The sequence below is a fragment of the Manihot esculenta genome, chromosome 4, assembly GCF_001659605.2.
Source record: "Manihot esculenta cultivar AM560-2 chromosome 4, M.esculenta_v8, whole genome shotgun sequence".
Lineage (NCBI taxonomy): Eukaryota > Viridiplantae > Streptophyta > Magnoliopsida > Malpighiales > Euphorbiaceae > Manihot > Manihot esculenta.
Genome location: NC_035164.2, coordinates 556,816 through 695,812, shown reverse-complemented (window position 1 = coordinate 695,812; position 138,997 = coordinate 556,816). Strand labels below are relative to the sequence as shown.

General features: G+C 32.6%; 19 protein-coding genes across 36 annotated transcripts in view; 11 read left to right on the top strand and 8 right to left on the bottom strand.

Annotated features, from left to right (window-relative positions):
• The window catches only part of LOC110613580 (protein SUPPRESSOR OF K(+) TRANSPORT GROWTH DEFECT 1), a 7,075-nt gene extending 301 nt beyond the window's left edge, over positions 1-6,774 (bottom strand). The window contains exons 1-8 of the mRNA XM_021754790.2: positions 6,012-6,774; positions 4,979-5,084; positions 4,525-4,723; positions 889-957; positions 749-823; positions 553-651; positions 278-433; positions 1-48 (exon numbers count right to left, since the gene is read on the bottom strand). The exon at positions 1-48 is cut by the window's left edge and continues 301 nt beyond it. Coding sequence (XP_021610482.1) covers positions 1-48; positions 278-433; positions 553-651; positions 749-823; positions 889-957; positions 4,525-4,723; positions 4,979-5,084; positions 6,012-6,477 — 1,218 coding nt within the window. The 5' untranslated portion in view covers positions 6,478-6,774. The remainder of the gene's footprint in view (positions 49-277; positions 434-552; positions 652-748; positions 824-888; positions 958-4,524; positions 4,724-4,978; positions 5,085-6,011) is intronic.
• A 2,993-nt stretch (positions 6,775-9,767) lies between these two features.
• Positions 9,768-13,401, top strand: LOC110612910 (beta-1,6-galactosyltransferase GALT29A). Of its 6 annotated transcripts, none has more exons than XM_021753763.2 (4): positions 9,768-11,686; positions 12,555-12,621; positions 12,732-12,843; positions 13,208-13,401. In XM_021753763.2, the coding sequence occupies exons 1-2, from the start codon at positions 10,520-10,522 to the stop codon at positions 12,609-12,611; spliced, it is 1,224 nt and encodes a 407-aa protein (XP_021609455.1). In that variant the 5' UTR covers positions 9,768-10,519; the 3' UTR covers positions 12,612-12,621; positions 12,732-12,843; positions 13,208-13,401. The 6 variants fall into 6 exon arrangements, with proteins under 6 accessions (XP_021609455.1, XP_021609457.1, XP_043812091.1 ...); XM_021753765.2 differs by having other exon boundaries at positions 12,555-12,843; positions 13,208-13,257; positions 13,366-13,401; XM_043956156.1 differs by having other exon boundaries at positions 12,732-13,401.
• A 2,084-nt stretch (positions 13,402-15,485) lies between these two features.
• On the bottom strand, positions 15,486-18,405 carry LOC110613610 (zinc finger protein WIP3). The gene is made up of 2 exons (XM_043956158.1): positions 17,730-18,405; positions 15,486-16,303 (listed from the first exon to the last, which is right to left on the bottom strand). The coding sequence occupies exons 1-2, from the start codon at positions 18,261-18,263 to the stop codon at positions 15,863-15,865; spliced, it is 975 nt and encodes a 324-aa protein (XP_043812093.1). The 5' UTR covers positions 18,264-18,405; the 3' UTR covers positions 15,486-15,862.
• Positions 18,406-26,074: 7,669 nt separating this feature from the next.
• Positions 26,075-27,434, bottom strand: LOC110614163 (CEN-like protein 2). Its single transcript, XM_021755652.1, has 4 exons — positions 27,140-27,434; positions 26,975-27,036; positions 26,649-26,689; positions 26,075-26,544 (listed from the first exon to the last, which is right to left on the bottom strand). Exons 1-4 carry the CDS (start codon positions 27,341-27,343, stop codon positions 26,327-26,329), a joined length of 525 nt encoding a protein of 174 aa, XP_021611344.1. The 5' UTR covers positions 27,344-27,434; the 3' UTR covers positions 26,075-26,326.
• Positions 27,435-32,334: 4,900 nt separating this feature from the next.
• On the top strand, positions 32,335-34,568 carry LOC110613647. 3 transcript variants are annotated; one of them, XM_043956211.1, is made up of 5 exons: positions 32,335-32,583; positions 33,056-33,309; positions 33,385-33,596; positions 33,677-33,944; positions 34,064-34,568. In XM_043956211.1, exons 2-5 carry the CDS (start codon positions 33,058-33,060, stop codon positions 34,352-34,354), a joined length of 1,023 nt encoding a protein of 340 aa, XP_043812146.1. In that variant the 5' UTR covers positions 32,335-32,583; positions 33,056-33,057; the 3' UTR covers positions 34,355-34,568. The 3 variants fall into 3 exon arrangements, with proteins under 3 accessions (XP_043812146.1, XP_021610567.1, XP_021610566.1); XM_021754874.2 differs by lacking the exon at positions 32,335-32,583 and adding an exon at positions 32,658-32,816; XM_021754875.2 differs by lacking the exon at positions 32,335-32,583 and having other exon boundaries at positions 32,609-33,309.
• Positions 34,569-34,720: 152 nt separating this feature from the next.
• On the top strand, positions 34,721-36,916 carry LOC110613646. Of its 2 annotated transcripts, none has more exons than XM_021754872.2 (5): positions 34,721-35,053; positions 35,149-35,416; positions 35,534-35,745; positions 35,903-36,170; positions 36,304-36,916. In XM_021754872.2, exons 1-5 carry the CDS (start codon positions 35,031-35,033, stop codon positions 36,607-36,609), a joined length of 1,077 nt encoding a protein of 358 aa, XP_021610564.1. In that variant the 5' UTR covers positions 34,721-35,030; the 3' UTR covers positions 36,610-36,916. The 2 variants fall into 2 exon arrangements, with proteins under 2 accessions (XP_021610564.1, XP_021610565.1); XM_021754873.2 differs by having other exon boundaries at positions 34,721-35,070.
• Positions 36,917-41,493: 4,577 nt separating this feature from the next.
• Positions 41,494-43,789, top strand: LOC110613034. 2 transcript variants are annotated; one of them, XM_021753939.2, is made up of 5 exons: positions 41,494-41,794; positions 41,905-42,146; positions 42,593-42,804; positions 42,899-43,160; positions 43,277-43,789. In XM_021753939.2, the coding sequence occupies exons 1-5, from the start codon at positions 41,587-41,589 to the stop codon at positions 43,598-43,600; spliced, it is 1,248 nt and encodes a 415-aa protein (XP_021609631.1). In that variant the 5' UTR covers positions 41,494-41,586; the 3' UTR covers positions 43,601-43,789. The 2 variants fall into 2 exon arrangements, with proteins under 2 accessions (XP_021609631.1, XP_021609632.1); XM_021753940.2 differs by having other exon boundaries at positions 41,653-41,794; positions 41,964-42,146.
• A 3,432-nt stretch (positions 43,790-47,221) lies between these two features.
• LOC110612512 (ABSCISIC ACID-INSENSITIVE 5-like protein 1) lies at positions 47,222-49,107 on the top strand. 2 transcript variants are annotated; one of them, XM_043956295.1, is made up of 4 exons: positions 47,222-47,356; positions 47,769-48,691; positions 48,778-48,849; positions 48,948-49,107. In XM_043956295.1, exons 2-4 carry the CDS (start codon positions 47,804-47,806, stop codon positions 49,044-49,046), a joined length of 1,059 nt encoding a protein of 352 aa, XP_043812230.1. In that variant the 5' UTR covers positions 47,222-47,356; positions 47,769-47,803; the 3' UTR covers positions 49,047-49,107. The 2 variants fall into 2 exon arrangements, with proteins under 2 accessions (XP_043812230.1, XP_021608974.1); XM_021753282.2 differs by lacking the exon at positions 47,222-47,356 and having other exon boundaries at positions 47,724-48,691.
• Positions 49,108-59,318: 10,211 nt separating this feature from the next.
• LOC110612977 (transcription factor TGA9) lies at positions 59,319-66,522 on the bottom strand. Of its 5 annotated transcripts, none has more exons than XM_043956272.1 (14): positions 66,158-66,522; positions 65,922-66,086; positions 65,677-65,765; positions 65,259-65,332; positions 64,702-64,959; positions 64,156-64,200; positions 63,705-63,743; positions 63,550-63,609; positions 63,287-63,364; positions 63,131-63,179; positions 62,005-62,276; positions 61,220-61,441; positions 59,823-59,965; positions 59,319-59,612 (listed from the first exon to the last, which is right to left on the bottom strand). In XM_043956272.1, the coding sequence occupies exons 2-14, from the start codon at positions 66,029-66,031 to the stop codon at positions 59,525-59,527; spliced, it is 1,527 nt and encodes a 508-aa protein (XP_043812207.1). In that variant the 5' UTR covers positions 66,032-66,086; positions 66,158-66,522; the 3' UTR covers positions 59,319-59,524. The 5 variants fall into 5 exon arrangements, with proteins under 5 accessions (XP_043812207.1, XP_021609548.1, XP_021609549.1 ...); XM_021753856.2 differs by having other exon boundaries at positions 65,922-66,065; XM_021753857.2 differs by having other exon boundaries at positions 65,262-65,332; positions 65,922-66,520.
• A 9,471-nt stretch (positions 66,523-75,993) lies between these two features.
• LOC110614168 (F-box/LRR-repeat protein At1g67190) lies at positions 75,994-78,446 on the bottom strand. The gene is made up of 2 exons (XM_021755657.2): positions 78,199-78,446; positions 75,994-77,654 (listed from the first exon to the last, which is right to left on the bottom strand). Exon 2 carries the CDS (start codon positions 77,420-77,422, stop codon positions 76,163-76,165), a length of 1,260 nt encoding a protein of 419 aa, XP_021611349.1. The 5' UTR covers positions 77,423-77,654; positions 78,199-78,446; the 3' UTR covers positions 75,994-76,162.
• A 1,544-nt stretch (positions 78,447-79,990) lies between these two features.
• LOC110613892 (transmembrane 9 superfamily member 5) lies at positions 79,991-83,734 on the top strand. The gene is made up of 7 exons (XM_021755288.2): positions 79,991-80,290; positions 80,387-80,427; positions 80,555-81,143; positions 81,246-81,377; positions 81,992-82,148; positions 82,252-82,736; positions 83,133-83,734. The coding sequence occupies exons 1-7, from the start codon at positions 80,148-80,150 to the stop codon at positions 83,347-83,349; spliced, it is 1,764 nt and encodes a 587-aa protein (XP_021610980.1). The 5' UTR covers positions 79,991-80,147; the 3' UTR covers positions 83,350-83,734.
• A 3,891-nt stretch (positions 83,735-87,625) lies between these two features.
• Positions 87,626-88,659, top strand: LOC110613979 (protein BIC1). Its single transcript, XM_021755422.2, has 2 exons — positions 87,626-88,052; positions 88,401-88,659. The coding sequence occupies exons 1-2, from the start codon at positions 87,737-87,739 to the stop codon at positions 88,406-88,408; spliced, it is 324 nt and encodes a 107-aa protein (XP_021611114.1). The 5' UTR covers positions 87,626-87,736; the 3' UTR covers positions 88,409-88,659.
• A 1,299-nt stretch (positions 88,660-89,958) lies between these two features.
• LOC110614050 (60S ribosomal protein L10a-2) lies at positions 89,959-92,556 on the top strand. Its single transcript, XM_021755497.2, has 6 exons — positions 89,959-90,069; positions 90,174-90,220; positions 90,652-90,871; positions 91,633-91,798; positions 91,896-92,101; positions 92,259-92,556. Exons 2-6 carry the CDS (start codon positions 90,216-90,218, stop codon positions 92,310-92,312), a joined length of 651 nt encoding a protein of 216 aa, XP_021611189.1. The 5' UTR covers positions 89,959-90,069; positions 90,174-90,215; the 3' UTR covers positions 92,313-92,556.
• Positions 92,557-93,890: 1,334 nt separating this feature from the next.
• Positions 93,891-96,936, top strand: LOC110612814 (ferredoxin, root R-B2). 2 transcript variants are annotated; one of them, XM_021753622.2, is made up of 2 exons: positions 93,891-94,048; positions 96,215-96,936. In XM_021753622.2, the coding sequence occupies exon 2, from the start codon at positions 96,229-96,231 to the stop codon at positions 96,679-96,681; it is 453 nt and encodes a 150-aa protein (XP_021609314.1). In that variant the 5' UTR covers positions 93,891-94,048; positions 96,215-96,228; the 3' UTR covers positions 96,682-96,936. The 2 variants fall into 2 exon arrangements, with proteins under 2 accessions (XP_021609314.1, XP_021609315.1); XM_021753623.2 differs by having other exon boundaries at positions 93,892-94,048; positions 96,221-96,936.
• A 2,539-nt stretch (positions 96,937-99,475) lies between these two features.
• Positions 99,476-111,168, bottom strand: LOC110613775 (heterogeneous nuclear ribonucleoprotein Q). Of its 2 annotated transcripts, XM_021755076.2 has the most exons (10): positions 111,024-111,168; positions 109,840-109,855; positions 108,801-109,242; positions 108,599-108,715; positions 108,171-108,311; positions 107,831-108,001; positions 101,316-101,523; positions 101,043-101,218; positions 100,404-100,489; positions 99,476-99,792 (listed from the first exon to the last, which is right to left on the bottom strand). In XM_021755076.2, exons 3-10 carry the CDS (start codon positions 109,206-109,208, stop codon positions 99,639-99,641), a joined length of 1,461 nt encoding a protein of 486 aa, XP_021610768.1. In that variant the 5' UTR covers positions 109,209-109,242; positions 109,840-109,855; positions 111,024-111,168; the 3' UTR covers positions 99,476-99,638. The 2 variants fall into 2 exon arrangements, with proteins under 2 accessions (XP_021610768.1, XP_021610769.1); XM_021755077.2 differs by lacking the exon at positions 109,840-109,855 and having other exon boundaries at positions 111,024-111,167.
• A 1,694-nt stretch (positions 111,169-112,862) lies between these two features.
• Positions 112,863-114,887, bottom strand: LOC110613665 (40S ribosomal protein S25). The gene is made up of 4 exons (XM_021754894.2): positions 114,747-114,887; positions 114,582-114,656; positions 114,322-114,456; positions 112,863-113,125 (listed from the first exon to the last, which is right to left on the bottom strand). Exons 1-4 carry the CDS (start codon positions 114,747-114,749, stop codon positions 113,012-113,014), a joined length of 327 nt encoding a protein of 108 aa, XP_021610586.1. The 5' UTR covers positions 114,750-114,887; the 3' UTR covers positions 112,863-113,011.
• Positions 114,888-115,023: 136 nt separating this feature from the next.
• LOC110613664 (uncharacterized protein At2g27730, mitochondrial) lies at positions 115,024-117,870 on the top strand. The gene is made up of 4 exons (XM_021754893.2): positions 115,024-115,167; positions 115,784-115,903; positions 116,902-116,940; positions 117,453-117,870. Exons 2-4 carry the CDS (start codon positions 115,802-115,804, stop codon positions 117,672-117,674), a joined length of 363 nt encoding a protein of 120 aa, XP_021610585.1. The 5' UTR covers positions 115,024-115,167; positions 115,784-115,801; the 3' UTR covers positions 117,675-117,870.
• Positions 117,871-119,780: 1,910 nt separating this feature from the next.
• LOC110613356 (protein FANTASTIC FOUR 1) lies at positions 119,781-121,465 on the top strand. 2 transcript variants are annotated; one of them, XR_002487598.2, is made up of 3 exons: positions 119,781-120,898; positions 121,081-121,110; positions 121,144-121,465. XR_002487598.2 is itself a non-coding variant. In XM_021754435.2 (2 exons), exon 1 carries the CDS (start codon positions 119,968-119,970, stop codon positions 120,847-120,849), a length of 882 nt encoding a protein of 293 aa, XP_021610127.1. In that variant the 5' UTR covers positions 119,781-119,967; the 3' UTR covers positions 120,850-120,898; positions 121,081-121,465. The 2 variants fall into 2 exon arrangements, 1 of the variants encoding a protein (XP_021610127.1); XM_021754435.2 differs by having other exon boundaries at positions 121,081-121,465.
• Positions 121,466-122,961: 1,496 nt separating this feature from the next.
• LOC110613354 (N-carbamoylputrescine amidase) lies at positions 122,962-134,603 on the bottom strand. Its single transcript, XM_021754434.2, has 9 exons — positions 134,336-134,603; positions 128,074-128,122; positions 125,430-125,521; positions 124,778-124,929; positions 124,657-124,703; positions 124,522-124,555; positions 124,124-124,290; positions 123,444-123,540; positions 122,962-123,348 (listed from the first exon to the last, which is right to left on the bottom strand). Exons 1-9 carry the CDS (start codon positions 134,425-134,427, stop codon positions 123,173-123,175), a joined length of 906 nt encoding a protein of 301 aa, XP_021610126.1. The 5' UTR covers positions 134,428-134,603; the 3' UTR covers positions 122,962-123,172.
• Between the last annotated feature and the right edge of the window lie 4,394 nt (positions 134,604-138,997).

Below are 138,997 nucleotides of genomic sequence, written 5' to 3'. Positions count from 1 at the left end.
AGCAAGTACCTTATCAAAATCTGTTCTTGTGATAGGAGGGGGAAGGATCTGCAGCAACATTAATCAGGCATCATCACTAATTTAGTTACTTTAAGGACAAGCAGGCAAAAGTTAAAGAAAAATGCTGGCTTTTTTTATTTCTAAACATCTAAACCATATTTTCTTAGAAAAACAGTTAAGAGATTTTTTTTTCTTACTCTTCATCTGCAAGAATAACAGTAGAAATTATATTTTAATTTTAATCAGTATCTCGTATCCAGCACATCTACATCATTACCTGGGCTGCTAGTCCTTGTTGTGCCAGCTCCTGCATGGTAATTTGGACAGCATTTGGTTGCTTTGGTCCACATGGCACCCACATACCATTAGGAGTCTTTACGAAAAACATTGCGTCCTGTGTTTTACGAACAGGCTCGAAGAGGACATCCTTGACCTGTCAATAAGTCAAATATAAGCCCAAAAACATAAATTGTGTTAACCTTCTTAAAATATCACCAGATGTAGAATTGAAAAATAAATTATTGATAGCATATCAATCGGCATCATGCTTACACAAACAGAAATATCTGAACCCGAAAAGCCCTCAGTCCTGCGAGCTAAGAATTCAAAATCACTTTCAGTCAAGTTGTGAGGGGTATCTCCAAGATGCACCTGTTCAAAATTTTTTGGGACTCAGCCAAATAGTACAAAGAAGGTCAAAAGCCAAACTTATTGAATAGAAGTCATCTCCAAGAATAAATGTTAATACTTTGAACATGTGCTGCCGAGCCTTCAAATCTGGGAGAGGAATATATATACGCTTGTCAAAACGTCGCCTTATGGCCTGTAGTGCTATAGATTAGGTCCCAGTGATCCAAAGTTAAATAAACTAACTCATGATGCTCTTACCTGATCCAGGGCATATGGTGTATTTGTTGCTGCAAGAACAAGAACTTTCTGTTCATTGTTTCCTACACCCTAAAATATAAGGAGAACGAGATCCACTTTATTCCCAAATAAATATACAAAATATTCATAAATCTATTAGTTGGATTTGTTCAATTTGAATTCAATGTAAAAGAAAACTAGATCCAATACAACTCAAACATCATAGCATCAAGTCAACTAGACTGACTAAAAACAGAGATGTGAGAGGTGTAAAAGAGCAATTTAGACCAATAGATTTAGTGTAAGAGTTCACAGTATCAATCAACTGGAACAGATAAAAGCTGACATATAAAGAGGTGCAAAAAAACAATTTAGACCAATTTTAAATTGATCACCCAACCTATATATCAATACATAAACACAAGAACAAAAGTTAATCATAAAACATTTTGGCAGTTGGCAGCAAAGAACAATAATGTAACAATAACATCAACAGAAGAAAACAAGTCAGAAGCAAGCCTTATTAGTTTGAAATAGAAAAAAAAAGGTTATACAATTTGTTTTGCGCATACAGAACACTGTAATAACGTGACTGGTCAGCAGAATGACCAAGAATTATACATGAAAAATGCTTGAAGCTAGTTCACATTTGTTTGATGATTGAGAAGTGCACATGTTAAATCATTAAAACATGTGAATAATTGCCATCAGGAATATCCACTCATCTATAGTATATATATATAAATGTGGGAAGAATGGGAAGGAGGGGGAATAATGGGATTTCCCAAAAGAGACAGTGTTAACTTTAATAATTACATATTACCCTTAAGTAGATTGGCTAAAAGTAGAAATTTAGTATATTTATTTAAAAATTAATAAATTATTTTGATTGGTTAAAGGAGTTTCCTATTTAAATTAAAACTCCATTCTATAAATGGATATAAATTTAATTATTAAATATTCAAATCTGTTTAAAAGTTATGAATTAAAAAACCTTTATTGTAACTAGTTAGATGAGTTTTATATTTAAACTCAAATTGCATTGTTAATGGATATAATTTTATCAAAAAATAACTTAATCCAATTAAAAAGTATAAATTAAATTAGAGGTTTGCTCAATCATGCTTAATAAAAAAAAGAGATTATATAGTGCGAAAATATGAATTTCATTAATTAAAAAATTAGAAAATTTTGGAAAAAGCTATTAAAAAGTGAAAAAGAAAAATTAACCTCCGAATTCAATGTATGATAACAAAAAAAATTACTAAAAAATAAAAACAAGAGAAAAATTGTAATCTATAATTCATATTTAAGTAAAAGTGGAAGGAGATACTAATTAAGTTGTTAAAAAAATACTTTTCAATGTTTAATTATTTATAATTATACTTCAAATTTAAAATATAGGATAAATTGTTTTTTTAAATTAATTTCAGAGTTAATTAGAAAAACTCACATTATATAATGAATGTTTATATATATATGTGGGAAATAATGAAATTGATAACAAATATATAGTTTATAACAGTAAAATATTAAGTTTAATAGGCTATAGCAATTAAAAGAATTGGTTTAAAAAGATAATAATATTCTGATTTTATTTAGAATTAATAAGCTACATAAATCACAATTATAATAATATATTATAATAGTAAATAATTAAATTCAATTAATTATTAAAAATGGATATATCATCATAATATTATATTAGCTATAAAATAATAAATTACAATTATAATAATGAGTATAAATAATGTGCATTGCACGTTCTAAAAAACTAGTCAATTAAATTATGCAACAGCAGAAATTCAACAACAATTATAATTTTTTGGAGGCCCTGAGCTGAGCATGCTATCAGGTCTTTATTAATAAAAATTTCCAACTATCAAATATCTTCTAGGTCCTCAGAGCAGTATCTACACTACCTAGTAATTTCCCAATTTAGGAACTGTGCTCAAGCTGAAGACAGCATGATGAGCAACAGAAGACAACAATTAATAACAATTAAGAACAAGTGACACAAACCACTAGGGATTACTTCCAGAAGTTACTTCTTGAAAAGAAATTGCAGAGCAATTTGAAGCAAGGTTAACTCTGGAAAGGTTAAATATTATAATTATTTTCAAAAATCTAGAACAGCATCAATTTTCTTGCAAGCATTGGGGGTGTTTACATGATAGAAAGAAATAAGCTCTAGCCATCCCCAGTCTCATTCACACCCTTGTTGATCCACTTGATATGCTGCAATCACATGGACATTAACTGGCAGTAGCATAGGAAAATATTATTCCAAGGCAAATTGAGAGTAGAAACTAGGAAGATGTTCCTGGTTGAAAGTGATGAGGGGAAAGAGGTACTAAGATGAAACAAGCAAATGCCCACAGACATACTAATGTATAACACAAAGTTCAATTTAATGAGCTCATACACTATCCCACTCCTTGCGACCAAAACAATCACCACAAAACAATTCAACACAGGAAGCAGGATGGAGCAATTGACAGCCCAGCCCAGGCAAAGTGGAAGATCATTTTTATTTCCAGTATCAAGTGAAATCATGATTCTCGCATACAATGGAAATAAATAAATGCTGCCCCAAGCCTTTTCTTAAAAAACCACAAGAAGCTAATTAGCAATAGGTATGGAATATAACATTTGGGCTCAAGGACATGAAACATAAAGGTAATGAGAGAACATGCATGTGTATGTAATAAAATCCCCTCTCTATCTCTCTCCCAAACTTCTAAACTTGCAATGTGAATATTTATTGTTGAATCCCACATCGGTTGTGGAAAGAGGATAATGTGCCCCTTATATGGGACATCGGCACTCCTCCCCTTGATCTAACTTTTGGAGTGAGTTAGGCCTTGACCCAAATTTAAGAGCCTCCCCATCCGATGTTAGCCCTCCTATAAATATGTCACGCACCATTAAATTTCTGGATGTGAGGGGGTGTGTTGAATCCCACATCGGTTGTACAAAGGGGTAATGTGCTCCTTATACGAGCTATAGGCACTCCTCCCCCTTGAGCTAGCTTTTAGGGTGAGTTAGGTTTTGACCAAATTTAACATTTATGTTAACTGATACCCTATTAAAATTATTTTCTTTGTTATAAAACTCTAGCTTCAAGCTCTAAAAATGTTTAAATTCATATTAATTCGGTGAAAGAAAATTTAATATCTTTTAATTTGATTGCCATATTATATAATTTATTTTGTTGTAATTTGGACCTTCAACTCTCAACCCTCTCTCTCATCTGACATTATGATCAGACAGGTGCAGTAAACATTGCTTACAACCAAGTATTCTAACAGATGAAGTGGTAGCTGGTATTATGTAAGATAAATCAAAGCCAATTGGGTTCCTAGATAAGATTAAATCTCATTTTCAAACTGAATCTGTATTCAACAAACCTTCTTGTTTCAGCATCACTAACATGAGAATTTCATATAAACTGGACATTTTTAAGAACTTTTTTTTTTTTAATTCCTCTCAAAGGCTTGTTTACTACACAGTTGATGAGTATGAAGATATCAATCAGAAAGAATATAGTAGAAGAAGGTAAAATGAACTGCAGGGTAAAATATAAGCATTTTTAGTAGAAACGAAAAAAAAGATCAATATGCTTCTTCACCACGCCAACAAAGGAGAAAGGCATACCTGCATCTGCACAAGAAGTTCTGTCTTGATTCGTCTTGAAGCTTCACTCTCATTGCCCTCTCCACGTTGGCCACACAAGGAATCTATTTCATCAATAAAAATAATCGAAGGAGCACTTTCACGTGCCATTTGGAAAAGATTTGACACAAGCTTTTCACTCTCACCCATCCACTTTGAAACCAGGTCTGAAGAAGAAATACTATATAGAAAAAAGAATTAAGATAATTAAAATCCAGCAACTTGCAACCTAATTAAGAACATAGCGGACCACATTATAGATATATGGAATTATGGAAATAATAAGTTCATAGAGAAGAAAAAGGAAAATGTAGCAGCGGAAACAAAACAGTGAAGTGCTGCTCACAAGAAAATGTATACAAAATATGGAAGATGATAAGACTGAAATTAACCTTCTGGCAGCTAAAGTAAAAGAATCTCTTTGTGATATAGAAACCTGAAAAAAGTCGAGTCTGCTTCAGTTGCAACTGCCTTGGCCAAGTAAGACTTCCCAGTTCCAGGAGGCCCATACAAAAGAAAAGCTCTCCAAGGTCGTCTTTTCCCTAAAAGATAGAGCAAATGAAGGAAATATCAGAATTAACTGAATAAAGCTAGTCAAGATTTTATTTCAAAATGTTAACGGAGAAGTTACAATTAGTCATAAACAGAATAGCTACAAAACTCACTGAACTCCATCTCCTAAGTAACACATGGATTACAAAAAAGAACAGCAAAAATAGAGCTATATCAACTACAAGAGGACTTATCTATGCCTTCATTCTAACTGTTTCGTGTACCAATTAAGAACCTTAGATATCCAAATTCCAAAAACCTTGCCCAAGAAAAATATGAAACATGACAGACTATGTATGCCACTATTCCCATTTACAATCTCAAGTGTCAAGATAAAACGATGCTGCCAAGATGGCAGCCGGACAAATATTTCAGTGGAAGTTCAACTAGTTCACCTAAGGCAAACTCAGAAGTCCTCAAAAGATTTTCTCATTTGCAATATCTTGAAGCATAATAAACTCAAAGGTGAAGAAAGCAAAACAAAAGTGCTATGGGTCATTTTTGCAGGCAGTACAATGCAGCAAGCCAATAAAAACCATACAATCTCACAACCCCTGATTTTCACCTACACTTTACCAGAAAATGGTTGTGGTACCCTGAGTGTGAAAACCATCCATAACACATCATGATACACCTGAACTATGATAGTGTGAATTTCTAAAGTATTCTTAGAGCAATTTGAATTCAAAGAGAAGATTTTACAGGATGAGTTTCAATTTTAAAATTTATATATTATGTATGATGATTATTATTAGGTTATTGATAGATGATTATTATATTAGGTCATTAAGTAAAATTAAGCAACAACTTAAGTCTTGAAAGTATATGTCAATGCACTTATAGCCCATTTATAGCAATGCAACCTTGCATATAGCACAAGAGGAAAAACTCCAGAAAAAGGAATGAATAAAAATCACCTGTAAAGAATTGGGGGAACTTTACAGGCAAAATAACAGCTTCCTGTAACGCCTGTTTCGCACTCTCAAGTCCAGCCACATCATTCCACTTAACGTCTGGCTTCTCCCTAATAATCGCCGAATTCAATCCAGATCTCAATTTGGCCTGTTCCGGATCCTCACCATCTTCTCCATCTTTAGGCTTAGTCTTGGCGCGGGTAGCAACAGCAGCATCGCCATTTGATGCAGGCCCAGGGCCACCTTCATCGAGAACAGCCCGGATCTCTTCAGCCCGACGAAGATATTCGGTAAATTTCTGGGTTATAGCTTCCCGAATCTTAGGGTTCTTCTCGTACTTCAAATGGGTCTTAAAGTACTCGAGCGCGTTCATATACAAAGGGAAGGCTTTAGCGTAGTTACCGGCATTATCTTCTTGTACAGCTTGCCTTACGTACTCTATAGCTTGCTCCTTGAAATTGCTATACATTCTTAGCTGAGTTTTCTGATCAATCAACAGGAGATCGCATGTGAAATTTATGGGAAAAATTCAGAAACCCTAGAATATTTTTTTTTCTGCTTTTGATTTGATTAATTGATAAAATTTTGATGATGGGCTTGATAATTAGAGAGGAAGAAAGGGATGTTAGAAGAAAAGATTGGGAATTAGAAATTGGAAATTTTTGGGTTAATGCTAAGGAGGAGGCATGTCAAAGGTATCAAGCTTGGTTAATAGGACTGAAGGAGAAGAGGAAGGTTCTAATGAAAGTGGGCTAAAGGCTTCTCCTTTTCTTTTTTCCTTTCCTTACAAATTAATTTTTACGGATTATTAAAATCTCTGTATTTTTTTTGAAAAAAAAATTATTAAATTATTTTTTTTCTCCCAATTATAATTTAATCCTTCCATTCATTTGAAGGCAGATTTAGCGTTAATTTTTGTTATGAAAAAGGCTAAAGTACCTTTCAACATTTTTCTCAAAACACTACCATTAATCCATTCTGTAAAGAACTTAAAATAGACATTTTAAAAATTAAAGAACTTATGAGAAATTTCATTCTCCAATCTCATTTGAACTATAAAATTTGGTTGTGTTAATCTTTTTCGGAAATTTTTTTTAAAAAAATAAACACAATTAATACCTATTTGAATAGCAACAAATTTCTAAAGGTCATAATCTATCGTACAAAATCACCCTATCATCTTCTATTCTCAATTTTTTTGTATTTGAATTGCGAAGAATCAATGGAAAGGTGAAAGAAAAAAATCACCCAATCATCTTCAAGATGAGAATGTTTTTTTGGGAGGGTGGAGGTGAAAGAAAAAATAATGTATCACCTAACTTAATTACTATCCTTTCTATAATTTTTATAAATTTTATTTTTTTACACATATTAATAATTATAATAATTTTATTTTTTATCAAAGCGATTATAACGTTCAATAAAATCCATGTATATTGGATTATTTTAATAATTATTACTTAAATAAGGCAATAGAGTTAAGTAATCACTGGAGGGTATCTTGAATTATTAAATAACAATTGGAGCCTCACAGTTAAGCAACTCAAGAATTGAATTGAGGCAGCACAGAACTATTTATGGACCCAAAATTATATTTATATTAAAAATAAAAAAATTTCTTATACATCCAAAAAATATATATAATGTAATTAATTTAAAAAAAACTTACCAATTAAGTTATTTATTAATGAAATGGATACAATGAATGTATGCACATCACCCAATCCATGTAAAATATTTTTATATTGATACTATTGAAATTCAGAATTGATATGATCTAAATTTAAAAAGGTGGTTGATTTAAAAAAGAATCAATAGGTTGATTCTAAGGGTAGTAAATGAAGTTTAGATTTTTTAGGACGGCTAAGCGGGGTTTCAATGAGATGAAAAAAATATAATGGTATATATATTATAGTCATTTTGAATATTTTTACTATGAGTTACATGAAATGAGACATGATAGCTTTTCACAGACTTATTAGTCAATTAATAGATATTAAATCGACTAATATATATTGATGACCATTGGACTATTCAAACCGCAATCGAGTCATTATATGAGAATTAGATCCAAAACCTATTAGAACCCACCATACAAGTTAGTCCATTAACACACAATCCAATCCATGGTTAAAGCAGACCGAATTGACCGGGGCTCATACTCATCAAAGAGGAATTCAATTTATTTAACGTGATGAAGAGTAGGGGAGTAGACCCAACTATGCTACGACCCTATCAATACGAGTGCCGTAAGAGAATTAAATGGTTGACGATAGTGGATAGACAGGTACACCCGAGTAACGATTATATATTATTAGAGTACAAGAAAAAAAAAATAAAAGAATGAGACGTGAACTATTCAGATTAAACTTATTCATTTATACCAAAAAACATATCTCTTTCTGAATCTCAAATCATTACAAATTTTGTCTGTCAAGTACATTACTTTAATACTGTTTATGACACATTTAAGACTATGTAATAGTAGAAGATGAGAGAGACCTAACTTTTAACTGCGGATTGTGATAAAATTAGCGATGTTGAAGTTCAATATAAAATCCTACAAATCATACTTGAAACCGTCCCGTCAAACTAAAAATGATGAGTATTTTAAACACTGAATTAAGTACACGTGTCATAATTTTAATGAATTTATCATATATTTAGATATATATATGCCAAGTTGAATATTAAAATGTATAATAATTAAAATAAAATTAATTTAAATAATTTTTATTTCCACTTGTATTAAAGTAATTAATACTATTTATTTAATAGTTTTCAGTTTTACGAATATTTAATTATTTTGCTAAACTAGTGAGATTAAATATTGAGTGTGACAAAAGATGCAATTATATATATAAATATTTTATTTTTCATAAAAAAATATATTTGACACATTATAGGAGAAATGGTTTATTTACACTCTTTTGAATATATCTATTCAATTTAAAATTAACAATTTTAAAATTATAATAAATTTTTATTAAAATGTATAAATTATTCTTAGCATATATTTTAATTGAGAAGCTCTTTAATGTAAATTTAAAAAGAGTATCATCTCCGGTGTCTGATGTGTGTGTGCCATTGAAAGATTTAAGCTTACATTTGAATTGGAAAATTACTGTTCTTCTTATCTATCAAGATTATGCTATTAATTGCAGGAGATGTCTGTACTATTATTTAACATAATTAGATTAACCAATTTTTTTATAAATTAAGTTAATTAATTATGATTTTTTTTATTTAATAAAAATAATAATAAAAAATATTTTTAATGTAGTTAAAAATAAAATAAAAAAGTGAAATAAGTTGACGTCTACTACTAGCCACTATGATGCTTATCTCAATAGGTTATTAAATAGAGCGAGTATAAATAAGGCATTGACATAGGGTTGATAGCAATTGGTTAGCAGAATTAGTGATAGCAACATTTTCTAGATAAATGCAAACCTGCACAACACCCACAAAACTTGTTTTATATACATGTACATATGACACTTCAATAATCTATTAAAATCTTTTTTTTTTCAAATTTCATGTATATAAAAATAAATATTTTTATAATTAATTTGAGTATTCTTTTTATTCAATTGAGACTATATCACTTTTTTTTTTTAAAACTTTCAATATAACATTTTTTTTCTCTCTATGTATAATGTTTTGGTAAATAAAGCAATAATAATTACAATTATAATATTTAATAAATAATGAAGAAAAAAAAACTGCCCAAATAACAATCACTCAAGATCCCACCACCACAGCTTTGAAATTCCCCCTGAAAACTCATTGGGTTTCCCATCACTGGATAAATAAACCCTACCAGCAGCCTGCCCTGAATCAACACACACATTTTCTCATTAAAAAAAAAATTTTAAAACTTTATTCTTTTCATCATCAACACACACAGATGTATATATATATATATTACCCTACCTCTCTTCATGTCCCACCACCACCACTACCACCATCACTGGCACAAAAATCCTCCATTACCCAGTTTTTCTCTTTTTAGATCTTAAGGTTTATCTCCTCTCCATTTCAGTATCAGTCTCAATCACCACCCACAAGTTTTAAGTCTTTTTTTTAGCTATTCAAGTCATGAAATTCCCATTTCTTTTACCAATCAGCTCATCCAACTTTCATTCCCATCTGCAATTACTATTTCACTTCCTTGTAGCACCTCCTATTTTTCCATCTTTCTTCTAGCTATTTTTTGGGTACTAAATTTTTCTTATAAATATTGAGAGTGTAGTGATATTTATGTTCAAGTTGGAAAGTTTCTGCTTTTAGTCAATCAGTGTTATTGTTCTTGAAAATTTATAAACTTACCCATCAATGTCCTAGTCCACTTTCTTGATTTCTCTGATCTTTTATCACACTTGGGTGCCAAAAATTCTTGAATGTGAAGATGGATCTGATTGGGGTATCCACAGAGTCTGCACATCCGGTGGTAGTGGTGGTCGGATTTAGAGATACCCACTAATCAGGCTGCCGATTTCATTGCGCCAATGAAAAGGTCAGTCCATCCACTCTTTAGCATTCTGTTTCTGATTGTGTTTGCTATTACCATCAGCTGCCGGATACTAATCCGCCGTGGCGGCGGCGCTGGCTTCTTCAGCTCAATCGAGCTCGAATCCAATGTAATAGTCCAACCTCCTCCAATCCCAGTTTTCAATACTACACTGCTAAAATATGCAGCCATTGATATAGGTGAAGCTCAAGCAAGACAAGAAATAGAACAGTTGCTAGAAGGTAACTTTGCTAGTAAAGGGAGGTATAGAACTTTTGCTACTTGGAGAAGGTTCAATCACCATGATAGCAGAGCTAGCTCTTCCAGGGGCATTCCTGTAATGCTCAAGTCACCTCAGTTTTATCGTTATTGGTTAGATTTTAGGAGGGTATTACATGATTGGGCTAGAGCCAAGAGGTATCAACCTGATATAATTAATGAATTGATAGGGCTGGTGAAGAATCCAATTGATGTGCATAATGGATTGATGGGTTCAAACAAGAAGTATAGTTCTTGTGCTGTGGTGGGGAATAGTGGGATTCTGTTGCAAAAAGATTATGGAGAGTTAATTGATGGTCATGAGGTTGTAATCAGATTGAACAATGCCAGGACAGAGAGATTTGAGCAACATGTTGGGTCTAAAACTAATATTTCCTTTGTAAATAGCAATATTTTGCATCTTTGTGCCATGAGACAGGGATGTTTTTGTCACCCATATGGGGCTAATGTCCCCATGGTTATGTATGTTTGTCAACCAGTGCATTTCTTGGACTATACCATTTGCAATTTGTCTCATAAAGCACCTTTGATTGTCACTGATCCGCGTTTCGATATGTTGTGTGCAAGGATTGTGAAATATTACTCCTTGAAACGGTTTGTCAAGGAGACAGGGAAGTCACTGGATGAATGGAACTCTGCACATGATGGTTTCATGTTTCATTACTCTTCTGGGTTCCAAGCTGTTATGTTAGCAGCAGGGATTTGTGACAAAGTGAGTGTTTTTGGATTTGGAAAATCCACTTTGGCTAAGCACCATTATCATACTAATCAGAAGGATGAGCTTAAGCTGCATGATTATGAAGCGGAGTTTGATTTTTATCATGATCTGGTGAACTCTCCACAGTTAATACCATTCATTTCGGACAAATTCAAGTTTCCTCCTGTGGTAATTTATCAATGAATTTTTCCAGTTGGATATTTTGTTTAGGCTTAAATCTTTGAGTTGTTGTAATTGTTATCATTTCCTCAAGACAGTTGAAACAAATACAGTTGAAGATTTCAGTTTCATATTTTGATTCTGTACCAAGGTAGTTTAGGGTGATTCTAAATGTAAAATTGGCTAGAAGTCTAGAACAAGATTTCAAGATCTCAACTCTAATAGACTTATATTGTTTCAAACATGCACTTACTGAAATTCTTCAATTTCTGCTGTGAAAACTAATGTATGTTGCTGATTGTTTCACAGCTAGATATACTCATTTGGTATTTTGCAGCAATGGGAATTATACAGCGCTTCAAAGCAATTTGTAACTTCCCACAAACCTCTCTCCCACTACCCCATGAAAAAGAAAAGGAAATCTTAATCTTCTCCTATGAAATTGGTTTATCATATCTACACAATCCTTTATTAATTTGCATTTTTTAGGGTGGACTGCTGAAAATTGAATATCCATTTTGTGGATATTGCTATTATTGAGCCAGAATCTAAGGCTGCATATGCTGCCATTGTTTTGAACTGTGAAAGATGCTGCAGGATGATGCACTCTGCCTTCATTAGTTCTTGTACAGCTACTACAGTTACCTTTTTTGGCAGGCATGCTTGTATAGAGTTTGTATCATCTGATTTGATCCAATATGTGGTTTCTTTGTTAAATTGGATACTGTTGATTTCACTATTTTTCTGATGGGAGTTTTTCTTTATTATCAACTAAAGCAATTTGTATGGAGTAGTTCATTCTTAGTATAGCTTTTTATGAGTTTTTGGTTTTAACATGTAAGCATCCATTCTTACAAAATGTTTCGCCATTTTGAAGTTTCGAACGAGCATCAATCTCATGCTAATGCATAAGTATGGAACAAGTATCCATTAAGTATATATTGGTAAGATGTCCCTGAAAACACAAGAAAGTGAAACTTTTCAATAGGCATTCAACTTGTTTTAAATCTGTGTAGTAGCTTATCATTATCTTCAATTTATTCTTCAAATGAAGGGAAAAGACATGGAAGATGTTAAGGTTTCCCTTGCAGTTACTGCATTCTTTGCAGGTGTTAATGGAGTCTGCTCTGTTAGGTGTGCAAGGAAAGGTCTTATGGTGCAACCAGGTTTCTTCTTCTCCATCTTAAATGATTTTATTTGTTTGCCAAATGATCCTTTCATTTAGTAATTCAATTATCTGTCATTCTATTGACTGTATTAGTATAAGGAAAATAAACCCAGAACAACTAAAGGAAAATTGGATAGTGGAACTGTCAATTTTGATTAAGTTATAGTATAAGGTTTAAACCATTGATTTTTTAAAATGGAAAATATGTGTTGATTTTGATACAGTCTAGGGGAAAATAGTAATTTATCCAAAGTAATCCTATTTTAACTTAACTATTTCCTCCTGCTTATGGCTCTACTGTATCCTTCACGCATCCTTCTCCTCATACTTGCTCCTACTGAGAGCTTTATTCTTGTCTGCAGGTTCCCAGAAAAGATATGAAGGTTGAAAATCTCGATGTGAATATGATTAGGTTATAATATCAAATTGACTAGTTATTTTGATATGCAAAACAATTCAATCATTTATATTAGTCCGTGTAAAATGAATTAATGTTTAATATGCTCGACATTTTCTTCAGATTTGATAATGAATGTGGGATGGTAAAGAAAACACCAACTGAGATGTTGTATCAGTACATGTTCAGGATCATACACAGCATATTCATTGTATTGCAGGGGACTATATTTGTTCTCTGATGGCACCAAGCCACCGCAAGGAACCTTCATGCTTCATGCCATCTTTCCACATTAATACTCCATTTTGGAATCAAGAATATCATGAGAATGTAATTAAATTGATTTATTTTCTGACAATTTTTTTGTTTGGAACGAAAAGTTCAATAGTTTTTAATTTAGATTTTTTTTTTTGTATTAAAAAGAAATTGATTTTTACATGATTTTAACAGAATTCATTTGAAAATTTTCTTACAAAAGTAAGAATTCTACAGTTTCTGCAGCACTACAACAGTAGAAGGAAGGATAGCTAGCAGATTCTGCAGCAGTATCAAAATAAACATCGTCTTGCCAAACTTTAAGCCAAACCGATTCCTCGTAGACCAAGATCAGTAAATGCTTTGTGAATTTTGATTTGAATAACTTAGAAATGTGATAGAATGCCTGCTTTGATAACCAAAATTGAATCGATTCGCTTAAATTTGGATTGAATTTGAATCGAATCGAATTAAACACATATTTAATTGAAATTAGATAAAATTGAACTAAAACTGAATAAGTTAGATTCATTTCCATTTTGAGAAAAAAAATTGAAATTTATATTTTAAAGAAAAGGTAAAAAAATAAATAAGAAAATCTTATTGAACTAAATAAATCAAATGAAACTGAATAAGAATAAAATAAGATTGAAATTAAGAGGACCTCTTGGGTTGGTTTCACTTTCTGAGTATACCATTTTGAGTTTTCCTTATGATAATATGCATTGAATTTTTTTAAATTAAAAAATTAATTTAGAGTATTAATTACATGTTATAAAAAATTATATTTATTTATAAATTACAAATTATTTTAGATTGATATGTCAGTTCTGAATAAGGACATATAAAATATTAAATTGATCCCTCAAATTTATAAATTATTCAGATCTTATTAGTAATTTTAAATTGAAAATAAATTTAAATAAGATATGGAAAAATTTATCTCCTTTACATACGACACATTGATTTCTAGTGCCATTTTCTTGTTTTTGCAAGAAAATTTTCATTCTGATTAATTTTCTGCAGTGGTCTCAACCTGTATAAATTCAATATTTAAAACACCCTAATATAAATGATAAACTGGTAAAGTGATAGAGTACAATAATTGTGTTATAGGTTGCGACTGTTAATAGGGCTACGTGGCAAGATTTTATAAGCTATGAAATGCAAGTTTCATGTGTACAAATAAAAGTTAGAGTATCATAACACGCGGTGTTTAAAACACCAAAATTTATTTTTTTTTAATAGACTTAATTTTCACATAAAATTATCATTAAATAATACAATCAATAAATACTCATTAGATCTATAATCGTGAAATTTCTTATTCATTGGGAGATATCAGCCAGATTGTAAGGAGATACGATAACTAATTTTATCTTTTTAAATTATAAAAATAAAAAATTAAGATACACAATATTTATATAATTACACTTGTGTTCAAAATATTATATTATTACTTGTCATTCTCTTCAGTTTTACTGATTTGAATGTCGGAGTGACCGTAGTAAACGCCAACCACCTCATATTCTCTTTTTTATATAAATTAACTAATTCCAAGTACAGTTTCGTTTCGTTCACATTAAATAATAATATAAATGATAAAATGATACTAGTTTTAATTCTTTTTTAAGATTATATAATTTGATATTATATTTTCAATATAGAAAACCTACTCTTATATTTATAATTTGTATTATATTTATATACACTTATAATGTAAAATTTGTGTAATTTTGACAATTTTTAAATAATTAGGATGAGATTATATCCCTTTTATAAAATTATTAAAAAGCAAAATAAATGAAAAATCACATATATCACTCTTTGTTTCATATCTTTTTATTTTTAAAACAACATATTAAAACTTAAAATTAGGATCTCTTAGTTACGTAATCATAATTCTCACAAATATACATTATAATTCTTAATTAATATCTTATGATCTATAGGAGCAATCTAGCAAGTTTTCAATAAGAAAATTCTAACAAATTGACAAAAGCACTCTTTGATTACAACAACAAATTAACAAAATCAGAGTATATTATTATAAAAAAAAGATTACCAGTTAATTAGAAATGAAGCTGACAAATTTTCTCTATTAAATTTAATGCTGGAGACATCACACAGAAGAAAATTCATCGACTTCATCACCACCTGGGGAGGTAATCTCACAGTCTTCTTTATTAGTAATCTGCTCATCATCATCTCCCAGCAGCAAGTGCTCCGTAGCAAACCGCTCCCTCTCTGCCTCTCATGCATTCTCTTGAGAATTTTTTGCTACTGAGCACAAGCTTACGCAGCCATAATTAACAAGAAAGAAAAAAAAAAAGAAAAGCTCGATATCCATCATATTGGCTTTTTTCTAGTGAAGATGTTCATCTTCTTCAGAGCCAGTAGTGATGCATTCTTTGTCATCTTGAAAACCTTCAAGAGAAGGATGAGGAGAGTGACCTTTACCAAAAGACCTAATGTGATCTTTGAGTGATCTTTTGTGCTTGAAATCTGAACCACAGCGACAATACCATAATTTTCCACAGTTCTTTTCATGGGTTCGCCAATCTCCTTTGACTGCAAATGATTTCCCACATTTTCTGCACATGAATGGCTTGGCTCCATGCTTTCTTTTGTAATGAGTTTGAAGGGTTCTGAAATCTTTCAATGGCTTAGCTCTTGGATGGTTGATGTTGTTCTTGCATCCTGTTGCGCAGCAATAGCAAGGTAGCCTCAACATTGCTGCTGGTTGTGTTCCTTTAAGTGAGTCTGGTCCCCTTCTGAATTCAGATCCATGTCCCCACATATGCATCTGCTCTCACAAATTCATTTGCAGATTAAATAGTACAGTTAGTCCACTTGATAATATGATAGCCTACTTCATGAGATAAAAGCTCTTTTTCCTTACAAATCTAGGTTCAATTATACATGTTGTTCTATTAATTGCAATATTTATATTTAAAGAGCGTACGTAATATAAAATAAATAAACCGTGGAGATAAATATAATAATTTTTAAATCTGTGATTGATTATAATTTAATTTTATAACGGTTCAGTTAGATCATGAATTTGCAATATTATTTGAGATGAGAGTGTAAAGTCTTTCATTACTCAAGTGATTATCCTAAAAGTTTAGGATCTTCAATCAATTGATATGCTAGGAAGTGGCTCTAGATTTGATCCTGTAAAGGAATAATTTTTCACATTTATTCTGGTTAAAGGGTTGGCAATGGTTAATTAATTAAAAACAATGGGAATTTTTTTATAGCTAAGGAATGGGTATCCAATAAAGTAGCATACCAGCTTTCCCATTCCCTTGGGTTGGGGGGCTTCTCCTCTTCTCATTGTCTTTAGATAATTTTTGCAACAATTATATAATTACCCTCTTAATATAATCATTTTCAACTTCTTTATACATCTCCTCTTGCATCTCTTTTCTTTGACAATATTGCTTCCACTTTAATCTCTTCAATCATTCTCTACCACTGAATTATTAACTCCTTTGGTTAATTTCATGAGGTTAATTTCCACTTACGCCAACTTTCCCTTTCTCCCCTTGGCTTCCACACAGAAGGGGATATGCAATCATAGAGTAGAGAACTAATTTGCTTATCAAAAATAGTTCCCACAATTTTTTTGAAAATGCATTTTTTATTTACAACCCAAAACATAAATAAGCGAGTTTATTTAATTTTGAGATGAAAATCAATTTATTTAACTTTTTTTTTTCTTAAAATTTAGGTTGATGATCACATGAATGTTGACTATTATACATATGAAGAAAAATTATCCTCACATAGAATACAATCTCTTGAGCTGCTACCCTAGAATTTTCTCACTTGCTAACAAAATTAAGTCTGTCTCTCTCTCTTCACAAACTGTAGAGATACAAGTAAATACATGCATATGTATTTTATACTTGGAATTGTTTCGTCAAATAAAATCAAGAAAAAGCGAAAAAAGATCAGAGATAAAGAATCATGCATACCCAACAATTTAGGTTCCCAATTTTGAACATTCATTTATAACTTACTAGGGCTAATAGAAAATGGAAAACTTCCATAAAGAACCACAGAGAGAGAATCATGCACAGTTGCACACCTAGCATCTTATAATCATTCTTGATAAAGCTATGCAAACCTAGTCCTTTATGTTTTTTCAAAAGAGCAGATGATTGGGATAGAGATGAAGACGAGAAATAACTAATTAGCAGAAAAAAAAAAAAAAAAAAACTAACCTGCATGTTATTGTATCTATTGAAGGTCTTGTTGCATATGGAGCACTCAAACTGCATAGGCCCTACAAGGATCTGAGTAGGAGTTGGGATCCAAAACCTATTCTCTTTGTTGAAGGAGCAGTTTCCATGGAAGATTTTCTTGATGGGCTGTTGTTCTTCCTTATTAAAGTCAAAAACTTTGGTCTCAACTTGAGAATCTTCACTGATATTAGGCAATCCAATGTGCAAGGAAACTGTAATCTTCTCTTCTTTAACTCCAACAGTACTAGTTTCTTTCAACCCTTTATTCTCTTCTGTGAGTCTGCTTAGAAGAGGCAAGCATTGGATGGTTTCTTTCACAGATTCTTGCCGCTGTGGTTGTGGGTACAAGAGAGGAAGTTTTAGCATGGTGATGGGGTTTGTGAGCTGAATCTGTTGAGTCACAGAAGATGATGATGAAGAAGAGGAAGATGGCTTGAGCCATTCAATGAAATTAGTAGGAGATAGAAAGCAAAGATTGTTGGCCTCGTCTTGATGATAGTTCAATAAATCCATGTTTTTGTGAGGAGAAAGAGAGAAGCTCTTGAATTATGTTTCTCAGATGGTTTATATGGAGATTTCATGTGGGAAAGCTTAGCACTACTTAATGAGAGGTGTTTTAGGAAGTCTTCCTTTGATCTCTACTCCTTTCTTTTCAACCTTGAGAGAGATATTAGTGGTGGGGTTAAAGAAAATGACATGCAAAAATGGGGAATGATCAATAAATGAAGAGAATCCTAGATTAGTTTTGGGACTATTTTTTTATTTCTTTATAATTTATAAAATAATTTTTGATGTAATTATATATTGAAATTAAAATTTTGTTTTTAAAACTACAATAATTATTTAATATATCTTTAAAAATATCAGAAAAATTAGTTAATTTTATCATATTATATATATTAAATAGTAATTTTTCTTAATTAATTGAAATTTTCATTTGAGATTGGGAAGGGCCATGGAAATATGTTTATAAAAAAAAATGCATTGACATATGGAGAGTGCATGACCTCACACATGGAAGAAAGGAAGGAAAAGGGAAAGAGTATTTGGTCAATACCTAAAAGAAAAGGAAAATGATATACACCTTCAAGAAAATGTTATTAAATGCTTATTTGACATATTAATTTTGAAAGAAAAAAAATCAAATAAATTTTTATAAAATTATATATATATATTAAAAAAATAAAATTTTATAAATTTTTTTTAAAAAAAAAACTCTCAATCTTAATAGAGAAAAGTGTTGAATAGCTTTCCAAATACTTTTTGGTAAAATGCCTTAAATCTTTGAACAAACATGACCCACATAACCAAAATTAGGGAAACTCTACGTGGATAGTTAGTTTGGAGGGAATAAGGTAATTGTTGAAACCTTGAATTGTTAGCCGACAATGGAGATATCTTAAGCGGATTTTCAGGGAACGACAGAAGAGCCTAGACTTTGATTAAGGATAAAAAAAAGCCCATCGCTTTTGCCTTTTCTCTCTCCCTTTTTAAAACTTTTCTTACATTATCTCTTCATTTAATATGATTTATTTTATGAAAATTTTAATTTATTTTAAAATGGAAATTTAAAAAAAAAATTTAAAATTTCCCATTTCAGACAAAAAAAATATTAAAAAAATAAATAAAAATGAATTTTTATAATTTTTTTATTCTAAACTACCATCAATATCCAACCCTACATTTTCCCATTGATTTCCAATATATATCCTTTATTTCTTTTCAGCTTTCATTGAATTAATCATGGAATGCAAAAGCCTAGCTATTTCATGGACTTTATCATATGGTCAAGCCATACATATATGACTTACATGGACATGTTTGTTTAGTGGCATCAACCACAAATTAGAAAATATTAAATTTTAATTTAAAATTAAAATGAAAGGAGTTTTTTTTTTTTTTAGAAAAAAGTTAGATGTTAATCTTTTTCTCAATTAAAAAAGATTAAAATTATTTTAAAATCTATGAGTTCTCAACATTAAATTAGAAATGATATTAAATGGAAAAGGATTAAAAGAATTTAGTAATATATAAAATTATCTTCAAAACTTTGGTCTAAATGGAAATTCAGAACCAACACATGCATGATATTGGTATTAGTCTTATTTGAGTGACTATGAACATAGGATGGGTGTGGCCAAAATTGTGGAAAATATGAAATTCTATGCTCTAGAATTTAACTTGACTTTGATTTTTTTTTTTTTTAATTTTCAACTCACAAATCATTTCTTTTTTAATATTTCTTAAGAGAGAAATAGAGTCAATAGACTTTCCTATTTGGTTCTAGTCTTTGTGATACGAGGCCTTATTCTTTCCCTTAATTTATCATTGCATATGAGGAAACACATTTTATGGGTTCAATGTATTCCCACATAAATACCTTTCCAGAAGGGATTTCTTTTATACGATAAAAAATTATTATTTGGTCGTAATAATATAGAGAAATTCATTAGTTGTTTTTTTTTTAAAAAAATATATTAAAATATTCGTAATATTTTAAAAAATCTATTAATTCCATTAAAAATAAATTTTAAATATTATGATTTAAAAAAAAAAATACATTTTCAATTGCAATGTCAAATAAATTATTAGATCTAATAGCAATCATATTTTTGAATGTAGATCAAAGTTGAAAGTATATGCATGGAGGACACAAATGTAGAATTGGAAAAATCAATTCTCAATTTCCATGAGGAATAGCTTTGAAGCTTGCCTTGTTCAACATATTTATTTATTAAATTTTGAATAATAGTATAGTATTTTAATATTTTTAAATATTAACTTATAAAATAATTAATTCTCTTAAATATAATAATTTCTTTTCGGATTAAATGGTAATTAATGGAAGGATACTTAAACTTAGAATTAATTATATGCAATTTGCTACTAATTAATATTTTTAAATTATTTTAAAATATATAACTAAAATAGCTGCCTTGACTTGACTTGACTTGACTTGGGAATCTCTCTTTCCATTTTCCAAATGAAAACCAAACTGATGGCTTTTGTTTCAACCTGGATAATTCCTACGCTTTTAATTATCTCACTAATTTATGCTTCTAAATCTAACAATTAATACTTAAAATTACACAAAAAAAAAAACTCAAAGATTCCAAATTCAAAAGATAAAAAGTTTTAATTTGAATGCTTTTCTATTAATTATTCCATTTGTTTTATAAAAATTATACTTATCTTTTTTATATACCTAAATTATAAATTACAGCATTTCTTAACATATCCCATATTTAATATACAGCAAAGAAATAAAATATGTTAATTTTAATAATAATCTAAAAACATTTTTTTATGAGCGAAGGTGATTTAATTTTATAAATGAATATTAAGAATAAAAAAAGATAAAATTCTATTTTTTAACTATATTAATGAATATGCTTTTTACAAGTTTTATCTTTTCTCCCACTTTCAGAAGAATAAAGCGTTGGCGGTCTACTATCGCTTTCAGAAATTATTTAAATATATAATTAAATTTAGATTAGTTATTTTTTTATAGCAGTTAATTATTTTAAGTGAAACTGATATCTGATAAAAAAATAAATTGAATTGCGATTGATCAATTTAAAAAAGAAAGAGTGATATGGTTGGCGACTATAGACCGTCACTCCGACACTTAAAATGTAATAGATTTTTTGAATTTAAAAGAAGTGTATAACAATACATATCTTAAATTTTGTGTATATTTACTTTTATTAAAATGGAGTTAGTTATCGAGTTTTTTGAAAATTCGATTAATACCGGTTAATGGATAGAGAATCTCGTAATTATAGATATAATAAAATCTGTTAAATTATATTTTTTAATGATAATTTTATTTCATTAAAAACTCGAATGGCTCAAAAAACAAGTGAATTTTGAGCGCCGAATTGTACGATACTTTAATCTTTCTTCATATGAGGGGACTTCTATAAAGCTAAGTGTGGTTGGAGGATTCAACATCTGGTATGTGTGTTACTTAGGTTTGTGGTTTGCTCCTCTTTAAATTCCAAATGCAGTGACTTAGAAATGTTAACCAAAATGGTGAAAATTTTTGAAAATAATAATTGATTAATGCTTAATTAACTACCAACTTACAATTTAAAGAAACTTTCACCACCTTATAAAACTTGACTACCTAATCCTTATTTAATATTAAAATAAATATAATTAATCATTAAATTTATGGTTTGGTTTAGAAAATATTAAATGGATTGATGAGAAAATATAAATATGGACTTTTAATTGCAATGAAATAAATAGATGATGTGAAGGTGAAATTTTTTGAATTTATTTCTTTTATTTCTTAACCTGAAAATTATATTAATTTAGGCATACAAATTGTATACATCACTAAACAAATAATTATTATTCACAAAAGCATCTTTTATTTAGCATGATTTATTTTATAAATATAAAATTTTGTAAGTTGAAAAAATAAAAAAAAAATCTTTTTTTTTTCATTCCATATAAGAAATTTAATAGAAAAAAAATAAATTAAAATGTTATGAAATTTTTAAATTTAAATAAAAAGTATCCCTCTATTTAAAATTAAGCATTTTATAAAATTTTAATTTAATTAAATTTTTTAATAATTATTTTATTTTAATAATTTAAAAAAATTTTAAATTATTTTCTTATAAAATAAATTATATTAAATTTATTTTAGTTAATTATTAAACAAATAAGTTAATGAAATTGGAACGGGTCTTAAATCTGAGGTGGAAGCTAAATCGAAATGGGCCAGACCCAACCCTATGATCATCAAATCTAATAAACAAACACCTTTTTCATAATCTCACATATGAAATTTTTGTTTACTTCAAAAATATTATCCCTATTTTAAATTCAAGAAGTTTATTAATTTAATGATTTTTTTTTAAAAAAAAAGTCATATTTTAAACGAAAGAATTAAATTTATTTCACTTAAGAAATATAATTCAAGTACGATTGGGTAAGAATTATTTTTTTTTTTACAAAATTAAAATTTTAAATGATATAAAAGAAGGTAATGAGAAGTTAATTAAATATTAAATTAGATTTTTTCAATTAAACTGGTTTAGTTTAAAATCTTTTTTTTTTAATTTTGATAATTAATCCTTAATTCAGTGTTACTTTAATATCTAATCATTCTTAGAGTTATATATTTTTCAAATTTTAATCCTAAGAAAATAAATAAAAAATAATATCATTGCATAATTCAATTGAATTAATTTTTTAGGGAAAAAATTTTTTCAAATTTTTTTTCAAACATCATTTGAAAATTTGTCTATTGATGGAAAATATTAAAAAAATTTAATAATATTGTAAATATTTGATTGACTTGATTATTAATGAAAATAAATTAAAGAGATGAGTGGAGAAATTAAAGTGTAATGAAATAAAAGTTAGTAATTAATTACTTTGAAAATAAAAAAAATTAAATAATGAATTTTATTGTATCTCTTACAAATGACCACAAAATTGAAAGAGCATCTTTGGCATATCGAAAAAAAAAAAAGAAAAAAGAAAGAATGTGATAGATTTCTCCAATGTGTAAAAGAAAAAAAGGAAAAAGAAAAAGAAAAAGAAGAAAAGAAAGATGTAAGAGAAGTGTTGGGTCCAAATTCCAAGGAAACAGCAAGTGAAGTGAAGGTGGTGAGTGTGGTTCCAAGTTCCAACCATTGACTTCTTTGACCTTTACCTATTTTCAAAATCATAAATTATTTTCAATTTTCTAAAATTTTATACAATTAATTAATTTATATTTATTTTAAAATCACTTATTTTATAAAATTTATTTTTTTTATTTTTTTGTTAAAAAAGTAATTTGTTATCTCTTTAAATTATTTATACTATTTAATTTTTGTAATTTTAATTATATATTATTTAATTTTTATAATTTTAAATATTTAATCTCTTTTACTAAAATTATAAAATAAATTATCTAACAATTTTTTTAAGAAAAAAGTTAAAAATTTAATTTTATAAAATATATAATCTAAAAATCTAATAATAATTCTCCAACTTTCTATATGCAACCGGTAAATATAAAAATTAATATAATTTAATTTATGTAATATAGAGAAACTCATTACTTAATTTTTTTTATTTTGAAAAGTTTTTATTAATTTTAATAATTAAATGTTATTAAAAAGTTTAAAATATTTTTAATATGAAAGAATTCATTAGTAAATAATTTTATAAAATTAAAAGACTAATTAATTAATTTACTAATTAATTAATTTTTTAAATTTAAAAAATATTTAAATATATTTTATAAAATATAATTAATTTTATCATACGACAGAAATTAAATACTAAATTGTCATAAAATAGCTCCATTGGAAAGGACAGGCAAAGGTAACTTGCAATATACATGAATGATGATAATATTTAAAAAATAAATAATAATTTTATAAATATTATCGGTAGTTAAAACTCTATGATTTTATTGATTTGAATGAGTTATTTATTTTTTAAAAAGTAATTTAATTAGATTAGAGTAAATAAAATAAAAGAAATAAATAAATTTATTATTAATGTTTTTAATAGAATTTAGAATAATATTTTTTAAAAAGAAAGAAAGAAAAAACCAAGACCTAAAAGACAAAAAGGGCTTTAATCAGAAATGAGGCACATGAAGAAGATGTTACAGAAGCATTAGTTCCTAGTTTGTAAAGGCTAGATGCTGCAGCTAAGTCAAAAAGGCTGTTGCAAAAGGCAGCAGGCTTAGCCATAAACTAAAAAACTAAAACCCATGTGGATATGGATGTGGATGTGGATGTGGTGGTAGCAAAGAGAACAAGAGCTTTAGGGTACACAACAAATTAAGGCTGCCATTTATGTCCTCAAACTCCACGTTTCGATCACTCCATGGTCCCTTCTGCTTCCCCTATCATGCTTCGCTTGGCATTTTTAGTTGCTACCTTTCACTTTGCTGCTCCAACTACACTGCATCTCTTGGCTCAGGCTGTGACAAATCTTAGGGTTTGCTTTTCATTATGCATGGACGGCTTCAACTCATTTTTTCTTTAATATATAATCAACGGTTCAAAATTAATTCCGATCAAATATATGAAAAACTTTAGTCGAGAACATTAATTTGATTTAATATTTAAAACTATTTTAAAAAATTTTTTAAAGGTTATTAGTTAAAGGAAAATTCTTAGATAAACTCTATGGATTAAAGATCTAAAATACATAAAAATTGATCTCAAATTTATTTTTTTATAAATAAAAATTCACTTAGAGTTTATAATAAACTTTCTTTAGTTAAATTACACGTTATTCTCTTTACTGTTTGATTAATAAGGGAAAGATTTAAATTAAAAATTTTAAGAGATAAAATTATGATCGTTAGACAAATCTGAAAAGTAAGTAAAAATTATAGCAGGATATAAAATTTTATGTGATAGGATATAAAATTTTATATAGATAAAAAATAATATTTTAATATAGATAATAGATTACTGAAATATTTGTTTATTATATTTTTACATCAATAATTATATTAGTTTCTTTCATTCTTTTTCATCCATCAAACCAAAGTGTTTTTTTTTTTTTAAAAAAAAAAGGTATATTTCATAGGAAGTACGTATAATTTTCATTGCATACATTTTTAAATTTAATTATTCCTTATTTAAAGAAAAATAAACACTATATATATATATATATATATATATATGCTGGACTTCGACCATTGCGTATCATCATTTAGACTTCGAGCTAGTTAAACTCTATTATCGATGTAATTTTATCTGATGTTATTAGAGAATTTTTTTATTTAATATTTTGAATTCTAGATTGAATTTGTATAAAGAGACTTGCTTTTAAATTTGATTAATACAAATTTGATAATTAAAAAAAAAAAATCTAATTGCTGAGGATGCAAAAAGTTTTGTGGGTCTGAAAAATTCAGCCAAACTTACACAACATTTTATCTAAACAGTAAATTAAAAAAAAAAAAGTGAAAAGAATATGTATCTTTTGCAGGTGAACTCATATGCACTTTATAGCAAACTTCACCATTATTCACTGCTAAAAGATTGAGAAAATCTGAGAAGCTCGTACCCAAACTTCTTTGTTAATTTATCTGTTAAAAAAAAATTTTAAATTTAATATATACATATCCCAATTTGGAACAACGTAGTATACATATTTTTTCTTGTTTTTTTCCCAACTTCTTCTCAATGTTTTTGGGATTTTTTAGAATAAAGTTAGGATGTATGAGCTTGTCATTCATTTTCATTAATAATAAACCTCTTTTTCCATCAATTGGTGCAAGTTTTAAAATAATCTTTTAACGTTTGTGTGATTCTGCTTTTTCTTAATATTATAACAAAGGACATTAACATAGAAAGATGATCGAATTCAATATATAACAAGAGTTCATTTGCTTTTACAACAACAATAACAAGAAGAAGAAGTAGTTGAACTTTATTCTATGGCTAAACAACTTCTTCTCATTAAGATCCAACTAATTAAACTTCAACTTCATAGTTGATACCTACGTGCAAACAAAGTTTGTAATAATAGATCAATTGCCGGAACATCAGATGTTGCTCCATTATTGCAATTTCTTCTTTAATTACTACCTCTTCTCTTCAACGTCTCCTTGCAGCAGTTTCCCTCTGAGCATTAAAGAACACAGCTGCTACAGGCAGGCCTAGTCCATTTTCCTCTGCAAATTTTCTTGTGTTAAATTTATCCCTTGAGCTTGGTGTGGCCACTGTCTGTCTTCTTTGTTGCTTGAACAGAAGGAACACAAACCTATGAATCCCTATGTTTGGCCTAGGCATCTCGTAGCTCACCAATTCCCTTCCTGCAGTTTAATTTTCATTTTCAGACAAAACCCACAAACGGATTAGTATGCAAAAGTAGAAAAGTTCATGTTGCCTGTTCATCAATTCTCTGTCCGGGGCTTACCAAATGTGGCATCTGTGGTGCCTGGAATGTCTGTAACTAACCTGTAACGGCGTCAAATCAAGTTTAATCCATTAGTACATGAATATACTATTTCAATATTTATATAAACTTTGTACTTGAGTTTTGTGAAGATCTGGAAACAACATATCAGTTATTTTTTCTGTTTTTGTTATATTTGTACTATATTCTTCCCCTTTTTCTCTTTATTTCTCCATGCCAAAATCTAAAACCAAATAGGTACAAAAACTGAGGTTGGTTTACAAAATCTTTCACTTCTCTTCTCTGCTATGTATTGTGAATGATGGGTTTTGTAGAGTATACTATACCAGTGCAAGTGCTCCCTCAGGTATGGGTCACTGGGACCTGGCACATCTGGGTCTGTCATGACCTGCGATCGATAACATTGATGAAAGTGAGAAAATAAGAAGTTTCATGAAAAGAAGAAGAAGAAGAAGAAGAAGAAGAAGAAGATGGAGTAGAAGAAGAAATACCAGAGTGAAAAAGGATCTCATATCACCACCCTGGACCTCAACCTTAGGTTTGTGAGTTACAGCGGAAGGGAAAAGTTCATGGCCATTATAAACCTGCTTGTTGGAATTATAAGAGACTGTCATTTTCACAACTGGGGTGAAATAATCAATCACATCTCCAATTACCCTCCCAACAACAAGAGGATCTGTTGAAGTCTTGGCCATGAGAGACTTGAAAAATATTAGAGAGAGAGAGAAATAGAAAGAGAGAAAATTCTTGCTTGGTTGTTTTGGCTGTTCTTGACAATCTCACTTGTAAGGCAATGAGGACGGTGACCAGGCCCCATATTTATACAGTTGGTTTGGCCATCGATCCGTGGAAGCTCAGGGATGGTGGGGTTACCTATATTATATTATTAATTCATGGTGTGCTGTTTATAATAAGGTATAGTGGAAATTCCAGAATGTTCTCTAATTTGCTTTGGTGGTGTGAGCATTATCTCTTAGTGTTAAATTGTCAATAAACCACATGACCTAAAGACATGAGCTTGTGACCGAGGTTTTTAAGAATGGTAGCGGTAACTGCATATGAATAAGGGTTGAGATAAGTGGTTTATTATTATTTTTTTCAAATGAGATGAGGTTTTCAAAATTTGAATTTCAATTTTATTTGCTTGTTTGAACTGTAAACTTGTACCGGGTATCATATCGAAAAATTACGGTAATTTCAAATATTATATAATAGTTTGCATAAAATTATTAAATAATTTAAATTAATCATTTTGGGTTAAGTAAAAAGTGGATCCAAAAGTTATTTGAATCAGTTCCGGCCGGTCTGTTTCAATTGGTATCAAAGCCACATTGGATTAGACAAATTGTGCGGAGTTATTGAGCCTGCGAGAAAAGAGCTATTCGTAAAAAACGAGGTGGAGCCGTCCGATGTATTAGCGAACCATAATACCCAAGGGTCTAGTCTTGATTAGCAATTATAATCGATTCAGTTGCGACGACGACGTCGCAAATTTAGTAAGAAAGAGTGTAAGAATCAACTGTTTGCTTGAACCGCCAATTTGTACCGCGTCTTATATTGAAAAATTACGGTAATTCCGAATGCTATATAATAGCTAGCACGAAATTAGTAAATAATTTGAGTTAACCATTTTGGGTCAAGTGAAAAGTAGGCTCAAAAATTTTTTAGGCTAATTTCGGCCGGACTGTTTCAATTGGTATCAGAACCACCTTGGGTTAGACAAATTGTACGGAGCTAGTGGGTTTGCGAGAAAAGGGCTATCCGTGAAAGATAAGATGGAGCCACCCGAGATACTAGCGAACCACAATACCCAAAGGTTCGATCCTAATTAGCAATTGTAATCGATTCAATTGCAACGAGAACGTCGCAAGTTTAGTAGGGGAGAAAGTAATAATCAGCTGTTTGCTTGAGCTGTCAGTAAGAATCAACTGCTTACTTGAGCTGTCAGCTTGTACTCGTCTGCATTCGAAAATTAAGATAATTCCAAATGTTATATAATAACTAGCATGAAACTACTAAATAATTTGAGTTAATATTTTTTGCCAAAGTAGAAAATGAATCCAAAAATTATTTAGGCTAAGAATTTGAAATTCGTGATAGAATCTCCCAACCAAACTTCCCCACCTCCTTTACTCAAAACTCTTATTATCCTATTTCCAAAATTTACCTAAATCATATGAATTCTAGTGATCCATAAAACAAACACCCTTTTTTCAATTAATTAAAGGGTAATGTTGACTCCTTGCTGTTATTTTTCCCTTTTAATTTCTACATCTTTTCTTTTTTTCTTTTTTTCTTTATCATTTGCGTCCCCCAAAAGATTAATTTTTTAGGGTTCGTGATTGTGTTTTCGAACGGTGTTTGGTAACAATGTCATCTCCAAAGATCAAAACTACCAAGTTTTCTACTTCATCCAATAGTTATTATTATTATTATTCATGTATAATTGCTTCTCTTTGCCATTCAAATAATAAAACAAATGCCTATCTTTGTGTTGTACTTTTATTGGCAATCTCTCCATTGAGTTCTAATTTTATCCATAATTGTATTATTTAATTTTTTTTATTGTATTTGGATACGTTTAAATTTGATTTGAAATTGAAATCAACTTATTAATGCATTAAGACTTTAAGATTTGAAGATGATTTTAGTATCAATGGTAATTCTAATTTATTTTACACCATCTATTTTCTTATTTGTGGTATACAATTAACTAATTCTCAATGCAAAAAAATCCATTTTCGAATTATCAAGAAACATGATTGTATTACCATTCAAAAAGGAATAATTCCTCCAAACTAAAATAGTTCATAAAAAAAAATTAATTGAAAGTTAATTCAATGATCTATATGAGTGAATTCAATCAATATAAATTTTGATTAAAAGTAATTGTTCTAAAAAAATAAATATTTTTATATTTCTCAACTATTTAAATGGGAATAAAGAAAAATGAATGGAAGTGGAAGCTCCATGATTTGACAATGTTAGGCAATGAAAATTATAAGGCTAAACAACTAGCTAGGCCGAAAGAGTGAATTGTACTAATGTTTGGGAAAAAAATAAAATAATTGAATCAACTAATAAATTAAATTATTTTACTAAAATATAATCTAATGAATAAATTAAAAAAAAATAAAAATTATTGTAAAGTAGAATGAAAGGCATTATGAATTTTGGTAAGTCATATTTTAAAATATTATTGAAGGCAAAAAGAAGCAGAAATTCTCAAAATAAGTGTTGTTAGAACCTTTCCAAATATGGGCACTCACTTGGGAACTTGCCATATTTAGAAGTATAAATGTTCTTTAAAAGGGTTTATGGGGGTATAAAGCAAACTCCACCATGAACACACACAAGGAAAGAATTCTAGTGCTTTGTGTCATTTCATGTAAAAGAGAGATTCAGTTGACTTAGTATTCTGAAATTGGCAAATTCAATATACTGTTTTTCTATAAATGGAAGCTCAAGCTTTCATTATTTATTTATTTTTAGTTATGTGGTTGCCTCTCCTTTAACAGCTTTTCCAATGTGCAATTGTTTCTCTTTTTGCAGGTTTTTGAGTGATTAGGGTTCACATTGTTCAAAAGCCATTCCTTTTATAGTTATGTGTACACCAAATTTTATTCCTTTATTTACTATTCTGTTAGGCATTTTTCCATCTTTGCTAATTTTAGGGTTTTTAGTCTACCTAGGATTAGCTAGGAACCTTTTTTTTTTTAATTCCATCCATAAATCACTGTTTTTCTCTAGTTCTTCTCACTCAATCAATATATTATAAATTTGTTAATTTATTATTTCATAAAATAATATAACATCTCAGATTTAAAATTAAATTAATTAAAAAATAAAATTTAAGTGTTTGTAAAAATATATCGAATCGAATTAGAAAAAAAATTGATATTAATTTAACTAATATGATTTGATTCGATTCCATCGGTTTGACTTATTATTTTTTATATTTTATTTTTAATATTTTAAAATTTAATTGAAATATTTAAATTTTAATTAGGGTTTGACCCTTTTATATTATCAAAATCACATAATATTGATAACTAATTATCGATTCGATTCAATTTTATCGTTTCTGAAATCATCGAATTGTTTTTAATTTTAAAATTATCTAAAATAATTATATATTTTAAATTTATCACTATAACTTTTTGTTTGATAGCCAATAAAAATGATATGATCTTGTAGAATTATTTAAAATGATTATATATTTTAAATTTATCTCTATAATATTTAGTTTGATAACTAATGAAAATATCTTTATTTATCTAATATTATATTTATTTTATTAAAAAATATAAAATAATAAATTAATCATCATCTATTTTAATAACCACTTTTTAATAATTAAATAAAAGTTGATATAATACTACAACTAATTGATAATTATCATAAAACGTATTATTCTAAATAATAGTTCTCTCTTATTTTTATATTATTAAAAATACATTATTTAGAATTTTATTTAAATTTAAAATGGATAATATTTATATTTATTAGATTAATTTTAAGAATTAGTTAAAAAAATTAAACTATTAAAATATTCTTAGTATTTAAAAATTTTAAATTAAATAGATGATTCTTTATTTAAATTCAAAAAATGTTTTATTAATTATTAAAATTTAATGTATATACACCTATTAAAATTATATAATTAATTGTAAGAAGAAGTTTTAGAGATTGATATTTTATTTTGATAAATTTTATAAATAAATTAATAAATTATTTATTTCAAAATTTTGATACAATGATTTATAACAAATAATTTTTAAATATTTATTATGATAAATAATAATTGTTTTTTAAATATTAATTGGTAATGATAATTTTAAATAATTGTTAAAAGTATTACAAAAATATTAAATTATTATTTTTTAAGAAAATGAGATTTTATAATTTGAATTTAAAAATATTTATATATAAATTGAAATTCAACATAATAACAATTTGTTATTAGCCAATGAAATTAAAATAAAATTACAATATAACTCATATTTTACTCCTGATAAATAATTATAAAATTTTTTTATTCCTTTCTGAATGTATATGAAGTATGCAATGCATTGTGTACCCAACAAGAATAAGAAACTTCTATTACTATTCACTTCAATTTCTTTTTCTTTGTCAACTTTGATTCCAGGCTATTGGCTATGGGTTAAAGGTAGAGCTACACCAGTGTAGTACAATGGCTGCTCATCATGGAAAAAAAGCTTTTCCCTTTTTTTAAAATACATTCACTTTAATCTTATATTTAGTCTATAATCTCTCAAGTGAAATAAAATTGTTAGGCACCCAATTTTCTAATAGCCTTTTAAAATGTTTAGAAATTAAAATTATTCAATTTGGGTTATTTTTCAAATTTTTTTAATTACTGAAAATAAATCATATATCTAATTGAAAATTTATTTTTTAGCAAATAATTTTTTTTATAAGCAATTAAAATTTATATTCTTCAAATTTTCAGTTATTAGGAGCCCAATCAGGCCTACGTTTTATTTAGTTAGGCCCATTAGTATTGGTATCCAATCATTTCATTTCTGCAGCGATGGGATTCATTGGAGAATAAAATATATTATTATTTTTAATGAAAAATAATTTAAAAAATCGTAATCTTAAAATAAATCTCAGATGGAGAATTTAAGTTTATTTATGGAAGACAGTATTATTGACACGAACCTTAAATGAACAAAAATGGATTAATGATGAATGAGAAAGTTGTTTGAATAATTAACAAAGAGTCTTAATCTTATGGCTTCACCGTTTTTTACTATACTCATGGAAAAAAATCTCACTTGGAAGCTGTAGCAAGTCACCGTCTGAATCTGTGGATGACATTCTCTCCTGTGTCGTTTTAGTCGTTGTAAGATTAATCAAACTTTGCAGGTGGATGGATTTATCAAACTAGGCCACTTCCAGTTCTTTTTCAGTAAGTTTTCTCTCTCCTATTTTTCTTACAGTCTTGTTTGAATCTTGATTCCTGTTGGTGGGTTGTGTTTTTTTTTTTTTTTCTTTAGTTTCAGTTCTGGTTTCTTTCTTTTGGCTTTTGTTGTTTGATCAAGGTAGATATATACAGGAATCTTTTATGAATAACAGGGTTCTCTTGGTATAAGATTAATGAGTTTCTTGGGAATTTCTGGTCTTAATTTTGCATCAGCAATGGTGAATTTGGATGGATGAAGTCAAGTTTGGGTTGAAATTCTTACTCTTGTATAATTGAATATTTTGAATTGGCAATCTGGGGAAGATCTGTCTCTGCACCCAAACAAAAGAGATCTTCAAAATCAACATTAGTTGGAACTGTATTGGATGTTTGCAATTCCAATAAGTGTGGAGATCTTTTTGGAACCGGATTAATATTGCTTTCGTGTTGTAGCCAACATGTTTGTTCTTTTTCCCAGCAATGCTTGCACCAATAGCAGTAGCTGTAACTGTGGGTCTTCTGGGTTGGGCTTATCAGGCTTTGAAAGCTCCTTATCCCAAGATATGTGGATTGCCCGGCGGTCCTCCAATCACTTCTCCAAGAGTCAAACTCAGTGATGGTAGGCATTTAGCCTACAGGGAGATGGGAGTTCCTAAGGAAGAAGCTAAGTACAAAATCATATTCATTCATGGTTTTGACAGTTCAAAGGATCTGAATTTGCCTGTGCCTCAGGTATACTCTGCTTTACACTCTGTTTCATCTGCTGAAAGATATATTCATTCATCATCCATGTGCTCTGATCCTCAGGAACTTATCGACGAGCTGAAGATATATTTCCTTTTCTTCGATAGAGCAGGTTACGGAGAAAGTGATCCATTTCCAAAACGTACAGTGAAGAGTGAAGCATATGACATTCAAGAACTAGCAGACAAGTTGCAGCTTGGACATAAATTTTATGTGATTGGAGCCTCAATGGGAGCCTACCCCATATATGGTTGCCTAAAATACATACCCCATAGGCATAGTACTTCAGCCTTTAAGCTTCTGAAATGATTGAATGCTTACGTTTTGGTTTTTAGTGAAGTCTTCTTTTTCACAGGTTGGCTGGAGCATCACTTGTAGTTCCATTTGTACACTACTGGTGGCCTTGTCTCCCAGACAATGTATCCGCAGAGGGTTTCCAAAGGCTCCAGAAATCTGATCAATGGACATTTCGAATTGCACATCATGCACCCTGGTTATTTTACTGGTGGATGACCCAGAAATGGTTCCCTTCATTAAGTATAATGGCAGGAAATATGGCAATCTTTTGTCCCCAGGATTTGGAGTTGATTAAAAAGTTATCAGAAACTCCAAGTGTTGGTCAGGTAGTTATACTGATCTACGCATTAGGTTCTAATAATAGGAATTCTTATGTTAGTTGGTTTCAACTTTAGAGCACATCTGGTAGCAATATTCCAACAAACTGTTACCTTTTTGAATACAGGAAAAGGTTCGGCAACAAGGTGTTCACGAATCTCTGCATCGAGACATAATTGCGGGTTACACGAAATGGGAATTTGATCCCCTGGACATAAGTAATCCTTTCCCCCAAAATGAAGGCTCTGTCCATATTTGGCAAGGTCACGAGGATAGAATCATTCCTTACCAAATAAATCGTTACATTTCAGAGAAGCTTCCATGGATTCACTATCATGAAGTTCCTGATGCTGGACACTTATTGATCTTCAGAAGTGAGCTATGTGAAGAAATTGTTAGGTCACTTTTGCTTGGATGAGTTAGTTCTATCATTACAGAGCTACTCTATATGGTCTATGTTGCATCTGTTTGAGAAACTACTAGCTGCTATTTGCTGCAAATAAAAAATTCTCAATATTGTTCCAGTTCTGCTGTATATGCGAAATTAGAACTTTGGTTATGTAAGATTCATGTAATGATATTGTAATTAGATAATGAATAATTGGACAATTTCAGTATATTTCTCTATTAAAGTAAGTGTGTATATATACAGATTACAAGATCTTGTTAATACAACTCCTAATAATTCTCTATCAATCAATTAGTCTGTAATTATGTAATCTCCTATAATTATGTACAAATTATATTCACACTCTAACAGATATAATGAAAGCTTCATACTTGGTTTATAAATATGGCTCAACTAACATGACTTGCCAGTAGGCATCTGCAGAACTCAGTTAGTTGAGTCTGTCTCACAGTCTCACTTACCTATAACTTGGAATTTTAGCTGGAAGTTTGTAGTTATTGTCCTCACTCCTAACTAAAAGATTTTCTCTTTTCCTTTTTGTTTTTTCTTCTTTTGGTCAAACTTGAGATAACTTGGTTCAAGTACAAAGAAGATCAAGTACTCAAAGACCAACTACAAGTCAAATTTGAGAATTGTTGTTACAAATACACATCCTTTAAAGCTTTAAGAAATCCCAACAACAAAGATGCATGACCTACTCATCTCCAGGTAAGATAAATCTTCAGGTTTGTTTCTGATCATCTCTGTTAAACTCAATTGCTTTATTAGTTGAAGATAATGTATGTGAGATAGTTTTTTTTTAGCCTCTGCATTTTAGGGATGTTGGCAGTGGCAGCAGCAGTAATACTAGTGTGTATAGCCGCCTATGGATACAAAAGAGTAAAGCCTCCCCCTCCAAAGATTTGTGGTTCTCCAAATGGTCCTCCTATCACTTCACCAAGAATCAAGCTGAGTGATGGAAGGCACTTATCTTATAGAGAGAGGGGTGTTCCAAAAGAAATTGCCAAGTACAAGGTTATTCTTGTCCATGGTTTTGACAGCTCCAAGGACATATATTTGCCACTATCTCAAGTATGATTCTATACCCAGATTTCTTCCCTAGTGTTGTTATAATTGTTTTGAATAAACCAAAATTTATCTCCAGAATTTTAATAATTGAAGGAAAAATCATTACTTTGTGGAATGCAGGAGGTGATGGAAGAGTTAAGTGTATATGTACTGACCTTTGATAGAGCAGGATATGGAGAGAGTGATCCAAACCCAAAAAGATCAGTGAAGAGTGAAGCATTTGACATTCAAGAACTAGCTGATCAATTGCATCTAGGACCCAAATTTCATGTGATTGGAGTTTCCATTGGAACCTACTCCATTTGGGCTTGCCTCAAGTATATACCACACAGGCATGTCACTCCTTTGCCTTTCTTTCTTTTCTTTGATTTTGAATGAGACTACTCGAGATCTCATTAACCCGAATGTGACGACAGTACCATTGAGTTAAAGCTCGTTAGTTTCTTCGAGAAGTAAAAAATTTAACAACTTTTTTAACACTTGCTGCAGGCTAGCAGGTGTGACTCTAGTAGTTCCAGTCATAAATTTCTGGTGGCCTTCTTTTCCTCCTAAACTAGCAAAAGAGGTCTTCAGGAAGCAACTCAAGAGGGATCAAGTAAAACTGACCATTGCTCATCATTTCCCTGCACTTGTCTACTGGTGGATGACTCAGAAGCTGTTCCCTTACTCTTCTATCATGCAGAGACACCCAATTCTGCTAAACAAAAGAGATTTAGAAACTATAAAGCAAATGTCTCAAGTCCCAAATCCTCATGAGGTAGAATAAATAACTCAAATCTTTTTTACACACTCAACTACCAAGCTAATAGCCTAATGACACAAGTTTGGTCTTATACTAGAGTAGCTGATCATAAGATGGGCAATGACAATGTTTTGTTTTGTAAATACAGCACAAGGTTAGGCAGCAAGGAGTCCATGAATCACTGCACAGAGACATGATTGTGCATTTTGGGAAGTGGGAATTTGACCCGATGAAGCTGAAGAATCCATTTCCTGACAATGAGGCTTGTGTTTACCTGTGGGAAGGTCACAATGACAAGTTGGTGCCATTTGAATTACAGAGATATGTTGCTGAGAAGCTGCCATGGATCAAATATCATGAAGTTCCTGACGGTGGTCATTTGATGATTCATGAGAAGGGCTTGTGTGAGGCTATATTCAGGGAACTTTTGCTTGGAGAAGAATCCTCCTTTTGATCTGCAAGAAACTACTCAGGGTGGCGGCGGTGCACGAGAAGAACCACTTAAATAAAAAAATCTCGACATTTGAATAACTATCATCCAACTTATATCTATCCAAGATGGCTGAATTGGTTGGTAAGAGTTGTGAAGTCATGCATCCCCTACTAGATACAAAGAGAACGAAAGAGAAAAACTTCAAAATAAGATTCGATTGTAAATGAAGAAAATAGAATTGTGTGAAAGAGAGTATGCTACTGTGTTTTAAATAGAATGAACAAATATTATATTTTTATAGAAAGTGAAGAGATTAAGATTTTCACTATCAAGTTAATAATTTGATTATTCAAAATTTATAACACTAATTTATTTTTTATTATACTTTAATTATGTCTATTTATTTTTTTATAAATTATTTAAATTGAATAAAATTTTATTTTGATAATATTTTATACGATTAATTCTATTAATTGTTTAATTATTTTATACTTTATTATAATTAATATTTTTTTATAATAATTTTAATCAATTATATGTATTTATATTCATATTAGAGGAATACAAATATATAATATGGGACTAAACTATAATTTACCCTATTTATTAATTAGATTATATTAAAAATAATTTCAAAAAATTATCAAATTAATAAACTAAACTATTATGAGATATTAAAAAATGTTTATATAATATTTTGTTATGGACCTTTATATATATATAAAGTTATTTATTGAGAGCGATTTATTTTTATTATCTAAACATTTTTTTATACAGTAAATACTCAATTTTTATAAATATATTTTTAATATTATATTTATTATTAAAATATAAAATATAATAATTTTTTAATAATAAAATACAATAAAATTTTTATTACAATATCAATAATAGAGTATATTAAAAAATAGTAAGAAATCAATATAATAAATTGTACTTATTATATTAAAAATTAAAAAATAAAAAAATTATACATTAATTGTAATGATAAAAATAATAAATTGTATTTAATATATATATTAATTATTATTTTATGTAGAAAAAAATTAAAATATATAAAAAAATTATAAATTTATATTATATGATATAATTATATAGAATTAATTATATATTTAACAATTTCTCATATATTTGTTATTATTCACATCAGACATGAAATACATATAATATCAATTAGTTAATAATATTAGTTATAATTTTTTTTAATTTATTTATTAATGAAAATAAAAATAAAATATATATGTTAAACTTTTTAATTTATTGTGATTAATATATTATATTAAAAAAATTATAGAAAATTAAAAAATCACATATTAATAATAATGATAAAAAAATTAAAATATCATATACAAATTATAATAATAAAGATAATAAATTTTATTTATTATGAACACATTAATAATATTATTATTAAATATGAAAATAAAAATAAAATATATTACATATATGACTTTATATAACTACATAAAATTAAATATTCTACTTATCACCTATCCATATTTATATTTTGACAATGATTTATTTTTATTATCTAATTTATATATATATATATATTTAATATTAAAATAAAAAATATAATAAAATTGTTATTACAATTAATAATATATTATATTAAAAGGTAATAGTAAATCAAGAGGTTAATAATCATTAATATAATAAATTATACTTATTATATCAAAAAATAAAAAAATAAAAAATTATACATTAATAATCATGATAAAAGTAATAAATTATATTTAATATATATATTAATAATTATTTTATATAGAAATAAAATTAAAAATTAAAAATTTATACTATATAATTATGTAGGTTAATTGTGCACTGAACAATTTCTCATATGTTTATTATTATTCATGAAAAATATGTAATATCAATTAATTAATAATGTTGATTATAATTTTATTACAGTTTATTTATTATTAAAAATAAAAATAAAATATATATGTTGAAGTTTTTATATTATTGTAATTAATATATTATATTAAAAAAATTAAAATAGAAAATTAAAAAATTACAAAATAATAGTAATAATAAAAAATTAAAATATTATATATATAAATTGTAACAGTAAAAATAATAAAAATAAAAATATTAAATATAAAATTTAAAGGTATCATCTGATATAAATGCACATGGGAATTTGTCCCTATGGCCATATGAGAAGTTAGCCTAATTTAAGTTTGTCTATTTGGATGCTTTCTATAGGTAGACGCAGCCGTCTTATCTCAAAACCGGCCTTGAATTAGACAAAACAAAAGTCGTTTTCTTCGGTTTAGTTTTGGGCCAAAACCAGATTTTCATTTAATTTTTTATATATATTTTTTTAAAAAAGTAAAAACTTCAAATCATTTATCAGAACTATGAAATTGAAACTGAAGAGTCTGAGTTGGAAAAGAGGAAGTCATCATGAGATGAGATAGTGATTGTAAAAATTCTCATTTTTAAATTTAATAAATTTTAAATTAAAAGTTTTAGAATTTAAATTAGAGAATAAGATAATAAAAGTTAAGTAGTAATAAATTAAAAAAAAATGTGATTCTATTATTTAAAATAAAATAAAAAAATAAAAAAATAAGAGTAAATTAAGAAGTATAATCCCACAAGAAAGTAGAAGAATATTCTTACTCTAAACCATAAACCAAAAGCCATTACTTTTTATTGCTCATATTCTTCTTCATTTCTGCCCATTACTTTTCCCTACTATAATTTTTATCATTAATTATTATTTATTTTTTTTAAAATATATAAATCAACCATTATAATCTCTATTTAATTTTATTTTCAAAAAACTTCTCCAAACCTCTATTAATATTTAATAAATTTTAATAACATGTGTAAAAAAATAAAATTGACAAAAATATAAGATAGAAGGACTAATTTCTATCTAAAATATATTTTAGTATTTAATAAAATTTAATATATTTAAAATGAGTATAATTAAAAAATTAATAAAAAAATTATATTTTTTGATATGTATAAAAAAATAAAGTGGATAAAAATTATAAGACATAAAGATGATTTAATAATGAAAAATAAGTTATTTTATTAAAAAATATTTTAAAGTGTCTACAAATATTTTTAAAATTAAGAGAAAAAAAATAAATTTATGACATAATACTATTAAATTTATATCTATTAAGTACTGAATATTCTTTTTTTTTTTCTGATCGCATTATTAAATCCATGAACTTTTAGGAAACATAAATAAAAGAAATTATAAAAAATTTTGAGAATTTGAAATGAATTTTTATTTCCTTAAATCTACCAACCATCCTCCTCTATCTAGCAGTTGGCACGTGCACACAATTTCAGAGGAATAACTATAACATTTTCTAGTGCGCCACCACCAAAACTAATTAATCGAATTTAAAATTAAATTAAATTAAATTAATTTATTCAATTATTTTAATCAATTTTAAATAGCCTTTAATAACCATTTCAAAAAAAAAAAAAAAAGCCTGTAATAAATTTACTTTTCAGATTTTTTTTTATTTTTTTAATTTTTTGCCTAAATTGGCCAACCAGCGAACGAATCTGTTACTTTTTCATGTTTTTTTCAGAAACGTTATCTGTGGGCCACCTATCACCATTTAACCATCACTTATTTTAATTTTTTTTTTCTCTTCTCTTTTTCCCTAAATAATTTTTACACTTAAAAAGTTACATAATAAAATTTTCTAATCTTTTTCCTTTATAAATGAAAACTTTTAAATGAACTCACCCAATCTAAATTAATATATACTAAAATTTGGATTATCTAAATCTAAATGCTTGATAAAAAAAATTGCTAATTTGAATATTTAAATAAATAATTACACATTAATTCCCTTTTATTTAACTTTTAAATTGATAATATAAGAGTATGATGATATAAGATTTGACAGAATCACTAAATGCACACATCTGAGTTCGTGGCTTAATTCGATGAGCAGATTAATGAGTCTTGATCGATTTAATGAGGGGTGAATGACTTTGAAATTTCATATAGATTTTTTCATACTCCATTTTGAGAAAGATTTTGTAAAATATAAGAAAGAATGTCAGAGATCTATTCAGAATATTCCGATGAGAACCTTCAACCCTCAAGTCAAATCTACAATCTTTTTTATTTGTAACTCCTTAGAAGGGGTGTCAAGAGAAAAATAAAACTAAGAAAAAAAGAAAAGAGAAAACTTTTCCTCCAAAGGGAGGTCAGCCCGTTATGCTGCATGGTATTTAAAATTTTGGCAATGCATCTGATTTTGTTAAATCTTGCTATGCTCGATCTATATTCGAGGTGGGTTCTCCTAATTACTTATAATTAGTCGAGCTTACATCCAATATCGAATCTTGAAGGATCTATCCATCTATTTCGGATTTTGGTAGGATCAAGGGTGTTTGCTCTGATTTTTATATCTCATAGGTCAAGGTTTATGCTATCCGATCGGACTAGTCGATTAAATTTATAAAATCATTTTGAATCTTTTGTACACGTGTTGTAATTCTAACGAGTCTTGTTATTTATATATTATCAAAACTCATTTATTTTTAAAAAATAATTTATATTTAAAAAATATTTTGTGTAAAAAATATTATATTTTTTATAAAATAACTTATTTTTTTATTTTTAAAAAATAAAATATATTAAATAATAATAAAAGTTTTAAAATATAAAAAATAACTTTTTTAAAAGAGGAAATTACTTTCTTTAAACTGGTTTAATTTTTTTATTAACTAATTCTTTTGAATGCCATAAATACTAAAAAAATATAAAAATATGTATATTTTTTTTAAAAAAAGGGAGCGTAATTCAAATAATTTTGGCATTCTATCTCAAAGTAATAATGCATTGAAGGAATATCCAAATACTTTGCATATGAAAAAGAATATCCAAATAAGGCATACCTCTCAGCCAAGACGGAGACATCATCACAACGGCAGCAGCAACAGAGAGCTAAGTTAGCAAAGCGAAAAAAAAAAAATAATAATAATAAGTTCTATAATCTAAGTCCCCATATGGGATATCTAAGCAAGTTAAAATTTTTAAGCAAACAACAATTCTACAGGTTGACTGTTCCAAGAGATCAAAATTGCTGCTGCGGCTGCTGGCTCTCTGCTCATATCTCAGGCTCTAAGGGTCAAAACACATCAGAAAAGGAAATCAAACATCACATAAACCACTGGATTCCTCAAACTCAGTACAACATTCCTAAGATTCTGTCTGGTGAGTGACTTCAAAATCTTCCATTTCCTTCTTTTCTGGGATGTTAATGTTACTGTTCAAAGTCTTGTCCTGTGTCAGCTAGATCTATCTATCTTTCTTTATTTATTTAGGGATGGTTTCAAGAACAACAGTTGTCTTGATGATTGGTCTTCTGGGAATGGTTTATCAGGCCACACAGCTTCCTCCACCTCAGAGAGATATTCCTCATTTGAATTCACCAAGGGTTAGACTCAGTGATGGAAGATATCTGGCTTACAGAGAGAAAGGAGTCCCCAAGAACAAATCCAAGTATAAGATCATTATTGTTCATGGCTTTGGGAGCTCAAAAGAAATGAACTTTCTGGCACCTCAAGTACAAACATAAACCTTTCTCTCTTCTCTAGTTTCTGTTGATCTGAAAATATAGACATTTTCGTTTGTGATTGCATCTAACTATAGCATGTGGAACCAATATGATGTGACAAGGGAAGGGAACTCGACCTAGTAATTGGTATTGGATAAACAATCTGGAGTGAATTAGAAATTTATGAAAAAACTGTTTGAATTGACAGAAATTGGATTCTTACTGAACTACATATTAACTCAAATGGAACAAGAAACTTTCTTATTTGTACACAATTTAGAGTTAGAATGTTGTTTGTTGGATTTCTAGAGGGTTTTAGCAAATTATGCTTCTAAAGATATGAATGATCTTTTGCGAGAAAATTTGGATACTTCTTCTGGCTAATAAAGAACTAACTACTGGTTTGAATTTGCAAATGTATAAATAAAGTGAATCTCACAGTAGGTAGCTTTCAGGAACTGATAGAGGAGCTGGGCATATATTTTCTGCTGTTTGATCGAGCTGGGTATGGAGAAAGTGATCCAAACCCGAAGCGAACTGTAAAGAGTGAAGCACTTGACATTGAAGAACTTGCTGATCAGCTGCAGATAGGATCCAAGTTTTATGTGATAGGAGTCTCAATGGGATCATACCCCATATGGAGTTGCCTCAAATATATACCACACAGGCAAAATCAGTAGAAAAAAAAAATCTAGCTGCATAACTTTTTCACTTGAATTTTGTTGTGAGATTTTGGTACTTACCTCAAAAATATTATGCAGGCTAGCAGGTGCTGCATTACTAGTGCCGGTTGTTAATTACAGATGGCCTTCTCTTCCTCAAAATTTAATAAGAGAGGATTATAGAAGGAAACTTGTCCAGTGGGCACTGTGGTTTTCAAACTATGCCCCTGGACTGCTGCACTGGTGGGTTTCTCAGCAATGGATCCCTTCAACCTCCGTCCTGGAAAAGAACCCACTATTCTTTAGCACTCAAGATATAGAGATCTTGAAGAAGATACCAGGATTCCCAATGTTAAGCAAGGTAAATAGATTGTTATATGCTCCATATGCGTGAAAAGAAGGAAAGCAAGCTATTAATAAAATAAAATGACAAAATTTTACTTGTGAAAATATGACAGTTTTTGTTTCCACCAACAGGAAAAATTACAAGAAAAAGATGTTTTTGATACTCTCCGTCGTGATTTTATGGTGGGTTTTGGAGATTGGGACTTTGATCCAATTCGGCTAAGAAATCCATTTCCTCAAAATGAAAGCACTGTTCACATCTGGCAAGGTTATGAAGATAAAGTTGTTCCATTTCAACTTCAAAGATATATTTCAGGAAAGCTACCCTGGATTAGATATCATGAAGTTCCTCATGGTGGACATCTAATTGTGCATTATAGTGGTTTATGTGAGGCTGTTTTGAGAGCACTTTTACTTGGAGAAGAGCCTCTTAAATTAGAACAAGTGAATCCATAATTGCTTCTTAATTTGTCACATAGGCATTCCATTATTCAAAATCTTTCCATGCAAGTAGATTGAATTTTAGTGTCAAATTACATTTTCAAAATGTTTTTCATGTAAATAGTTTGGATTTTAGAGAATGTAAACATGTGTAAAATCATTTGAAAGATTGAAGTGAATATAATTCTTTCTTTTGTTTGTGTATACACAGCTATAGAAATTTTGCCATTAACCACCTGCACTGTATATATAAATCCGGTTTTAAATGTGGGTATGAGAGAAGAGATGGAAATATTGCAGACTGAATGTGCTCTGTTTTGCAGAAACATGATCATCTATAAGACAAAATTGTTGAAGCAAATAGCACTGTTATGTGCAAGAAAGAAAGGATTGGCGTGGCAGCAACTTGGTTTTTGAACCTTGATTACCCACAATTTAATTAGATTAAATAAGAAGCATTCTAGCTCTTCATGTATGAAAAGTTTCTTTCCCAATTCTAACACCAAATTCTCTGCTACAACAGTTGAGTTTTAGCAGGTAAAATGCAAAGCTAAAGTTCTTCAGCTGTGCTAGCAACAATAATAGGCATAGCACAATACCAGTCAGAAAAGTTTCATAAGAGCTCAGGATAGAGCTTAGAAATATATAGCAAAATGATTATGCAGGAGTAGTTTCAAATTTTCTCCATGTTCCAATGTCAACTTCCAAATTTACCAAAAGTAGACATCCCCTCAAAGATAGTCCACGAATTTGGCCGAGCATATCCCGTTCGTCTAAGATGAAATCACATAAAATAACCTATTAAATATCAATAAATATGAATTATAATATTAATATTATTGAAAAAATAAAATAAAATAATAAAATCTGAATCGTGTTGGATATCGTCCTTAAAAATTTATTTTATAATATTCAAGATTAAACAAGTTTTTATAAAATTTAATTTTCAGATAAGAATAATAAGAATTTATTTCTAATTTATAATAAAGAAAAAATATTAAAAAAATAGAAAAAATAAATGTGTTTTTCTTTGTAAAGATGAAAGTTATTTATTAAGTGGTTATAAAAATTTTGAGATAATATAATAAAATTATAATGGTCAGATTCAATATTAGATTTAAATATTAAATTAAAAAAATCTCATAAATAAAATTTTCAACGCCTATCAAATTTTTTAAGATCTAAATTTATTTTAAATTTCAAATTATAAAAATAAATAATAAAAATAAAAAAAATTTAAATAATGAATAAAAATTAAAATCAAAATAATTAAAGAAAATAATAATTAAAAGAGAAATAAATCAATATAAATAAGTTTTAGTTAAAGTGTAGAATCTATTTGAGTTTGAGAATTGATCATCGATACAGAAATATTTTTATTCGTTTCAATAGATTAGTTATAGTTATGGAAGATATTTCACGTAACCAATCTCTTCTTAGTTTTAAATTAATTAGAAAACGTTTTTTAATTATTCCCCAATTAATCATAACCAACAAATTATCTAAAGAACTTTTATTTATCAACTGTTTTTTGCAACTTAATTTTAACTAACTAACCGCCTAGCCTTGTGGTGAGTTTGGATCATATTATGTAATTTTTTAGTTGTTACACTAATTATTATTTATGTTAAATAACTTAAATAATTACAGAATTTAAGTATTCAAATTAACAATATATTATTTTAAAATTAAGAACAAATGATAATAACTAAGCAACAATAATAATATGAAAAATAAAATTTGCATAAATAAAGAACAAATGATCAATAACAAAGCAATAATAATATGAAAAATAAAATTTACATAAATAAAGAACAAAAGATGAATAATTGAATTTAGATCTTTCAATTTATGTAAAAACTGAAACTTCACCTTAATTTCAATTAGAAATAAAGAGTTTAGTCACCCATAACTTTTAAAAGAAAACACACGAGAGAAAAAAGAAGATGAAAAATCGGTGCTAGTGAGGAGAGATTTGATCTATCGTTGTCTTCAATTATTTAACTTTATAAGTGCTTAACTCTAGTAAAATTTTGTTGGGAATAGAAATTTTTTTTTATTTGAATTAAAAATCCTTCTTATAATGTGTTTTTTCAAGATAGAACTCTTTAATTTGAGAAAAATTTGATGCCGTAATGATGGCGGAAAATTTGCACCCGCAACTTGTAACGAGAAGACCAAATTTTTTTTATTTTCAGATTTAGATTTTTCTTGTTCTCTGTTCGATTATATGCAATCTGTCAATTTCTCTAGTTGTTTTAGTCAAATAGTTTGGATAAATCCATTGTCTAAAAATATTTCAGATCTTGGGTTATGTGCAATACAATCGTATAGAAAGTTTATCCAACTGATCAAGTTAATTTCATTGTTTTCAAATTATTTTTTATTAAATTTTCTTCTCTCTTTATTTTTTTCATGAAACAAATTTAGTTAGAAAAATATTTAATTAAGTGATAAGAATAATAGGAAAAGAAGGACCTCTAGGATGGGTAGATTGATCCTGGTCAACCTAGCATCACAACAACATAGCATGGAGAACAGACATTCTACTCTATCCCAACTGGGCAACCACCTAGGCACCTGGGCTACCAGCTAGGTTACTGTCAAAAGACCCATAACTTTTAATCTAGGCATTTTGTCGATTACTTTGCAGACAAAGACAATATTTCCACATTGAAACTTGCAGCTACAATATTATATAATAATATGAATTTCTTTTTCTGAAGGGACTAAATGGATTTAATACCACAAAATATGTATATAATCGTTGTGTCTGCAAAAGCAAGCCAAGGATATAACATACAAAGAGGAAAGACCCCATTATCTTGATCTTGAATCCCTGAAATAGCTAACACGAAATGGAAAACAATAATTGTAGTCAAGATAAAATTATTGTTAATCTTACTCAGATGATGAGCAAAGCCAATAGCATTCTATAATCTCACTAGAAGTTTTGCCTGTAAACTAGTCTAGCTCTCATGTAGTGAAATAAATAAATAAAGAATCATAAATTGGAGTTTTAAGCAGATGCTCTGATTTGATCAACTTGCAAAAGTTAAGAAATGCAATATTTATAAATGTCCATTTTGTCAAGTGAAAGAGGTGAGAATTAGTAAAAAAAAAAAAAACAAAAGTTCAACTTGCAAAGGTGTCAAATCCATGGCAATAATTGTATTTCCATAAATAAGCATGAGAAATCTTACAAAGTATAAATAATACATCTTGTTTTGCTTACATGTGAAATATAATGGATTTGGTTTTTAGCTTTTTCTCCAAAGGGGAATGAATGTGCAGAGTTAGTTTGGAAAATAATAGGTATTTCTTTCTTTTTAGTTTTTATAAAATTTATATTTAAATATCATAATTTAAAAATAATTAGCTAAAATATCATCAATTAAAAGAAGAATGTATAAATTTTATTTACTAAATTTTATTATGGAAGATAAATTTTTTTAAGATTATATATATTTTATGCATAATCAATAATTGAAAAATTAGTGTTGATATGAATACGTATTCTTTCTTTCGGCCTCACTCTTGGGAGTGAAGAGATGGTGTTATGGCAGAAAAAGGGAGGCAAGTGGCACAAACGTGTCAATAGAAAAATGAACACAGGACGAGGGGACCACCATTGCCATGTATTAAGGGTGTGGCCATGGCAGTTACACACTCTGTTTTCTCATAATTATTCTTCTACTTCTTCTTCTTCTCTTTGCTTTTGTTTTCATCAATCTCACTGCTCTAAATGCCTCTGCTCTTCACTTTCATCAGGTGATTTCTCTTCTCTTCTCTTCTACCCATTTCTTTCCATTGTAATCCTCTCTCAATTCTCATTCCCTTTCTTTCTGTTGAGTGTTTGTTCAGTTTCAGTGGTTCTTGATACCCATCTTTCTTTTCTTTTATAATTTTAATGCAGCATTTATTCTCTCAAATTCAGTTCCATGTTTCATATTTTATTAATTGATTATTGTATAATAGAAGATGGGATCCTTCAACCAAACAGTTCTGTTGTAGGCCATTAAGGAAATTATAAAAATGCAACCAATTTCATCCATTTTTTTTACTAATAATGTTATTAGTTATTTTAATATTTATATATTCATAAAAATCAACGATTCCCATTTGAGAGCTTTTGATGAAACATGACTTCAGTTACTTTTCTGGGTTTGTTGTTTCATTTCAGGGATTAGTTGATAAGCACCCATTAACACAAGAACTATGGTAGTTTCTGAATCAGAAAGTATTGCCTATGGCAGAAATGGAAACACATGTCCTTCTCATCAACAAGATCAAGATTCATTGAAGGAAACCTCATCAGTTTCTCCATTAGCAGCAGCAGGAGCAGGAGAAGGAGGACAGAGTTCTTCTTCTCTGCTATCACTTACTCTAAATGAAATTCAACACAAAAGTGGCAAGAGTTTTGGGTCCATGAACATGGATGATTTTCTTGCCAACTTGTGGAGTGTAGATGAAAATCAAGGTCCATCACAACCAAACCAACACCAACCCACCAAAGATAACAACAATAATAGTAACAATAGTTCTAATAATGGCATACTAAACCAGCCCCCATTGGCTCGACAAGGTTCCTTCTCTATTCCTGCGCCTCTCTGCAAGAAAACTGTGGATGAAGTGTGGTTTGAGATACAAAAAGATCGTCCCGAGCACCAAAACTCTACCAATACTGGTCCTCATGAACCTCCTCAACGACAACTAACTCTTGGAGAAATGACCCTTGAAGATTTCTTGGTAAAAGCTGGCGTAGTACGAGAAGCACCAGGGTCTGCTTCATCACAGCAAAAAATAGTAAACATTCCTGGTATTCAAAATATAAGCTTGGATGCAGTATTAGGAATGGGGCAAGTAATGGGAATTGGATTTTCTGCTGCCCACCACCAACGTATTGGAAACAACTTCTCTGCTGGTAATGATTTTACATCATACCAAATGTTCCCATCAGATGCAAGTAATGGTAAACATGAAGAAGGTCAGCAGCAAAGCAAGAAGAGGATACTTGATGGTCCGCCAGAGGTAGTCGTGGAGCGGAGGCAGCGGAGGATGATCAAGAATAGAGAGTCAGCTGCACGATCTCGGGCTAGGAAGCAGGTCTTGTTGTAATTCTTATTGATCATGCACGCAAGAAATTACCTAATATATGGTTAAAATGAATAATAAAATCTCTTGTGATGTAGGCATATACAGTGGAGTTGGAACTAGAGTTGAATCAACTTAAAGAAGAGAATGCTAAGTTAAAGCAACTTGTGGTAAATACTTGATCTTCATCTCCCTCTCATTTATGTATGCATGCATTGATGTTAGCTCTTATTTTTCTTAAAATTTAAAATCAAATGAATGAAAACAGGAGGAAATCGAGCAGAACCAAGAGGAAGAGGTGATGCCAGAGAAGAAGGGTGATAATAAACTGAAGAGCATAAGGAGGACAGTGAGCCTGAGTTGGTGAATATATTTATATATAAGTTTATTGAATAATAAGTGGGGATATACAATACAATACAATACAATTATTATATATGTAGAGTTTCTCTTTATGCTTTCTTTTAGAAAATAATGTATACTATCATATCATAGGATATATATATGCATGCTTTTTCAATCAAACTTTACTAATAATTGCCAACAGATAATGATCCAATGCATGGTTTTCATTGTTAAGATTAAGAACCATACAATCCCATCCATTCATTTTGAAAAAATAAAAAAAATAAAAAATAAAAAATTTAGACTATAATGTCATATGAATAAAATAAATATTTTTTTTTTTGGGACGAACATAAGAAATCCCGATATGAGATACCCAATAGACATTAGGCAGTACAACGCAAAAAAGTGATGTCGTTTAGAGAATATACGCAGAGAATCCAGTTACTCAGAAAGGTAAACTCGCGCCGAAAGACACCGACTCCTTTTCTCCCGCTTTTCACATTAAAAAAAATAATAATAATAAAATTGCAGGCTGATTTGATCTGCGCATGTCGTCGTTGAATTTGAGGTATTTTTTGTTTTCTCTCTATCGATTTTGTCTTTTTCTAGTTAAAAATGTCACTTCAAATTCACCCCATTCTTGCTAAACTAGCCAAGGATCTTGATTCCCATAGGGCTTTATAGTTCATTTTTAGCTTAGTCTAATTCGTTTGAAATTTTCTTGTTATTATCTTCCCTTGCTCAGCTCTAATCAATAGATGTTTTAACCTTTTTTGTTGTCATTGAGGCAACTGAAGGAGGAGGGCGGAGGGGGGGGGGGGGGGGGTGTTGTTTTAAGCTGGATTGGACAATGAGAAATAGCTAGTATTTGCTTCGTTGAGATTATTGTTTATGGAAAATTTGAGCATTTTAAAATTTTTATTTGTCATGTTATGCATGTGGAATAAGTAGTTATAACTGTTGGTTTCTTAGTAGTTTGAAGTTGGATGTGTAACGGGAAGAGTTTCTTTTTCGGTTCCTGAGGAAATAGAGTATACAAATGGGAAATAATTAAGCATTTTTTGCTTTTGCTATTAATGTTGTCCAAGGAAAAGATGGACTAGCTTGAACTAAGCCAAATGGTTGTTTTCTAGGCTTCTTTGGTGTCTGGCAAGTCATTTTGCTTGTTGGTCTCTAGAAGGATATGCAATTTTGCTGTTTGGTCTGAAGAAGGATATGGAATGAGAGAAAAATGGAAGTTGTTGATGTTTTTGCAGTGAATCAAACAAGTGTACCAATCCCTTTTTCCCCTTGGGGACCGTGGTTTTCCAAAGCAGTGCTACCAAATCTCCACAATCTATATATATGGGGATCATAGTCAGTAATTTTTTTTTTTTTTTTTGAAAATCTACTTTGCTAGTGGTGAATATCAATAGAAAGCATACTTTTTCCATAGATCAACAACCTACCTGCTGCAGTTATGGTTGTTTGTGTCATTGTTATTCTGACTCTGACATGCTTCTCTGTAGCGTTGAATTGTGATAATAATATTTAACTTTTAGTGGGCTTGAATTCCACTAGGGGGAGGGGGAGTTTTCCCCGTGGGAGAGAGCTACCCCTATTTTTTGTCATCCAATTGAACAAAAAAGGTGCAATGACTCTGTCTGCATCACATCAGCTATTGATTGTCACAGGATAACTATAATTGCTTAGGAATTGAATTCTTGTGTTGCATGAATAAGATGCTGTGAAATTTTCTTGCTCTTCTATACGTGTTCTCTAGCCTCTGAAATCTCTCGATTTCTAATTTTGAGAACCTTCATAAACGCCTGCAGACCATTTAAATTCTTATTGTTGCCTTTTGTATAGATTGTTCATGTTTTCTTTTTTTTTTTTTCTGGTTCTTGATCTAAATTCATATTTTTCATATCTAGTTTGCTGCTGTAGCACTCAATTTTTTTTGCCTAGCTGTGTCATTGATGAAGATGTGATGTATTTCTATGAGGGATAGAGCAAAAATAGTACATGGTTCCTTGTTCAAATTGGATAAGTATTGGGAAGCCTTAAGCTGAATGATGCAACAGAGCAGCGAAGTTTCACTAAATGAGAGGTCAAATGGAGGAAATGCAGCAAAGCTGGGGAGTCAGATTTATAGACATCCTCGTGAAATTATGGCATAAAGATTGGAGGACAAGGCCAAGAGTTATAGTACTCTGGACTTTGGAGCCCAGTTGCTTCTAAAGTATTTTTGACAAGTTTCATATTCTTCTTGTATTAAGCTTGAAGTATCGAGTAGCATAATATAATTATATTTTTAAGTATTATGAATATGAAACTGAGAAGCTATGAATGGTTGAAATATCATATTAAATTAAAATTTATGTTATAAATTTACAAGATTCCCACTAGAGGTTGGGTTGTGTGCAAGTTGTTGAGTGATGTTGTGCCAAAACAAGATACTTGGATACATCTAAAAAAGAGTGTCAAAGGATAAATGATTAAATATAAGAGAGAAGCAAAAACTTTGTATAATTGCAATTCCATTTCCAGCCATTGCTTCTGCTGAAAAGGCATTTAATCAATCAACTTGTTTCACCATTCTTACAATTCCCATTACTAATTATGCTATTATACTCATTTTCAACTTTCTTTTACTTTTTATTTTATATATTTGCTTGGAAAGTGTCACATTTTGCTAAAAAAGAAATTTTAAAAAATTCCTTCTTAATTTTCCTCTTCTTTTCTTAAGGATTCATGATTGAACTTCTATTATTTTCTCTCTATTCCCAGGCATATTTTCACATTTTTTTTTATCTTTTAATACCATAGACTCACAATAATAAAATGACTATCATATTTCTAAATTTTTAAAAAATTTATTAATTTATCCATATTTTAAAATTATTCAATTAAAACATTCATATATTTTATAAAATTAAATTCTTTGATTTTTTTATAAAAATAAATTGTTAGCGACATAATTTAACCTAATAAAATTGGGGTATTAATAGGAATTGTAAGAATGCAATTTTTTTGTTAGGTTTCCCTTTCCAATATGTAACAGCCCGGAAATCGAACCGCTACCGGCGCTAGGATCCAGATCGGCTTAAGGCCGCCGGAACCCGTAGCAAGCTATAATACCCGGCTAGACGCCGGCATCGGAATTCTGACTTTCCGGCGGAATCTCCATTGAAATCTTGAATTCGAGGATGTCGGAGCCTTCTAGAAGGGTTAAAAAGAGGTTTTCAAAATGTTTTTAAGTGTTTTATGGTTTTGAATGCAAAGGATTTGAGTTTTGAAAAGGGAAAAAGACCAAGGGGACAAATTGCAGGTTCAGCCGCCGAAAGTGAAGTTCGGCCGCCGAACAATGCATGGTTTCGCCCGCCGAAGGTGAAGTTCGGCCGCCGAACATTGCATGGTTTTGCATGCAGTTTTGGCCGCCGAAGGAGAGGCGGTTTGGCCACCTATAAAAGCCCTTTGACCGGAAATGGAGGTGTGGAAGCTCTCTGTTTTTGGGTCAAAGGTAGGTTTTGTTTCCCTTGGGATGTTTTCATGAGATTTCTTTAAATCTTGCATGTTTTAATGAGGTTGAGCTTGGTTTGTAGGGTTTGTGAGCAAAGAAGGCAAAGTTGTGAGTTTGAAGACTTTGGAGCTTGGATCCTCCATATCTTCAAGTTGGGGTCACACCAACTCTTGTTCTTCAAGAGGTAAGTGTAGATTCTTAGTTTTTATGAAGTTTTAAGTGAGTTTTATGAAAGTTTATGGGTAGAAATGCATGTTTAGGGTAAAGTGGGTTTTTGGTTGATTTGTGGTCAAAGCATGCTTATGTGTTTAGATGTGTTGTTTGTTGGGGTTGTAAGTTAGTTTTGGACCCCTTTGTGCCTATACTTGAGTATATGCAGGTTGTGGATTTGTGGTTTGCATGTTTTGGGTATTGGAAGGTTTGGGTGGCTTGTTTGTGCATAAAGCTGAGTTCTGGATGAACTCAGGTTCGGCCGCCGAAGCAAGGTTCGGCCGCCGAACCCCTGAGGAAGGTTTGTGATGGCCGCCTAACCTTGCCTCCGAAAGTTGAGTTTTGGCTTGAAAGCAGGCTTTCGGCCGCCGAAGGAAGGTTCGGCTGCCGAAAGTGCCTGACTTTTGTCTCTGGAGAGAGGGTTCGGCCGCCGAAGGTGCCGCCGAAGATGCCCTGTCCAGCTTTTCTTTGCTTGTTTTCCATGCATGCTTAAGGAGGTTTTAGGGGGTTTTTGGGGAGTTGTTTATGAGTTGTTTAGAGTGTGTTTGGCACCTCATTCGAGTCTACCTGTGTAGGATCGGACTCGAGGGACCGAGGAGGCCATCAGTGTTAGCTGTTGCAGAGTCAGTCCAGCGTCTGCCAGAGGTGAGTAGAACTAAACTTAATGTTTTAAATTGAGAAATTAAATGCTTTTAGCATGTTTCATGCACCATGAGTATGCAATAGGTTGATTGCATTAGTAGTCACGAATATGATACATTGCATTATTTATTGACGATGTGGATGGACCAAGGCGACCGCAATAGCCCACGATCTGTTAAGTAAGAAAAGACCTGTGTGAGCTCCCTGGGGGGGCCGGGCGCTGACAGAGGGAGTTTTGAGGTCATGTCCAATCCGAGATGTGAAATGTTTGTGCTGTGACGCATTTCATGAAAGCATGTTATTAATGAACTGTTTTCATTGTTTCTACTCACTGGGCTTTTTAGCTCACCCCTCTCCCCTAACCCTAGTTTTGCAGGGCCAGAGTTAGCTATGGGGAGTCAGAGTCAGCAGAGTGCTGAGTATGAGTTGGTTATGTAATAGAGTAGTGGACATGATGTAAATTAAAGGCATCCCAAGGGAAACAAAACCTACCTTTGACTCAAAAACAGAGAGCTTCCACACCTCCATTTCCGGTCAAAGGGCTTTTATAGGTGGCCAAACCGCCTCTCCTTCGGTGGCCAAACCGCCTCTCCTTCGGCGGCCAAAACTGCATGCAAAACCATGCAATGTTCGGCGGCCGAACTTCACCTTCGGCGGGCGAAACCATGCATTGTTCGGCGGCCGAACTTCACTTTCAGCGGCCGGACCTGCAATTTGTCCCCTTGGTCTTTTTTCCTTTTCAAAACTTAAATCCTTTGTTTTATATTTTAAGATGAGAAATGTGTTGAACCAAGGCTGACTTGTGATATGTTGACCCTATGAGAGTGGGTTCTATGTTTTCAGACATAGTGCATGCAGGTCAAGCTTGGTAAGGGGAAGGAAAGTTTTTCAGTTTTTATGTTTATGTTTGATCATGTATGGGATTTATCAGGTACACAGAGTGCAGGATAGGCTTGCTACGGGTCTCGGTGGCCTTAAGCCGATCTGGATCCTAGCGCCGGTAGCGGTTCGGGCCGTTATAGAAGGGTATCGGATTCCGGGCTGTTACACAAGCCTACTGTGAACTCTAAGTACCTGATAATCCCTTACATGATCAATCATTTCTATAAACATTTTGATCTTTTTTCATACATACCAGACTTAATCTGTACTTATTCTGTATGCACTATGAAAGTGATACCTACTGTGGTACCATACAGAAACTGTGAACAAAACAACCCCCTTATTGGAGTTCTCATTCTTAAGTCTGGATCATCATAAAACATAAATCATACACTGATCAGATACAAAAGGGATAAAGCATACACTAGGGCCAAGCACAATACTATAACTCTTTTACATTACATAACTGATACATCATCTCTATACTGTACATCATGTCCACTATTCTATACTATTACATAAGCCTTTTCCCTTGCTTTCTCTTTTTCTTCTCTGTGGCCCTGAAAACATGAGGTTAGGGAGAGGGGTGAGCTACTCGAGCCCAGTGAGTAGAATAGTAAAACATTGAAAACAAGCCATCATGAAATGCATCACAACACAAGTAAATCACATCACGGACGGACTGACCCAAAAATCCCTCAGCTCATTGCCCGGCCCTCAAAGGGGCACTACAGGACTTCGTTACATAAGAAACTGTATGTCCGGCCCTCAAAGGGGCACCACAGGACTTCGTTACATAGTACTCAGAGGGCTAATGGGTCCTACTCTGTGTCCGTCCCACATTCACGTAATAATGCAATGTACAACTTCGTGAATACTAATGCAATGCATAACAACCTATCATAAGCATGGCATTTATGATGCATGGATTATGCTAAACCATTCGTTAATTTTAAATCATAGTTCTGTTCCACTCACCTCTGATCAACTGCTGACCAGTCTCTATAACTCTAACTCTGTGGGCCTCCTTGGTTCCTTGGGTCCGCACCTACACAGGTGGACTCAAATGAGGACCAAACATACTCTAATATAGCTATAAACATCTCCCCAAAAATCCCTTAAAACATCATAAGCATGCATGGAAAAATGGGCAAAGAAAAGCTGGATAGGGGTCTTTCGGCGGCAGGTTTGGCGGCCGAATCCCCTCTCCAGAGACAAAACTCGGGCACTTTCGGCGGCACCTTCGGCGGCCGAAAGTCCCTTCCAGATCCGAAAGTCTAAACTTTCGGGGGCAAGGTTCGGGGGCTGAAATACATTCCAGAGCCGAAAGTCACCCACCTTCGGCTGCATGTTCGGCGGCCGAAAGTCCCTTCCAGATCCGAAAGTCTAAACTTTCGGGGGCAAGGTTCGGGGGCTGAAATACATTCCAGAGCCGAAAGTCACCCACCTTCGGCTGCATATTCGGCGGCCGAACCTCCCCTCCAGAGACAAAAGTCCCAACTTTCGGGGGCAAGGTTAGGCGGCCAAAACAGCCTCCCTAAGGGGTTCGGCGATCGAACCTTGCTTCCGCGGTCAAACCTGAGTTTCTCAGACAGGCAGAACCTGTTCCAAACTCATGCTTCCAGCCTCCAAAAACCCACAACACACCCAAAACATGCATGCCAACTCTCAACAAACTTACAAAAATCATATACCAAACATAAAGGGGCCTCACAACTAGTTCAAACCCCACAAACAACATCAAACCTCATCAAAACACATATGATCAACATATGCTAAACTAACAACCATCCCATGACAACTCTTCTAAACTCTTTAAAACATGCTTAAAACATAAGGGGAGGTGAGGATCCATGCTTACCTCTTGAAGAACGAGAGGATTGATGGTCCTAACGTGGAGATTGTGGTCGAAAACGATCCAAAGTCTCCAAGTTCCTCAAACTTGCTTTCTTTGTTCAAAACTCTATTACCAAGTTAAAACACATCAAAACATGCAAGATTTGAAGAAATCTTATGAAAACATGCTAAGGAGAGCAAAAACCTACCTTTGACCAAAAACAGGAAGCTCAAACACCCTCCATTTCCGGTCAAAGGGCTTTTATAGGTGACCAACCGCCTCTCCTTCGGCGACCTAAACTGCATGCGAAACCATGCAACGTTCGGCGGCCGAACTTCACCTTCGGCGACCGAACCTGACATTTGCCTCCTTAAACTTTTCCTTTTCAAAACTCAATTTTCTTTACTCAAAACCATAAAACATGCAAAAATATTTTAAAACCACCTTTGTTCTACTCTTGGGGAAGACTCCAACATCCCTGAATTCCGGACTCCAATGGAGAATCCGCCGGAAAGTGAGAATTCCGATACCGGGGTCTAACCGGGTATTACACAATATATACAAATGATTTTATATCAATCTATACTTATTTTTGAAAGTTGACAATCTAAAGAAATAATTTTGTTGTTGTCGCTTAAATTAAAAAAATAGAAAAATAAAATTAGAGATAATATAGAAAAATTATATTGTAAGAAAGGTAGTTGACAAAATGAAAACAAGAGGGATTATATATAAAAATTAAAGGAGGAAAGAAGCATTAGTTATATTATAATTGAAAACCTAATCCATATGCATTAAACAAAAGAGAGAGATAATGTGATTTTTGTAGCCTAATGGCCGGGATTATAAAGCCACCTTGATCGATAATGACTCCTTTTTTTTTTAAACTTGATTAATTTCCCTAATTAATTAATATATATATGACGATAGCAAGAAGATTAATTAATTAAAGAATTTATTAATTAACGAAACCAACACTGAAGTTGATTGTAATTATATATAATCATGATCATGCCTACTACTTCACGTCCATTAATTTCTTCTAATTATCAATTAATTATTTAATGAAAAATATTCACGTCCATTGTAGTGTAAAGACACGGGCGCTACGCGTGCTGCTTCATCCACCAGCCATCTTGTTTTCTTCGGTAGGGTAGCTAGCTGGCTAGGGTTTTTGTTTTCATCTGCTCTTAATTAATCCAAACAACTTCTGTTTTATACATCAAAACAATTAATTACAAATATTAATTATTTTGGCTGCTTGTTTACTTCAATTAATTAACTCTTATCTTTCTCCCTCCATTTCTGCATTTCTTTTTTATAACAACCAACTTTTCTCTCTCTTCCGCTCCAAATTTTAATTTTAATTTTAATTTTAATTTTAATTATCCTACTGTGTTTATTGTACCCCTCTTTTCATTATATATAATAATCTCCCCGTCGCGGCTTCTGTTGATAAATTAATTACTATTATTTTTCTTTCTTTATTTGTGTAGAATTTCTGACTCACTTTTTTTGATAAATTAATAATTGCTTGATATAGAGTAACTAATTTTAAACTATACATACAAACTTAAATCGAATCTAATTTTTGCTGTCGACGTCCGATATAAATCTACGATAAATTTTCAATAAGAAAATTTCAAAACGTATGACTTTAAAAAATGTGATGAAAAACACAGACTTACTATAAAATTTTATATGAAAATTCTATCATTTATGGATAATTTTACGTTTTATTTATTTTTTATATATTTTCATAATTTTACTTATTAAGATTTTATTTTTATTATAAATAGCTATTAAAAACTCATCTTTTCAATTTTTAAAAAATTTTAATAAAAATTTTAATTTTTTATTCTATCTTTTTTATTATTTCGTCTTAACCAAACGATATTGATTAAAACTTTTAATAGAATCTAAATAGTCATTTATTACTATTATTTTCCTTCTTTCATTCGCGGAGTGCGAAGAAATCTTGACTCTCGCTTCTTTTGATAAATTAATTACTACTATTTTACTTCTTTCATCCACGGAGGAATTCTGACTTTGACTATAGTAGAGTAATTCATTCAATTCGATGAATCTCTTATTATGATGTGTGTAAAGTTTAATATTTTAATTTTGATGGTTTTCAGTGAAGTGTTTGATTAGAATCCAATTTTATCTATTCAGAGTGTACATAAGAAAAATTATATTAAAGTGTGCATGGATAAGACTATATATTTAATTGCATAATTTTATTTTGTACCTCAAATTTTCTATTCGACCGATTGTCATCATGGATAGTGTGAATTGATGGAGTAATTGAGTGTGAAACAACTTCCTCATTGTGATTCCATGGCTATTCGATATTGAAATGTCAGAGCATCGGTTCTTCTTTTTAGTTCTTAATGAAAAAAATGTGAATGATCCCATTGACTTGATCTCTCTCAATATCTCTCTCAATTCGAAAATTCAAGATTTGAATTGATATCATATGCAGCTTGTTAATGATTAAATATTTATTTGGTTGTTTTGCTTTACTCCTTACCTTTTTCGCCGTTTCTCTTTCGAGATTGTATTTTTATTTTGCTTTATTGATTTCGTTAGTTTATTCTTTATTTTCGGAGTATATGATAATCGGTGATCTTTTCTGACTTGTTACATATCAGTTTGAGACGAAGCGATAAAAGTACAAAATTATAAATTATTTTAGAATAATTTCAAAATGGATCAAGTTATGTTTGAGCTTTAAACTGAAACGTGAGTTCGATTTTTTAATCAATTATCCTCCTAAACTTTCAATGTAATTTAATTTGTATGATAAAAAAAAAACCTATTAACATTACTTTTAAAACATCAGTTACAAATAATTAAGTCCTGTTTGATAGGAATAAAATAATTAAAAAATTTAAAGTTTTGAAAAGTATAAAATCATTTCTAGTTAGTACTTTTTTTTTCAAAAAATTAAAAATTTTCTTTGAGAAAAAATAATTTATTTATTCTAACTTAATTAAATTATTTCACTCCTAAAAATTCTTAAAAAAACATTTAAACCAAATAAAATTTTAATTTTTATTAAATTATATACAGTCATAACTTAACCAAATATCATATCTATTTTCACTATTATAAGATAATAATTTATTTTTTTTACAGTAAATAAAAAAATTAATTAAAATTAAAATTTTATTATTAGTATGAGCAATTAAACAGATGTATTGGTTTTAAGCAAATGCAGAAAATAAAATTGATTTACATTTACAAATACAACAATACTAATTACTAATGTAAAGATATTAAAAATAAAATAAAATTCAAAAATAAAAGCTATCTCTAAATGTATCTCAAATAAACCTCTATATATATATAACAGCACACCATTAAATTAATTAATTAATTAATTAATTTTAATTAATTAAGCACAGCATCCATCCATCCATCAAAAGTTTGAGAAATGATTTGGTGGTGGCTCAACCATTTGTAGATCACTTCCTGTTTGACATGCATTCTCCTCCCCCATCAATGACCTGAACATATTTAAATAACATCAAATGCTTTTTTACTTTTTTTTAAAAAAAATAATCTAATTACCCATTTAGTTTTTTTAACTTAAATTTCTAATATTATTATATATTTGTTCAAGAATCTGCCATTGGAATGAGCTCTCCATCTGTGAAGTCAATATTGCATTCTCTCTCAATTTCAATTAATATACCATTATTTTTCAAAGATCTTACTCTCGAGGACGGGATGCCCAGAGGGAGCTTAGGGCTCTTAACCGGCCATAATATTCTCCGATCACCAGAAAACACCGTGCAGCTTGTCTTACTGTTAGTATCCGGCGAAGTTGGTGAAGGGTTTGTTGTCTCAAATTATCAGCCTATATTGCAAATACAAAACATAAATATTAAGATATTATTTATAAAAATAAAACAAAATTCACAACCACCAACACAAAAGCTGTAATGGGTCCCAAGATGGGCAGAGACACTGAACATTATTTCAAACTCATGAACTTGTCTTATCTACAGAAATGGACCATTCCAATCATGCATCAAAAGAAATTTTTTATTTTTTATTTTTTTTTCAATTTGTCAATAAATAAATGGGATTTTCTCAATTTGAATTTTTAAAATGTTGCTGAAAGGTTAGGCTAGGCTAAGCTAGGGTTTTTTTTATTTCAACAAACATCATTTTCTAACCACCTTTTGACAGCAACCTTTATAGATGAAAAACCACATCAAAAATCAACCTTGTAAAATTGACTTCTCAGCAGCAAATTATTTTTAATTATATATATATATAAAATCATGGGTCATCAAAATAAACAAGAGGATCATCCACCATACACGTGGCAAACATATAGTCAGATGATCATATCTTTAAGTTGACTCACTTGAATTATTGAAATATATATATATATATAATATAGAATTAATATTTGTGGGATTCATGTGAAATATATGTAGCATGAAAAATTAATTAAAATTAATTAAAATAAAATAAAATAAAATAAAATGGTTATTATCTTTAGCTAAAAAGTCAAGTGTAAGGAAAGGGAGTCTTACCTTTCAGGTGTGAGCAAGAATTGGCGGCGCAATGTACGATTCCCATAGAATATAATGAAACTGACTAGAAAGAAACATCTTATCTTACCCATTTTTATACTCATATCTATATATTTTTTTCTCTGATAAATAATAAAATTAATACATATAAACATTAATTTTAATGAAAATAGAGGAAAAAAAATTTATAAAAAAAATAATGAAGAATAATTTTGTTATGTATCATATAAGCTTATCCAATCAACAAGATTCGTTAATCATCAAATCCTAACTCTTGGGGCCACCTTCATTGATTAAAATAATTATTTAATCTACAATTACGAATGAAATTTTAATTAGTCAAAAAAAGCAATCCATAAATTAATGACCTTAAGGTTTTATAACCTTGACAAGAACAAAAAGCAGAGAGCTACAGCTTGTCACCTAAGGACTACTTGTTTTAAACCTTAAAGAGCAGGTTAACTTCAAGCTTTCAACATATCATTTTCATGGAGCAATAATCAAACAAATCTTAGCTCACAAGTTTTAGCTCATTTCCACTCAAGTAATCATAACCAAGGCATTACCTGCCGAACGAATCCTTCAAGATTAGCAAGCTTCCCCAAGGCCACTGCCATCTGCTGCATACCATCAACAATTTGACCACTGGCAATGGTGTCAACTAGAGACTGTTGGAGCTGCTCCAAGCCCTGGGAGAGAGCTTCTTCTGCCTGCTGTGATGAATGTTGGAGGCTGCAGATTCCCACTATTTGTTGGTCTGTTAATGGGTCTAACTGAGATGTTAACATCTGCTTAATGACACAGGAAAAAAACAAAGAAATGGGTTTAGATGGAAATTAAGCAGCAAGTAAGGGTCATTTGGTAATTTCACGTCAGTTGCATGTATGTTACTCTTTTTGATCCAGAAGCTTTTTTCTATCAAACAGTAATGGCTTCAAATTCAATGGTTGAATCATTGCATATATGATAAGAAAAGGAAACCAGAAACGAGTATTGCCTCCAATTTTTCTTTTTCTTTTTCTTTTCCAATCCATGAAAGGACTCCCCTTTAGGGCACTTTTAATTGTCTAATCACTTTTAAATGGATAATGTGCCCTTTAAAATGGAATATTTCATTTCCTAAGAGATACCATGTCCTTTTTGTCAAAATTACCATAATGGCCCAACCCAACCCCAGTTTCTCTTTTTTGTGGCTTTCCAATTTTCATATTAAAACCCACTTGGGAAACTTTCTCCCTCAAAATTACTTTATTACCCTTGCATCTTGAGCACAATAATTTTCCCTATGCTATCACCAAATGGCAGTGTCTAAAACCTTTATGAGTGCAGCAATGCATTAGGAAATCCAAACCTTTATGAGTTCTGAGGGCCTAAAACCACCCATCCAAAGGAAGCAACGCTCCGCCGGAGTTGACCACATTCCGGTAACAAGGTGAAAAACATCGGATTTCGCAGCTACACCCTTCAACCGGAAAATTTCATCATAATGTGAAATGTATCTGTCTACTATAACCCTTAGGTCACCATCTGATAAATGTGCTTGCAATCCTGTTCTGAGCTCTGACATGTGCCTGTGATCATCCTCTAACCATCTTGCATACTCCATATCAAATATTGCAGCTCCTGCAATAATAATAGACAGTATCAATCATGGAAGACACTTTTAAGGGGAAAGATAAAAGAACTCTATTTGAACCAGACAAAGTCACAATTTCAGTTCCTGGTGAGTAACATGGTGGACCAATGTGTGATATAATATTAAACAAAAAGTAGCCTTTTTTTTAACTAAAATAATTAGATGTTTAATTGAGTGACTTAAAGGGTTAAAACCAAAGAAAACATCTCCATGTTTGGAAAAGGTCAAGCAATATTTCTTGGGATTAATATTATATGCAGTCTTACATCTTCTTTAAAGAACAGTTAAGGATTAAAAAATTTCCAGAAACACAGAACTTGGTCAAATAAGGAAAAACCTGCCAAATGGATCATTGAAATTGTAATATATTTCAAATTTTGACTGGAACAAAACCCATTGATTTGAAAAAATTATATTTACTTGTGGGTCAATAATCAGCTACCAATCAGCCAATTTAAAAAAGCAGCATATTTTTATCAAAACAAAATTTTCATAATTTTTTATGCAAAATTTTCTGGACTTAACTTTCAAAGAATATTTTGTTCTTGGTCTTATATGACTACTTTAATCTAAATTATATGTAAATTAGGACCCTTGATTAATATTTGGATTAAGCTAAATGCCATTTAATTATGCCCCAAGACAAATCAGTAGTTGCCATGTCAGGTTTATATTAAATGCATAAATGACAAGAGTGGCACTCTTTTTTTTTTTTTTCTATTTAATTTATCTTCTTTTCATTTTGCTTTCGTTCTGCCAAAGGAGAGAGAGAGAGAGAGAGGGAGAAAACAAAAAAAAAAATGAAGCTTTTCTTCACTATGAAATTTTCCAGAAGACTCACCAGGGCTTATATTCCCACCAACACCACTACAGCCACCTAAGAACAACCCCTGCAAAAGCAACCCAGATTTTTTTTTTTCCCTTAGTTAAAAAATGCCACTATCGGATTTATGAATTCTTAAAATAGTTAACAATAAAAATTACATAATTTGAAAACCTGCTGGCGAGCTCTTTGGAGGTCTTGTTCTAATTGGGTAAGCTTTATTCTACTGGATTCTAGCTGCTGCACATAGGCCTGTTTTTTGAAATATATATATAAAAAAGAAAAAACACATTAATAATGGGTTATTGCATTAAGTTTCCAGCACCTATAAATTATATATAGTTAAATGCACACATTAATTTAGAAAATTGCAAGTATGTTTGAGTTACGTAGAGAAATTTAATTAGGCCTCCAAGTTGGTGAAAAATGAAAAATACCTTCTTCCTAAGGCGGCTCTTTCTTGCAGCTTCTCTGTTTTGAGCTAAACGTCTCAATGTCTGAAACAACATGAAAAAGAAAGAATCTTTGGTCTCCAAATAGTTCAAAACATGCATAGAACATAGAAAAAAGGTAGATATGTTTTTAGTATTACTTTTGCATCAAGCTGTTTCTCCGATGTTGAACCCTTCCTCTGCAACATTACAGAAACCAATAAAAAAAATTAACAAGGAAAAAAAAAGAATTTAAATGGAGAAATAGAAGATGTAGTAGCAAGAATGAGGAAGTTGGTCAACGGTACGAGAGACTTATCAATTTGGTGGATTGAGAAACTTGAGCAGAAAATATAAACAAAATTAACTCAAATCAAGTATAATCATCTAGGGAGGAAATGGGAACCAATCATCTTGATATTGGGGCATTTTACTGAGTTAAGGAACAACAACTAAACCAAAGGGGATAAAAAAAAAAAAGGAAGTAAAGAATGAAGGGGGGAAAAGAGAGTCGGTTCTTATAGTAAATTAGTAATGTGGAGCCCAGAAAGCAGCAAGTTTATGAAAAATCCTAGGACTAAAAACAAAACACAAGTATTTAATGGATCTTACAGAAACGGTAGGAAGCAATTCTGGTATCTCTTGTTGAAGTGGGTGCTGCTCTTGGAAATGATAATCATCAACATGAAATGGGTAAGCAAAATCATCATTATCTGCCATTGTGGTATTGGGTTTTGCTAGTTTCCAGAAACTGATTTTATAAGGGCATAAACATGGTTAACTGGGAGTTATAGGGATTGAGTAATATGGGTCATCGTTATTTAAAAAAAAAAAACAAAAAAAAAAAAAAGGACGATAAGATAAAACAGTAATGTTACTACTGTGAAGATTCTCACTTTGGCCTTTTATATGTAATTCTCTCTCTCATATTTCATGTCAGACATTGAACAGAAAATCCTTCAGGAATCAGAGAAACTCTGCCATCTTTGATTTTCTGCGGGTAGTTGGATCCGAGCTTTTGTATGCCGCGAAAGAGAAGAAAACAGTAAATAATAACAAAAAGATACCCACTTTTTCCTCAGTTTTGGGATTTGGAGAGAGAGAGAGAAGAGAGGCTGCAAGATACTAATTATTAAGAGAAACTGTAGATATAAGGACCTTTTCTTGGGGTAGTTTGGCTGGTGATGGATTTAGTTCCGAGGGTGCTCCTGTTCTTGAAGTATTACTTGCCATCTCCATTTGTTGCTGGTGCTGTTGAAGCTGTAGATGCTTCTGATCAAAAGCTTGATGATGATCTGAAGAAGATGCTTTTTTACTGATAGGAGAATCTGAGTCAAGCTGAGCCTCAGCTTTGCTTGAAAGAGTGTTCACCGCCGATCCTGAATCAGTACTCTCCCCTCCCGACTTTGAACTTCCCTGGTTTAATTAAGAAAGCAAAAGCAAACCCCACCAGAAATATTCAAATGGGTATCCAATACATGTTTGTTTCAAAAAGAATTAATTAAAATCACCGGCATCCAAGAACCATGAGAAAAGTGACTTTCCAATGAAGGAAATAAAGAAATTTTCATGGAAAAAAATTTTTCGAGTGAAAAGTAGAGAGAATAAGCTCTTGAACTTCCAACTTTCAAGATTTGGTTATGTATCTATCCAGTACTCATATCCAAAAGATGTAGGAAACAGTCAAAGATGGAGAAAGCAAGCTAAGAAACTACTACTCTTGGTGTTTGTTGGAATCTTATTGGCCATGGGGGGAACATTTCCAGAGTAGCTGCAGGTCTGAATAAAGCTGCAAGAATCAACAAAAGCAAAATCTTAGAGGATCACCACAAAAATAAAGAAACTCTGTAAAGACATTTTCAAAATTTGCACCTAATGCCCCCCCTACTTTCTTCAGTTATATGGAGAAGGTCAGATTACTATGTTTGTAGACTCACACCATTCAGGTCTCTCCCCCAGAATGATTACAGTGTTGGAAATGGAAACCACCCTCACTGTACCCCTCACTAGACATATTCAAACCCCCTCTTCTTCTCTCTCTCTGCTTTTTTTGAAGAGTTGGTTATACTTATCAAACGTCACAAAAGGAGAAATGATATACATATATAGAGAGAGAGAGAGTGAGAAGCATACGTGCTTTAGCTTCATCATTCCTAATCTTAACTCCTTGCAGAACTGCTTCTTCCAGCTCTCCAAAATCAAAAGGAGATCCTTCTTGATTACTGAGAGAAAAAATTCATCAACAAACCCATATCAGTCACCAAGAAAACTCGATAAAAGAAAGAGAGCAATCAAAATTTATAAAACATATACTATTAGCCATGTATCTTGAATTTTGCATTTTCTGGGAACAAAAATCAAGTAGTTGATAAACATACAAGAAACTGGTAGATGGAGCGTTGATTCCATGAAGAGCTGCATAAGGGAGATGGTGATTAGAAGGACCTGAGTCTGATAAACCAGTCTCTCCAACCCCGTGGCTCGCCATTCAAGGCTCTTCTTTTTACACCATTCTCCTCTCTCTTTTTTCACCAGCAAAGAAAATGAAACACAAAACTCTCATCAAGAAACAGAGGAATTGGGCTAGTTCCAAAGAAATCACACAAGTGTTTACCTCAGTTATTGGTTTTGAATTCTAAATGAAATCAAGTGTAGTAGGACTAAAACCCAACACTCAGAGGAAGAGAGAGAGGATCCAAGCTTTCTTTTCAAAGTACATCCAAGTTGGCACAGAAGGGACAAGTCTTTTTCTCAGATATATATCTTCTCCACTTTGCAACTTTTGATCTTTCATGGGTGTCTCTATCTCATGCTTTCCATTTTTCCTTTTCCTTGCTTACCTGAGCTCTCTCCTTCTGTGTGAAGAAAACTAAGCTGATTTGATTTAAGGCACTTCTTCCTTTTTAATTCTCTTTTGGTTTTGGTGTTGCTTTTTATTAATACCCATCTCTGACTCTTGAGTAGTAAATATTTATGAGCTGTTGAAGCTCTTCATCCCCTGTACTACACACGCCAAAATCTTGGCTTTACAGGACTGTCTCATGCCCTCTTGTTCTTGTGGGGTTGTGACAAAATTAAATATAATTAAATAATACAAAAAAATAAATTATTATATATAATAAAAAGTTAAAAAGAAAAAAGAAAGGTGGGGTCTTTGCAAGGAACCCACTAGAATCACTGACTCCAACTCCAACTCCAACTCTTCTCTCTCCTCTAACCGCCTGTTCTTTCCCATTGGTTGTTTTGCTGGGGCTCCTCTGCTCTTCAAGTACTTGCAGAACCAAAAAAGATAATGATATTATTTTCCTCAAAAAAAGAAATATTATTAATACCCCAATAAATTTCCAGTATTGATTATTATAAGATGAGACAAAGCTTTTTGTTTGACCTATGATGGCCAAATCAGTTCAAAACTATTACATCTCAGTGTTTTATCTTTAACTAATTACAGTTTTTTTTTATTATTATTATACAAAAATCTCCCATTTTCAGACCATCATATAGAATTTCTCTAAAATTTCATAAAACAAACAAATTTTTTATAAATCTTAATTCTCCCCATTTCAATTATTTGAGAGTTAAGTACACCATTTGAACCAAAAAATTAGAATAATCCCCAAGCAAAACCCACTTGTCCAATGGATTTGTTTGGTATTATCCCCATGGGTTGATGGGTCAACATCCATTCTCTATCATCACCTAAAAACATGCCACATTAAGATTCCTTTCCTTTCCTTTCCTTTATTAGTAATACAAATTTGTTTCTCTGACATATCTGCAGCTTCATTCATTACACCCTTGGATTTTATTTTGTCATTATGGTTTTAATCTCTTTCATTAGGCAACTAAATCCTAAAATAAAAAAACAAGTTTAAAGTTATTGACAACAAGGGTTTAGATATCCCATTATTGATCATAGAGCTCCAAATCAGAATTACAGTTCTCTATATATATCAAAGTTTCTTTGCTTTGATTGAGGCATTTGCTTGTCACTTAAGCATACAAGCAAATATCACAATTGCATATTGTTTCTTGCAAAAGTATTGGGTTAAGATATATACCAACTTGCAGCTTTTATATCATTGCTCTGTTGCTTTGCAAGATTGCCCTCATAGTTTCTCATTATTTATTTCATCTACAAATTTAACCATATAGACATAGTTTGACCTTCCATTTACATGAAAGCATCTTCTATAATTATGAAAACAACTAGCTTCCATCACTCTAATCTTAGCCTTAACATCTCATTCTCAAAGTCTAACTCCTCCAAATCAACAACCAATGATCATCAGAAGCTGAATAGGTCACAAATTTTTTGGATGTCTGATCAAGCATAATTTAGCCACATTTTTATCATAATTATTATTGCTTATTTACACATTTTTTAGTTTAATTTATGGTTTTTATCTTGTTTTTACAGAAAAGGAAGAAATTGGAAAATTGGAGAAAAAGTGCAGAAAATTTACAAAAAGGTGATCTGCTCAGTGATTTGCCCAAAAATCTGCTCCAATCACTGCTCTGATCAAGCTAAGGCAGAAACCCGGAGGCAACAGATAGCAGTGATATGGGCAGTGATTTGCCCAAGAAACTCGAAGATCACTGGTCAAATCACTCGCAGAGACACAGAGGACTGACTCACAGAGAAGCGATCTGGTCAGTGATTTGCCCAATCACTTGAAGAAACTGGTCAAATCGCCGGGCAAATCACTTTGACAGCAGAAAATTACAGCAGAGCGGGAAAATGGACAGCAAACAGAAATCCGAATTTTCAGAAGTCCAAATCCAATCCAATCACTTCCAACACTAATCCAAGAGCCACGAAAGAACTTCTCATCCAAGGAAATCCAATTGCAATCAAATTCAACATCAAAAGAGGAGTCCAACATCAAATCAAAAAGGGATTTCAAAACCCTAGACAATTCTTCAGCTATAAAAGGGGAGTCTCAAAACCAGCAAGAGGACTATCCTCTGATCAGCAACTCAACTCGCCAGAAACTCTCCAGCATCTTCCTTTTTCTTTTCTTTTCATCTTTTTGTGTATTTAGTCCACCATGAGTGGCCAAACACTTTCTTTTCTAGTTGAAGTTGGTGAATTTCAGATTTTGTGATGAATTGGGAGATTTAAATCTCCATTGTTAAACTTCTATTTATTTTCAATATTTATGCAATTTGAGCTTTCCATAAATATTACTTTGCTTTTAGAATCAATAAAGGTCCATTGCTTTTAAATTGCTTAAGTAATATTGTTTGAATGATTTAGGTCCGTAATTGCTTAGGTTGTTCAAATACACATTTAATCAAATTGCATAATCTAAACTTGACCACGCGGTTGGCAAGGATAGAATTGGGTTTCTCTAAGTCTTAATGCAGTCAACAGTTGTTCGATGCTACAATGCCCCAAGGACGTTCCTTGGCAACTTGTTGATTAGTGTTTGATTAGCGAACGTTTCCTAATCAAACTAGAACTAAGGAGGAATTTGGATTGTGAGAAGCGTCTTCCACATCCAAAACTAATTTATTGGAATAAATAGGAGAGTTAAAGAATCAATGATCAATTCTAAACAATCTGAAATAAGATCCATACTTCAACTAGAAGCTTCTCTCTTATTGATTTACTCATCTTTAAATTATTGCTTTCTTTTGTTATTTAGTGTTAATCCATCAACTCAAAACCCCCCTCTTTTAATTATTTGTTATTTACTTATCTTGGTTATTATTAGGAAGATCTTTAGTGTCAATTCCCTGTGGTTCGACCCTATTGCCACTATCTACAAGTTTATTATTGATTGTTTAATAGGTTTATTTTTGACGGCTTCGACAACCGCTTATCAAAAATTGGCGCCGTTGCCGGGGACTTGATCTAACTAACGTATTTTTCTTTTATGACCAGGGCTGATTTACAAGCATGACTACGGTAAGTATGTCTTTTCTCTCTTCTCAAATTTCTGAACTAACCTCTATTGTGAGAAATTATGGTCAAGCTCGACAAGTTCAACAACTTCAACAAGCACATGCATTTGAAGGATTCTATGGACAGCTAAGACATAATCCCTACCTTGACACATACAATACAAGTTGGGGAGACAATATGAGCTATGGCTATTCAAGGACAGACCACTACCATGACTACCAAAGAGATCTGCAATACAATCCATGTTGGGGGGACAATCCGAACTATGGCTATGCAAGGGCTGACTACTACCAAAACTATCAAACCCAAGCAACACCTCAAAACTCCCATATGGAACTTGAAGAGATGGTGAGAAAATTGGAAATTTCTGAGAAAATTCTCCAACAGCAAGTGGATCAAGCGGTCAACTCAGTGAACGCGCACATATTAAGAAGGGAGGAAGAGCTTCAAGATCTATGGGACGATGACGAAGAAACAGACCAAACTGCTGAATCTGCGGAACAAATCACCACTGTAGAACCTGCTGCTGTCCAAAAATCAGCACCAACCGAAGCTCTTGCTGCAAAAACAGCACCTGCTGTCCAAAAATCAGCAACCTCAGAAATTGCCCCAACTGAACCAGAAGTTGCTGCACTTGCTGAAACTGCCAAAATTACACCAGAAATTACAGAATTTGCTGTTGTCCAAGTTGCTGAAAATAGAGACAGCAACTGCTGTCAAACTGCCACAACCACTGCTGCCCATAAATCAGCACCAGCCGAAGTACCTGTTACATCCCCTGCTGCTGTCCATAAACCAGCAACTGCCGGAAGTGCCCCAACTGAACCAAAATCTGCTGAAATTTCTGAAACAAACCAGCTCCCTGGAGAATCCAGCACAACTAGATTGCTAGCACAGGTAAGTTGTTGTCTACCCTCCCAAACTGAGATAAATCCAAGGCAAAATGCTAGTGCCATCACATTGAGGAGTGGAAAGGAGTTGCAAGACAATAGGGCTGAAAAATTGCAAAAACAGACCATGGAAGAAATTCTGCCAGAAAGTGATCAGGGCAGTGATTTGCCCAGTTTACTCGTAGGAACTGACCCGATCGCTGGGCAAACTAAGCTGTCCAGCAGTGGTTTGCCCAATTCTCCAGAGAAGGCAGAAAGTGATTTGCCCAAATCAACAGACCAGGCAGAATCAAGTCAAAGGAAGAAACAGCAACCTATGGAGAAATTCAAGGTACCTCCTCCCTTCCCAAAGAGATTTGCAAGATCCCAAAAGGAGAAAGAGGAAAAAGAGATATTGGAGACACTTCGCAAAGTGGAAATCAACATACCCCTACTTGATGCTATCAAACAAATACCAAGGTATGCTAAATTTCTCAAAGAGCTATGCACCAATAGGAGGAAACTTGCTGAACATAAAAAGGTAAGTGTGGGGGAGTGTGTCTCAGCTGTCATTCAAAGGAAACTTCCCACCAAATGCAAGGATAGAGGAATGTTTGCCATTTCATGCAAAATAGGCAACATAGGAATAAAGAAGGCCATGTGTGACCTTAGAGCTTCAATAAATGTCATGCCTCTTTCTATTTTTAACTTGTTGAATGCAGGTACACTCAAGGGCACCAGCATTATGATCCAATTGGCTGATCGATCTGTTGTCTACCCCAAGGGAGTGCTAGAAGATGTGTTGGTGCAAGTGGACCAATTAGTCTTTCCAGCAGATTTTTATGTTATTGACATGGAGGAAGACAAGGGCAAAATCACCTCTGATATCTTACTTGGGAGACCATTCTTGAGCACAGCAAGAACAAAAATTGATGTGCATGATGGCACATTGACCATGGAGTTTGAAGGGGAAATTATAAAATTTAATGTTTATGATGCCATGAAATTCCCCAATGATGTTTCTCCTGTTTATGGCCTTGATATAATTGATGATTTAAGTCAAGAAATTTTTGATTTTGATCAAGAAAACTTACTCTATGAAGGTCTTTGCAGGAGAGAAGAAGTGGACAGCAACATCACTGAAACAAAGAAAACAGCAGACTGCTGTAACTTGCTGAAAGTGAGTGATTTGCCCAGTGATTTGCCCACAACACCAGAAAATCTGCTCAAATCACAGCCCAAATCAGACAGCAAGCAGACAGAAAACCAGCAGACAGAGGAAGCACCAGATCTGAAACCCTTGCCTAGCCACCTCAAATATGCCTACTTGGGAGCTGGAAATACACTTCCAGTCATTATTTCTAACCAGCTCAGCCAAGAAGAAGAGGAAAAGCTCCTTGATGTGTTAAAGAAGCACAAAAAAGCAATTGGGTGGACCTTGGAGGACATAAAAGGCACCTCAAGACCATTCGGTGGAGGCTCATCTCACCAGAATCAGAGACAGGATGCAGCACATGAAGCTATTGACATACGGAGTCCACAAACAAGCAAGGTTTTCAAGGCTAATGGGCATCGTTTGAAGAGATTCTATGAAGGTTTTACTGTCCATGTTGTGGAGGAGGTTCCCTTGGATCCCCCTTCCCAAGACTGCTGAGCAAGACACTGAAGTCCAGCCCAAGACAGAAAACAGGGCGCTACTGGGAGGCAGCCCAGATGTAGTGATTTGCCCAGTGATTTGCCCACTGCTTGCCCAAATCGCCGGGCAAATCGACTGAATGTACCATAATCACAAGTGATCAGGGTAGTGATTTGCCCAGTTGCCCAGATAAAGTAACCAGATCACCGGTCCCATCGCAAAACCAAGCACATCATCAGCAAAGGGCGTGAACAGTACCAGCCCAGCAACTGCAAAGGAGGAATGATCTGGCCAAGTGATTTGCCCACTGCTTACCCAAATCACTGGTCAAATCACCCTGTCAAGAATCCAGAGGGCCAGCATTAAATGATCAGGGCAGTTCACATACCCAAATCACTTTAAGTAGTCTTTTCTTTTATTTATTTATTTATTTATTTATTTTTTTACTTTTTACGCTATCAACTGTTTTTTTTATCTCTTCTTCTTCAAGATTTCTCTTCTCCGACCCACCACTCACCCACCGGCAAACTCAAGACCACAATGGTAAGAATCAAAATGAAGGCCACCGGCGGACCGTTCATGTGGAAGAAACTAGGGCTGCCGAGACCCATCCCCTCCGACGGTGATGACCAAGCGCGGGACACCACCCAGCAGCCAGCCTCCACAGCAGACCCAGCAGATGAGACAACACAAGCAATAGGGCAAGAACCAGCAAATGAGCCACCTCCAGCAGCACCCCAGCAGGATGCTCCTCAGCCACCTGAAGACAAAGCCCCCAACCAGACAGTAGAGGCTCGTCTCAGAAGGATTGAAGATCGAACGCAAAGGATGGAGCACTTGTTGGACCTGCTGGTGGACCATTTTCTGCCCCAGCACCGTGACAGACAGCGATTTGCCCAGTGATTTGCCCAGTACTTGCCCAAGTCACTGGTCAAATCACTCACAGGCCAGGGAGTCCCTTTCCCTTTTCTCCTTCATTTTTCTATATGTTTATTCACACATTGAGGACAATATGTGGGATAGGTGTGGGGGTACTGGAGAGTATTTATTCACTGATCACACCATCTTTTGATTTTTTTTCCTATTTTTGTTTCTTATTTTTTACTTTTTGTTTCTTTTTGCATTATTCTTACCCCTTTTTGCACACACCATAAATTTTTTTCACACTCCTAGCACACACACACAGAATTTTGTAGCTAATTGCTCTACTCAACATAGATAACAAGGTTGAAAGAGTACCCTTATCTCATGACCCCATTGATTTGCCACCCCTTTAAGCCTAAATTGAATCATTCACAGTATGTTACCTTCACTTAGGGAGTTTTTCTCTTGAATTGAATCCTTAAATGTGCTAAGGTCAAGGGAAATAAAAATACAAATACATGCAAACACAAAGCTAGTGTAACTCCCTATGAGCTGATTTGCCCAAATTATCATGAAAAACCAGCACAAAGCACAAATCACAAACTTGTTCCAATGGTCTAAGACTATGAACTGAGCCTAATAGCCACTTGGAGAAGTAACTGACTGAGTAACCGGGGGTGTATCACCCATGTACACAATCGCGTAAAAAGGTCAGTAACTTTTTCAAGCAAATAAGTTTCGATGGTCTAGACTATGAACAGAGCTAGTAGCCACTTGAACAAGTGACTAACTGAGTAACCGGGGGTGTATCACCCATGTGCACAATCGCGTAAAAAGGTTAGTGACTTTTTCAGGCAAGGATAAGAATAAGTGCTGCTGAAAATAAAAACAAAAAGAAATAGAGAAGAAAAGGGGCAAGTCACTCCTAGGGGTTGCATTAAAACTAACATAAAGGAATAAGCATGATTGAGCCAAAAACCTTTCTCTTGACCATGGTAGGTGAAAGGAAACAAGGAAAGGAGAGGATGACCTTAGAGCATGTACTCTATACTGTGATAATTCAGATTAGGAGTCTAGGGGGGGCTGATTAAGTGGTACTTAGGCTCTAAAGAAAAAGGGGGCTTGATTGGCTAAGTTATTTGTTGCTTGAGGACAAGCAAAAAGCTAGGTGTGGGGGTATTTGATCAAGCATAATTTAGCCACATTTTTATCATAATTATTATTGCTTATTTACACATTTTTTAGTTTAATTTATGGTTTTTATCTTGTTTTTACAGAAAAGGAAGAAATTGGAAAATTGGAGAAAAAGTGCAGAAAATTTACAAAAAGGTGATCTGCCCAGTGATTTGCCCAAAAATCTGCTCCAATCACTGCTCTGATCAAGCTAAGGCAGAAACCCGGAGGCAACAGATAGCAGTGATATGGGCAGTGATTTGCCCAAGAAACTCGAAGATCACTGGTCAAATCACTCGCAGAGACACAGAGGACTGACTCACAGAGAAGCGATCTGGTCAGTGATTTGCCCAATCACTTGAAGAAACTGGTCAAATCGCCGGGCAAATCACTTTGACAGCAGAAAATTACAGCAGAGCGGGAAAATGGACAGCAAACAGAAATCCGAATTTTCAGAAGTCCAAATCCAATCCAATCACTTCCAACACTAATCCAAGAGCCACGAAAGAACTTCTCATCCAAGGAAATCCAATTGCAATCAAATTCAACATCAAAAGAGGAGTCCAACATCAAATCAAAAAGGGATTTCAAAACCCTAGACAATTCTTCAGCTATAAAAGGGGAGTCTCAAAACCAGCAAGAGGACTATCCTCTGATCAGCAACTCAACTCGCCAGAAACTCTCCAGCATCTTCCTTTTTCTTTTCTTTTCATCTTTTTGTGTATTTAGTCCACCATGAGTGGCTAAACACTTTCTTTTCTAGTTGAAGTTGGTGAATTTCAGATTTTGTGATGAATTGGGAGATTTAAATCTCCATTGTTAAACTTCTATTTATTTTCAATATTTATGCAATTTGAGCTTTCCATAAATATTACTTTGCTTTTAGAATCAATAAAGGCCCATTGCTTTTAAATTGCTTAAGTAATATTGTTTGAATGATTTAGGTCCGTAATTGCTTAGGTTGTTCAAATACACATTTAATCAAATTGCATAATCTAAACTTGACCACGCGGTTGGCAAGGATAGAATTGGGTTTCTCTAAGTCTTAATGCAGTCAACAGTTGTTCGATGCTACAATGCCCCAAGGACGTTCCTTGGCAACTTGTTGATTAGTGTTTGATTAGCGAACGTTTCCTAATCAAACTAGAACTAAGGAGGAATTTGGATTGTGAGAAGCGTCTTCCACATCCAAAACTAATTTATTGGAATAAATAGGAGAGTTAAAGAATCAATGATCAATTCTAAACAATCTGAAATAAGATCCATACTTCAACTAGAAGCTTCTCTCTTATTGATTTACTCATCTTTAAATTATTGCTTTCTTTTGTTATTTAGTGTTAATCCATCAACTCAAAACCCCCCTCTTTTAATTATTTGTTATTTACTTATCTTGGTTATTATTAGGAAGATCTTTAGTGTCAATTCCCTGTGGTTCGACCCTATTGCCACTATCTACAAGTTTATTATTGATTGTTTAATAGGTTTATTTTTTACGGCTTCGACAACCGCTTATCAATGTCTCTGTTATGAAGTGGATTCCTTGGCACCCATTTGGTAGTTAGAATTGGTAGAATATATATATATATTAATTTTCCAAGGCCAGCTATTCAAGGGAGTAGGTGCTGGCCAGTTTAATTGGTTGTACAAACTGTTCATGCACAGAGACAATCCTTCATGGCCAGGTTTTGATAAAGGGTTGGCTTTATTCACTCTTGAAGAGTTGGGGATCATCTTCTTCTTCAAAATTGTGACAACCCAAATCCTATTTTATACATCTGATTCTGATCCTAATGAAAAGGACTTGTGCAAATGCATGAATCAAGAAAATAAAGATGAATACTTTCTCAACATGCAAAAGGAGTCTTTATTTTCATGCGTGCGAAGATTCAATGAGGAATATAATTCTGTGCATATGTGTGTGTGAGAGAGAGAGAGAGAGAGAGAGAGAGAGAAGGAGGAAAAGAAGAAGCAAAATGATAACACCACCATTAGTGAACATGTTTTCTTTTTCTCAAGTAATATTTCAATGATAAAACAAGTCTTTAGCGATCATTTACAGGGTATTAAAAGGATATTCAATCTCTAAGTGCTGTAACTTTTACCTGAATATATGCTAATAATATTGAATACAAAACTTGACTATTGACCCACGTAATCACAGAATTCCTATTCATACTCAAATTGCACCTCTACATTCATGTATTTCCTCATAAGTCGAACTATGGTTGAAGTAAGAGTAGCCAACATCCGGCATTCTTCTTGGCTTTTGGCCTCTGAAACAACTCCATGAATTACCAACTTCCTAAGGTTCGGACAACGCTTTAGCAGTCCCTCAACCCAATGTGGGAAAAGATCATTAATTATGGTCCATCCAAGCTCCAAGAAAAACACATTCACCAAGTTTGAAGATCCTTGCAAACCATAATGAAGCGCTCCATCTCTCAAGTCGTAGCCTAGTGACAAATGGCTAAGTTGTGGAAAACAAACAGCAATAGTTTCCAAATCCACAATAATGGCCTCATCATCAAACACCACATTCCAAAGACGAAGCCTCTTCAACTTGGATGATTTTGAGATCAGCTGATAGAACTTTGGCCAGATAAATGTGAAGTTGCTAACATCTACAATCTCAAGATTTTCAACTGTTTCACCAGTATCAAATTGTATAAGACTAACATCATCAATCTTGAAAAACTTCAAAGTTTTCTTTCCAATGAGTTCAAATAGCTCAAGGGAACAATCCTTCAAGTGCAAACGCTCAATACTATCTGCCTCCAATATAAACTTGTCCAAACTAATTGATTCAACATAAACACTCTTCAATGTAGGACTACTGAGTTCAATTGTCACCTGTGCGTCAGATGTTGCAATATCTGGATTGATAAGTTCCAATGTCTCAATCTTTAGGCAGGCAGCGAGTAAAAGACTCAGATCAAGTGCTGAGATACTGACATAGCTTAAAGAAAGAGTTTTCAAACGAGGGAACCTTTGGTAACTGAGTTCAACCCCTGGTATGGAGTTATGGGACAATTCCAATATTTCAAGCTTCTGCCTCCCACAAACCTCAAGAATATTAACATTTGGAGTAGTCATAACATTATAGACCAACTGGCGCAAAGTTCCTCTGGTATACATGAGCCAAGCAATAACAGTTGAAGCAGAAAACTCATCAACATCATCCATCAAAATTGACAGGCCTTGCAATGCAGTGGTTTGAAAAATAGTTTTTGTTATCAATATTTCAAGTCGACTAGTAGTCAAATCACGATAAACAGGCCAGTCATGGGAATTGAATGAAAGTGTGTGAAGGTGTTTGCGGTAAGCTTCTCGCCACTTTCGACATGTTGCAGATGCTATCACCACATCACGGGCAACTGCCAACTGAGATAATATGTTACCAATCACTTCAACAGGAAAATTCTCCATTGCCCAAAAAACCAACTGATAGTATCAACCCAGAACTATGGTTTCCCACAAAATGCATCAGTAAGCCGAAGATGTTCAATGTCTAGGAACTTATTTCTAATGTACTCATCCACCAAATGCAGCTTCTTGCCCAGGTACAGAAAACGTTTGATCACAATCAGTGCACACTAGAGCTACTCAACACAGAGAAATAGACAACTAGCAGTTGGCACCGGCTAAAAACTTCAGACATCTGAGGCAATAAAAAGAAGGAGAATTTCAACATGTTTGAATTTTAATTTACTACTGCCATAACAAGATAAAGGATTCGATCGCTTCAAGAAGATTGTGCCTCAAAGAACAAAGAAAACTTCTGATTCATCGTTCAAGCCACAGTGCATCAATTTAGATATATAGCATACACAAACCCAGTCAAAATCAAGAGCCCATGCACAATTCTAGAAGAAACTCAAATTTCAACTTGAATAAACCAATTTCTTTATTTTTACAAGAGAAGCAAATCCATTTACAAAATCTTAAAGAAAAACAAACAAAAATGTGTACAGAGGACTCGAATTTCAATAATCTAATACGAAAACTGCAAACAAATAAGAAATCTATCAACAAAACCCATCAAGAACTCTCATTCTATCATCTGACAATCTCGTGAAACCCAAGTCCCAACTTACATTACAATGTGAAAATCCAAAAAACAACTGCACAATGAGATTCAACCAATTGCAACCCACAAAAAAAAATACTACAAAAAATAACAACAGAGACGTTAAAGATCTTACCAATCAAAGAAAATGGGAGGTTTTGATAGAAGAAGAACCGAATCAAGGAGACCTTTTTTCTTCCAAGAAACAAAGAGATCAGCCACCTTAACAGAGGGTGATTACTAGAAAAAATGAATCTATTTAGACAAATAAAGATGGGTATGATGTTTCGAGGATCATTTCAAATTGTGAGCATGCGTTTGAGTGAATTCTATTGGAGGCTTTGCCATTAGAGACCAACCCATCGACGACCCATCCTCTGCTTTCTTTGGCAACCGCAACTGGATTAATATGCATGCTTTGATCCTACATGCATTCTTTTTCTTTCTAATTTATGATTATGATAAAAAAAAAAAAAAAAATCTAAGTTGATAAATAAATTTCAATTTTTATTTTAATACTCTTTTATGTGATTATAATGAAAATTCAAAACACGAAATTTTCTGATATTGGAATTTTTTTATTATTATTACAAAATAAAAATTTATCAATAAATTATCAAACTTTTGAAATATATTATTTTTGTAATTTATTTGATAAGCAAAAAGAGAATGGTGTATATTTTTGAAAGGTATATAAGAAGTATTAGGATATGTTTTTAATAAAAACGTTAGTGTAATTTGTAACAAAGTTATTGAGATTTAATAAAAATAATTTTAATTTTTAATTTTTATTATTTTAATAATATATAATATAGTTTTTAAGATTTTTTTATTAATAAAATATTTTTTTTATTAAAATTTACAGTTAAACCATGAAAATTTAGTTTTTCAAATTTATTTCTTATCATAGTTTAGTCATTGTAATTTTAATAATTTATAATAGGGAAAATTACTTTTTAGTCCCTCAGGTTTAACGTAATTAACACTTCTGTCCCTCTATTTTGGCGACCCAACACTTAAGTCCCTCACTTTCTCTTCCATTCAAATTTGCAGTCCTTCCGTCCAAAATAGCCGTTTGGGATACGCATGAAAGAGAAAAAAAAAAAGAATCTTCTGCAACCGAAAAAAGCATGAAAGAGAAAAAAAAAAGAAATTTCACATTAAGAGAAGGGTATTTCTGAAAAAAATTATCACCTCTCACTTTTGACTCTTTGACCAAACGGTTTAAATAGACGGAAGGACTACGAATTTGGACGGAAGAGAAAGTGAGGGACTTAAGTGTTGGGTCGCCAAAATAGAGGGACAGAAGTGTTAATTACGTTAAACCTGAGGGACTAAGAAGTAATTTTCCCTTTATAATAAATTATCACCTCTCACTTTTGACTCTTTGACCAAACGGTTTAAATGGACGGAAGGACTACGAATTTGGACGGAAGAGAAAGTGAGGGACTTAAATGTTGGGTCGCCAAAATAGAGGGACAGAAGTGTTAATTACGTTAAACCTGAGGGACTAAGAAGTAATTTCACAGAATTGTATATTTTATTAAATTTCAAAGATTATAATGTAAATTACTGAAAAATTATCATAAGATAACTATTTATTTTTTAAAATTTTATTAAAAAAATGGCTTTCTCTTTTTTTTTTCTAATAAAATTATATCCATATAATCATACTTTTAACAAATATTTAATTTTGATATTACTGAAAAATTATTTTATTTTAAAATTTTCAATACTTATCTTATAAGAAAAATTTATTAGATAAAATTGAAGCATAAATAGAATTAACAATTTTAAATTTCTGAAATTTTAAAAATAATTTAATAATAAAAAATATAAATTTTTTTAAGAAAATTCATATTTAAGCATAAGGGGTAACATGGAGAGGATAAATTAAAATTAATCAACTGATTAAACGGAGACCAACGACCTGTCGTTAAGCTCTGGTGCGTTAACAGACAAGCTTTGAGTAGAGAGAAACAGGAACCGGCAACAGTTTTGACTTTTTTCTCTCAATCTCAATTCTCAATTCTCAACAATTTCTGGGATTTAATTCAACAAATCCCTTCCAAAATTAAACCTCAAATGAATATCCTTTTCTTCCTTCTGTTTACGACTGCGTTCTCTTTTCTCCGGTTCGTTTGTTCTTCTCCGGCCGATCACAGCTACAATGTAGGAGATCCTGTACCTCTATTCGTCAACAAAGTTGGTCCCTTGCACAATCCCAGGTACCCATTTCTCAAAATTCATTCAAGGAACCCACCTAAACTGCGCCTGTTGATTGATTCTTAAGCTTCAGTCTAATTTATTTGCGGCTTTTGCAGTGAAACCTACCGCTACTATGATTTGCCATTCTGTCGTCCAGGTTAGCCTCTTTTATGGTGGCAGTTTGATTGAGGATTTGTTTTCCTTTGTTGCTTAATCTTTGGACCCAGAAATTGAAGTTGGAGTAGCTTTCAGTTTTTATAGCGTTCTATTTGTGGATTTTGCAGATAATGTAATTCGAAAGAAAGAAACGCTTGGTGAGGTGTTGAATGGGGATCGTTTGAGTAGTGCTTTGTATGACTTGAAATTCAGGGAGGACAAAACTGGGGTTACCCTTTGTAAGAAGAAGCTTAAAGGAGATGAAGTTTTGAGGTTTAGAGATGCTATTATCGATGATTTCTACTTCCAAATGTATTATGATGATCTCCCGTTATGGGGCTTTATTGGGAAAGTTGAAGAACAAAGTTGGATTGTTGGTCAGAGAGAGTTTAAGTATTATCTGTTTAAACACGTTCAGTTTGATGTTCTTTATCGTGGCAATCGAGTCATTGAAGTAAGTGCTTTTAGTGATCCAAATCATGCTGTGGATATAACTGAAGATGTTGATATAGATGTTGAGTTCACTTATTCAGTTATCTGGAATGCGACCTCAGCTCCATTTGAGACCAGGATGGACAAATATTCGAGGGCTTCGTTTCATCCAGTACACCAGCAGATCCATTGGTTCTCATTTGTTAACTCAATCATCATCATTTTGCTCCTGATGGGATTGCTCACTGGGCTTTTTATGCGACGTCTCAGGAATGATTTGAAAAAGTAGTGAAATCTCGAATACTTAGCACATAGTTGAATTTACTCTAGGATAGCTCAAAGGCATATTTTTCAGTTATGGCAATCTTTTCCTTGTGTATATTACAGGTGTTCTGGTGGAGATGAAGAGGAAGATAAAGAGGTTGGCTGGAAATACATCCATAGTGACGTTTTCAGATACCCACATAACATATCCTTGTTTTCTGCTGTCTTGGGCACAGGCACTCAACTGCTGACAATGTAAGTGAAAGCAAGGACATCAATTTTCTAATCTATTTTTTAGGATTTTATTATTAATAGTGTTATTATTTTTTGTGACATAACAATAGTCTGGTCATCCCTCATATGGTAATTGTTACTTGGTTTATATGCTAGCTATAATTTCTTTATATTGCATCAGGCATCAGCATAAAGTTTATATTCTATAAGGGCACCTTATAAGGTTTTGCACTATTTATGTGCTCTCTTGCCTGGTTGCTCCGACATTTAAGAAGCAACACTGACTCATTGCTGCAGAGAGACATTAAAACCAATTCTTCTATGTTTCTCAAACACATCAAATTTTTCCATGATTTCATGTCTAGTTGATCTGAGATTGTGATATTTCATCCCAGAGTTTTTAAATGGCATGCTCTTTATATCTTTGTCTTTGCATATTTGCCATATTGCGTAAAGTGTCCAAAGATTATATAGAAGTGAATGCCTGTGATGTCTTGCTTGAATCTGAAGGGGAATCAGTCCACAAAGTATGTGGATATGCCTCCGAATTCACTTTTATTATATATGTAGGATATGTGTTGGTATTTCACATATTCTGACATTTATTTACTTCTCGAAATTGCAATTTTCTTCAGGGTTTGCTTTTTATTTGTTTTGGCATTTGTTGGTGTGCTATACCCTTACAATCGTGGAGCCTTGTGCACTTCTTTCGTCTTGGTATATACACTCACATCTGTGGTTGGGGGTTATACCACTGCTGCTTTCCACAATCAGTTTGCTCAAACTGGATGGGTAAGAATATTTTTTTAATGGTATATTCTTCCTCACTTTGAACTTAAATTTTTTTCCCTTGTCCTCATATTTACTGGCATAAGCAATATTGTTTGTCTTCCAGAAAAGGAGTGTTATTTTCACTGGGATTCTGTTCCTCGGTCCATTGTTTGTGATACTATCCATTTTGAATATCATTGCTGTATCTTATGGGACCACAGCCACACTTCCATTTGGAACCATTATGGTGATACTTCTCATACACGTATTTTTTACTGTTCCATTGCTTGCCTTGGGAGGGCTTCTTGGTTACTGTTTCAGGTCTGTATTTCAAGCCCCTTCTGCTACAAAAAGGTACCCAAGGGAGATTCCGCCATTAGGATGGTACAGGAAAACACCTGCTCAAATGTTTCTTGCAGGAATTTTATGCTGTAGTGCAATTATCCTTGAGTTACACCACTTATATGCAAGCTTGTGGGGCTATAAAATATGCACTCTGCCCAGCATTTTGTTTGTCACTTTCATCATCCTTATCTTACTTACCGCACTCTTAAGTATCGTTATGACATACATTCTGCTCTCCGCAGAGGACCATCAGTGGTGGTGGAGGTATGTCTATGTCCTCTTGCAAAGTTCATCTGTGTGCCACACAGTCACACATGCACTCCTTCTAGTACTAGCTTGTGGATGGTTTTAAGATGAGTAAAACTAAATTTGCAGTCTAGGTTGTACTGCTATGAAATGTTCAGTTATTTACATAATCAAATCCGTGATTCTCAAAAAAATAGGGCTGAAAATAAAGGGTCTGTGATTCTCCTTTTTGTATAAGGGAAGTGAGGAAAAACTTAAATTTGAAAGAGAAGAGGTTGCATGCTGGGTTGAGAAATATTATTTTTGGTCTTTAACATATTTTTACCAATTGGAAGGAGTACATTCTTTCTTTTTCGCTTTCATTTTTTACTTTTGCTTGTATAATTTCATATTTTGTTTTTCTTTGTTATGCAGATCTGTGTTGTGTGGGGGTGCACCTGCCATTTTTATGTTCAGTTATGGTATCTGCTTCTTTGCCAGGTCAAATATGAGGGGCTTCATGCAGCTATCATTTTTCTTAGGGTATAATGCTTGCATTTGCTATGCATTTTTCTTGATGCTGGGTACAGTCAGTTTTCGTGCTTCATTCATGTTTGTTTCCCACATATACCATGCTGTTAAGAGTGAGTGAACAATTTCCTTTTAACTTTGTAATGGCCTGTCACTTTTCCAGTAAACTCCACTCCTCCTCAAAGGCTTAAGAAGGGAGACGAGGTGGGGTGGGAGAACACAGAGAGAGAGAGGGAGAGAGAGGGGAAGGCAAAATTTATTAATTCTTCTTGTAACATGTATGGAGTCTTCCAAGACTTGAGGATATTGAAAGCAAGAGAGGAAATCTGTGTTTGTAGTATTGGAAGATGTAACCGTTAGAGAAAACTTGATATTCATTATTCATTGACGGTTATGCAGGTTGTCTGAGTCAATTTTTTTGAGGAATTAGCAACATTGTTAGGGCAAGATGCAAGCGTTAATATTTCTCAAAAAGCTTGTATGAATACATGTTAGATTATGAATCTGTCATCCTGAGCAAGTGCGTGTGCATGTAGTTTTAAATTATTTCTTCTATGCTCTACCATACTTGTTTGTAATATATAGTTAATGCAGTGAAAAACTTACCCACATCCATGTGAATACACCAATCACAATCTTATATCTGCCAATTTTTAAGGATTTTTATGATGAATTGCACTCGGCTTTAGATTAATTATTTCTGAAGGATTGACTTAAAAACTTACCCACATCCATGTGAATACACCAATTACATTTTATTTGACTGATCTCTTTTCAGTTATAGGTAGTCAAGTAATGCAAAATTAGCAAATGCTAATCAAGTGTAGTTGGCATGTTCTCCTCTCGTATCCTTGAAAGAATGGGATGGGTGAAGGATCTCACAATGTTATTTTGCTACAAGAAACAAATTAAAGAATTAGGTGGTTGATGTGAAAGAATTTAAGAAGACGAACACTTATAAAATGCAAAGGAAATGGCTAGCAAATATCTTAAGGACAAGGTGAATAAACCAGGCCACCATTAAAAAAAAATTGCATTTCCTTTTTAGTTTTCTGTCGAAAGATTAATTCTATTAAAGTAGAGGAATTATAATGCTTAATACATAGTTGATTTGCATCTAAGGATTGCAAGTAAAAGACATATGTTTTCCAAGTCCGCTTATGTGCAGCTATATTATAAAATCTCCCCACAAAAGATAAGGAGATATTACAAAAATGTTTACTTTGAAGCCGAATACCAAAGACCCGAGGAAAATCCTTGAATTGCTTGTATAACATTTAGAGTATCATCCTCAATAATGACCCCTCAAAACCCTTGTATTTGGCTAATAAAACTGCTTCTCTATAAGTCCAAGTTTATGCAATTAAAGGATAAAAAATAGATGTCAGCCGCTTAATAAATCAATCTAGAGGTTGATTATTTAAATTTCTAACCGGAGTTGAAGAAGTTCCTCTCGATTCTTTGCTACAACATGCTGCATTAAAATTAACTTTAAAAGCATTAATAGATGGAGGAGACCGGCTATGAGGTGAAACCACAACAGCTTCTGAACTTGAATTTGCATATTTTGGGAGGCTAGAAAATCTTCTCGATAGAAGAAGATAGAATATCCTCATTCTTGAAAACGAATGAGTTCCTTAACTTCCAAAGATGCCATAAAGGAAAATATTCATACTTGTAAAATCCTTAGTATTTTTTTTTATCAAAGAGAGACAGGAAGAGGCCATTCCAATAGTTCACCATGTTATGAGTATGAGTATGAGTAAGAGTAGATCTAATTCTCAGCGGTGAGTTTATCCATTAAGTCTTATTTTTTAGCAATATCCGTGAAAAGATTCCACTCTTTCTCCTTCTGGTAATGATCCAAACCTGCCAAAAAAAGAAAAACGGTCTTAGAAGTAAACGAGCCTGTACTTAAAAATTTCCATTGAGATTTATCTTTGCCCTTAACTGTGCTAGGTGGTTCTATGGAAGCAATAAAAATAATTACTAAAACGAGCAGAATCCTATTAAACTTCTCCCAATTCCACTGTCCATTTTTATGGGCAAAGGAACTTATCCTAAGGTTTTCACTTTCGGAGGTTGTCGGCAATTTCCATAAGTTTGTCATCATTTGGTAGCCACTCATCTAAAATCTTACCATATTGTCATTATCTCACATAATCTCTCAGTGCTATCCAAACTGCCTTCCATTATTTGTTTTGTAAAATTAGTTAGGAAAAGTCTGAAACTAAACAGCATCTCATTTATGGATGATTAGTCCATTTTCAGGATATGATCATCATGCATGGTGTCTTTCTTCGGTAATAAAAGGCTGTTTGGCATTACGGTAATATGGTCGACAAAAGCTCTTTCATAAAAATATTATTTAAAATTATTTAAAAAAAAAAACAAAACTTTCTTGACCTCTAAACTCAACTTACTCTTAATCATAAAATAATTTTTCACAAATATTGTTCTCTCTTGCAAAGCCCAAAAGAAAAAAGATAGTGATTTCCAACAAAACCTTATTAATCTTGTTTTTCCCACTATACCATATATAAAGTTCAAGTCTTATTGTATGTATTTTTGTCTGTAAAAATTTAACAGAATGTATTTGTAACGGCTCTAGATATGGATCCATTTTCCACATAAAAAATAATTAATTTTGTATAAATGTCTCAATCCTTTCAATTCCATGTGTTAAAGATGTGTAGTTGAGATTCATAAATGTGCATTGACCAGCAACAACGTGAATTCTGTGGCGAGATTTTACATGCAGCCTATGCCTATGCCTATGCCTAATTAACATCACACAATAAATTCTATGTTAATAATATTAACATTATTTTTAATTGATTTTTTAAAAATAATATGTAATTTGATTAATTATATCAAGATTTAAATTTTAAAAAAAATATCTGAGAATTTCATGTCCGCATCTTTGGCTGTTGTATGTACCATCAGACACACTCAAATCATATAATTATAAAAATAAATAAATAAATAAATTTTAATGTCACACTGTTACTGGATTTGTCTTTACGACACCATGAACCATGAGACGTAGATATGCCTTGTACCACATATAACTAATTTCTCCTTACGTGCAATCCACCCTGTCCATATCTATTTTCTTTTTAATAAAAACTTTCAACTTAAATCTATAATTTATGTAAATTCTAAAATAAAAAAATTACTCAATTGCTGATTATTTCAAATTCAAATTTAAGTGCCAGTAGATACATTAAATTTTACTAATTTGAGTCGTTTGCTATCTCCATCCACAATTAATATATTTTTATTTTATTTAATTAATTGAATCTGTCATATTCGTAAATAAAGAAATATATATATTTCAACACTCAAAAAATAAGATGGAACTCTCTTTAATTAGTGACCTCAAATTCAACCCTTGAATATAAACTACTTTTAAAAATATACAAAATTAGTTATGCCAATTTCAATTCAATGAGCTTTGGGTACACAAAATATACAAATTTATAGTTCAAATTTATAAATTAACTACTATGAATTTTTTTCAAAAAAAATAAAAGAAAAAACACATTTTAAATTTAGCTGATTTCAATCCGGAATCGATCAATTTTTATTATAGGTTATAAGAGAGATAATCTCTCATCTGTAGGGATGTAAACGAACTGAGTCGAGTCGAATTTTGAAGAGTTCAAATTTGATTCGTTAAAATTTTTTGAGTTTGAACCGAATTCAAGATTTACTCATTTTGAATTCGAGCCGAGTATTAAGAAACTCAAATATGACTCGTTTTGCAAATAGTTTAGACGAGTCAAACTTTTATCGAGCTGAATCGAATTTTAATTTAAAACTAAAATAATTTTAATTAAATAAGTATATCTATAAATTAGTTCCTAAAATTATAAAAATAAAATTTTAAATTTTAATGATCCAAATATATGTAAGTTTAAATAGTGTAATTAATTTATATAGAGCTGAATTTTAAAAAATTTAAGTTTGCCTTATGAAAGTATATGCAGTGTTTGAGTTTATTTCTCTTATAATAATAGTTTCAACTTACTTAACGAGACTGTTCACGAACCTATTTTCAAGCCTGCTCATGAACTCAGAAACGAGTCGAGTTCATGAGTTTTAATGAGTTGAATACTATGAAGCTTAAGTTTGACTCATTTACCAAATGAGCCTAAAAATTAAGTTCAACCTTGACTCGATTAGAAATCGAATCGAGCTCGGTCGAATTTTTATCGAACCGAATTTCGAATAGCTCATAAATGGTTTGATTCGTTTACACCCATACTTATGTAACTATTTGATCAATCAGATTTCAATTCACAGCTTGGACTAAATCATACCCTTCCGCATTTATGTTAGTCAAGAAGTGCATGTCATGAGTGAATATATATATATATTTTCTAGAATTTGGCGTCATGTCCCTGCGACATTATTGAGGCAGACTACAGAACTACACATTATTATTTGTGATCCACACCACAAAAAGAGCAGAAGAACGCTATAAACCACAAAAAATTGCTAGCATGGGAACCCCTCAAAAGTTTCCTGCATTTTCCTCAGAAACAAACAACTCAGCAGCAGCAAAATTGTCTGCAAGCGAACATGGTAATGAAGACAGTATTTGCGGACGTGAAAGATTAAAGAAACATCGACAAGAGGTGGCTGGTCATGTTGTGATTCCAGAGAGTTGGGGCCATGAAAATTTTCTTAAGGATTGGATTGATTGTTCTTCCTTCGACAAGTTATTAGCCCCAGATGGAATTTCATCTGCTCGCCAATCTCTTGCTGCTCAGGGACGACAGAAACCAACTTCCAATTCTCAACGTTTCAGGATAGCAAGTAGGTCTTCAATTTCTACCCCTTTATAATTTATTGATTATTTTTTTATGATCATCAGCAGCAAGGAAACAGAATTTCTGGGCAATGATCAACTTGCAATTTTTTATTTTTTATTTTTGGAAAGAAGTTGGAGAAAATAATTAACATCTATCACATGAACATTCAGAAAGTGAGAGATCTCTGTACCAGACAACGAAATTTCACAATTTCAAAAGAAAATTCAATGTCAATAAATCAAAATGCTTGAATAATATTTTATAGCATATAATTTTTTTTTTTTAAATCTTAATAATAATTCTAACAATAATACTAAACAGAGCTGCATGATTGGTGTATTTGAATTGGCAGGATGTTGAGAAGAAATGTTGTGTTCAATCCCTTGATGGCTTGCAGTGGAGAGGGTTTCTCCATGGAACAAGGAAGGGCTATGAGCTTCCATTGTTGTTTTAGATAATATCTTAGTCTAAGTTCAGTTTCTGTTTATTATTATTTTTCAAATAGCCATCTAATCTCTTGTAGTCATGTATTCACTTTGAGCCTTACCATTGGATTTCAACCATTGTTAAAAAAATTAATAATATTATTGGAGGTTTTATTTATTTATTTATTTCTATTACTAATTTTTTAAATTATTTTTTTTTAATAATATTTATGCTGTTATTAAATAAGAAGAGTATCATGTTTTTTAGCTTCCTAATTAAGAAATTTTTGTGAAATTCTTGATTTTAAAGTAATTGATAAATAAATAATTTATTTTTTAGTGTTTTGTTGTAATTTTATAAAATAAAGTATATTAATAAATTTATGTATAAAATATTCAATAGTGTTAGTACAATTCTCAAAATTTAGAAACTTATTTTTCTTTCAAAGTAGTTTAATTTACTTTTTTAATAGGAAAAATATTGTTTATTATTATTTTTTTAGTGGCACATACATTAAAAATATGAAAAAAAAATTATAAAATATTTTTTTATGAAAGTCATAATTCAAATGATTCATAATTATTCTTTATGAATTAAGAAAATAGTTCAATTGCTAAAAATGAAAATCTCATTCGAGTTCAATTTTACTGAAAAATAATTTAAACTTATTTCTAAATGAAGTATGAAATCAAAACAACAACTATATCGAAGGGAGAGTGGAAACCAGAATATCCATACCTAGATGAAGCAAAAAAAATCTTAACAAACAAACAAAAACTTTCATGTCTTAAAAAAATTTCAAAATAAAAATAATACTCCAAATACTAATAAAAAAATAAATTTTATGATAAAAAAATTTTTAATTCAGTAGAAGAAAAAAAGGTAAAAATTAAAACAAAAGTATCATTTAATACTCGATTCTTAAAAATAAAAATAAAAAAATAAAATTTTATTATTAAATAATAAATCAAATATTCATGAAAAGTTATAATTTTTATCACTTAATAATGCATCGACACGTTTTTATTAATATTGTCTTTCAATTGAAAGATTGAAAGCTAATTATTAAGATTTAAGCTATTCTGACACATACTTTTTAAAATGATTCATGCTCTCCAAATAAATATTTTCTCTTTATAAATTAAATAAATAAATCTTATCATTTTTAATATAAATTTATTAATAAATTTTATTTTTTAAATTAAATTAAATAATAAAAAATAACTAATTTTTTTGAAAATATTTTCTAAAATAATATTTTTTAAAAATAATTTTTTTTGTAAATAAATGGAGATTAAATCTTATTTTTTTATTTTGAAATTCATTAAAAGATATTTATATTTTTCTATTAATACCCAAATAGTTAATAATACATTGAAGGATTATGAAGTTAAATAGAAAAATAAAAATTCCAAAGCCCGTAAAGAAGAAAAGGCCCATGAAAATTTTATAAATCAGACTTAAACGAGCTGACATTGTACTTGGCCCAACCAAATCCCTAATCAAAATCGCTAGGGTTCTCAGCTGCTTTAGGCTTCTATAAATAACGCTGTTAGCCGATACTCTCCATTGTAGCTAGGGTTTTCTTCACTCAGGTTCGCACGCACTGCCTCTCTTATTGTCTTCTACTTCTCAATCTGCTTCTTATTTTCTTCTCTTTTCGCGTTGTAAAGTTTACTGGGTTGTTTTTTGTTCACAGGAGAAACAAACCTGCAGGCTCCTTTCCTGAAATCTTCCAATCATGAGGTATTTGAAAGATCTCAGCTCTTGTCATTGTTCATGGTTTTATATTCTGTTTATACATTGCGTTTTATTGAAACATGATCACTCTTCAGCCTTGAAGGAATGATTTACTCAGTTTAATGGGATTTATGGTGTTCGTTTTTTTCCATTTTATTTGAAGCTTTAGTATTGATTTTTCTACATTTATATCCAAATGGAAGTGGGTTGTTTCTATCTACGCCAATTACAGACTATTAATTATTTTATATGCGACACAATTTAATGTTTGGGTGTAGAATGATTTGTGCTATATGATGTGATCTGTAGCAAATTTGATTTCATGCATTCTTTGTCTTGTACTTGGAAGTTTTTCTATGGCGTGTGTTTGATATTGACATCGTGCTTGATTCATTTTATATTTTATGCTCAATGTTGGAATTTTTCCTCTACTGCAGTAAGCTTCAGAGTGAGGCATTGAGAGAGGCCATCTCTACTATTATGAATGCTTCTAAAGAGAAGAAGCGTAACTTCACTGAGACAATTGAGCTCCAAATTGGGCTCAAGAATTATGATCCCCAGAAGGATAAACGTTTCAGTGGCTCCGTGAAGCTGCCACATATCCCGCGGCCCAAAATGAAAATTTGCATGCTTGGAGATGCTCAGCATGTTGAGGAGGTATTTACCATTACGCTTCCTTAATGTTTTACAAGTTGTCAACTTGTCATAGCTGTGGCTTTGGGTGTAAATAATCTTATTGGGCATCAAAATTGAGTCTCAGTCAACAGATGATGTTTGTTAACTGTTGGAACTTGGAAATTACTTTTTATATTATACAATTAGCATGGAAAGTTAAATTTTGCTTATCTGAGGGAGTTTTTATATTATCTTAGTAAAAATGATTTATGAACAACATTGGTCTCAATACACTTAATCCGCTTATGAGAAAAAAATTTTCAGTTCCATTCCCTGCTCAGTTACTCATGTGTTATGTCTTGCCATTTTGTTTGATTTAATTTTTCTACTTGGAATTATTTCCAGCATAATGTCAAATGTGCCATGTTAGAACTTTTAGATTCCTACAAATTTCTTCATTTTTTATATCAATGACAAGTAATACATAATTACTTTGTTGTGCATTTTTTATTGGTTATTGAGTTGGTGAACTTTCCTGTTAGAATTTCTTAGTCATGTGCGCTCTGTTACTGTAATCATTCCAAAATTCACCTTTATCATGTTCCAAGTTTTTGAGAAATTTATGTGTCCAAACTGTTAGTTATATACAATTTTTTCCTAACTAGACATCTTTAGCTGAATGCTTCTTTTGGTTGGCTTGCTCTAATTTCTTATTTAGTGGATATTATAGGGATGTGGGAATGGATTCATTTGTCCATTGATTTAACAATTAGTGGAATTACCTTATTTTAATACTTGGGCAGGCAGAGGGAATTGGCCTACAATGGATGGATGTGGAAGCGTTGAAGAAGTTGAACAAAAACAAGAAATTGGTCAAGAAACTTGCCAAGCAGTACCATGCCTTTTTAGCTTCAGAATCTGTCATCAAGCAGATTCCTCGTCTTCTGGGTCCTGGTCTCAACAAGGCAGGCAAGTTTGTTGAGAATCTTGTTTGCTTATTGTTGATTTATAGAAATAATTGGCCTTTTGGATTTTTTATTTTATCCTATGTCTTGTATCAATGCAGGTAAGTTCCCTACCCTGGTCACCCACCAAGAGTCTCTGGAGTCCAAGGTGAATGAGACAAAGGCGACAGTGAAGTTCCAATTGAAGAAGGTACTTTGCATGGGAGTTGCCGTTGGTAATTGTGCTATGGAAGAGAAGCAGGTTTTCCAGAATGTCCAGATGAGCGTTAATTTCCTAGTTTCTTTGTTGAAGAAGAATTGGCAAAATGTGAGTACTAATGACTCTTGGATTTTTCGTTGCATTGGTTATTAACTTTGTAGTCTTTTTGTGTTCATTGTATTATTAGAAAATACCAAGTGATGCCTCTAAATTTGTTCTAGTTTCTGTCTTGTGTTGATTAAACGTATTTTGGTTTGGAAATCAGGTTAAGTGCCTGCACCTCAAGACTACCATGGGGACACCACAACGCGTCTTTTAAGGAGTACGCTTCAGTTTACTATTTGGAGTTGTGTACCAGAGATCTAGAATTTCTTGATATTTACTGGAGTATTGTGCTTGAATGGGCAATTGCCAAATTGGAGAGCCGTTTTGTTTTGTTCTGTTATGTTTTTGTTGAAATTGCTAGTAATGATATAATTTTAGACTTGTGTAGAGTTTTTATTAGAGAGGTGTGAACTTAATTTTCTTTGATTTGCAGTAAAATGTTAAACGGGTTTATCTCATATGACACATGCTATTTGGTCCCATTTTTTGATGGCACATAAGTTGGAAAATAATCTTTCCGAAATAAGTCTATCAATATTTATAGTTTCAAAGACCAAAGCAGATGCGTACTTGCAGGTAAAAGCTCGACTGCTCTTCTCTCGTGGATCAGCTTTGGTAGGGTTTCATGGGTATTGGGCTTGTGGGTCTTGTTTTTTTAAGCTGTTAGGGCTTGAAGGGAAAACCTTTTATGTTAACTGATGGCTTTTAGGCTCTCTTTATAGGCCTGTGGGCTTTGTACAATATCCTGCTTGCTAAAAAGTAACCTCTGCAAAATAACCAATCTTTTCAATTTTTCAGGTGTGGGAAAACAGAGTTCCCGAAATTAGTTTGTGGAAAATATCTTGTAAGAATCCATTGTACCAAAGAATTTAATGATAAATTGATAATAAGATTTGTTGTATTTTTTAAAAATAATGTAATTTTTCTTGTAATTAACTTGATTAGGTTTTTTTGACCTGTTTGAAGGTCGTAAAAAGTGGAAATATATCTTTTATTTGTGCAAAGAACGGAGCCTAAACCAGCTGAAACAAGAAAACTGAGCAGATGATTTTATTGAAATGTATTAATTAATTTGTGGTGGATTGTGGTTAAACTCACATGTTGATGGGTTGGCCGCTGAAGATTATTGCCACATTCAACTCTAAGGACACCTTCTTTGAAGCCTACTCATTTTGACTTTTTGGATGACCTTCCTAGTCCATTTTGGGCTGCTCATCCTTTCATATTTTATTGGATCAACTTATTATTTTTATCAATAAAAATAAAAATGGTATCAACTTAATATAAATTTGTTGAATATTTTCTCATGTTATTTTGAATTTTTCTTAAATTCTTTTTGCAAGTTGTTGTCCAAATATTATTCATGCCCTCCATTCCAAAGGTAAAGCCTAAAACCAAACAAATTTTGAACTCACAATCTCAATCTACTTTTCTTATGTGAAGATTCATCTGATAAATCTGAATTTAAATTAAAAACTATTTTTTATAAAAAGTATTTAAACACAAATCATTTTTAAAACTCAATTTCATTTCTACGTAATAATCAAATGAACAAATCAAATTCAAACTATTTTTCATTTTTCAACAATTTTATAAAAATTTAATTGAATTAAATTTTTTCTTATAAAATTCTTATTTGCAATTGAAAAGTTTAAAATTTTTTAATTATATATAAAAATAAAAATTATGAATAATTTTAAAAAATTTATTTGAATTCTCCAGGAGGAGTTGATGTCTAAAAATTGTAAACAAATTTTATAAAGAAATGGAGGTTTTGGCCCATTTTTCAGCGCCAGGCCGCCTCTGCCGTTCTAAAGATTCCAAAAGCCAGCGGATCTTTCGCTCTCCTTTTGAGCTATAAATAAATTCTGACCCACCTTGTATTTTCCGCTGCCCAAGCTCATAAGCCTAGTTGCCTCTCTCAGCTCGTCTTTGATCCTCTCCTACTCGGTGAGTTCTCTCCTCCCCTCTATTCGCTTTTGTCTCAGCTTGTGTTTATTTATATCAACGTATGTTTTTGGATTGATGGGTAGATGCGAGCTCTCTTATTCTTCATCAATTCTATTTTGGTTGATGTCTATGTTTGTTGTTGTTATTTCATGTAGTTTGTTTGTTTATTTGATGTGTGGAACTTGAGATTGTTTGTTTGTTGGTTGATATTTATGTGAGGTAATTTTCACAAGTGGGGCTTCAGACTTGGTCATTTTCTTTTGTTTTCTGTACACGAAACAAAAGATTGAATCTTTTTGCACACAATGTTTCATTTCATATTCTGAAAGCGGAAAATGGATTTTTGTTTTCTAAATATTATTTCAAAACAAAATTACCGGGTTTCTGATTGCCACTCACTGGTTAGAACTTATAATTACATTACATCAGTGATGCTATTGCTGAAACTGTAGCTGTAGCTCAGTTCTTCATTTTTCCTTTCCTTGAAAATTTGGGAGTCCGAATGACGAAAGGGGAAAAAGAATATCCCAACCTTTCCACGGCTTTTTAGTTTTGTTAATTAAAGCTAACCCATGATGTCTTTAACAAACTTGGCCAATTTGGCGAGGGAGAATGCAGATGTATGCTCAAAAAATATAGTTGTCTCATTTGGCGAAAATGAAAGCATATTAAAGTTAATCCTGATTTTTGTGTCCCTTGAAGTTCATTTTGACATCATTTACACAATCTTTATGCACATTATGTTCACATTGAAGTTAGGTAGAAGGGTGGAGATTGATTAATTGTGTTTCATGCATAGACATTTTAAACATTGGTTGTGTCATGTGACGTAGAATAGTCAATAGTGCACGGTGACCATTTGTTTGTTTATCACGGCCACATGTGAAATTTAGGTAGTCTAATGGTTTGAAGTATAACATTTGTCTAGCAAATAAACTGCATGATCGATTGAAAGTGTTGCTTTTTCAGATTCACTCTCTTAATTGCAGGATTTTTTTTTTTTTTTTTAAATGGTGTAATGTTGTGAGGGCAAAGAGATAATGTTTTTGCAGAATATAAGATCTTAATAGAAGGACAAACCATGAACATATGTCAAATGAACTTGGGAACAACAGGGTAAATGCCATGAGTTCAAAATATCTTAGTCCATTTTATTATAGCATTCAGGAACTGGCATCTGAGTCGGTTGCTGCATATATATCAAGCTCATGCCACCTCCTAGCATAGCATATGCTTACCAATTTTGCACCTTTTTGAGTCAAATTTATTATTTTTTCCCTTTTGAAAGTTTGCAGAAGTTGCATATTTAAGTGGGGCATTTTCTGATTCCAGTCTAGTGCATTCCATGAAGACACTTTCAGATTGATTCTTTAATCTTTTTCATCTTTCCAAATTTCATTGGTAGTAGATTATCAAGAACTGTTTATGAAGTCCTGTCAGTGCATTTAAATAACTAACTTGTCATTGACATCCATGTTTGTTATCTCCTTGGCTTTTTTCGCCTTTGCAAGAATTATTCTTACTTGCCATCCCTTTTTATATGATGGAGCTTCGAGTGAAGAGCAGATACCACTTACTTTTGCCTCTTCTCATAATGCTCCAAACATGAATTGCCTTACTCTTGTACAAATGGACACTTCAGTTCCATATTGTTGTGAATGTTTGTGAGGCATACAATGTGACTTTCCAGTGATCTGTACCAGTGGTTGAGTTTAATTTGGGAGTGGGAGGAGCTTGGTGGTTTCTTGCGTGTAGACCCTTTTTTCCTCCTCCTTTGGCCATGTCCTTTGTGTTGGAACTCTGGTTATTACTTTATATTTTGCATGGTTATGAAGATTTTATTACAATTTTGAGTCGTTAATGGTTGTGAGAGCTATTTCTGACTTTTCATATGGGTCTGGTCCATTATCGTTCATATTTGACTTATTTAAAGCTAGCATGCAAGCTCATGATCCTTGGCAAGCTCCTTATAAGATGGCTGTTGTTTCCCATGGAAATTTGATATGGTGTGGTCTTTCAAATTTAATGTGAAAACTGATTCCTTAGCCAGCACTGATGTAACATGTGAAGCCTGTGCAAGCCTTAAATGACAAGATCAAAAACCAATAAAAATCATTTGTTTTTGTGGGGAGCACGAAAGGAACCGACTGAATTTTGCTTTTTTAGATTCAGGGGCGAAGATGGCAACTGTGACTGTTCCCACCCAATGCATGGTCAAAATTGCACCCAAAAATCAGTTTGCAAGCACCATAATCAAGAGTCCATGTTCACTGGGATCAGTAAGGAGCATCTCCAAATCTTTTGGCTTGAAATGCTCCCAAAATTTCAAGGCATCAATGGCTGTTTACAAAATCAAGCTGATTGGGCCAGAAGGTGAAGAGCACGAGTTTGACGCAGCTGATGATACATACATTCTAGATGCAGCCGAGAGTGCTGGAGTTGAGCTGCCATATTCTTGCAGGGCAGGGGCTTGCTCTACGTGTGCTGGGAAGATGGTGTCGGGCTCAGTCGACCAGTCTGATGGTTCCTTCCTGGATGAGACTCAGATGAGCGAGGGTTATCTGCTGACTTGCGTATCGTACCCGACTTCAGATTGTGTGATTCACACTCACAAGGAGAGTGAACTTTGCTGAGTATAGTTTGTGTCATAATTGAGTAGATCGTGAAGTCTATGTAAACCTGTTAAAAGGATACAATGTGGTGGAGGTTGTTTTGGAGCTTTGGTTGGTGTATGTGTTTTCTATAATCAGTATGTTGGTGATATTCACCCAGCCAGTTTGTACTGGTAATTCTGTTTCCTAAACTCAAAACTCCATTTTCACGTTCATGATAGCATCACAGAATAAATAAAAACATAAACTAGTAGGAATTTATGTTTTTTACTAAAATTTGTTTGAGATCAAATCAACCCAAATGAGATGGCTACTATAAATCAAAGATTCATTCACAACTAATCATATGATACAAGAAATGGAATGACTATGGACATTATTCATCGTACTTAAAATGTTGCTATACCAGTGTATTTCAAGTCTTTATCCTTAAATTTTATTTTCAAACAGATAAAATAAAATGGAAATGTAATCAGATCCAAAGTCTATTGAAGTAGATGCATATCAGATTATTACACGGTGAAACTTAATGAAATTGAGTTCAGTGCTTTCCACTTCCATCATCATCCTTTGAATATAGAACTAGAAGAACAGAAGGTGCAATTGCATATCCAGGTCCAAGTAGAGCTTCTCAGAGTTCAAAAAAAATCAATTCTCCCAATCTTGTCTCAAAGGTTGCCTGCAAGTAAAATTTACAAGCTGGTCTTATTAATGGCTAAAGAAGAGGGAGGAGTAGACTACTCACACGCCATTCGCCAAGACAATTCCACAATGCAACAAACTCATTTGGCCCTGATGAATTGGAAACTTTTAGCCAAAAGATTTGTAAGAATTGAAGTTAATCCAATCCCATATCTGAAGAAATGAAAAGGGAGAAATGAATCCAAACCCAAAAGCACCCAGCCTCACCGATGCGAATGGATTCTTAAAGAGAAACATAAGCAATCCAATAGTCCTGATGTTATAAACTGCTGATACCCAGAAAAAAGAGCTTGTTGCAATTCATTCTCATCCACTCTCGTCTTTATCCACCATCTGAAAGCTCCTAATCACATCTGGATTCGTCTCCGGTGGCACCCATCAAAAGAATATTTACCTCCCCCCCCGTGGTCTAACATAGAAGAAGGCAGCTGATGTTGGTGTGTGGTTATAGTCACCCGGTGGAGAAGTAGTAAATGCGTGATCCTGCTGAGCATAGGACTCGGCGGGTGGTGGTGCAGAGGGCGCCGAGGAAGCCATTGGATTAGCAGAAACAATCTTTGGAAAATTACAAAACGACGGTACGTGAATACGTTATACGTGTTTTTTACTATCTTCGCATGCAAATATTTTCAATTTAATTATCCTATATATATATATATATATAGACAATTACTTCTAAGAAAGTCACAATTGTATTGCATGTTGAATTGATATTTTAAACTAATCATAATCTCAACTTTAATTTTTAATTTAATACAAATTTAAATTTATAATTATTTCATTCAAATTCAAACTAAATCAATTATTTTGATATGTAAAATTTAAAAGTATTGAGAAAAGGCACTCCGAAACTTAGCGCGGTGAAAAGTGTATTCTAGTAGACTTGAGAGATCTAACGTTCTGCTTCCCAAACCCTATTTAAAAAAAAATATTGAGAAAAGAAAAATAAAAAGTCGTTTAACTTGTAACTAGTACCACTTCAGCCGAATCCAAACTATAAGAGAAAAGGTTTGTTTTATCCATATTGTATTTAAAACACAAATTAATAAATGATAAGATTTATTATAATTTTATTTAATTTTAAAATAAATTATATTTTAATTTTTAAATTTTAAAAGATTAATCTCTCTATTTTTAAAAATAAAATATTTTTTATTCTGTTTAAATTATATTTTCATATTAAATTTTAAAAATACTCTTTAACAAACCTCACTTACTCCCTACTCCTGGAATGAATAGGCATTTGGTATTGGTGATCATAAACTTGAAAAATGATTCATCAAAATATGAATATGAATATGAAGTGTAATAATTATTATTAGTATGAAATTGGCATATAAATTTGCTTGCCATTTTACCTCACCAGAACTTTATCCTCTTTTTGCCATATGACAAATTATCCTTTAACCCCATTCAAAGTAAACTTCACCTCAGACTTAATATATATATATATATATATAAAAGCCAATTTTTTTCTTTTAAAGATTCCAAATTTTATTTTTAAAAAAATTCTCTAATTTTAATATATGCTATTATAAAAATATAATTATTATTTAATTTTTGTGATATAACAAAACTCATTAATTTGTCCATTGAAATTTAAAATACATTAAAATATCTCTAACATTTTTAAAATTATATTAATTAATCTATTTATTAATTTAGTCATTAAATACTGAAAAAAAAGCTTAAATCAAAAAGATTAATTAATTTATATTTTTATAAATTTAAATTTTTTCAAACTATAAAAATCAAAAAGTAAAACACTTAATCCTAAAATTAATAAAGGACGGGTTAGCAATTGGTTAATAATTTTTAGGAACATCTTAATGTGTTTTTCAGAATTCAAAGACTAATTAGTGAGTTCTCCTCTACTGCAAAGTATAGAATTAAATAGTAAATTACCCTTACAGAAATTATCTACCTACAGTTGAAGTTTCAACCTACAAAATGGTGTGTAATCCATTGTAACCTATGAGACCGAGAACCCCTGTCTGATTATGAAGCCTTCAATCCCAATCCAAAAGGAAGCCATGTTGACAGAATTGTCTCTCGCATAGCATTATATTCATGTGGCTTATAGGAAATGTAGATTATCAACAAAGGCACAGCAGATCAAACTGAAAATCCAATATCATATGTAATTACAAGCAAACTTAAAATTTCAATGTCATTCAACTGTACTGTTCCTATCGTAATCAGAACAAGAACATGACTAGAAGGGAGTGCAGATACTTCTCTCTACAACCATAACCATAAGCTTATAATATAAGAAATTAATAGGGGCGATGCCTATGCCCATTGCTACTATCGTTGCCTTTTCTAGCCCTGCCAGAATTGCCCCCAATTCTGTTTGTACCTCCACTGCCATTCCTGCTATTATTTCTCTGATGTGGAGGTGGTGTGTGTGGTTGTGCTCCAGGTTGCTGCCTACAAGGAGCAAAAAGATCTGTAAACCCTCAGGCACTTGAAACCAAGTCTCACATAATAAGTATACGAAGCTAAGAATCAAGCAGTATTTTATGGTTTAAATACTAATTGAGTAAACCAGGTTGCTAAGGCCTATGCAACCGGTCAAATAAGACCATGGAGTAGGTGTTCCATCAATATACAGTGTGTTCACAGAATTATGCAAACAGGAAAAAAACTACAAAGCCACGTTCTTGTTAATTAACCAAATGACAAACTATAAGCAGCAAGAAAATCTGACTTCCAACTTATTAAGATAGTTGTCAAATTCATTTTGCTGAAAAGTACCAGAGTTTTAGGTTGGCCACTTAGGACAGAGAAAGTAGTTGAACCAACTAGGAAGTGACAACGTCAAGTTTTTTTATCAGATTCCATTAACAAGATAACTAGACCCCTGAGACCCTGAATCCATATGTCTGTGAAACTAGATACACATTGCTAATTATGCTGATGACCTATAATTAGATGACTGAGCAGTCGCTCAACACAACATCAAACTCTCACCTACCCCTTAAATTCTAAAATCGAAAATGTAATAAATGACAAAGTGAAAGAAGTCAAGTTGAGCTCACAGGACATATCCAATCCGACCATCAGGTAGAAGCATTGGCATCATTGCCATTCCTGCAGGTGTTGGTCCCCTTCCATAGATCAATGGCTGCCAAAAATTATAGAAATCTCAGTATCAGTTGAGATCTGGAATTTACAGAATTTAGGAGCTTTGAGAAACACATATAAATGTTTATTTTAGACAGGAAAATAGTTACCCTAACATCATAAAAATTTTAACAAGGGCCTATTCTATATCATAGTTTCATTAGATACTGGTGTGCATTTTTCATATGGTTAGAAGTACAGTGTATGATTAGGCAACTTCAAGAATGAAAACTACGAAAAGGACGGTAGGCCGAACAGGTGCCTGAAATCTGTGTAAGATAGCTGATGGAAATAGAATACTAGTAAAGCTTAGAAAACATGAAATCAGATATTTCACTTCTGTCAATTCTTTCATTTAAGCATTCTAATAGACTAGTTTTGATCTAGACATGAAAAGCTATCAAAACTAGCCCACAGTGAAAAACAGGGAGCGGATATGATTTGATCTAGAAATGCAATGCCTTGTAAACCATTAGAAAATATGAAACTCGTTGCCAATGCTGAGTTTGTTAACTACACAACATAAGTACAGACATGAATTCATATATTGTCACCTGTGCAAAGCCAGCAGAACCATATCCTGATCCAAGAACACCAAAGTTATTTCCTAGCAAACCATATCCAACACCAGCAGGGTAACTTGGAAGCAAACGTGACTTCTGTAAATTTGATGCTCCAACAGACTTCTGATCTGTCTGAGGTTTTGCAAGAGAACATTCCAAAACTTGGCCTGAAAATGGTAAGGAGAGAGATCGACATGAATGAGTAGTTTATTTACATTCAGTTAATAAATGCATGGAAGACGATAATTCAGAAAATCTGATCACCATCTAGTTCGTATTTTTCAGTATTCTTCAATACTTCCATAGCACTAGACCTCTCTGTAAAATGCACAAATCCAATTCTATTCTTCTCCTGTCCGGACTTTGTGGGTGGCAAAACCACTTTTGTAATTTCTCCATGGTGTTCAAATAGCTTCTTCAACTGAGCTTGGGTTGTATTCTTTGGTAAATTCTTTACATATATTGCCTTAACCTATACAAGACAAGCCGAAGTTAGATAAGCAAATTTAAAGTTGAACTGCAAAGCATCACAATCATACGAAGCAGATATTAGCAGACAAATAGAACTAATTCATAAAATGGTAAGATAGATTGTCCCCAACAACTTGAATGCAACTGATCAATAGAACTGGAATTAAATCCACCAATCACAGAGTAGCCTTGGTCCTTCACCCTATTGACTCACTTCCAGCACCATAATCATGAATAGCTATTCAAAGACACTCTGCTTTAAGTTTTGTTGTTTCCCATTTGCAATGACATCATGAAACTATAGAAGACCTTGTGTGGGTAATGTAAGGACTTCTGATAATACTTTAAGTTTTTAAGTTTTATGATTTTTTCTTGAAATGACAGTGACTTGTGTGGATAATGTAAGAACTTCTGATAATACTTTTATTTCGTCTCTTGATTCTGCTCCATGGATTATTGATTCTAGTGCAAATAAATATATGACGAGCTCCTTTGAAAACTTCCTTAATTATCTTTCATGTCTACAAAAAGATATCGTCAGAATCGCAGATGGTTCTTCCACTCCTATATCTGTAAAATTGAATTTTTTTTTTCTAACCATTGTGTTATTCAAGACCTTCAAACTAGAAAGAGAATTGGCAATAGTATACTGTATGATATCTTATATACGTTGAAAGCGAATCTGAGTTTGAATTCACCTCAGCCTCTTTTTGATAAAAATCAGGATGTTAACCAGGATTATACAGTAGCATAGACGATTAGGACACCCAATTCATTTTCCAAGACTTAATGTGGTTCTTTAGTTTGTAATACTTGTGAGTATGCTAAACATACAAGAACCTCTTATCCCTTCAGTAACAATAGGAGTACGATCCCTTTTGTAATCATCTATTCTAATGTTTGGGGATCTAGTCAAACGGTCTCACTATCTGGTAATCATTGGTTTGTTACTTTTATTGATTGTTGCACTCGCATGACTTGGGTTTCTTTAATACAGGCAAAGAATGATGTGATTTCTTGCTTTTAATCTTTTCACAAGATAATTTGTACTCAAATTGATACTAAGATAAAAGTCTTGAGAACTGATAATAGTACAAAGTACATGGATGGCCATTTTTCTGCTTATCTGGAATCTAATGAGATATTGCATCAAACTAGTTGTCCTTACACTAGTGCTCAAAATGGTGTTGCTGAAAGAAAAATAGACACCTGTTGGAATTTGCCCAATCTTTCCTTTTCACCATGAAACTTCCAAAAACTTATTGAGTACGATCCCTTTTGTAATCATCTATTCTAATGTTTGGGGATCTAGTCAAACGGTCTCACTATCTGGTAATCATTGGTTTGTTACTTTTATTGATTGTTGCACTCAGCATGATTTGGGTTTCTTTAATAAAGGCAAAGAATGATGTGGTTTCTTGCTTTTAATCTTTTCACAAGATAATTTGTACTCAAATTGATACTAAGATAAAAGTTTTGAGAACTGATAATAGTACAAAGTACATGGATGGCCATTTTTCTGCTTATCTAGAATCTAATGAGATATTGCATCAAACTAATTGTCCTTACACTAGTGCTCAAAATGGTATTGCTGAAAGAAAAATAGACACCTATTGGAATTTGCCCAATCTTTCCTTTTCACCATGAAACTTCCAAAAACTTATTGAGAAGATGCAGTCTTAGCTGCAGCTTATCTCATTAATAGAATGCCTCTTAAAGCTCTTACCTTTAAAAACACTTTAGAGGTGCTACAAAGGAAAAATGCTTATATTGTTCTACTAAAGGAGTTTGGATGCACGTGTTTTGTTCATACCGAGACAAGTGGGAAGCTCAATCTGAGAGCTATTAAATGTGTGTTTGTTTGGTATTCTCCCACACAGAAGAGTTACAAGTGTTACCACCCTCCATCTAGAAAATACTTTGTCAATATGAATGTTACATGTTACATTTAGAGAGGTTGAACCTTACTTCAGTACTACCCTATCACCTCTTCAGGGAAAGGACAATGAGAGAGAAGAGATGATTCCTAATCCTATAATTTTATAACGTTTTGCTCTATAAGAGACTATTATACAAGGGGAGACTATTGGTGATCAGGAGACTATTATACAGGGAGAGAATATTGGTGACTTAATTTGACATTTGGATACACCAGATTTAAGGAGTTACTTAAGAAGAGACAAAACAGAAGTAGAAAAAGCCATTGTGCAGCCTACTCAGTGTCATGAATCTTCCTCTTCTTCATCTGGTGAGTCATCCCTAAACCTTGAACCCTTTGATGATCTAAATAAACCAATTGCTCAAAGAAAAGGAGTTAGATCTTGCACAAAGCACTCTATTTCTAACTTTCTATCTTATGATTCTTTGTTTCCATCCTATAGTGTCTTTGCCTTATCTATTTCCTTTGTCTATTCCACAAGGTTAGAATTTAGAAGGAAGCTCTTGCAGATCCTAAATGGAAGGGAGGCAAAAAATGAGACCTGGGAGCTTATCACTCTCCCAACTAAAAAGAAACTTATTGACTGCAAATGGGTGTTCACTGTGAAACATAAAGCAGATGAATGAATTGAAAGATTCAAAGTTAAACTAGCGGCCAAGGGATACACTCAAACCTATGAAGTGGACGATTAGGAGACATTTACCTTTATTGCCAAAATAAACTCAATCAGAGTATTGCCATTTTGCGCTGTCAACCTTGACTGGAATTTACAACAATTTGATGTGAAAAATGCATTCTTCCACGGAGACTTGGAGGAGAAAGTGTATAAAGAAATTCTTCTTGAATTTGCTAATGAAAAAATACAAGAAAAAGTGTGCAGGCTAAAGAAGGCTTTGTATGGGTTGAAGCAGTCACGCAGAGTTTGGTTTGATCGATTTAGTAGAGCTATGATTTTCTTTGGCTATCAACAGAGCAATACTGACCATACCCTATTTATCAGACATCACAAGGGTTAAATTACTCTTCTTATAGTTTATGTTGATGGCATAATAATGACAGGGGATGACACTAACAAGATGATTCGACTGAAAAAGTTTTTGGTTCAGGAGTTTGAAATTAAAAATCTACGAAAACCGCAATATTTCCTGAGAATCGAGGTTGTCAGGACAAAAAAGGAAATTTCTACTTCTCAGAGAAAATACATTCTGAATCTTAGAGAAAATACATTCTGAATCTTTTAGAAGAAACCGGTATGTTAGATTACAAATCAGTAAAAACTCCCATTGAGAGCAATTACAACTACAAATAGGAATTGGTGAATCAGTGGATATAGGCAGATATCAGAGGTTGGTAGGTAGATTGATTTATTTTTCGCATACTCGACTAGACATAGCATATGCAGTCAGCTTAGTCAATTAGTTTATACGTGATCCTCGTGAGTCACATGCAAGCTGTTTTTCGTATTTTGCAATACTTGAAGTCTGCTCCTGGAAAATGTCTCTTATTCTCTCAATACGATCATCTTCGCATACATTCATTAACAGATGCGAATTGGGTTGGATCCCTTGGTGATAAAAGGTCGACTAGTGGTTATTGTACACTTGTGGGAGTAAACTTTATCACTTGGAGAACTAAAAAGCAAAGTGTTATTGCTCGATCAAGTGTTGGGGCGGAATATAGAGCAATGGCACAAGGTATTTGTGAACTTCTATGGTTATAGAGATTGTTGGAGGAATTGAAACTATTGGAGAGGACAAACTCCTCTTGTACTGTGACAATAAAGCTGCCATCAGTATAGCTCACAATCCGATTCAACATAATTGAACGAAGCACATAGAGATTGATCGACACTTCATTAAAGAGAAGTTAATAAATGGTGTCTTGAGGTTAAATCATGTGACTTCCGATGAACAACTAGTTGATATATTTATCAAATGGCTCAACAACAAGATCATTCATACCTAGGTTTGCAAGTTGGGTATGTGTGATATTTATGCACCAACTTGAGGGGGAGTGTTGACCAACGTAGAAGGTTTCTAATTACGAGGATTTAAATATTTTGGATCCTAATTAGGTTTGATTTAAGAGATTTTATTCTTATTGTAAATATTCTTAATTTAGGTTAATTTTTTGTGTATAAATATTCAAACCTTGTAAAGATCAATTCAATTTGAAATAAAATAAAAAATTCCTCCCAAAATTCTTCATAGGGAAAACTAAGGATCAAAATTATAAATCTTTACAAAACCATTAGGGAAGCAGTAAGTGCCCACTTGCTTATGAAGTGGTAAGAGACTTGGGCTTCCGGCCACTAAATTTAGGTTAAAATTTTGAGAGCAGTCACTGCTGGCCAGAGTTGTTTGAGTCGTACAATTTGCAATACAATTCGTACAATTCATATCGAATCATTACTCTGATTATACAAATTGATGGGTGAAGCATAAGTAGCCAAAAATCAGAAAAGCATCGCATGAATTGAAAGAATCGTGAGAATCATTACAAATCGATTAATTCATTGATTCATAAAGAGAATGGCAACATATCGCAAAATTAAAAAAAAAATAAAATAAAAATAAGGGAAAAGGTAGAAAGCCTAAGAGAAGGACAACAAATTAGTAAAAAATAATGTGAAAATAGTCCAAGAGAGTTTTAATTATTTTTGTTTTAAACTTTTAACTTGCTAGTTTGATACTTTTAAGCTTGGCCACAACAAACAACAGTCATTAGGTTCACTTTGATTTTATGCTTAGTACATAATTTGGCATAAAACTCATACATATACAAGCACACAGAGAGATTTAAGCTTGGCCACAACAAACAAGTCATTAGGTTCACTTTGATTTTATGCTTAGGACATAATTTGGCATAAAACTCATACATATACAAGCACACAGAGAGATTATTTACAATTACATGTTTAATATCTTTTAGGAAAAATTACGTTTTAGTCCCTCAAGTATAGCATAATTGACAGATCTGTCCAACTATTTTTAGAGTCGAATCCTTTCATCCCTGAGTTTTGATTCCGTCACAAACCAGGTGCTTCTGTCAAAATTTCTGTTAAAAAAAATATAAAATGACAGTGATAACCTTATATTAGCCCACCATCACCCAATCACTTTTCCTTCGGCCAAAGTGGTGTAGACAAAGAGTGGTGGTGGATTGGGAAACAAAGGTGGAGATAAGGGAGAGAGTGGAGAATTTGAGAAGCTGTTTTGGGGTGTTGAGATCTGGGCCTGTGAATATTGTTGGCCAGTTTGATGATTTCTTTGATGAGATCGTTGAAGGAAGCAAGAAGCTTTTGGACTTTTGCAGTCATAGATAGAAACGGGGACATAGCAATAGGTGAAAAAAGAGGAAAAATACTATACACAAGATAGAAGAAGCAGTTGTTGGGGTGGTTGCCTTTAACCCATTCGCTCCTTTTATTTTATTTTATTTTTATTTCTTTTTTTCTCCCTTTCCTTTTATTTTCCCTCCCATGGTTCCTATTCATTACTACAACTACTATATTCTTTTAAAACTTTTCTGTGGAAACCCTTGAGACGAAAATTGAACAAAGAAAAAACAGCAAATTTTCTGGGTTGGAGAGGAATTAAAATTGGAGGGACCATAATTGTAGTAGGCATGGCTGAGCTGTTTCTCTTTGGACAAGAACATGAAACACCAACTTCTGGGTTCCATTTATTAATTATAATGGACAAAAGGAATAGAACAAATAGGTTGTAGCAGGATCATTAGAAGCAAAGAGTTTATAATTGATTGAACATCCTGTCTGGAGATGGAGAAATTGGGAGGTTAGGGAAAAGGGTATTTTCGAGATAACAGATATTCTCTCACCTTTGACCATGAAATTGTATTACCTTAACAAATTTAGTGGACAGAGTGACTTTAAATTTTGACGGAATCAAAACTCAGAGACAAAAGGGTTCGGCTCTAGAAATAGGATAGAAAATTGGAGGGACCATAATTGTAGTAGGCATGGCTGAGCTGTTTCTCTTTGACCATGAAATAGTATTACCTTAACAAATTTAGTGGACAGAATGACTTTAAATTTTGACGGAATCAAAACTCAGAGACAAAAGGGTTCGGCTCTAGAAATAGGATAGATATATTAATTATGCTATACCTAAGGAACTAAAAAGTAATTTTTCCTATCTTTTAATAAAATTAATAGGGAATATATATATTAAATTTTCAATTGATTTATTGAATCTTACTATTCAATTCTTCTAGATTCAAAAAATTAGGAGTTTAACTCTTGATTTGACAACAATGCTCCTGCCACGAATGTTGAGAATAAGACAGTCCCAACTTCTTTCCCAAGACCCCACTTCATAATACAACCAGTTATAATCTTTTTTAATACCTGTGAAGAAGCAGAAGAATCAGCATTTCTCGGATCAGCCCAGCTTACAGTAGGAGCATTATTGCCCAGTCTAAATTTTGGGTTCATCATCTTCTGCCTTGAATAATCAGCACATGCATTATTATAGTAGTCAATGAAAGCAAAGCCCCTGTTATTACTTGTCTTCATATCCTGCAGCCAAATTTCTCATACAATGAGGACAAAGGCAGCTTACAACCAAGGTATATAAAATAATAAGGATGATGACAAAAAAAAAAAAGATAAAAACCAGCAGACATAGAATAATAAGGAAAAATACAGAGATATCTAAAATAACTAATAACTAAAAAGCCACACTAACCTTAACCAATTCCACAGCAGTAACTCCAGGCCCAACCTCCATCACAACCTTTCTCAAATCTTCCTGTTCCCAGTTTCTAGGAACATTACCAAGGAATAGCCGATGCTTTGATTGAGATGTTGAACATTTAATTCTTTTACCCTGTGAGAGAAAATGATAGAAGTAATGGAATGGCATTCAGCAACAGAAGCAAAAAAAAAAGTACAAATTTGAGGATAAGGAATTAAGGATAAAAAAATCTACTAAAAATCAAAGAAAATGCAAATGAAAGTCTTAATAGCATTCTAAGTTTTGGGCTTCACCAAAACTTTTGCTTATGCATCAAAGATATCGCCTGGCCTTCAAGTCATGTGTCATGCAATATCATCAACTCATATGGAGAATATGCAGCACAAATATGGTACATAAGAAGGATGATAATTGCAAACCTTGAATTCAGTATTATTCAGCTTATCAATGGCTTTAGAGGCCAAATCAACATTTCTATAAGTCACAAATGCGAAGCCCTTGTTCTCATTCGAATCTTTGCCTTTCATCATTCGAACCTGTTATCACAAACAAAGATGGTAAAACTATTCACCTTCTTAAGAATATGAAAGTACATGCTCAATGAGTAGAAGTAGATCTTACCTCTGTGACTTCTCCAACAGACTCACAAAACCCCCTCAAATCCTCATCAGAAGCATCATGAGGAATCCCACCGATGTATACTTCAGAACCATGAGGAGGACGGGCAAGGAGCTCAGCATGTTTTTTCCTCTCATGCTCATCTTCAAGCTCTGTGATATTACCTGTGATGCTTTTTTGGGTATTAGATCCATCACCATTATCAGTGCTCTCCTCCTCTTCTTCCACCTCCACCACTTCCTCCTCTTCTATTTCTTCCACCTCCTCTACTTCTTCATACTCCACTTCTTCATCCATCGCCTCCTCCAGATCATCTTCTCCATCTAGATCAACCTTCTCATCAGACTCAATTGAGTTATCAGGTTCAGCTGGTTCAGCCGCTGCTGAAGAATTTCCCTTTGCCCTTGGCATCTTATGTATCTAAGTAAACAAGCTTGCAGGGCAACTGTGGAGAAGGCACAGGGGCCAGAAGAATTCATGGGAAGAAGTATACACATATTGAAAGGAGGAAACAATGTTAAAGGCAAAAGGAGTTTCAGAACATGAATCTCAATTGATCGCATGTGATGAGATAAGACCCAAGGTGGTCAAAATATCAAAGTCTTTTAAGGACTAATGATGACATTATCAGCAGTAAACAGAGATAGGCAAAAGAGATTTCTGATCGATAACTATGAGGCTAATGATGGTGTCATGGTGCAGAAATAACAAGATAAGAACTTCTTGAAGTTTGCTCATGACTTCTTTCAAAAAAGGGAGGCAAGTTTAAGCATTACAAAGGGAAGGGTACACCATACATGTGTATCCCATCACAAAAATGAGAAAAGAAAGGGGCATTATATAGTAAGAATTAATATATTAGTTTACAGATAATAAAAATAAGCTTCAAGTTAATCTCAGGTGACACAACATTATCAATGCCCATGATTCTTTTGCAATTTTCAGATAAAAAAGGAAGGGTCTGGTGCAACAAAAAGGAGAAGCAAGCTAATAACAAGATCCAATTTCAAAAAAAAAAAAGTGAGGTCCAAACTAAACATACCAATCTGTGCGTCTCCCTGCAACAAATTGAACATGTAAAGACTGAGATCAAGATGGACAATATGAGGATATTTTTAAAGCCAGTACAAAGTATTAGAATTTGGAAGAACACTTCAAACAATATTCATGAAGTCAAAAGAAAGCATAACTTTATACTAATCATATTGCAAATATTCTAAAAGTTCTTTTGGCCATTTTTGTTGCTGTAAAACAATAACAGTTTAGTTGATGCTAAGCTTCTGAAAGAAATACAAAGAACTGCTGAAAAATGAAGACATTGCACGGAGAACTTGAACAACACCAAGAAGTTCAAGCCACAACAATCCATATTTATGCAAGTAAACTCAATGTATAACAGTAGGTGCCATAGTTTTTTTGCTTCTCTCTCTGTCTTTATGAATAGAATAGGTTAGTCCCACACGACCAAAAAGACTACTAAAGCCAAACCCTATCACTAATTCTGTACAAACCTAATTTGCCTTCAAAACTTCATCATAGACCAAATAAAGTTAACAGCAAATTGTCAGATGTCAAATACTGAGGTTACGTATCAAACCACACCTTATGTCTTTTAAAACACAGGGAGCTATTCCAATTTCCACCCATATGCCCCAACGTTTTCCATGTGTGCCAAGGAAGAATACTAGTTCTACTAACGCACTCACAAGACCAACACAAAAATGCAGAACTGACATTTACCAAGCTTCTATCCAACCAAAAGGGCTATCATAGAGCACAAATCTTAAGTTAAGTATTACGCCAAGAACAAATCTTTCAGCATCTAGCATCTGACCCGATTAAAAATTTAAACGATCTTACTGATCGAATTACTCAGATAAATTGCCCAATAAGGAATCTGGATTAGAGGGTTTTATACATGCAAGTACAGAGATTGGTTGGTGCAATACTTAACAGCTTTAACATAAGCATTCTTGGCATGAGCTCCGTCATACCAAATCAACAAAAACTTGTTCTAATAAGTGATTCCAGCCCACACAGAATAAGAATAATTAACGAAACTGTAGGAAGTCCACACTAAACAAGCTAAATTTCAAGAGTTGTCTTGAATTTAAGGGAAAAAGTTCTCAGTCAGCCAAGAAAATCTACAAAAACAGTGAAATATAAGCAATAGGCAGGTACATTTCGAAGTAAGAGCATAAGCAGAGAGAACGAGAGAGAAAGTACCGGAGAAGCTAAATCGCGAGGATTGATAGAAATGTTCGGAAGAGAATCGATTGAGAAAGTAACAGAGTCAGACGGAGGCGAATCATATGATATAGTAGTTCATTTCGATTCCAAGTTAAATTGGAATAAAATTTTAATTCAGTTTAATTTTTAATTAAATGAAATGACTAATTCTTAAACAAAATTTTTGTATTAATATAAAATTATATTAAATAAACAATTTTATCATAATTTAAATTTACTTTAATCTAATCAAAACCTAACCATGCCCATATCTAGTAGTATATACCTCACTATTAGGTCAACAAATAATATAATATACTCACGAAAATCATCCTATTTGCGGAAAGTTGGGTTTGAATTCATATATTTGAATTAATAATATATCATATATTTCAATAATAATTCATATTATAATAATTTGGTAATTCTTTTAAAATAATTTAATTATGTTTTTTAAATATAAATTAAATTATGTATATAATATTATTAAATATGTTTGTTAATTAATTATTTATTTGAAAGAGTAGAGATAATAAATTAGATATACAATTTGACATTTGAAGCTAATCCAAACTCAAGAAAAGTATTATATTTTAAATTTAGATTCAGTATAACTGAAATTTAACTCATACTAGTTCACCCAAAAATTATTAATTCTTATAAATTTCATATAATAAATAATGAAATTCATAAGAATAAATGGTCAAATTAAATTACAACTCAATCCTGTAATAATACACCTGTCAAATAAAAATTCCTCCATCATTGATATCAAAAGGGAGCATGAGTTCCAGCTCATATGGACATTATAATACAAATACACTCGTGCTAATTTTGATTTATTCCGTCAACTAAACATATACAATTGCAAGACATTCCAAAGAGCAAGAAAAAGAAGTTCAAAAATCACCAATACACTCCCAACAATGAACATATTTTTCAAAAACAGCACATTCTACATCACATCTCTCAAAAAATTCAATTGCCAATTGTAAACTGGAATTCCCTGTTACAGATTAAAAAAAATGATCCCCCAGAAGAGCAGCTCTAAGCACATTTTGATTCGACTGTATTGTCGTTGCAACCAAAAGCATGGGTTAATTGGACCAGCCTCCTCCTTTTTCCATTTTATATCCTTTCTGGGCTTCTTGGGGATAAGGGAGAAGGCACTCTCTTTAAGCTTGTTGATCATCACCACTCTCAGTACCAAAATTGCAAATGGCTTTCTCTCAGCTAAAAGTGTCTGTTAAAACATCAACTGTAAACATCCTATATACTGATAAGACATGGCCTTTATGATCATTATCATGGCACGCCTCCTGCTTTACAAGAAGCAACTTACATTCATTCCAACAGTGGGAAAGAGGAAACCATGTCCCAAAACATCTAACATCTCAGCAAAACATTCAAACCATTTACTTATCTAAATTCACACTTGTTCAAAAAGTTCATAATTCATTAGATGCCAGGATTGGGTATTTTGCTTAGTGTATATGCCCCTGGATCACTAATACCGTCACGCCTTGCAGGTTTCACTTTTTAACAGATTATTATTCAAACGAGATGAAACCTTATGAACAAATGCTACACCAATGCTTTACCAACTGATGCAGAATCCTGAGAAAAAAAAACCTCGCATGATTCAACCATTCACATGCATTGATTGCGAGATCCCCCATTGACAAACTATCAGATTACATATAATAAAATACTTTCAAGATAAGTTCAGTTTAAGTTGATCATCTGATAATACAAAAGCATTATTCTCATCTGATCCAGCAAAGGGAGGAACCTAATTAAGAAGACATAAGTTACTCACCATGGTATCAAGTCCAATTAGCAGGGAAAAAAAAAATAGCATTCACAATAAACAATATGGAAAGGTCACACGTAATAAAAATGACAGAACAAAGATAAAGTTGACATTTTGGAACAAGATAAACATCCTATGAGTTAAAAACAAATGTAGACTAATTCATTTCCTCCTAGGTATTGGTGGCTCTAGTGTAAATCTGCTGGCTAGCATGAGCAGAAATCATCCTGATAGCACCTCTTGCCATCAGATCCTTGATTGCACGACGTGCTAGAGATCCATTTATCTGTGGAAAATGTAACAACTCAATCAGCAAAGTCTTTATATGCAGAACAGAAAAATAGCCACACAAAAATTTCAACTACTACTGAATACCATATAGCCCATTATACAATATCATTGAACTCAGAAAAAAGGTAAGCAACATAACCAGAAGAAACACAACCATTGTAATTTATATGTATGTGTGTATACATAGCATCTACACTCCAATTTTGCAAATATTGATCCCAGAGAAATTTCAACCATAACTATTGAATTTAAAATTAGATAGTAAACTTCAATTTTGTACACAAATTTATGATAAAGCTCAATGACCAATGGAGATACTGTTCTCCCACAATTAACATTTCTCAGTATAAGAAGATCATATTAGGTAATAAATATGAAAACAACAAATAAATAAGATTTGCTTATATTCTCTTTGCATGTGCAACCATAACATATTTTATCAACCCAACTCAACACAGGTAATGACAACAATTATAATGTCCATCACCATGATAAGGAAAAAAAGAGAGGACAATACCAGCACATTCCAAAACAAAAGAGCATGACAACTAGAACGACAAGCAAGTTACCCACAAAAGGATAGATATATAGAAGAATTAACTTCATGATAGGCACATCCATCACAAATTTCATATCTCGTCTCTATTTTGTTTTCCCTTTTTTTGTGCACATATAATTTCTGTATTGGATGTGATAAATCATGTTATATGCAGTAAAAAAGGCTCATAAAAAGCCAACATCAAAACACAATTACTAATCAAGATCACCACCTGCAACTAAAACACACCTTAAGAAATGTTTTAAACACAATGTTAACAGAATAAGTAAAAAAGAAAACCTGAAAACATAATTCTAGAGAATATCACAACAAAAATCCCATAAGTTTACTCGGCCATTCTGCAATGTTAGCGTGAAGTTTTATGAATTGGTGATCACTCGTCCATAAAAACACAATATTTATATAAAAATCCAATTTAAGGCCGTATCAGAGTTACTATCCAATTTAGTAAGTAATAACTGTGTCTGCAGAGCTAGCTCTAAAGATAATCTTCTATATTACCCATGCATTGAAGTGCATAGTAAAACATCAAAAATGCTACAATCAACTTAAACATGAATGAAATATCTAATATTCTCATAACAGAAGATTAAATAAAGGGCATCCGCATAAACTGCAAGTTAGGGTCATACTCTCAATCTGTCAGACAAGATTGAAGGAGTGACAAGCTTGTACTTGGGAACCTCAGAAAGAAGCTTGTCATAGGTGGCTTGATCGAACAAAACCATGTTGTTCACCTTCTCCTTTTGCTTTCCCTTGCTCCATTTCTATTTTTTTTTTAAAAAGAAGGAAAACAAAAAAAAAGAAAAAAGAAAAATACTGATTCACAAGTTCACAAACCAAGGTAAACATGTATAAACGGAAAAAGAAGATAAACATTATACGTAATTACCTTCTTCTTCTGCTTCCCTCCACCAGATTTGGCTGGCTTAGAAGACGGAGGAGGAGCCTTATCCTTCTTGGGTGCCTGAAAGAAGAAGAATAACACATTGATCACTTTTCCTTTTTTCTCCAAAAAAAAAAACACCCAAATTGCAAAAGAAGGTCATTAGATTACCATTTGCTCGAAGGGATAGCAGAGGTTTCACCGTCAAGATGATGCTGCGGCCACAGCCAAAGGAGGAAAGTGAGTTTAGGGTTTGGAGAACAGGAGAAGAAGATATAGGTGTAAGAACGGTAGGGTTTATGGGCGAGAATTTGGGCTTATGAATTGGGCTACAAAGCCCAGGTACAGCAATTTGTTATTATGCATCCGGTTCTATAATAATCCACATCACATCCTCTCCAGTTTCTTCGATCCAACGGCTCGTGAATTAATTAGCCTCTAATGGGCCCAAAATGGGTCCATTAAGAAAATCTCCAAGACCCATTCAGTATTTCCTAGGCACTGCACTGTTCCCAGTCTCTAACGATCCCCTCAATCTCTCTCTCTCTCTCTCTCTCTCTCTCTCTCTCTGCGACATTACTGCGTTCTCTCGGTAAGCGATTTCGATCGGAATCTCTTATCTAACATTTTACATTACTATCTCTTCGATTTTCACTGGAAATTTGTAGCCAATTTATGATTTTATGTGGTGTCGACGCTTTTATTTTTTTCATAATAATTCGCTAATTTCTAATCATGAAGTTGATAGTTTATTCTTTAGGTTTCTTTGTTGCATATAGAGTAGCGAGATAACTAGTGTGAATATTAAAGAGAAGGTAAATAGGAACTAATCCCAATTTGTGGGAATTTTGGTAGGTGATTTTATGCTGAATTTAAACGTGTAGCTTGCTGCAATTCAAGATTAATCATTGATATTGAATTTGTGTTTAATATTACTTGAAGTCCATCATTTGTTAGGGTTAATGGTTGAAGAAAAGGATAAAAAAGTGAATTAGGTTATGTTTTTTGGGAACCTTTAACCGTTGGAGTATGCGTGAATGATGATGTGGTGGATTTTTGAACTGGTAAAATGTGGTTTATGTTACATCAGATGTCTTCCAAATTTGTGAAATTAGGGGCAAGATTTTCAGTGCGATTATAAGAGTAATATTAGAGAATTAATTTTGTGCAATAAGATAATTACAATTGTGGCGCTTATATATTTACAGTTCATATAATCATTAACCATGGCAACAAGGATGGCTGTTAGATATGTGTCTCGAAGGTTCTCAAGCAGTGGTAAAATACTTAGCGAGGAGGAAAAGGCTGCTGAAAATGTTTTCATCAAGGTAATCTCCTTTATATATTCGGTTATCGCCCCCTTATATATTATATTATTTATAAAAATATATCATTATCTTTAGATTCTAAAGTGCTGTTATTTTTTACATTTCTTGGAAATGTAATTATTTTTTATTAATTTAATAATTTATTATAAAATAATTACTTTACAAAAATATATATTATTTTATATAAATTTATGAAATAAAAACTACATATTTTATACATCTTAATTTTTTTTAAAAATATAAAAAATATTATATTGATATTTTTTTGGAATATATCATTTCCCATTAATATAGTAAATTTTCTGTAATATGATTGGTTTATGAAAAATGGATATTACTTTGTAAAAATTTGAAGTAAAACATAAAATTTTCATAAAGTTTGATTTGTTTTTGAAACTAAGTCCAAGTGACTATGGAAATCCCTATGCATTAATACATATAAGTTTTTTATCTTAAATTTTTATTTTGCTTTCTGCATTATCAGCATGTGTCGATTGATTAGAAGGAAAAAAAATCAAAGAATTGGACTAGTATTATCATTGGGTATTGTTATAGACAACAATTGATGTTTAAACTCAAATTCGACAAACGTTATAGAATTTGAGAAGAGCTGTTGGCACCCACACCTAAAGGTCCCAAGCACACTGTCAACACACTATTAGGAATATAAGTGTTGAAAATGGTACATTTGGGAGTATGCTTTCGTGTGTTATACTCTGAAATAAATCCTTAGGCACAGAAGGGGTTACAATCTAATGAAGGTTGTCAATTCAATGTAATCCTGATACCAGTCAGTATTGTTGTTTTTCATGTCACTGAAATTTTGAATAACTCTGTCTTAGATTGCTAACCAGCCTAGATTGATTTGTTATATAGATTTCTTTTTTCTCAAAGGAACTGAAAGTTAGCAAGCAGTTCTTTACTTGTGAGTTTTAATATGTTTCTGGTTCATTTTCACATATTTTCTTATTGAATGCTTAGTTGTTTTGACATTGCAGAAAACTGAGCAAGAGAAGTTGGAGAAGCTTGCACGAAAGGTATGACTGTAGTATATGTTCTGCTTAGTTTTAACCTGCCTTATTGGCAACCTTTAGTAGATGTTAGCTTTGAGCATCCAACATTTTTCATTGCATATCTTTTTAAGCTGTTCATCTTCATAAATCTTGTGTTGTTCGATAATTTTAGGATAGTGCTTGAACATGTGATGTGGCCTATCACTAGAAAAGTAAGGCTACTACGAAGAGAGTTAGACGGGCAGCTGATCATATTTCCTTTCAAGAGAGTTTTCAGGTCGTTTTGAAAGTCTTCCAGTGTTGTACTTGTATGATTTTTGGAAACAGAGGGGATGCATATATTCCTCTGTAGGGTGGCAGTAGGGGAGGTTTTTTTATTATTATTATGTCAACTGGTTTACCTAGAAACAGTGCAAATCTTCTGTCTTTAATTGGTTTTGCGTGGATATAATCATATGGGTTCTGTCCCAATGAGATGGGCGATGGAACAACATAATTGTATCAATGCGCTGAAGCGTTTGTATTGCCTGTAACAGGGCCCTAAACCAGAAGAGAAAACTACCTCAGGCTCAGGGGGCTCACCAACTGATGTCAAACCAAATGCTTCAGCTTCTTCAACATCTGGGGCGTCTGCTGAAAAGGTATCAACTGATAAATACAGGAACTATGCAGTTGTAGCTGGTACAGTCACAATTTTTGGTGCTCTGGGATGGTATCTAAATTCCCGTGGGAAGAAGACTGAAGAGGTCCAAGACTGAGGCCAACGTGCTCGAGTGTGAAGACTAATGGGGCATCTGTTGGTTTTTTCTGACAACCATGGACTTGTGGTGGTCTTTAGCAATAAACAGGGTTTCACTATGCGTTGATGCAATATTGTTTTGTTCTGTTAGAACTATGTATGACTTTTTTTTTTCTTTTTATCCGAGTTCTGCCTTTGGCGGTGGCTTTTGAGTATGTCCTCACGCTATTTCTTGAATTTGCAAGAGGTATTATCTGAAATGAATCTCGTACGTGCAGATAAAAGAAACGGGTATTTATAGTAAAATAACTATAAATACTGCTCAAAATAAGAAGGCAGCAACCTATACATATGGTCTGACTAGCCTGTTGGGACTCGGTAACGTGAGCCTATTTGGAATTGTGGTTCTAATGTTTAGCTATTTTTGAGTTGTTATAACCAATCAATAAGTTTTAACTCAGTGGTATGAGAGTCATCCTTGGTGTCAGGGATTTGAATATCTTGTATTTAAATGCTAAAGCAAGAAACAGTGGCATTTATATCCATTACCTTCGATGAGAAGTGTTTTTTGTTATAGTAATATTTGGTGAGTAGTGCTTGTGGTGGTAATATCATGCATTGGGAGGTGATGCAATTGGACCAGAATACAAAGATTTTAGAAGAAATAGAGATACATAAAGCCAAGGGAATTATTGTGGCAAAAGAGAGTAACACGACGTGGACTTTCTATGGTTAGAAGTGAGAACAAGAAGACTACTTCCTTCAAAATTGGCATCATTTGCTCTTAAAGATAAAGTTATTCAGAAATAGAGGACATCAGCCAATCATTTTCTGAGACCAGGAGTGGACATTTGATTTTGAAAAAGATCAATGAGAATATTCCGACATCCACTGGAAATAAAAATTACAGGAAGCACTCAACTTCTTTTTCTAAAAAGAAAAAAAAAATCTATTAATCAGAACCAAACAGTTGAGTGATAGGAAAGAGGAGAAATTTTATAATTCGTCATGTTTAATAAGATTAGAAATTATTCAGTAAAAAATGGAAAAGGGAGGAGGAAAAATTTTCTATGGCATTTGAATGATGAGGCTAAACAACTTAACAATAACTCAGTGGTAATAATCATTTCTCTTTGATGAATTGGAATTGGAATTGAAATTGAAATTTTTTTACAATAATAGTGAATAATTAATTTCTTAACTTTTTTTTTTCTGAAGACTTGTTAGAAGAGAATGATTATTGCTTTCTTTCCCTCATATTAAAAAAATTTAAATACGAAATAAGTAGAGAGAAGAATCTTTGAAATTTTCGTCCCTTTCTCCATATGTTTATCTGTCATGAATAGCCAATATGCATTGGCCTAGCACAACATTTTATATGATTTACGAAATAGTATGTTAATAAAATTGTTATTGCATATGGTTTCTTAATTTAAAATAAAAAATTTTATAAGAATTCAATTAATTTTTTTTTATGGATTCTCGAAAAAAAAAAACCTTTTTTTTTATTTAAAAAAAATTATTTAAAAATAAATAAAATTATAGCTGAGATTGTAAAGACTTATTTAATTTTTTTTCTTATAAAATGAATTATTCTAAACAAAATATATGTTACGCAGCTTTTATCACTTTGATTTTATAGTCTTCATCCTCTTTGTAAAGATATAAATCTGCAGGATTTAAATTTCATCAATACGTTCCAACCTCCATAGCATAAAGTTAGATTTTTATTTTCATACAAATTAAAAAATATATGATTAATATAATTTAAACAATAATTTTATTTAAGATGTTTCTAATGTATACTCCACTTGCTATATTAAAAATATATTAAAATTATTAAACAACTCATCGTATTAAACTATTTTAAAATTAATAAATTTTATTTCTTAAAAAAATAGTAAATTATTTTATAGAACAATAGAAGTATAATTAAAATATTTATATAAAAAAAAAAATTCATGGCGTCAGCATCAGAGGATCTCCGGTTTATATTTCAGTCGGAGTCAATAGTTTTAAAGAAAAAAAAAAGAATTTTCATAATTTTCTCATTCATTTATAACCACCAAATCTAGACTTATCTCCAAAACCACCCATCCTTATATATTCCGCTGCAAATGGATAGATGGCCACAGCCTATCATATCATCACAGGGTGACGAAGAAATTTGAAGAGAGAAAAAAAAATCAACAAACTAAGTCCCCAAATGAATAGCATCATCTCTTGATTTTTTTTTCTCTCTCCTCTCCTTTATTTATTTTTGTTTTCTCCAACTCCTCCTCTTGGAAAACAATAATACAGCAACCAAAGCCATGGCTGCCTGTGGAAGCCTTCACCATATCTTTGAAAATCCATTACCAGAAACTCCTGCACTTCTTGAATCCCTTTCTTCTTGGAACCAAATCAAGCCTGTAAAATCCATCGACCAATCATCTTTCACTGAAATATTTGGTGAGCTTCATTTCAAAGAAAATTCTCACTCATCTTCTTCATCACCTTCTTTTCCTGTATCCTCCTTCTCTTCACCCTCTTCGTCTTTCATAGATTTAATCCCACACCCACCAACTTCAAACCTCAACAAGAATGGTAACTTGGGCAATGGACATGAAAGCAAGAATAGCCCATCACTCGACTTCTTTTCAACCACATCAAAGAACCATCAATACACTGGAGGGCACAAGAATGGTGACATCTTCTCACCAAGGAACTATGAGAGCTTGCAACTATGCACTGAAGGACTTGGTTTTGAAAGCTTTGATGATGTTGAGGACATGAAGAATGATATAAATGGCAATTGGCAACACCAAGAGGAGAACGTAAACATTACAAGGCATTCGACACTGGAGAATCCAAGTGGAGAAATCCGGCGACCAAGGCTGAGCGGCAGAGCATTCCCACCACCAATTTCATGTATAGGAAAAAGTGGAAAACCTTGGGTTTCCTTCAAATCTTATAGGCAGGATGGCAGGTTCGTCCTTAAGCAAGTAAGGATTCCCAGCCAAGAGTTTTTACATGCACAAAGAGAAGATGGACGACTAAAACTGCACTTCGTTCAGCCAAGTGATGAAATTTTTGAAGAAGATGAAGCTGATGATGATAAAGAGATAGAGGAAGAAGAAAACTGCACAGAAGATGAGGAACAAGAAGAACTTGAAGAAACAGGCAACAAATCTGAAGAGGATGATGATGGGTGAAAAGAACACTGGTCTGCAGACTCAAGTCAAGGCAAATTGTCATGTTTAGGTAGGAATGTTTTTGCTTGACTGCTAGAAAATTCTCCAGCTCCTGTTTTTATACCACAGTTGCAAATAAGTAGAAAAAAAGAAGAAAGGAAAAAGAAAAATTGTCATCTTTTTTTTTTCTTTCTCACCCTCATTTCTTCTTCTCTCAAGTATTTCTTCCTATTCTTTATTTTTTGCATTCAGATTTCAGAGCATCAAGCATCTTCACGAAGAAAAGAACATAAAGCATCAAGCATCTTCACGAAGAAAAGAACATAATAAGTGGATTTGACAATTAAGAGTGCAAAGCATCGCCCACGTAGTAGACACTTTTTTGTTAACCCACCTAAGAGATTCACAAAGTTTAAGATGCTGCATGCTGTAGATGATGAACAGCTGGAGGCAAAAAAGAAAGGGGATACATCTGCATCATGTCAACTACTATTAAAGGGGGGGCAACCTCATGAACTGTCCAATCCAAGTATACAATTCCAGCAAATTAAAACAGGCCAATCAAATTTGTATCATATTCTTGGGTGGCAATTATAATTGCAACTAACAGTAACCTGTGTACTGTGTTCATAGTATAGTAGCCTTGTAATCCAGCAACAGAAGCATTTGATATTCATATAAAGCAGGGAAACCGCAAAAGCAGGAAGGAAATACAATGAAATTGTCTAGAAAAAGAAATAGTTGGGACCTCCAAATTACCTATGACATCATAATGCGCTAAAAACATTCTGAAAGTGGAAAAAAGCATTCAAAATTGACATTCACTTCAAGGACTTTTAGCCAGACTTCTATAGCTGGAAAAGAAACAGATTACGACCCAACACCTCCCAATAAGGATTCTGATAATGGTATGACAGACCAAAACAACTTCTTTCACTAGGCACGTGTTATTACTCTCTGTGCACACAAGTGCTCATGCAAACGTGATTGTGTTTTAATTTAATTTATCTGATCTCGACAGACATGAATACTCTAGTACTTGAGCAACTAGGTAGACGATATTCAGGACGCAGGATTATGAGTGAAACTCCCAGAACCCTCGTATGATTACACCATTGAGCTAACACATAAATTAGGTGTAGAAGAGACGATTGAAGTTCTATAAGAATTGTCCAGGACAAAAGAAAAAATAAAGCACATCAAATAAGGCCATCTTACATCCCTAATAATACACATTCAGGAATCAGCATGAAAGACATTGAAAGAGAAACAGAGCATTCTAGAGTCCTGTTAAACTGTGGATATTCCATGGACAAATGAACAGAAAGATACCTTTGAATGGACACATGGCAACACATAGATCGCAAATAAAAAAATAGCTTAAAAATTTGTCTCTATCCAGCCCTACAGCTATATGGACTGTAGAGGAACTTAGATGTCACAAATAATGCAAATCTAAATCTATGGCTTGGATACATCACAGTGGCTCTGCCAATCATTTGAACACGATTGCCAAATAGGTGGGATTTATCTCCCAGCAAGAATACATCAATACAGTTTATCCAGTGCACCATCTACAATTATGCATGATCTTTCCATCCATACATATGATTGCAGGCTATTAGAATACTGCTATTAACGAGGCAAATTGAACAGAACCATTGATAAAAAGAAGCAAAAATGACCAATGAGAATATGCATGCACCCAAGTAAACCTTGGAAGCTCCTATCCTCATTAAGAATTCCGGAAACACTAAAAACAGATTTAAGGAAATCCACAAAAAAAAAAAGAAAAAGAAAAAAAAAACACAACATAAACGTCCTGTGCTTCAATAACCACTCTCAAACAGAAAACTGGGTAACCAATTTAATGAAATCAACTAGGATGTAAGGACAAAAAGCAAGGATGCCAAACTTTTGGGACCACATGTTATCAGTTTGCATTACCATCCAAAATTATGACATGTATTAACATAGGAAAACTTGCAAATATGAATACTCTAATGGATAGTGGTGGACCACAATACTACAACATGTGACTGTTATGTGCTACCATGTCAAATTGCAAATTAAGACAAAAAGAAAAAAAAAAGTGAGTAAAGGGAGAAAAGGGAAAAGAAAAAGGCAAAGAGATAAAGGAATGGTGCTTTATAAACCATACAGAAGGCCTGAGGTTCAAATTCAATGCACACAAATACAATCATGGTTGATCATCCTTCAAATAAATATGAACTTCTATTCCTCATTCCACAGAAATAATTCATGGTTGGAAATTGTTTTATGACATTCAATGATTCCCTCTACAACAAAGTACTGTTAGTGAATCTGTGATAAGCAGGATAAATCACAGTGAGGGTTTACTGCCATCTAACGTCAAAAGTACCTTGTACAAATCTGGACGTCGATCTCGGAATACCCCCCAACTATGTCTCTTAGATTTGATTTTATCAAGATCAAACTTAGCAATGAGAACAGCTTCCTCTTTGTCATCAGCAGCTGCTACAATTTCCCCAGTTGGTCCTGTACATCAAATTATAAGTTCAACATATTCCTCCCGTTTACATGTCCATTTACTCAGGGACAGCATATCTTTTTTTTTTCCATTTAAAGGATACCTGCTATGAATGAGTTCCCATAAAATGTGATCTTGCTATCTCCATGCTCTGTCTGGATTATTTCCTTCCCAATGCGGTTTGAAGCTACAAGAGGTACCTGAATTTGTAAAACGTCAACTAAGCATGGTTTTGTAAAATCCTACATTAAATCCCACTTCCATAGAAGTCCAGAACTAGAGATCAAACAGGAAAATATTGCACGAAGAAGAAGTTTCAATTGAAGCCAGACGTCAATTACCACCAAAAACACATTTCACCATACCCATGGGAAATTTCTTCACTCAAAAGAGAATATTGTTCATGATTAACATGTACTCATATATCACAGATTTAAGTTTACTTTCATGATCAATAGATGTCCCTATTCACTTTAAGGGATGTAATGCAAGGAAAAGTTAACAGCAAGAATCTTTAAATTGCAGTAGGCTGCAATAATCTTCCAAGTTGACTTTCTACACAAAGAAAAATATACCAGAAACCAAACTTTGCTTTGAGTAGGAAACCTGTCCACGGTACTGTTATCAATAGAAAGGATTGTGTTGAATAAGGTGGACTATAAAACATCAAAAAGGACCTCAAGCAAAAAAAATAACAATCAGGATAGAAAAACAAAGTTGGGAGCAACAAGATAAACACCAAAACTACAACAGGATCACCATTCCAACAGCATGCTTGCTTACCACATTAGCCCCAGCATGCCCCTGCATCACTCGCTTCCAGTGATCACAGGAATCAAGTCCTCCATCTTGCGGTTCAGAACCAATGGCAGTAGGGTAAAATAATATTTCTGCACCTTGCAGAACCATAGCTCGGGCTGCTTCTGGAAACCACTGATCCCAGCATATTGCTGAAATGAAGTCAGGGGAAAGGTGCTGCTGCCTTAGATGCCAGCATATTCAAGACTACAATTATTTAAGTAAAAGATAAATATAGCACCAGTCTCTGAATTATGTAAATTAAGTAGGTAATACATTACTGTCTGGAGGAAAAGAATGGGTGAGAAATTAAATAATTGGAGACTAACATATCTAAAAGCAGAAGGAAAATAGGCCCTTGGGGGTAGGTGGAAGCTTCTTACCGACTCCAATTTTTGCAAACTTAGTTTGAAAAACCTGTTTTGAGAACGATATCCGTAAAACCAATTGATATAATCGAATCCAAATAAAATAAATTTCAGAAACCAAAGATGCTAAATAGACATCCAGAAACTAACCTTGAAGCCAGTGTCACCGGGATTGAAGTAGAACTTTTCCTGGTAACCTGAAATAAAAGGAAAAGTTGCTCTAAAGAAACTGCAATGGTTCAGGTTCAGAAGCATTCAGCTTACCACATACCTGGTCCATCTGGAATATGAGACTTCCTATAGAGACCAAGGTCACTCCCATCGGCGTCAATTATGGCTATGGAATTGTAATGAGCATTGTTTGCCTCTTCGAAGAAGCTAACCGGTATAACCACACCCAGTTCTTTTGCCAGTTTTTGCATCCTGCACATTAGTTGTTTAATAACAAAAGAGGTGAAACTTAAGCTACTGTGCATCTAATACAATATTCACCCCAGGCAATAATAGAAAAGAATTGCAAGGAAAATCAGAAGCTAAACATGGCAATTGGGTGATGTAGGTTAGGATAAAGGTAGTTTCAAGCTCAGCTCATTCTTGTCAAATCCACAAAATTGGTTTCATATCTGTCTTTAGGGTCATTCAAAAGTCATTTTTCTGCTTTTTGTATTTTTAATTTTTTGCTTTTCCTTTTCAGCAACCTTTTGGATTATGTTGCAATTTTCAACTTAAAATTTAATTATTTCAGGCCTCTGAGTTATGTTACTTGGTTGGCAATTTTTTTACTCCAAAATTTTCATGCCATTCCGACCCCAATTCATTCAGATGCTAAGGTCAGATTCTGACCTTGTTTTTTTTTAGACAGATCCTTGTCAAGTAAAAATTTGCACCTTTAGCAGAATCTAATGATGATCTGCTACTTTTACCTCAAAATTGTAGGATGGCCCTCATAAGGCTTAGCTCGCTGAAAGAAATCCTCTCTTTGTGCTTGACAGAAGTAATATCCCTCAAAAAGCTCCTGAATGCAAAAATCAGAAGGTTGAAACTTAACAAAAATCTTTTTAAAATATATATATATATATAAAGATATTTCAGAGATACATTTGCAAGAAGGTAATGTCAAATGCAGATCGCACCCTCGCATTATACAAGTTTCTATAACTATCAGTAAGACTAACATAATCATATAACTGCATGCTCAAGGAATAAAAAGGATGTGATGGATACAGCCAATTCACGGTCAATTTCACTTATCAAGTTGGTTTCCAAAAATTGTATTAGCAGAATGTTTTCCATCAGGTTATTAAATAGCACCAGCATTAGCAGAAATCTTTTTGATATCTACACAAGCAACCTTTGCAATCAACTTACTAAATTTTAGCATAACATGAAATTTTTACCACAAGTAAGATAACATCATGTATCAATGTATATCTAAGTGAACATATCTCTTCTCCATTTCAAAATCACGTGCAATAATAGTCATTATGTCACAGTCCCAATGTTGCTGATCATTCTCTTGGGCCAACTACTATCATCTCCCTGGTTAGCTATTTCTTAGCCAATCCCCTCCTTGGCAGCTCCATTCTTTGCTAACACAGTTTATGGTGCGACCACAATCACATGCCAAGTATGGATACGACACTCAAATCTCAATTCCTCCCCTCTAAAATGCAGCCAACATCCCCAAACTTGTGAAGTAGGTCCTTTTTGTGTTTCTATTCACACAACAACTAACCTTCTTACTTCTGGTTCAATCAACACGCTGCAACAAGTTTTTCTTCCTGTAGTTGCAACAATTACTCCATCCCTAACCAATCATTGACAATAAGTTTATTGATATATTTTTCAGACACATTTAGCATAAAAGTATTAACATGATTCCTCCACCCAACCCATGCGTCGGAGCCCGCCCCCCCCCCCCCCCCCACACACACACACACCAAGGCCCTCCGACATCAAAGAATAAGTAAACCTCAAATTACATATTGCATTTATGACTTCAAATTTGATTGCAATTCATATATGAAGTTATATTAACACAAATCATGCTAGAATTCCCAGCAAAAGCATCCACTGAAGTACAACTTTGATTTTTCACCTCTCCTCCAACAAATTTTCTATCAGAATGCTTGTTATACATCTCCACTATTTCTGAACTCCCAACATTGGATGCTTGGGGCACATTCACTACTTTCAACATAAAATTCCACAATTGGTCAATGGTCATGACTTTCCATATGGAATATTCAGCACAAAACATGTAACAATGTCTTCAGGAATGTAAATTTTAGCAACTGTTCAAATAAACATGCTGCCTCATCCTTTGCTATGAATCATAATGGACTTTTTGCTTAGAGTATTCTACTTACCATATTTGCAAATTTCTAGCATTACACAATGGACCTTAATATCTTGAATATCTACATATCATATACAAATGTATTCCATATTCTACATGATCAGAAAATTTAACAATAATTGATACAAAAATTATATCCTTTTCAATTTTAAGTGAAATGCCATATATTGGATCCATTTTCAGCCGTGATGATTTGCTTCGGGTACCATTGAAATAGCTAAAACTATTTGAAGAAAATGCATCAAATACTACATGCAGCTGCAGATCAGTCGGTTAAAAATGGTAATGAACATAACCACCCTAGTTGGCCACCGGCCATTCACCCCCCTCTCTCCCAAGATGGAAGAAAAATATGTTTAAAGCACAAATGATCCAAAAACTGGGACTGGAAATATTCATGAAGAAAATCCAAGTAATTAATCTAGGAATACTAGTTCAGCAGTCTAAATATAAAAACTGACCAACTCAACATTAGCAATGAGCTTATAGGTAACTGTTAGAGAATTGGGGAGAAAAACCTGAACAAGTAATTATTTGGTTAAAATAATATCTCTCTACTATATATGACCTCTATTTCTTATAAGATCTCTTCATTTCTTTTCTTATGAAGCCATTTATTCTCTCTAAACTTATAACTATCGAAACAATAATACAACAAAAAAAATTATACTCAAAATAGTGGCAGATATGACATCATTTAACACAATCAAAGTCCTATAACCAATCAGAGTTCCATCATTGCAATGATCAATCGTGATTGCCACAGAAAACAACTTAAGTTCTGAGGAGGAAAAGAAACCAAGTGCTTACCAATGTAAACATCAGATAACCAAGGCCAAAACTGTTATACATTAGCATAATAAAATTAAAAATATGAGGCTACATATCTATTCTTCAAAGAAGGGTGAACAAATCAAAGTGCTTCAATTTTCTTATCCATTGATACAAGGATAATCATGCCAGAAAGATTGCTTCTGCACCTATTATAATGATAAAATTGAGCATTTGCTAAAGGAATAAAGTACAGTGAAATTAGAGATAGCATGAGTCTTCACTCATTTACCCTTTCAAAATTTAACAAAACATTAAACAAGGATGTCCAAATAATTGTGTAGAATTAGATAAGTAATGCGAATTAGCAACCAAATTAAATTGTTTCATACACCAAACTTTTATGAGTGATGCCCATAGCTTCAACCAGTAGATACCTGAATGAGAATGATGTTTGCACCTTTCCCATGAGCAGCTCTAACCAGCCTGCAGGGAAGAGGCAGGTTAGGATTACAAAATTCACAAAATAGAAAGCCATGAAACCTTAACAAGGGATTATATTACATCCAACCTAAATGGTTTGAAACAATCAGACATGAGACCTGGTAAAATATCACCATGAATTTTAATAACTACAAATTCTAATAAAAAAAAACACACACACACACATGCATACAAAAACACACGTTATGTGCATTGATTTCAACAATGTTGCAAAAATAATGAACTGCAAAAGCACCCCAAGAAACCTTCGAAGAGTTAACAATATACATGAGAGAACAGGTTGACCATACCTCCAAGCATCTGCATTGCCAGTACAATAGAAATTTCTGGAAAATCCTTACCTTTGAATACCCAAGATTGAAGCATAAAAAGCAAGTGTTTTTCCACTTCAAACACATCAAGCTGAAAGCAGGTGTAACCAACATAAATGGATCACACGTGATGCATCATGAGATATGAAATTCAATTTTGCTGGCTGCAAGTGCTAGTAACTCTACATATACTGTTGACTTATTTAACTAATCCTAGCTTATTCTAGAGATTTGATTTGATATGATTAGGATCCTTAATTATCTCTGTAATTATTATTTGATTATTTACTTCCTGTTTAGATATGATTATCTGTGTATAAATAGTCATGTAGACCAATTGTAAAGATTAAGAGTGAAATACAAAAATACTCAAAATTTTCCCAAAATTCTTCATGGTATCAGAGCTTTTTCCTGATTTTTTGGGTCCAAATTCAATTTTTCATTTTTAGGGTTTCAAAACCCTAGATCTACCAATTTTGGTACTAACCCATCTAGGAGCCTCTTTTTCTCTCACCGCCGGCACCAGGAGAACCGCCGGACTGCCGCCGGCCGATCGACCAGCTCCGACGTCGGAAAAGCCTGCTCGTGAGGCTCACGCGCCACCCCTTCCAGGCGCTGACCCGTCGCTTCCCGGCGCGTGATCCATCGTCTGTCACTGTTTCGCCGCTCAGATCACTCCAGCGATGATTCCGACCATCTTTCCGGCTCTCCCGTGCTGTTACCCGGTCTTTTGGTGAATCAATTGGGCTTTCTTGTGTGTACAACCTTGGGTACCTCCTATTCTTTCACTGTTCATAAATCTTTACTATGGCAGAAGGTAAAAGGGTCTCGATTCCTAACTCTGATAATCCTTCCTTGCAAATTAGTCCTATAAAACTTGATGGAACCAATTATCTTGCTTGGTCAAGGTCTTGTTTGTTGTTTATCAAGGCTAGAGGACTGCAGGGTTATGTCACTGGTAATAAAAAGCAACCTGATGAGAGTGATCCAGATTTCCCTCAATGGGACTCGGATAATTGTCTTGTTATGACATGGTTACTGAACTCTATGCAACCTCATATCTCTAAGTCCTATTTGTTAATTGATACTGCTGCAAAGATATGGAAAGCTTTGTCCTTAACTTATTCCAAGATTGGGAATGATGCCCAAATTTATGATATTCGGAATAAGATTCATGGTACTAAGCAAGGAGAAATGACTATCTCTCAATTTTATTCTGAGTTATGTGGCTTATGGCAGGAGCTTGATTACTATCAAGACTTCCAGGCAGATTGCACTGGAGATGCAGTCAAATTTCGAAAAATGATTGAAAAGGAGCGGGTCTATGATTTTCTTACAGGGTTGAATAACGAATATGATCCAATTCGGGTCCAAGTGTTGGGAAGAAATCCTTTTCCTTCTTTAGAAGAGGCCCATGCCCATGTTCAACAAGAGGAAAGTCGTCGACATGCTATGCTCCATACTGCACCAGTTGAAAAGGCTGGGTTGACTACCAGTTTGAGCACACCACAGCCTCCTACTTCTGAGAAAGATCACTTACACTGTGACTATTGTGGGAAACCAAGGCATACCAAAGAGACTTGTTGGAAGTTACATGGTCGTCCCACTAGAGGTCGTGGAGGAAAACGAGGTACCTCTAGAAATCAAGCTAAGTTAGCAGAAACTGTGGAGGAGCCCTTTAAGGAGACAACAACGACTGAGTTCCTTTCCCCTAATGAACTTCAGACTCTAAAGCGCCTCTTGTCTCATATTGACACCTCTTCATCCTCTGGTGCTACATCTAACTTTGTAAAGTCAGGTAATGCTTCCTCTTTTAATAATGTTCCATGGATTATCGATTCTGGTGCGAATAGACATATGACAGGCTCTTATAACGGCTTTCTCAATTATTCTCCTTCTCTAACCAAAGATAGTGTCAGAATTGCTGATGGTTCTTTTACTCCCATATCCGGAACAGGTTCTGTTATTTGCACATCCAACATTAAATTATCATCTGTCCTTCATGTTCCCCACTTTCCTGTCAACCTTTTATCTGTCAGTGCTATCACCAATGCTCTTAACTGTAAAATTGAATTCTTTCCTGATCATTGTGTTATTCAGGATCTTCGCACAGGGAAGATGATTGGCAATGGTAGGCTGCATGATGGCTTATACATGTTGGAGGGTGATCCGGCTTCTTCGATATCTCAAGCCTGTTTTGGAGAAAATAAGGATGTCAATCAGGAAATAATACAGTGGCACCGGCGATTAGGGCATCCATCATTTTTTGTTTTAGAAAAACTTTATCCTGATTTGTTTGCTAAAACCCAGTTTGGCTCTTTATGTTGTGATGCTTGTGAGTATGCTAAACACACTAGAACATCCTATCCTTTGAGTCATAATAAAAGTCAAATTCCTTTTGCAATTATTCATTCTGATGTTTGGGGGCCTACTCAAATGGTCTCCTTATCTGGTAATCGATGGTTTGTCACCTTTATTGATTGTTGCACTCGAATGACTTGGGTCTATTTGATTAAAGCTAAAAGTGATGTCTTTTCTTGTTTTCAATCCTTTCATAAGATGGTTTGTACTCAATTTGATACTAAAGTGAAAATTTTGAGAACTGACAATGGAAGAGAATACATGGATAGTAGCTTTTCTGCTTATTTGGAGAGTAATGAGATAATACACCAGACTAGTTGTCCTTATACTAGTGCTCAAAATGGCGTTGCTGAGAGGAAAAATAGACATCTATTGGAGGTAGCTCAATCTCTTATGTTCACCATGAATCTACCCAAAACATATTGGGGAGATGCAATTCTTACATCTGCTTATCTTATCAATAGAATGCCTCTCAAGACCCTTGACTTTATGAGTCCTTTGACGGCTCTACAAGGGAAGAATTCATACGTTGTTCCACCAAAAGTATTTGGGTGTGTTTGCTTTGTCCATACTAGGACGGCAGGAAAACTGGATCCCAAGGCCCTTAAATGTGTGTTTGTTGGGTATTCTCCAACACAGAAGGGATACAAGTGTTATCATCCTCCCTCTAGGAAATACTTCGTTAGTATGGATGTTACCTTCCGAGAAACTGAACCCTACTTCAGTACCACCCACTCACCTCTTCAGGGGAGAATAATGAGCAAGAAGAGGTGATCCCGAATTCTGTGATTCTGAATGATATGGTTCAACTAGAAAGTTTGAGTTCTAGTAGACAGGGGGAGATGTCCAATCAGGGAGAGAGAACTGGTCGTTTGGACAAGCCAGATTTGAGAAGGTATTCAAGGAGAGATAAGGCAGAAGAAGCCATTATGCAGTCTACTCAGAGTCAAGAATCTTCTCCTGGTGAGTTACCCACAACTCTTGAATGTTTCAATGACTTAGATAAACCTATTGCACAAAGAAAAGGGGTCAGATCTTGCACTAAACACCCTATTTCTAACTTTGTTTCTTATGAATCTTTATCTCCTTCCTATAGAGCCTTTGCCTTGTCTATTTCCTCTGTGTCTATTCCACAGGATTGGAAGAAAGCTCTTGCAGATCCTAAATGGAAGAAAGCAATGATTGAAGAGATGAAAGCATTGGCTAAAAATGAGACTTGGGAGCTTGTCACCCTCCCACCTGAGAAGAAACTCGTTGGCTGTAAATGGGTGTTCACAGTGAAACACAAAGCTGATGGCACAATTGAACGGTTTAAGGCCAGATTGGTTGCTAAAGGATTCACCCAAACCTATGGAGTGGATTACCAAGAGACATTTGCCCCAGTTGCAAAAATGAACTCAATCAGAGTTTTGTTATCTTGCGCAGCCAACTTGGACTGGGACTTGCAACAGTTTGATGTGAAGAATGCTTTCCTCCATGGAGATTTAGAGGAAGAAGTGTTCATGGAAATTTCTCCTGGGTTCGCTGATGAGAAGACACAAGGAAAGGTGTGCAGGTTAAAAAAGGCTTTGTATGGGCTAAAATAATCTCCCAGAGCTTGGTTTGACAGGTTTAGCAGAGCCATGATGTCCTTTGGTTACCAACAAAGCAATGCTGATCACACTCTGTTTATCAAACATCATAAGGATAAGATCACCCTTCTTATTGTGTATGTTGATGATATAGTGGTGACAGGTGATGACAAAGAGGAAATGGCTCAACTAAAGAGGTTGTTGGCCCAGGAATTTGAAATCAAAGATCTGGGAAAACTGCAATATTTTCTAGGTATCGAGGTGGCTAGATCAGAAAAAGGAATTTTCATCTCCCAAAGAAAGTACATTCTGGATCTTTTGGAAGAAACTGGTATGATGGGGTGTAAACCAGCAGAATCTCCCATTGAAAGTAATCACAAGCTGAAAGCAGGAACTGGTGAGTCCGTGGATATTGGAAGATATCAGAGATTGATAGGAAGGTTGATTTATCTCTCACACACTCGACCGGATATAGCCTATGCTGTTAGCTTAGTCAGCCAATTCATGCATGACCCTCGCGAGACTCATATGCAAACTGTACTTCGCATCTTGAGATACCTAAAGTCTGCGCCAGGGAAAGGGCTTCTTTACTCCAAACATGGTCATCTCTGAATTGAAACTTTTACAGATGCAGATTGGGCAGGATCTCTCGATGACAGGAGATCCACCTCTGGCTACTGCACAGTTGTGGGGGGAACCTTGTCACCTGGAGGAGCAAAAAACAAAGTGTAGTTGCTCGGTCAAGTGCGGAAGCAGAATACAGAGCAATGGCCCAAGGAGTATGTGAACTCTTATGGTTAGAGAAGTTATTGGAAAAGTTGAGATTGTCCGAGAGAGACAAGATAACTTTGTATTGTGACAATAAAGCTGCTATAAGTATAGCACAAAATCCAGTCCAACATGACCGAACCAAGCACATTGAAATTGATCGGCACTTCATTAAAGAAAAATTAACAGACGGTGTCTTGAGCCTAGTTCATGTGACTTCTACGGGGCAACTTGCGGATGTGTTTACTAAAGGGCTTAACAACAAGATCTACCATAATCTGATTTGCAAGTTGGGCATGTGTGACATCTTTGCACCAACTTGAGGGGGGAGTGTTGACTTATTTAACTAATCCTAGCTGATTCTAGAGATTTGATTTGATATGATTAGGATCCTTAATTATCTCTGTAATTATTATTTGATTATTTACTTCCTGTTTAGATATGATTCCCTGTGTATAAATATCATGTAGACCAATTGTAAAGATTAAGAGTGAAATACAAAAATACTCAAAATTTTCCCAAAATTCTTCATATACATATAAAACAACATTCTTTGAGAGAAATTAGGAAACAATTGGACACTGGGAAAATTGAAAATTGAATGGAAAATGAAACTAACGAACTGAGAGAGCCATTGACATCCTAAAGTCAAGCGGCAGAGTATATGATATCAAAGGCAAGAGAAACATATTAAAGTGATAGAGTAAGTTTATTATAAGGAGGAAAAAAATCCAATAAAGCCATTTAAAAAGATACAAAAAAAGTTTGAGAGAATCGAGCATCGCACTATCGCAGCAAAAGGACTTAAATGACAAGAAGCTAAACTAAACTTAAAACGTATCATTTGTTCTTTGCTAGTTAGACTTGTTCTGAGAAGCACATCACTGGTAAAGTCTTGAGTTGCTTTATTACTACACCACAAATAGGTGTTAATACAGCTTAGCGCAATTCAATAACAATTTCTCAGGCCTACAAAATCTAAAATGGATTAAGAGCAAATGATTAGCGTTAAGGAAATATGGAATCTAAGTACCAAAAAAAAAAAAAGAAAATTAGAGATGGTGCAGGTTTTCTTTCAAAGAAAGCACTGATTAGCTTAAGAATCAATCAAACAGCTCGTGGGCACATCAAAAGAAGAAAAGTAATTAGATCACTGAAAAATAAAAGGAAACGAAAAGTTTGACCTTTCGGCAGTGGCGACATTAGTGGATACATCATCGGTGCAGGCGAATTGCAGAGCTGAGACAGCTACCTCCCTTGTTTTTCCCTTCTCCATTTGATGATTGATCACTTGAACTGGCAGATTTCTCTTTGGCGTTCCTTTTTTCCTCCCTTTACTTTATTTTCTCTCTTCTGTTTGGGTGCGGCTGGCTGGAGAGCTTAGGAGCTGTAAAAGAGAGCAGGGATGGCAAAGGATAGGATCCTTTTTGGTTTAGGATGCCACCGAATATAATTGAGTTTTAATGGGTTCAACTTCAAGTTTGAGTTGAGTTGGAATTTGAAAAATAATATATATGTTGGATTTAGATTAAATTTGAGTTTTATTACAATTTTTTTTTTAAATTGATTAAATATGTGAATTATAAAAATATATATTTTATAATAATATTTATAAAAAAATTTATATATTTTTATTTAAATATTTAAATATTTCTTTAAAAATATTAAATTTTTTAAATGAAAATTATTAATAAAAAATATTTTTATTATATAAATTATTAATTAAAATATATGAGACTAGGTCAAATTTTATTCAAATAATACATAAAGATAGATTTGAAATAAATTAATTATTATTAATATGAATCGAATTTTAATTTGAATATTTTAATTTTTACGTATATACTCTTAACTATAGAGGGCAGGCTATAAATTAGAGAGATGGTAAATAAAATATTTTTTAATATTTAATCCGATTGAATTTTAATAAAATAAATTTTTTATAATTATAATTAGATTTGTAAATAATTTAATTTAAAAATAATATCTATTATTGATTCGGATCAAACTATTAACTAATCGAATCTAACTACCCATTCAATTAGATAGCTTTTTAATTCAATTTAATTAGATAGTTTTTTAATTCAATTTAATTACTTATTAAAGAGAAATTATTTAGAAGCTATTGGATGGATAAAAAAGAGGTTTTAAATTGAAAAAAAAAGTTTAGATAATGAGTTGAGATTCGATTCTCTACCTTGTCTCCAAATACTAACGAAAATTTTTTCGAGCTTATCAAATTAGATTAAATATGAAAGTTAATTTAATAACCATTAAATTATATTAAATATTTATATTTTATTATATATTTTTATTAATTTTATAAAAATATCATTATAAATATTTAATTTAATAATTTTTACATACGTTATTATATAAATTGGAGCTTATCAAATATCATTATAATGACATAATCTAATAATTGAGCATATCCAATTTATGTTAGAGTTAATGATATAATCTAATTATGTCATTCCTTCTATACGATTATATTACTTTTCATTTTACTTACTTTTTAATTGGATTCATATTAAAATATATTAAATTTAAATTTTAATAAATCAAATCTACTCAATTATTTAAATATTTTATAACTCTAAATAAAATAATAAAATTTTAATCACAATAAAATAATGGTATAACTTTTTCTTTAGTTTTTATTGCTATTAGTGATTTAATATCTAATATTCCTTTTTTGTAGATTTCATTTATGGGAGTTATTGGTGGTTTCCAATTTGTTAATTGTTGGTTATCCCAAGTACTTTCTCTAGATAGTACTGTATTATGATCTGTATTAATGTTTAAATCATTAATGAGTTCGTCCTGGTTTCTGGACCTAGAAGTTCTATTTCTTTTAAACATACTCATTTCTAAAATTTCAGGGTCTTCTCATACACTTCCTTCTCACACACCTGCAGGTCTTACTCTCTCTTTTGCCTGACTTATGGATCTAGCGAGGACACAGATTCAACCCTAATTTTTTATAGTGAGATGTCAAAATGAATAGAATAGCTTGGCTCTGATACCATTTACGATCCCAGGTATGACTTAAATTAAATGACTTAAATTAAAATTTTCAATTATTCAATTATAGATAACAGGTAAGTATAAAGCTATCCAGTATATAATGGTAAAAACATAAATTTGTATATACATATAAATACATATGAATAATATTACAATCCCGTATGCATACATGGTAATTATTATTTGGTTTAAAAATTATTATTACTCAATAATATTTCAAGATACATGAGCATAGAGTTAAATAATTCTAAGGTTCGTTCTATTTCTCTACAGTCGCAATATTCGTTATGGTTTGTAGTATGGTAATCACTAATAAATCTACCTTGTTGAATTAAACAATTTTTAAAACTTATTACTTCTTGTTTATTAGTTAAATCAATTAAGCTTAAATTTTCGAGTGCTGATTTTATAAATCTCATTGTCAATTGATACTTCTATAGATTGTCAATAGGTATGCATTATTTCTATATCTTCTGTAAACATAATAACCATTTAGTCTATACATATGGTCTATCACCATGATATATTCATCGGGTAATACAACAAAGTAAATAATAATTTCCATATTATTCAATGTTTATTGAAGAGGTTAATATAACATTTACATACTCTAAGCAATCTATACAACTTAGGTCTAATCCATGGTAATAATTTACAAGATTAACAGTATAAAAGCAATTACATTCGAAACAGTAATTTAAAATATAAAACTGGTTACAAATAGTACAATAGTATACTCCTATTTCCATTTTGAACAGTAATTTCTGATGTGGAAGATCAACCGTAGTTGCAACCACAGAGCATACTTAAAATGATATGCAGTTGGTCTTTAGGTTCCTGCACTGTTAACCTGGAATCCCAGAGTTAACTCAGAGTGGTAATCGAAGAGAGAAAGAAAGGATTGCCGTCAACACGGACTTATACAGTAACAATTGGTAAATAATATTGTATTGACAACAAAATACAAAATACAATTTGTACTACCTTGGTACTACTTATACAAAGCTTGATATTACTGCTACTACCAAGTTGTTGTAAACTTTGGTATCCTTACATTGGAAATGGAAATGAAAATACATTTTGAAGAGAGAGATTTTTGAGCTTGGAGATTTTTTCCGTGTCCTTCTAATGGTCTGAGATTGTCCTTTTATAGGCGCTTCATTTGCATCGGACTTCAAATTGGAATTGAATTTGTTTGAGCGGTCTTTCATCAGTGGAGAATGAGTCACTACTTTTTGTCTTTTCTTTCTTTTTCTTTTTATCTTGTCGGCCACTTTGTCTGCTGAGTCATTTGTCCTTTGTGCTTTTGTTTTTGTCGGTGTCTGCCACTTTTGTTGCTTGTGCTGTATGACATCATTGCTTAGCTCAGATTTTTGTCTTTGGTGGCTATGACATCACTGCTTACATCATTATTTTTGTCACATTTCTGCTTGTGTGAAAAAATCATCATTGTCGTCTGCCAGGTCTACTGGTGATGGTGATGCTGTCGAACTCCTGGTTTCTTCCATTAATTGTTCATATTCTTGTTCAGAAGTGCAGGCTGCTAATTGTGCCATTATTTGGCTTTTTCGGGCCAAAAATGTTTCTTGTTTGGTTATTGTAAATGAGCTTGGGCTTTTGCACAGTTGTGGGTATTTTGCGAAAAATGGTTCTAATGCTTCTGGGCCACAATTTTGGAGATTAGTTTTAGGCCACCATTTGGTTTTATATTTACGAACTAACATAGGTATTTGAAAATTGTCTAAGGGTTGGTCTGTTATCTGATATTCGATCATAAAGATCCAAGGTATATGAAAATAATGGCTATAAATTAACCATCTGGGAGAACAATTAACAAGGTCTGGAAGGTTGATTGTGTCAAAAAATTGTTTTTGGGCTGTTTGAATTTGGTCAGGGATAATGTCTTCAGAAATACCAAATTTGTTCCACCAGTGATGGAACCAATAGGGAATTGGGTATTCAAAAGTATCAGAAATATAGAAGAAAAATGAAATAGACATTTGGTCATTTTGCTTAAGGAATGTTCGTTCCCAAGCAAGCTGATAATCATAATAATTATACTTTGCATTTTGTCCATTTGTCAAAATAAATTCTTTTGTCTGATGGGGCTCTTGTCCCCACTCTGCCAGAGTCCATACTTTAACAAGTCGGACCTTACAATATCTGATTTTGTTGGGAATTACTGGATCATAATTGTTTTGCATAAGGATGGAATTTGTGTGGACAAGAATAGTCTCATAATATTTTTGAGATTTGGTAAAATTATCAGGAATATAGTAATGTGTTTTGGGAAATATAGATTCACATAGGTGATAGGCATTCAAGTTTGGGTTTTTAGCCCAATATTCTGGTTCTATAGTGATGATATGATCTTCAATGATTTTGTATTTGTAGTCTGTGGATGGAGCGTCTTGTGAAATTTTTGGGCTTTGAGAGGATGGTAAAGTAGTTGTAATAGCTTGTTTAAAGGTAGAAGGTGTTATGGGTTTAATGGGAGATTGTAATGGACTATATTTGTTTAATGAAACAAAGTTGGAAGCAAAAGCTGGTCTAGGTGATCTTGGTCTTGGGCTATTGGGCTGGATAATTAAGGCACTTGAAATTGGACCCATTGGTCTATTTAAAATACTAGTACTGCTAGTATAAATTGGTCTTTGAGTAGTAGATGGTCCAGAAGTAAATAATTGTAATTTGGTCAAATTGGTCTTTGCAATATTGGTCTGAGATCTCAACGAGATCTTCTCAGTTTCTTTACCTTTTCCTTTGTCAGTCATCTTCCTTGCAGGAATTCCCGAGTCAAAAAATCTGCAATAGAATTG

Excerpts from the sequence above, each read along its gene's own strand:
- LOC110613647 (XM_043956211.1), top strand. The coding sequence starts at position 33,058 with ATGCTTGCACCAATAGCAGTAGCTGTAACTGTGGGTCTTCTGGGTTGG. Across the intron at positions 33,310-33,384 it reads TGAATTTGCCTGTGCCTCAG|GAACTTATCGACGAGCTGAA; the intron begins GTATACTCTGCT and ends TCTGATCCTCAG. Across the intron at positions 33,597-33,676 it reads CTAAAATACATACCCCATAG|GTTGGCTGGAGCATCACTTG; the intron begins GCATAGTACTTC and ends TCTTTTTCACAG.
- LOC110614050 (XM_021755497.2), top strand. Across the intron at positions 90,872-91,632 it reads ATGCTCAGCATGTTGAGGAG|GCAGAGGGAATTGGCCTACA; the intron begins GTATTTACCATT and ends ATACTTGGGCAG. Across the intron at positions 92,102-92,258 it reads TGAAGAAGAATTGGCAAAAT|GTTAAGTGCCTGCACCTCAA; the intron begins GTGAGTACTAAT and ends TTTGGAAATCAG.
- LOC110613664 (XM_021754893.2), top strand. The coding sequence starts at position 115,802 with ATGGCAACAAGGATGGCTGTTAGATATGTGTCTCGAAGGTTCTCAAGC. Across the intron at positions 115,904-116,901 it reads CTGAAAATGTTTTCATCAAG|AAAACTGAGCAAGAGAAGTT; the intron begins GTAATCTCCTTT and ends TTGACATTGCAG. Across the intron at positions 116,941-117,452 it reads TGGAGAAGCTTGCACGAAAG|GGCCCTAAACCAGAAGAGAA; the intron begins GTATGACTGTAG and ends TGCCTGTAACAG.
- LOC110613034 (XM_021753939.2), top strand. The coding sequence starts at position 41,587 with ATGGGATATCTAAGCAAGTTAAAATTTTTAAGCAAACAACAATTCTAC. Across the intron at positions 41,795-41,904 it reads CATTCCTAAGATTCTGTCTG|GGATGGTTTCAAGAACAACA; the intron begins GTGAGTGACTTC and ends TTATTTATTTAG. Across the intron at positions 42,805-42,898 it reads CTCAAATATATACCACACAG|GCTAGCAGGTGCTGCATTAC; the intron begins GCAAAATCAGTA and ends AATATTATGCAG.
- LOC110613665 (XM_021754894.2), bottom strand. Across the intron at positions 114,457-114,581 it reads GAGGGAAGCAGAAGAAGAAG|AAATGGAGCAAGGGAAAGCA; the intron begins GTAATTACGTAT and ends AAAAAAAAATAG. Across the intron at positions 113,126-114,321 it reads TCTTGTCTGACAGATTGAGA|ATAAATGGATCTCTAGCACG; the intron begins GTATGACCCTAA and ends CATTTTCCACAG.
- LOC110613775 (XM_021755076.2), bottom strand. The coding sequence starts at position 109,208 with ATGCCAAGGGCAAAGGGAAATTCTTCAGCAGCGGCTGAACCAGCTGAA. Across the intron at positions 108,716-108,800 it reads CTGTTGGAGAAGTCACAGAG|GTTCGAATGATGAAAGGCAA; the intron begins GTAAGATCTACT and ends TTGTGATAACAG. Across the intron at positions 101,219-101,315 it reads TGAAAAATACGAACTAGATG|GCCAAGTTTTGGAATGTTCT; the intron begins GTGATCAGATTT and ends TACCATTTTCAG.
- LOC110613610 (XM_043956158.1), bottom strand. The coding sequence starts at position 18,263 with ATGGATTTATTGAACTATCATCAAGACGAGGCCAACAATCTTTGCTTT. Across the intron at positions 16,304-17,729 it reads ATAGATACAATAACATGCAG|ATGCATATGTGGGGACATGG; the intron begins GTTAGTTTTTTT and ends TTGTGAGAGCAG.
- LOC110612910 (XM_021753763.2), top strand. The coding sequence starts at position 10,520 with ATGAAAAGGTCAGTCCATCCACTCTTTAGCATTCTGTTTCTGATTGTG. Across the intron at positions 11,687-12,554 it reads AATTCAAGTTTCCTCCTGTG|TTTCGAACGAGCATCAATCT; the intron begins GTAATTTATCAA and ends GCCATTTTGAAG.
- LOC110612977 (XM_043956272.1), bottom strand. The coding sequence starts at position 66,031 with ATGGCGAGCCACGGGGTTGGAGAGACTGGTTTATCAGACTCAGGTCCT. Across the intron at positions 63,365-63,549 it reads AGAGCCGCCTTAGGAAGAAG|GCCTATGTGCAGCAGCTAGA; the intron begins GTATTTTTCATT and ends TTCAAAAAACAG. Across the intron at positions 59,966-61,219 it reads TTGAAGGATTCGTTCGGCAG|GCTGATAATTTGAGACAACA; the intron begins GTAATGCCTTGG and ends TTTGCAATATAG.
- LOC110613354 (XM_021754434.2), bottom strand. The coding sequence starts at position 134,427 with ATGGAGAAGGGAAAAACAAGGGAGGTAGCTGTCTCAGCTCTGCAATTC. Across the intron at positions 124,930-125,429 it reads GGCCATCCTACAATTTTGAG|GATGCAAAAACTGGCAAAAG; the intron begins GTAAAAGTAGCA and ends ACTAATGTGCAG. Across the intron at positions 123,541-124,123 it reads GGCATGCTGGGGCTAATGTG|GTACCTCTTGTAGCTTCAAA; the intron begins GTAAGCAAGCAT and ends TTACAAATTCAG.
- LOC110614163 (XM_021755652.1), bottom strand. The coding sequence starts at position 27,343 with ATGGCCAAGACTTCAACAGATCCTCTTGTTGTTGGGAGGGTAATTGGA. Across the intron at positions 26,690-26,974 it reads CTGAGGGAGCACTTGCACTG|GTTAGTTACAGACATTCCAG; the intron begins GTATAGTATACT and ends ACGCCGTTACAG. Across the intron at positions 26,545-26,648 it reads CACCACAGATGCCACATTTG|GAAGGGAATTGGTGAGCTAC; the intron begins GTAAGCCCCGGA and ends ATTAAACTGCAG.
- LOC110613646 (XM_021754872.2), top strand. The coding sequence starts at position 35,031 with ATGCATGACCTACTCATCTCCAG. Across the intron at positions 35,054-35,148 it reads CATGACCTACTCATCTCCAG|CCTCTGCATTTTAGGGATGT; the intron begins GTAAGATAAATC and ends GTTTTTTTTTAG. Across the intron at positions 36,171-36,303 it reads AAGTCCCAAATCCTCATGAG|CACAAGGTTAGGCAGCAAGG; the intron begins GTAGAATAAATA and ends TTGTAAATACAG.
- LOC110612814 (XM_021753622.2), top strand. The coding sequence starts at position 96,229 with ATGGCAACTGTGACTGTTCCCACCCAATGCATGGTCAAAATTGCACCC.
- LOC110613892 (XM_021755288.2), top strand. The coding sequence starts at position 80,148 with ATGAATATCCTTTTCTTCCTTCTGTTTACGACTGCGTTCTCTTTTCTC. Across the intron at positions 80,291-80,386 it reads GGTCCCTTGCACAATCCCAG|TGAAACCTACCGCTACTATG; the intron begins GTACCCATTTCT and ends CGGCTTTTGCAG. Across the intron at positions 80,428-80,554 it reads TTTGCCATTCTGTCGTCCAG|ATAATGTAATTCGAAAGAAA; the intron begins GTTAGCCTCTTT and ends TGGATTTTGCAG.
- LOC110614168 (XM_021755657.2), bottom strand. The coding sequence starts at position 77,422 with ATGGAGAATTTTCCTGTTGAAGTGATTGGTAACATATTATCTCAGTTG.
- LOC110612512 (XM_043956295.1), top strand. The coding sequence starts at position 47,804 with ATGGTAGTTTCTGAATCAGAAAGTATTGCCTATGGCAGAAATGGAAAC. Across the intron at positions 48,692-48,777 it reads GATCTCGGGCTAGGAAGCAG|GCATATACAGTGGAGTTGGA; the intron begins GTCTTGTTGTAA and ends CTTGTGATGTAG. Across the intron at positions 48,850-48,947 it reads CTAAGTTAAAGCAACTTGTG|GAGGAAATCGAGCAGAACCA; the intron begins GTAAATACTTGA and ends GAATGAAAACAG.
- LOC110613979 (XM_021755422.2), top strand. The coding sequence starts at position 87,737 with ATGGGAACCCCTCAAAAGTTTCCTGCATTTTCCTCAGAAACAAACAAC.
- LOC110613356 (XM_021754435.2), top strand. The coding sequence starts at position 119,968 with ATGGCTGCCTGTGGAAGCCTTCACCATATCTTTGAAAATCCATTACCA.